At 35.9% G+C, this 144179-nt stretch overlaps 1 protein-coding gene across 1 annotated transcript; it reads left to right on the forward strand.

Moving 5' to 3' along the window:
* The first annotated feature begins 2466 nt into the window (after positions 1 to 2466).
* Positions 2467 to 84438, forward strand: PTH2R (parathyroid hormone 2 receptor). The gene is made up of 10 exons (XM_021008756.1): positions 2467 to 2559; positions 5089 to 5186; positions 7169 to 7355; positions 8466 to 8619; positions 22732 to 22791; positions 37914 to 38002; positions 69622 to 69716; positions 80642 to 80780; positions 82024 to 82065; positions 84043 to 84438. Exons 1-10 carry the CDS (start codon positions 2482 to 2484, stop codon positions 84436 to 84438), a joined length of 1338 nt encoding a protein of 445 aa, XP_020864415.1. The 5' UTR covers positions 2467 to 2481.
* The last annotated feature ends 59741 nt before the right edge of the window (positions 84439 to 144179 follow it).

Genomic DNA, 144179 nt, shown 5'->3' on the forward strand with positions numbered 1-144179 from the left:
TTTTAGTGGGGAAAATAGTAGATGGAAGGAAATTAGATGGTACCATGGATAGAAGGCTAGACTTAGAGTTAGAAAGACCTGAGTTCAAATCAAGCCTAAGGCACCTATTATCTGGATGACTTTGGTCAAGTTACTTAACCCCTCTCTACCTCAGGTTTCTCATCTGTGAAAGGGAGATAATAATGTCACCTACCTCACAGGGTTGTTGAGAGGATCTATTGAAACAAATGTTAAGTGCTTTGCAAACCTTAAAATTCTACTACTATATAAATTCTACTACTACTACTATTATTATCATTATCATTGCAGGTATAATGTATATAGATGTGGTAGAAAAGATGTTAAATAACAGCATGGGCATTATGAAATAAGTTAGTTACAAATAATGAAGAAGAAAAGATATAATATTTTGTATAGGAAAAAAATGAGGATGGAGGATGTTACATCATAAGTAATATTTTGAAAGAAGGCAGTAAATCCAGAGTGGGTGGAAACAATGAGAGCAGTTTAGACAGCTGTGCCAGTGGAAAGAGATGTAGGTGGGCTTGAGCACAGAGAAAGATGCAGGAACCAAGGTGTAAAGGTCTGTGAAAGAAACACATATTTTAGTTTGTGACATACAATGTCACAACTTTTAATTCTTAATGGGCTAAAAATGAAGCTTTCTTCAAGAAAATTTTATTTTCTTGGGGGAAGGTACTGTGAATATATTCCCAGAAATAAAACCAAACCATTTTCTTAAGTTATTGTCCCAGAAATCAAGGCAGATGGAGGAATGAACTATACCAATGATATGACAGGTATCAAGGACATATTTCCTCAGAAGCAGATAAAAGGAAAGATGTTTCTTAGATGAAATTGAAGTTGTCATTTTAGAATTTCTCTTCATGCTCCCTCCCCATCAAGTTAGAAGGCAAACACAATGGTCCCTTCACTTTGCTTTCCAAGCAGACACGACTTCTTCGTTGCACTTTCCAGTGAACAATGTTATAGGAAACCTCCAGTGTGTTGACTACCCTAAGCAGAACTATAGTCTCCTTCTTTATTTTAAATTAATTGAAAGAATTCCATTATTAGTGAAATAGAATTTGTGCCACAGAATGAAAATTAGACAGTATAGTCAAGCAGGTTATTGAGTTATTATTTGGGAGAAGTTGTGGGTGCAAAATGTCTAAATTTCTTATTTGAGAGATTTAAACAGAAGGTTAAAGCCTGTTGGAAATTAGCCCAAATTATCAGCAAGGACCCTGGGCTCAGATAAGAGATTTCATCTCTTTGAAATGAAATGTTGGACTTCATGGAATTGTTGAAATGAAAAGCAAGAAGTTAAACCTAGATTTTAAGTCCTAGGTGTGATTATCAATCTGTCCCACCTTCCATTCTTCCTGATATTTTGTTCATACACTGGGAAAATAAAGAATTAGGATCATAGGATGGTAGGTTTAGAGCTAGAAGGAACCTTAGAGGTCATCTTGTCCAACTGACCCATTTAGTTGAGAAAAATGAGGCTCAGAGGAATTAAGTGACTTGCTCTCAAGGTTATGAAGTTAGTGAGCATTAGATATGCCTGGACTCTCCAGTAGCTGAAACTCATTTGCCTAGGGAAGAGTTTGAAAACAGTGAGTCCTGTTGCTCAGGTTTTAATTTCAATAGCTCATAGCAGGGAAGTTATTCAGGCATTGTTCACACTTGCAACTATAAACACATCATCTTAGATATTCTGTAACACAGCTTTCCATTCATGCAAATATAAAGGTCCCAATGGTTGTGCTTTTAACAAAAATAGTCAAGTAGCCTCAGGGATAAGCAAGGAGGAAGAACTCCATTTCAGAGCAAGAGTCTTCCAGAAAAGAGAATGGAGTTTGAGTATTTACAATGTGTAACCCTAGGCTAATTCTTTAACCTCCAGGTGCCTCAATTTCTTTATCCACAACATAGATATAATAGCATTTGCTCTGCCTACTTGACAGGATCATTGTGGAATAGCTTATTAAGCAACTACTTAATATGCTATCTGCCTCATCCTAACACCCAAATTTCCCTTCCATCCTCACAATTCCCTGGATTTTTATATAGTATTATAGGCTGTTGCAAAAAAAAAAATAACCAACTGAAGACCTAGGTTTATACTGCCTATGTTTTCATTCTCTTCATTCACTTGATTTCACCTTCCTTCCTTCCCTCCTGCCCTCCCTTTCTTTTCTTCCAGAGGGAAATTGTTTTCCAGAATGGGATGGACTAATTTGCTGGCCCAGAGGCACACTGGGGAAAATGCAGGTTGTCCCATGTCCTCCTTATATTTATGACTTCAATCATAAAGGTACTGAACTCCTCCAGAAATAGTCAATCAAAGACAAAAAGCTAGTTATTTTGTGCCTGTGATAGAACTGAAGGGAAATGATCAGACTAAACATGTTTCCTTGTATTTTTTTTACAGGAGTTGCATTCAGGCACTGTAACCTCAATGGGACCTGGGAGTTTATGCACAGTTTAAATAAAACATGGGTCAATTATTCAGAATGCCTCAACTACTTCGAACCAGAAAGCGCCACAGGAAAGGTATCTGGGTGTTGGGTTTTTGAAATGGACAGCACATTGACACTTTGAACATTTTTGACATCACCCAATTATATATGGAACTCATTTTTCTTCCTTCATTGAGAATATGGAAAACAAAGTAAGAGCAAGAGTAGAGTCTAAGATTCCTTTTATTCAATGAAGCAGACATTTAGTGCCTACTGTATATACAAATTGCTATTCTCCTAGATCCTGGTCCTTTCTGATATTGTCCATACTGTGTGAGCTTATTTTCTCTTTCATGCACCATTCACAGAGAATGAGACATCTTTGTTTCTTCCTCAGGCTAGGGGCACTTCTAGATACAACCAAATGGAAAACCAGCATTGGTAAATGAGGAGATTGAACTAGATGGTCTTTAAAAAAGCCCTTTCCAAATCTGAACTCTATTATCCAATGCTTGTTTCTTATCTCTTAAGGAATAGCCTGTTCCTACATTCTTAGAAGCCCAAATTATTTTAATCTCTGGCTGCCCTGCTACTGATTTTAGAGACAAAGCAGATTTTTGAAATCTTATAAAGAATGGCTGGTTATGAATTTCATGAATATTTGAAAAGTTAGAGGCGTCTTGTCATAGTGGAGAAACAGTCACCCTCAAAGGCAGGAATACCTGGATTCAAGTTCTGTTTTCAAAATGTACTAGCTGTGTGGTCCAGGAATAGATTTGCTTTGGTAGAGTTCCTTCCCTGAAAGTTCTGATTGCCAAATTTTGAAAAGTTACAATTATGAAAGTCTAGAATGTTAGAACTTTCTTCAGTACCTTTAAGAACATCTACTCCCACCCTTCCCCACCTCAGCTTGCAGGGGAGGAAACTGGGGGCCAGAGAAACAAAGAGACTTTCCTGTGGTGAAATAGCTAGTCATTGGCAGAGTTGGGACTTGAAGCCTGGGCTTTTGACTCCTAGACCAAGGCCATGACAAAGGAATGATAAGCAAAGTCACCAGAATTTTTCATTTTAAGTAATATAGAATAGTCTATGTATTGTAATGTAGCTTGTTTTCTCATACTTAATAAAAATTCATATAGTACTTCATTTACTTATATAAATGTGATGTAATTCAATTTCACAAATACCTATTATATAAAAGGTACATATAAATGGAGTGGAATTAATGAAAGGTTTAAATGAGATTTCTAAGGATAGCGTACAGATTTTAAATATCTCTCCAATTAAGAAATCAATTTAATTCAGTAATCTTTTCACAAATCATAACTCAGATGCATTTTGACCTTAACACAGTCACTTAGACTTCCTCAAACTCAGTTTCTATATCCATGAAATGCCAATAACTTACATCATGGAATTGTTGGAGGATCAAATGAGATAATAGATAGATAGATAGATAGATAGATAGATAGATAGATAGATTAGATAGAGATAGACATGGATATACATACACACATATACACACACACACACATATATATATATATATATATATATCTTTGAAAACCTTAAAGCATTGTATAAATATTAACTATTATGTTACTGATATTTAATTTTTAAATACTCCAAACCTGTCTTCTTCACCTCACCTGTCCACTGTACTAAGGGATTCTATTCCATGCATTCTTCGGAAAGTTTCTAAATATTTTGATCCTATATTTCATTACCAAAGATCTCCTTTTAAAACATTAGTCAGTCTTGGAATTTCTTTGGTAATGACAGTAACAAAATATTCGTATTAGTGTAAGATGCCTCAAAAGAATTTTATCTTACTATATCCATGATTTTGAATTTTATCTGTTATTCAAATTTTTTTTGTAACATTGAACTACACATCCATTGCAAAATCATTCTTGTTAATCTCACAAAAACAGCATAGTAACAGAAGTAGTAAACATATAATGGTATCTTCAGTTTTTTTAAAAAGGAATTAAAATATTTGGTTAGACACGTACTTTGGAGCCCTGACCAAGTTATGTAATATAATTGGTTCAATTGTATTTCTAAAGTTTTCTTTTAGTCTCAATGTTGAAAATGTAATCTCAGAAAATATTAGAAAATTATTTCCCCAAAGACTTAAAGCTTTGAAATGCTCTGAAGTAAATTCTGGTATATGTATTATCTATTATTGGTTGTTGCACAAATGATCCTGCCTTAAATGATTAGTTTAGAAAAAGAACAATGTGCACTTTAAAGCTTTAAGGAACATCTCTCTTTAAATTTGGGGAAAGGTTACTAAAAAAAATTTTGTCACCTTCCTTTGTACTTGGAAACATGTCCAAGTATTTCCAAATTATGGATGAACAAAATAAGGGAGTAATGATTTAAAGGTGAAGAAGGAAAGGGATGATTAAGATTAGGCACAAGTTGATTAAAATTGTTTAAAGCACAAAATTCAAACCTGTTTGTAGCATGCCAAAAGGTTACTAACAACATACATTTAGTGATTTCACATCCAAAGAAAATGTGTCATATTTTGTGGATATATTTTCTTTTCTAACACAGAGAAGGAAAATAAGTAGGAAATAATTATGTGATATAAGCTTGTTTGTTTCTTCTCCAGCAGGAGTTCTTTGAACGTCTCTACATCATGTACACTATTGGATATTCTGTCTCCTTCAGTTCCCTAGCTGTAGCTATTTTCATCATTGGTTATTTCCGGTGAGCAGATCAGTCATGATTCTCTTTTTCTCATTTTCCTCCATACAGCAAGAGTGGTCTTGCTTCCTATCCACAGAAGACAAAAAAGTCTCAGGACACTCTATGCTGAAACACATTTATCCCACATGTTATTTTATGTATTCAGTCTTGAATTGTTCCGTTATTTAATTTTGGCAAAGCTCTTATCATGTAAGGAAGTTGGTGAATTTTTCAAAAATCACAATGGATCAAAACAGAATAAAGGCTAGAAGTCAGCAGATCAACACTGCAATGTATTTGTTTGCTAAAGATAGCTATGTGAATCGTGAAAATCAGTATCTGTGGCTTACAGGTTCATTTAACTCATTGTAAACTTCCATTTATACCAATGAACAGAAATTGTTTCTCAGGCATACACAAAGGAAAAAAAGAACATTATAGGAGCACACAAGGAATGTAGTGTCTGTTACTGTAATACTTCAACGATACCTGATTCTATTAGTAAAAGATCACAGGTATTCTAATAATTGGTACATGATCTTCAAGAGTTACTGTGGCTAAAAGTTCATCACCTGAGGCCAAATTTGGGATGATCCTCTCTGAAGTTACAGAGCTGGTCCCTGCAATGATTTGCAGATAACTAATACATCAGCCAGCCCAAATGTGAAGCTTTTTGGTTTAGAAGGACCTCTTAGACACTGTAATCTACTGGTATGGATGTCAAGAACCCAGTGTCACCTCTGATAAGCATTAGAGAAGGATTTCAGTCTTAAAATGATTAAATTCATGGACTTTGGAATAATGGAACTGAAAAAATTTTATTTCACCCAAATATATTGTTTTAAGAGAATAATCCCTTAATTAATCTGCTAATACTCCCTTAACTAGTTGACAGGATGTAATCTGGAGAACAGAGCTCTCTTTTTTTGTTTTATCTTTGGATCCCTAGCATGTAGCATTTTGCTTTACACAAAATAAATGCTAAATTCCTCATGTGTTTCTATCAGGTAATTTTCCTTTGTGCATAAAATATCAAGTTTCTACAAAACACAAAGTAACTCACTTTAAGCCAACCCGTATTTGTTAAGTATCCACTATGTGTTGGGCAAAAACAATGCATCAACCTAGTCTAAGAGTACATGCAGTGCTATACATACCTAGTCTCCCACCTTTGCAAAGAAGGGATGAATGATGCCTCTCATATACCTTCTTTAGGGACAAGTTTAGTCATTATGAAGTATTCATTGTTTTTGTTCTTTCCACATATTGTATTATCATTATTGCATATATTTTTCCTGATTATGTCTAGTTTACTTGGCATGGGTCAATAAATTTTTGCCATGCTCCTCCATATTCTTCATTTTCATCATTTCTTATTGCTCACTAATATTCCATTATATTCATCTACTACAATTTATTTGTTTACATTCTAAATAATAGGCATCTACTTTGTTTCTAGTTCTTTGCTGTTACAAAAAACGCTGTTATAAATATTTTGGCACATATGAGATCTGTTTTTCTATCTTTGATCTCCTTGAGGCACATTCCATTTACTGGGATCTCTGGATCAAAGAATATGTACGTTTGATTCATTTTTTAGTATATTTCCAAATAGAATTCCAGAATAATTAGACCAACTCTTATTTGCTCCTTTTTAAGGTACATAATTTATTGATTCCAAACAAAGTTTTGTTGGGATAAATGTGAGACATTCAATAATATTTAGTCCACCTAAGTTTTCACTGGACATGATATGAAATTTCATTTATTTGCTATATTTCAGTTGGGGGACATGATAATACATAATTTTAAACTTGTAATTAGATTTCAGATAATGCCCATTTTAGTAATGACCCTACAGTTCTATCTGGGATCATAGGTTAACAGATTTGCAAAAGGTCCATCTTCATTTAGATTCGTGGCATTTCTTGTTCCCTTTTTTCCTTTCTTTTTCCCTCAGTTATTCTCTCCAAACCTGTCCCTTTTCTGTTTCTTGTTCTCAGGAGACTGCATTGCACCAGGAACTACATCCACATGCACTTATTTGTTTCATTCATGCTGAGGGCTGCAAGTATCTTCATTAAGGATAAAGTGGCCGATGATCATGTGGGCAGGAAGGAGCTGGAATCGTTTATGATGGGTGATCCACAAAATACAGTGATGGTACCCCCAGTAGACAAATCACAATATGTAAGTATTGTCTGCTCACAACTAATTAGATTCCCTTTCAGAAAGAAAAATTAAACACACGTATATACACAGAGGAAGACACAAAAATGCTATCCATTGGGCTGATGCTACTTGGCTTATCTTGACTGCTTGAAAGTACTCCTATGAACACAGACAGACATCTAGTACATCATTTCCCCATCATTGATTTCATTGTTTCTCCCATTCCCTTTAGATTTCCTCTTTAGATTTGTTCATCTCTTGTACATTTCCTGTGTAAAAATGGATGGAGCTTTTCATTCAAGAAATCTCTGGGATGACAATAGAAAAAAAAACGTTTTAGATTGAATTACATTTTGGAATCTGATTCTCATGACATATAGAAAATTCAGTGTCATTAGACTCCCTTTATTATGAGTTAGTCATCAAATCATGAAACATCTGGACTGATAGTGACTGGTCTTGAATAGCTTGTTTTTGTTCTTCTAAAGATGCTTTCCCTTTCTCTTTCTTTGTTTCTATATCCATCCTCATTATTGGGAAAAAAAAACAATCCCTAGTCATTCTTAGCTAACAGAAAATGGGTGTATTGTTCAAATAATGAGCATGACTTTTCCCAGTTAGTAGAGAGAATAAAGTACTCCCCCATGAATTCAGGCTATTGGGCTTCTGAGGCAGTAGTATATTCAGGAGCATTCCAGTAATCTCGACCTTAGCAACAAGAATGGTATATGCTCAATCAATACCTCAGTTAATCCATCAGTTTGTTAGTTTCACAGGTGAATTATCTTCTCCCTCCTTACTAATAGATTTGTACTACTAAACCATTAGGATGTAAACTCTTTCAGGACAGAGACTGTTTCTTTATATCCCCAGAGTTCATCGCAGTGTCTAACCCAGAGTAGGAGTTTAACAAATAAATGCTTGTTGACTATTATCTTTGAACTTCTTAGAGGAAATATGCTTAAAATGCAAATTTGGTTTTTACATTATTGTGTAAAGTGATACAATAAAAGCACAAAGAGAAGACGCAGTCCTGAGGTTTGAAGTTTGGAATGTTGTCATGTTGACATTTAGTTCAGCGGAGAGTTCTGCCGTGGAGAAAGTAATGCTTTCCATTATTTTTAACAGGTGGGGTGCAAGATTGTTGTTGTGATGTTTATTTACTTCTTGGCCACAAACTACTTTTGGATCCTAGTGGAAGGCCTGTACCTACACAGCCTCATCTTTGTGGCTTTCTTTTCAGATACCAAGTATCTTTGGGGCTTCACCTTGGTAGGCTGGGGTAAGGCTCTTAGCTTTCTTTTTCATCTGTCCTTTAAGATTAAATACTTTTACTGACAATATTATCTTTTTCCCTCCCTCCTTTCTTCTCTCATCTATAGGTTCCTGCATTGTCTCAACTCTGCTTTCACTGTCTCTGCCACTATTTGTCTCAGCCTGCCCCTCCCTCCCTCCCTCCCTCCCTCCCTCTCTCTCTCTCTCTCTCTCTCTCTCTCTCTCTCTCTCTCTCCCCTCTCCTCCCTCCCTCCTTCCTTCTCTTTCTCTCTCTCTCTCTCCTTCTCTTCTCTCTCTCTCTCTCTCTCTCTCTCTCTCTCTCTCTCTCTCTCTCTCTCTGTCTCTCCTTTCTTTCCCTCTGTGTCTCTCTGTGTATCTCTGTCTCTGTGTCTCTATCTCTGTCTCTTTCTGTCTCTGTCTATAACAGGAAAAAAATTATTAAGAGCCTCTCCTAAGTACTATGTATACAAAGGAAGGCCAAAAAAACTCACAGTTCTTGATCTCAAAGAACTCACAATCTAATGGGAGAGACAATATGCAAACAACTGTGGACAAAGAAAAAAAACCTCACTCTTTACACACACACATACACATACACACACACATATACACATATTTGTCTCTCTGTCTCTATCTCTGTCTGTCTCTTTCCCTGCTGCCTCCTCTGCACTTCTCTTCTCTCTCATTAATTTTTAATGATATATAAACACAAAAGAGAAATAGAGGGGCAGCTAGGTGGCACAGTGGATAGAGTACTGGCCCTGGATTCAGGAGGACCTGAGTTCAAATACGGCCTCAGACACATGTAACACTGACTAGCTGTATGACCCTGGCGCAAGTTGCTTAGCCCAAAAAAAAAATTCTAAAAAAAAGAGAAATAGAAGAGTCAATCACAATCCTCTTCTGGAAATAACACTGTACTTTTTGTGTGTGCTTCATTTTTAAATTAGTGAATGTGTTAATACCTTCATTCCCTAACCTAATTAATTAACTTGTGAAATGGAAAAAGGAAGGAAGAAAAGAAAAAGTATGTAAGTGATAAAATAAACCATATAACTCACTGCTAGGTGACACAGTGGATAGAGCACAGAGCCAGGAGTCAGGAAGATTCATCTTCATGAGTTCAAAGTCATTTAACCCTGTTTGCCTCAGTTTCCTCAGCTGTAAAAAGAGCTGGAGAAAGAAATGGCAAACTACTCCAGTATCTTTGCCAATAAATCACCAAATGGGGTCCTGAAGAGTCAGATACAACTGAAAAATGGCTGAACAACCAATTGTCGAGTCTCCCCACCTTCAAGGTTAGTGGTCTAGCACTGGAAAGACAAATGGTTAAGTTACGCTGTAACATGACATGATTTGAGGAGAAAGATCATATATTCCACCATTTTAAGGCTCATAAATTAAAAAGTTGAGTCTGTTTACAAGTAGGTAAAGTGCTTGAGGGAATTAATGCTGACCCTCCTCCTCATCGATTATTCTTTACAATGAAATTTGCTACATGATAAACATAAGAAAAAGCTTTTTAAAAAAAAGCCCTTCAGGACTTATAGTCCATCAACAGCTTTCAAAGACTCGTCAAAATAAAGTCACTCATTTCCTTGCTTTGACTTAATATATTTCAGCTTTTTAAAATTTGGAAGCAAGACATGTTGCTAGTCTTGCTACTTAATTAAAAATCTTTAATAGAAAATAAAATCAATTAAATGGTTCATTTTGCTATGACAATTCACTTACGAAGATACTGTAATAATAGACATGAATAAAATTCTAGTTCTAGAGGCAGCCAGCCTTTTTCTAAGAAACTCTCATGTCTTTCATTAGCAGTTAATGAAGCCAAATAATATTACTTTTTATTGCAACCAAACCCATATAACCGCTGTGTTAGCCTTCATTCTTTCACAGCAATTGATTAAAACGTTTACTGTCCTAGTTAGTTAATGCACAGTCAGTGTGTGGGACTTGTAAAGAATTGCGTTAAGCGATCTGCCTATGATGTGGTTTTCATTAAAACTCAAGGTGGATTTTTTAAAGGGTACTAAATTTTATTTCTCATTAATTTGGGGGGGAAGGAGTTTAGATTTCCTGTTATTTTTTGCTGTTGTTGTTGCTGGGTGTGTGTGTGTGTGTGTGTGTGTGTGTGTGTGTGTGTGTTGGTGGTTTTGCTCTGGATTGCCTGATATTACTTTCTAAGAAATTAAGTTTTCATTCTGAGAAAGATTTCAAAAACGGAATCTACCCTAAAGTGGCTATAAATGATATTTGTAAATTAGAAACCTCAATGAATATATGAGAGGACATCGTACTTTAAAGACCTTCCTGCTGTTCAGGCTATTAGCTATATTACGTGATTAGCCTTGCCCCCTGCTGCTTGGACAAGGCCCATGAGGATATGCTTTGGAAATGAGGTATATGCTTGATAACTTAAAGGCGTCGGTAGAAATCACAATAACAAATGCAGCAATGGGTCTACATGTAGAATATTTTTGTGTAAATTGAACTCGATTTTAAAAATATTATTTTACTTTCATTTAAATCCTTTGCTTATATATCACATTCATTTTAATCTATCCATAACCTACCCTTGTATGAAAGATTAAAAAAGAGAGAGGGTGAACAAGATTTTCAGCAAAACTAAGCAGCACAACATAACCTGAGTATGATAGCATGTGGTGTATCACATCCCCAGTCCCCACTCTGCAAGGAATAGAGGAAGGTAAATTTTCCGGCTGTGAAATGAACTACAGGCCTACTTTGATGTTCACTTCTCTTATTACTAGTGATCTGGAGCAATATTTCATATGGCTATAATACTTTGCCATTCTCCTATTGTGAACTGTTTATGTCCTTTGATCACTTCTCTGTTGGGGAATCTCTCTTGTTGGTGTTTATCTATATGCATTGTCTGCTCCATTAGAAAGTAAGTTCCAGGAGCAGAGACTAGTTTACTTTTCCATTAGTATCCCCAGTGCTTAATTAGCACATGGCTTTAAACATAGTACCCAACTAGCAAATACTATAATTCATCTATATTCATTCATTATTTTTGTTAGATTTCTATATATTTTTAATATTTGCTGCAAGGATTTATTCCCAGTTAATGGTTTCTTTTCATACCTGTATTTCATTGATTTTCTTCAAGCAAAGGCTCTTAATTTTCATGTGATTGAAATGATTTATTGCCCTTAGACATAGTATGAAAAGTACCTCTTATAATTTTCTACTATTGTATGTGTGACCTTTAACATTCAAACTGTGTATGCATTTTGAGCTTATTGTAGTATGTGGTGCAAGATGTTTGAGTAGATTTACTATTGGCTAAATTGTTTTCCATCAGTTCTTGTCAAAAAGGAAATTCTTTTTTTTAATGAATAATACGTTATTGAGTTTGACTGTTTCAGAAACTTGTTTATCTAGTCTGCTCCGCTTTCCTATTTTTAATTACTACCAAATAGTTTTGATGATTACTGAGTACTGATTTTTTGTCACTATTTATTAATCTCACTTTTTATTTAGTAGCCCACATAGCCCACATTCAATGGCCCACATAACATAACCCATGGCAGTCAGTGCACTCTTCCCCAAGCCAAATGTCCCCATTTTTGTTACAAAGACCGCTAGTTTTTTGTTTACCATATCAGAAGCACCAAAGAAAAGTTTGAAAGAAAAAATTCAAAGAAATCGAAGTTTGAGTTCTGACATTAATTGTCTGTATGACTTTTTATAAGACATTTAGCCTTATGGGATCTGTTTCCTCTTCTGTAAAATGCAGAATTTGTACTAGATAGCCAATACATTCTCTTCCAGTTCTAAAATTTGGTCATTATTGCCTCTAGGACAATAAACTCCTCTTTTTAGCTTCTGGGCAGCTAGGTGGCACAGTGGATAGAGTGCCAGGCCTGGAGGCAGGAAGCTTCATCTGGCCTCACATACTTACTAGTTATTTGATCCTAGTCCTGTTTTCCTCAGTTTCCTCATCTGTAAAATGAGCTGGAGAAGGAAGTGGCAAACCACTTTGGTATCTTTGCCAAGAAAACCCCAAATGGGGCCCCAAAGAGGGGAAACAACTGAACCACAAAAATGTAGCTTTTAAAGCTCTACGCAACCTGGCCCCAATCCATCTCTCCAGTCTCACTGGACATTACTCTCCTGCACCCTGCAATTCAGGCAGATTGGTTTTCTCTCTGTTCTTCATATAAAGCATTCCATCTCCTGTCTCCAAACCTTTGTGGAACTGGCTAGTCCACATGCCTGTTAATACACTCACTCTTCTTTTTTTTAATTAATTTATTTTGAATTATCAACAATCACTTCCATAAGTTTTTGAGTTTTAAATTTTTTCCCCCTCCCTTCTCACCTCCCTCCCTAAGACAGCATGCAATCTGATATAGGTTACACATATACATTCCTATTAAACATATTTTCACATTAGTAATACACTCACTCTTTACCTCTGCCTAACACAGTCAGCCTCTTCCTTAAAGTCGTAATCCAAGCACCATCTACTGCATGGAATCCTTCCTGATCCCACTCTTCTTAGTACCCTCCTTCCTGAACTACCTTGTATTCAACTACTTTTATGCATTTGTGTTTATATTTTAAACATGTATGTGTATATATCTATAGAGATATAGATATATACACATACACACACACATACATATATATATACATACTTAGTGCCTTCCCCATTAGAATGTGCCTTTCATGTAGGGATTGTTTTATCCTTTGCACTTGTATTCCTGGAATGCATAGCACCTGGCAACTTAATAAATACTTAATTGATGTGGCAGAAACATTAAGCTTTTTAAAAAAAACAGTGTTTTACTAAATTAGTGTTTTAAGAGTGTTGTGAAGAGATGGGGAAATGCATCTTTTTATATCAATATGCAATTTCATAGTTTCTGTCCAATATTTTGCAATTTTATAAAAAGTGGGGGTGGACTGGGATAAAAAGAAGTTAATATTTATTTAGGTATTGGTATTTTTAGAATAGAAATGCACAAAAGGTCAAATACACTGGCAAAGATGTGAGCACTGGAAAAGAATAAATACATTTGTTCCTTTGTAAAAAGAGGGATGAAGATGATAATAGATGAAAACATGAAGAAATTTTGAGGTATGGAGAGTAGAGAAAGCCCACATCAGACGACCTTACCCTCTTCAGTAAGTAGGAAATGGGGTCGTCCACCATGGTGGTGTTATTGGGAGGAGGCAGGGATCAGAGGGTCTAGAGAATTGAGAAGGGGGGGAAAAAGGTTGGGAAGAGTTGCTATGGAGAGCATGCTAGGGAGTAAGTAAGAGGTCAGTAAAAGACTGCCAGACACCAACAGCCTAACTGAGGTTTTCATACACCTAACAATTGGCCAAAAAGGAAAGCAAGGCTACTGATATTTTTGTAACACACTCCCTCTTTACTTCTGCCTAACAGAGTCAACATCTTTAAAGTCACAATCCAATCACCATCTACTGCATGTTTGCCAGTGAAGAAATATCTGGTGTGGTTGCCTTTTGGATTCAGTGAAAGTCTCTTGCTAAATGGAAGTGTGACTCTGGGGACCAAAAGAGAACATTAAAATTGGAAAACTAGCCAGATTTGTGAATCTGCATGTTAGTTTCATAGAGCCCAGGTTTCTAAGGTACAAAACAATAGCTTTATTTTATCACAATTTTGACACTTGTTTATTATATCCTTGAAAGCTTCTTCAGGCAAAAAGAAGCAAAAAAAAATTTTAGCGATCAGAATAGATCTAGCCAAAATGGTTAAAATGGGGAAGAATAACTTAGTTTTACTTTTTTTTCATTCAAAAATTACTCAAAAATGGTCCACTAATTAATAGATAATTGTTTAGTGACTAAAGTATTAAACTTTTAAAAACTTAGAAGAAACAAAAAGGCCATTTGGAAGTAATAGAGACTTTTCTATGGGGACAGAAATATTTGGGCAATTTGCCTGTGGAATAGCAGATGCATTACTGGACATCAACTTCTAAAGGAAAATAGCATTACTCCTGAATCTGACAAATTGTGTGAGTGTGCACATATTTGCACACATGGGCATGTCTATGCAGGGGGTACCAAAAGTCTATTAAAGCTTAAAACTGCTCTGAGAATTTTAGGAAACCCTATATAGCCAATATGGGTAATTACACATGCAAGAAATTAGAGTAATTTTTCCTTAAGTTAGAATGAGTGCTAAGCATTAACAATTTGATTAGCAAAAATAGGGAGAGGGAACAAGAATTTATTAAGCATCTACTATGTGCTAATCATTGCAGTGAGCACTTTATTATATAGTTTAAAAGAAAAATAATAGTTGCCAGTTTGAATAGTAATTGTTTGTAATGTAATATTTAAAAGATATTATAAAAATTCAATATTAAGTTGGTCTTTTCATTTATCATTGGAGACAATTAGACATAAATATATTCACATATATTCATACAGATATGGTAATGTGGAGTAGTAGGGATAACCAGCCTTTCCCACCATATACATGTAGTGGCTCTGAGGTCCAGGACAAGTCATTTAATCTTCTAGTGACCCTAGGCAATTCTCTGATATTATAAATTGCAGAAAAGTTGTTGGTCTACATGGATAGAAGGAGTTACCTTGACATAAATGATATCATAGGTCCCTACAAAAGAATACGACAAATACCTAGACCTGGTCCTATTTATCTACCTGTCTATATTTCATATAGAACTCCTTTCCCATCATCAGCTATATAATTACAGAGTCGGAAGGGCCACCTTGTCTAAGCCATACCTGAATAAGAACCTTTTCTATAACCTGCCTAACTTTAGATTTTTTGCTTGGAAATGTCAAGTAAGGAGAAGTCTCTGCCTCCTGAGGCAGCCTGTTCCAATCCTGAACATCTCTAACTCTTAGGAAAACATACCTTAAATTGAGCAGTAATCTGCCTCCCTGAAACCTTGATTCCTTGCTTCTAATTCAGCCCTCTGGTGACCAGCAGAACAAGCTGAATCATTTTTATGCATGTCAGGCCTTCAAATACTTGTAGATAACTTTCATATCCTCTTCTCCCACCTCCCTCACTCTGCTATTCTCTGATTCAAAAGTTCACATTTCCTTCAGCCAGTCATTTTATGGTAATCTAGTCACTTTATTGTATACCATAGAGGCTCTTCCAAACCTTTTTATCTCTCATGAAACTTTCCATGGCTTTCCCTTCCCCCACCCTCTCAGCTGAGAACCTTGATTCATGTTTTACTGAAAAAAATCAGTCTATTTGCTGAGAGCTCTTCCTTCCCTCTTCCTCCTCATCCAACATCACTAAGATGCCTTCTGCCACAGTTTTCATCCATCTTGTCCTTTTGTGTAGACTCTGACTATCAATCATTGATAACCCTCTTCTCTCTAGGTTTTCACCATTATTCTTTCCTGGTTTTCCCATTACCTATCTTACTACCCTTCAGTCTCTTTTGCTGGATCTTCATCCAGAACATACCTGCTAACCAATGACATCCATCAGGGCTCTGTCCTGAGCACTCTTTTCTTCTCTCTTTATACTATTTTGCTTGGTGACCTAATCAGTTCTCGTGTATCATCTCTTTGCTGATGATTTCCAAATCAACTTCTCCAACTTATACCTCTTTGCAGACTTTTAAGGTCTCACATCTCCAACTACCTTTTGAATATCTCAAACTGGAGGGCCCATAGGCAGGTTAAAATCAATATGTCCAAAATTGAACTCATTATCCCCTCCAAAAGAAAAAGCCTTGCCCTATTGCTAACATTCCTTTTGCTCAGAGGGTACCACTTTCCTTTCAGTAACCCTGATTCACAACCTAGGTAACACCTTCAACTCCTTACTCTTTCTCACTCTGCCCCATATCCACTCTGTTATCAATGTTACCTTTGTAACATCTCCAATATGCCCTCTTCTCTCCCCTGGCCCTGCCACCAAGCAGAGCAGGCTCTCACCATCTCATACCTGTATCATGGCAATAGCCTGCTTACTGATCTCTCTGTTTCAGGTCTCTCCCCACTCTACTTCATCCTCTATTCAGCTGCAAAGTGATCTTTCTGAAGTACTGGTCTGACTATATCATCTCCCTAGTCAATAAACTCCATTGACTCTCATTATATCCAGAATTGTATATGAAATCCTCTGTTTGGCAGTCCAACTTACCCCTCTCCTGTTTTCCAGTTTTCTTACATCTTACATGAGTCACCCCACTGTAATCCAGTGACACTGGCCTCCTTTCTGTTCCACCAAGACTGTTCCACTCTGACTCAGAGTATTTTCACTAATGTTGTCCATATTGGTAATGTTCTTTCTCACTTTTCATTTAGACCTCCAGGCTTCCTTCAAGTCCTAACTAAAACCCCATCTTCTACTAGAAACTTTCATGATCCTCCTAAACACTAGTGGCTCCCCTCTGTTGATTATTTAAAATTTGTTCTGTTTTGGGGTTGTATTACATAGTTATTTTGTCTGTTGCCCTTTCCCTCTGCCCCATTAGACTGTGAACTCCATGTCAGAGAGTGGCTTTTGTTTTTCTTTGTATCCCGAGCTATTGGCACAGTGCCTGGCACATAGTAGGCTCTTAATACATGTTAAATGACTGGGCAACTGGGCACCATCCTTTGGCTGTTCTCTAGCATATTAATGTCAATTCTCAAATAGGTCTCCCAGAACTAACTATATTCCAGATGTGTTCTGATCAGGGCATAACAGTACAGCAAGACTACTGTTGCCCTCATTCTAGATCATTTCAAATTTCTGAATTAATTCTTTTTTTTGGCCACTGGGTCTTACTGATGGCCCATATTGAGTTCCAAATTCAACAAAATCCCCAGATCTTTTGCATCTGCACTGCTTAGCCATGTATTCTCAATCTTCCACTTTTGAGATTGACTATTTTTTAAGACTTGGCATATGCCTCTCAAATTTCATCTTACAGTACATTTTTCTCATTCTTGTTGTGAACTTTGGACATCTAAAGGTGGCACAATGAATAAAGCACTACTCCTAGAGTCAGGAAAACAAGTTCAAATTTTGCTTCAAACATTTATTAGCTGTATGACCTTGAACAAGTCACTCAATCTCTATGTGCCTCAATTTTCTCTTCTATAAAATGGGAATAAGAATCACACCTGCCCCCCAAAGTTGCCATGAGTATAAAATGAGATTATTTGCAAACCTGAAAAGTGCTTTGTTAGTTATTGCTATTGCTGTTGTTATTGTCATTATTATCATTATTAATATTAGCCTGAGTATATCATCCAACAGGTTAGCTATTCCTTCCACTAATATAGTTATAAAAATAGAAATGACTCAAAATGTGAAAAGAAGATATATCTCTTTTGATGACCATGGAGGTAAGCTACATCTAGGTGGCACAGTGGATTGGAGTCAGGCAGACCAGAATTCCAATCCTGCCTCAGACACAAGAAAGTCAGCCTGTTTTCTCATCTGTTAAATGGGGATAACTCACAAGGTTGTTGTCAGGGTCATATGAGATATCACATAAAGCATTGAACAAATCTTCGAGCACTATATAAATTCTAACTCTTATTATCACATGTTTGTTGGAGAGAATAACATACCACTGGAATGAAGCTCCACCAACTATTTAATCATATTAACTTCTCAACATACTCCTGTAATACTTTGTTTTCATTCTCTTTCAATCCTAAAATATAGTATAATACCCTGTCTTGTTGTGAAGTTAAGCAGATATTATTTTTACTTCTGACTCCTCTTTCCAAATTCCCATCAGAAAAAATCTATCAACAGACTTTTAGCTACTCTGCAGGATTCTTTGCTTGCGTAATTCATAGAAAGGGTGATTTCAAACTTTCTTCCTAGTATGTGATTTATTGGCGTCATTAGAGGAAGGGACTTGCTTGGATTCCTTGTATGCATTTGTTTTTCAAGTGGACCTAAAAGTTCTTACTTTAACATTTACCCAGACAGATAAATACTTAGAATTTTATTACTAATTCTCTGTTGGTTTGTTAAGTGACTTGACTTATCTCAGTTTTGCTGATTCATAATAGTAAAAATGGAAGAAAAAGAGAATGAGCTCTTTTAGAGGAATAAATGTTATCTCTGACTTGGGTTTTCCTGAATTAATTAAAGATAGATACTGAAAATTATTGTTATAAAATCAGTTACCAGCTTCCTTTCATCACTTAGTATGTGCTTGTTTTTATTCTAAGATAAAATTATTACAAAATAAAGGCAAATGGATGATAATGACTATGTTTCTTTCTATGTATACATGTGTGTATGTGTATATAAATGTGTATATAATACATGATTTTATATATAATATATGTTATAGATATATAAAATGTATGATTATATATAATATATGGTTTATATATAATGTGTTATTATATATGATGCATGGTATTAAAAATGTATGATTATAAGGCAGCTAGGTGGCACAGTGGATAGACCATGAGGCTAGGAACCATGAAGACTCATCTTCCTGAATTCAGATTCAGCCTCAGATACTAACTGTGTGACCCTGGGCAAGTCACTTAACTCTGTTAGCCTTATTACCTCATCTATAAAATGAGCTAGAGAAGGAAAAGGCAAACCACTCCAGTATTTCTGTGTGAATATGTGTATGTACATATACATATATATTGATTGTCCTTTGGTCTTTTTCACTTAATCTCCATTTCTGATTGATTGGTTCCACCTTGGTTTTTTTGTTTGTTTTGTGTTTTGTGTTTTTTTTTTTATTTGATGCACTGTGTAGCATGGGACAGGGTGGCTGATTTCAAGTCAAAAGGACCTAAGTTCAAATCTAGGTCTCGCACTTTCAACCTTTGTGACCTTAGACAAATCACAACTTTTCTGGGCCTCAATATCCTGATATGTAAAATGAGGAAATTGTTCTGGAATTTGGAGGTTCTTAATGTGGAATCAATAAACTAGGGGTTTTTTAAATATTTTTATAATTTTGGTTTCAATATATTTGCTTCCTTTATAATCCTATGTATTTTATTTTATGAATGTAAGAATATTATTCTGAGGAGGACTCTATAGGCTTCACCAGACAGTCAAGGGAGTCCATGCCAGAAGAAGTTAAGAACTGGACTAGATGGACCTCAAAGTTCCCTTCCAGCCTTAAATGTATGATCCTAAAAACTTGGTTTCTCGTGTCTTTGGGGTATATAGAAAACCTTACAAATGCTAGCTCTCTGTCCTTGCAAAAAATGCAATGTCTCTTCTCAGTCTATAACTGCAGTTCTCTAATTACATATTGCCAAAGAAAATAATCTAAATATGTATTTTATTATTTAAAGTACTGCCATGACTAGGACTATCTAACGATAACTATTACAATATCAACAACAACTGGTAATGATTATGATCATGATGTCATTTCCTTGTTGCCAAGCCTCAGGTAAGAGCATCTTTCATAAAACTTTTTGAAAAGAAAAAGGAAGACAGTATAGGGCAGTGGAAAGAAAGTTGGAGTCAGAGAAGCTGGCTGAATCCCACATCTGCTGGCTCCTTCTTTTGTGACCTTAGGAGGCTTTCTCCTCTCTGAGTCTTATGAGAAATGGGAAGGTTGGACTGCGTAGCCTCCTGAGGTCCTTTCCAGCTCTAAATCTATAATCTTAGAAGTTAAGTCATTTTGTCTAGTTCAGGATGCTATTCCTGAGGTTCCTTTTGAAGTATCATTTGGGGCAGCATCATACATGATTTTTAATCTGACGTTAGAAGATATGGGTTTGAGTTATGCTTCCAGAAGGAATCCCCATATGATTTTTGGGGAAGTCATTTAACTTCTCCAGATCTCAGCTATCATCTATACATGAGAGGTAGCTAACCGTCAAGGCCCATTCCAACTTTAAACTCGTATTATTATAATATGTTTTGTTGTCTTCATTAATTTGCAGTTTTAAGCATTTTATGTTCTTCATAAAGAAATAAGCATTTACTAAGCAACTACCATGTGTCAGGCACTATGTGAAATGTTTTATAAGTATTATCTTAGTTGATCATCCAAAAAATCCAGGGAAGTAGGTACTATTATTATGCCCATTTTATAATTGAGAAAATTAAGGCAAATAGCAGCTAAATGTCTTGGCCAGGCTCATTGTGCCACCTGGCTGCCCTTTATATATACCAGGCATATACATACATACATACATATATGTACATATACACATATACACATATAAAACTCTTGCATATCAGATGAATATCACCTTATGCTTAATTATATATTCAGTTGTCATCTGCTTAGGCAGCTAGATGGCACAGTGGATAGATCTCTGGGCCTGGAATCAGGAAGATCTGAATTCAAATCCAGTCTCAGATACTTACAAGCTGTGTGACCCTGGGCAAATCACAACCTCAGTCTGCCTCAGTTTCCTCAACTATAAAATAAGGATAATAAAAGCACCTATCTCCCAGGGTTGTTGTGAGGATCAAATGAGATATTTCTAAAGTACTTAGCACAGTGCCTAGGACACAGTAGGCAATATATAAATATTAGCTATTATAAAATAAAGATTAAAAAAATTCTTAGAAAGAAATCAGAAGCAAATGTAAAAACTGAACTGTAAATCTTTTTTTAAAAAAAGTTTCCCTCCTTAAATTAATATGTGAGAATTATAAAATCATGTGACCTTAAAGTCTGGGATTATTTGATTAAAGAGAAAAGAGATTGAAATAAGTGAAATAATTTCCTCAAGATCATGTGGCCAGTTAATATTAGGGATAAAACTAGAAGGCAAATCTCCTATTTCCTGGGCCATTGTTTTCCTCTATATAATACTGCCAATCGAAAGGAGTTGTTTATATTATAGCATTTTAATTTAAAGCCAAATTTTCAAATGTAGGCAAATTTGTTGGATATTTGTATATATTGGTTTCTATTCACCTCTGTGTATGTATGTATGTATGTATGTGTATATATGTGTGTGTGTGTGTGTATTGTGCATGTGTGATATGTTCTAAATGATTATCTTGTTGAGAATTTGTAATGATTTTGGTTTCTTTTATTCTTTCTTTAAAAAAAAAAAGATTATTCAAGTTTTGGAAAGGAAGTACCTGCAAAGCAGAATGAGAAAATCTGTCCATAACTATGGAAAATAATTCATTAAAACATGGCACCCAGTATAATGGTTTTTTTATTTTTTTTTAAAAATTCTGAATTCCAGACATTCTCTCCATTAAACGAACTGTACTATATAATTTTAAGTACTACTTTTATATAGAATATTACACAAAATGCTATGCGCTCAGAAAGGAACAAAAGTTAAGACAGTACCTTCTTTGAAGAGTTTCTAACAGTTTAGTTGAGGACAAAGAATAATGTTTTGGGAAAATGTAAAATGTAAACACCCTGAGGTTTTGTACTATTTTATTCTTATATTTAATATCTAGAACCTAGCATGATACCTGGTACATAGTAGGTGTTTAATACATACCTGTTGATAAACATAAAAAGGAAAATGAGAATGTTTAGAAGGAGCATGCAATCATGTAGATATTAGAATACTAACTAAATCCATAGATACTGAAGGGGCCTGAATATAAGGCATGATCAGAATAGGATTGAAAAAATTATTAATATCCTCAAATGACAAAAAGGAAAGTAAGAATTGCTATGTTGGGTAAACCTTAATCAGTTCATGAATTTCAATTCTATGCTCTCTAAGCTTTCATCTTTCCAGACTGAAGTCTCTTAATCTACCAAGTTTATCTTCAAATGTCATCTCCCATGCCTTTGATCATTTACTCTCCAATGAAATTGTGGTATTCATCCATATAAAATTAGAAGCCAAATGTTGAGACCCTACCATGTTTTTGCCCTTGGTCCCCTCAGCCATTTCCAGATAAAGTTTGATCCTATAACCTTTCATGCTTCAATTAAACTGACCACAATCTTTAGGTTATCAGTTACAAGAAAAACAAATGTTTGTGACAAATTCTGGAGAGGCTGGTAAGTCATATGCACACAGTGGGTCTATTCAAGTCACAAGGAACTCTTCTAGAGCAATGTCTGACATCTTTAAATTTGAATCCAGTAAATACTTTTCAATGATAATTTTATATGGTTAAAAAATCTGAAATCAATATTACCACAAACCTGCTATTTTGTTTTGTTTTTTCTTATAGGATTTCCAGCAGTGTTTGTTGTGGCTTGGACAGTGGTACGAGCAATGGTAGCAGATGAGAGTTAAGTGTGAAAAAAAGGGGAGGGGGGGAAGAGTGTAGTCTTTTCACCAGATATATCCTTTAACACTTAAGGGCATCTGGATCTTGTTAATGGGGGAACTAACTTTATGAATGCAAAAACAACCTTTCTGTTCTTGTTCATTAGATGCTCTGCAGACTAGGTCTTGTTACATGAAACAGACACATATTGATAAACCTCAGTTTCTTCAGCTAGTAAAGGGAAACTGAACATATTTAAACTAGCTAGTTAGTATCTAGTAGTAGCTATATATGTGTGTGTGTATATATGTGCGTCTGTGTGTGTGTATATGTGTACATACATACATACAAATAACACATATATATTTAGCACCACAATGGAAAGAATTATATTGTTTTGAACTGTTAATTTTTTTCTAAAGTTCATAGTCCCCATGTATGTAATCCATGGAAAAGATGATGTTTGAGGCTCTTTTCAACTCTAAGACATGATAATTCCTTTTTTCTTTTTTTTTTTTTTGGCTAGGCAATGGGGTGAAGTGACTTGCCCAGGGTCACACAGCTAGTTAGTGTTATGTGTCTGAGGCCACATTTGAACTCAGGTCCTCCTGAATCCAGGGCTGGTGTTCCATTCACTGCACCACCTAGCTGCCCCGATTATTCCTTATTTTTTTTATAAAAGAAAGCATTTTGTGAAGTTTTTAATAACAAATGTAACAAAATAAACAATATTCTGAAAGTTTTAATAACAATAAGTACTATTACGGTATAGCAGGTGATGTCATTAAAAAGCAAAGTGGCCCCTTTCTATTCAGTTTTCCCTTAATAATTCAGCCTACATGCTCCCTTTTCTAACTTCAATAGCACTTGGCTATGAAGGATCTAACAGTGTAGTTAGTCAGGAAATTAGCAATTGTTGAAGTCTAATCCTTCCATATTAAAAGGAAAAAAAGTTTGAGAACCTTCCTTCTAAATTGTATAGTACTAAAAACAAACTGGAAAATCTTAACAGTTGAAAGACAGTAGAGGGGCACTGTACTTGTGACTGTTACCAGGTATCTTCTGTCAGATTGCTGGTCACTGGGTGAAATAATTTTAATTGGCTTCAGGTGAACTTTGTGAAGACCCTGTCTTCCCACTTCCACACCACCCCATGTCCGCATTTGTGAATATTTCCCTCTAGGGGATGAATGATGGATGAACACTGAATTGTTCATTTTTCGTTTTATTTCTGGGGCTGAGTAATGATGAGTCAAACAAGAAAAGAAAATTCTATCTGGTGCATGTAGGTTGCTGTTTTTTTCAAACTCATTAAGAAAAAAAGAAATCTATGAGGGTAGTTTTAAATGAGATGGGTTAGCTATTAGTGTATTTAACCTTCGGTGCCATGTCAAAAGCACAGAATATAATTAATCATCTGTACATCCTGTACATTTTGATATTTATATTATAGTTCTTTAACTTTTAGATTCTGGAAGTAAAATCTAATTTCTGGATTAACTTAAATTCAGTTATTATTTATTAGTTGTGCACAGAGTATCGTGAAAGACGCTGGGAGAGAAACAAAGTTTACATAAGAGAAAGTTCCTACCCTATTCGGAGCTTACTGTCCAATAGGAAGATCAGACACATAAGTAACTAAACTAAGGGGGGAAAGTAGTAAGTCAACATAAAATATGAAAGTGTTAGGTGGGGCCAAAGCAAAAGGTAATTGCCCCATTGGTGAAGATCAGAGAGAGCTTCACGCAGAGGGTTACATTTGAGCTTAACCTTTGAACTTGCCGTAGTTAAAGTTGAGCCTGAAATTTGCAATAGTAGCTGCAATGACCATTCTTTGAATTGATGATCCCATTAAGTTCCATCCAAAAATTCAAGATGCTTTTACAAAAGGAGGTCGTAAAGATTCAGTTCATGCTAGAGCTACGGAAGATTGACCTAGTTTTCTTTTTGCACAACAATGTCACTAACTTTGTCACTAACAATGTCATTAATTTCATCCTGTATCACTTTTGTCTTGCCCTGGTTTGTACACATAATAAAAATAAGATAACCTATCAAGATAAAAAAAAAGAAATAAAATGACAGATGGGATTACAAAAGTTTAGGTAAATGATGTGAGGAAAAGCCTAAGTACTCATTACAATTATAAGGAAGGGTATACATAAAGGCATAGAGCAAAAAAGTCACAAGACCTATATAAATAGTTCAGCTTAACTGAAGAATGGTGGTAAATAATGGTTAGAGAGTTGTATCAGATAAGAATGAAAATATAGAAGAGCATTAGATTGTGGAATATCTAATATTAGGCTAAGGAGCTCAGAAATAATTCTGAGTTCAAATCCAATCTCAGATGCTTACTAGCTGTGTGACCTTGGGCACTAAGTCAATTAACCTTTGTTTAGTTTCTTCAACCTCAAAATGGGGGTAATAATAGCACTTATTTCTAAGGATTTTCATGAGAATCAAATGACATAACATTTTTAAAGTACTTTGCACAGTGCCAGTCATATGGTAAGTACTACACTAAATAAATACTATTATTATTATTGATTAATTAATGATTTTGAACAGAGAAATGGGATAAGAAGTTCTAGGCATAATGAGAATAATGTGCAAGTAATGCGAAGGATGGAATTGAGAAAACTAATTAGATGGTAATAATTGTCCAGGCAGGGGAGGAGAGGTTAGCACTCAATGGAAGTATACTCTAAAATGGCATGGCTTGCGTCAAGGAAGGAAAACTATTATCCCTTTCTCTTTAACATTCCAAAACCCCACAAGTGCTTTAAAAAGTATAATGTTCTTTTCATACATCATCTCATTTGGTCCTTACAACAACTCTGTGAGATAAGCATAATAAGGAATATCACCCTCCAAGGAAAATCAGGGTCAGGGAAGTTAAGTGATTTGCCCAAAGTTCCCTCATATAATGTCAGAAATGGGATTTTGACCAAGGGATCTTGACTCCAAATCCACCAATCTCTCCTATATCAAGAATAGGAAAGGAGAGAACATGGATGTGAGAGGAATTGCATAGATAGCATCAGTAAGGCTTAGTGATAACTGCATGGGGATAGAGGTAGAGGTATAAAGAAGTTAAAGATAGCACCAGGGTTTCACTATGGGAGACTGAATGACTGGTGGCACTGTTACTGCCAAGGAAGTCAGGAGGAGCAAGTCTGGGAGGGCAAAAAAAGATCAGCTTAGTTTTGGACATTTGGAGTTCAGGTGCCAATGAAGCTACAAATAAAAATGCCCAGTAGTTGGAAATACAGGCCTGAAATAAGGATGTATGGTTCATATATAAGAGACTATAGTCAAAGCCATGGGACTATGTTAAGATTGATAAGGAAGAGAATATAGAAGGAAGAAGAGGAAAGAAGCTTGGGAGACACCCACCTTGAAGGATTAGGTTGAAGAACAAATGATAAAATATAAAATAAACTTCCACAGAAAAACAAGAAACGTAAGTAAACTTTCTCACTTCAGGGTCGATTTTCCCATGTTTCCCATAGGGTAATGAAACCTGTAGCAAATGCTGAATCTCAGTGATGTTTGTACCCAAAAGCTTAATGTTTTGAATTGTTTGAAAGATATGCAACCTTTTAGTTGCATTAAAGTAAATTTTTGCTCAGCATAAAAATTCTCTAAAGATGGAAGAGGTAGCTCTTATTGAGGCACTGGTAATTGTTCTTCTCTAATGAGATTTAGTTACCCAGTAGCAAAGAGCCACTCTCAGAGCTTCCTGAGATGATAAATTTTCTGCAGAGATGTAATAAAATCCAGTAGGGATGGGGGTATCTTTCAGTCTCTCCAAAGAAAAATTTACCTTTTCTTGGTCTAATGTTTGAGATTAGCAGAGGCTCTTGATTATTTTCAATCGAGACTACCTCAGCCAGTATTTATTTTTCTTTGCCTTCTGAATGGTGACCCTGAACATGTACAAAAATGTGTCACTTGGGGAAGATTTCATTTGTAGGCTGTAACTAACTATATTAAATATGTCAAGAATATGTTGTAGCAAAGTAGGTTAAGATAAAAAACAGACTTAGTTGTATGAAGTTCATTTCAAAAAGCATTTATTAAGTGACTACTATGTGATAAAAGCTAAGGTGGATATGAAGATAAATGAAGCATGGGTCCTGCTCTCATGGAGCTTGTAATTTACTTAGGGAGATAAGATGCAAAAAAAAGATAATAATTTGTGTTCTTTCTTCCTTAAAATGTATTAATGGTATGCAACTTTACTAAAAATAAAATTTTGAAATTTTTTGAAATTTTAAATTAGGTTAGTTGTTGAGGGAGAAGAAAAACTGTTATTTTGGGGTCATCATTTTTTAGTAATAATGGATAAATTCTGAATCCAAACTGAATGTCAAAGATACACAACACACTGTGAAATAACTAAAACTATTACACAAACCTTACAGAATTTCCACACTTCCCCTCCAAAATGATCAATTCCTTATAGCACTGAGTGGTAAAAATTAGTTAGCTGACTAAATAATACAATACTTTGACTCAAGTGATTACTTTTTAAGGAGGCAGATAGGTGGCTCAGTAGATAGAGCACTTGGTCTGGAGTCAGGAAGACCTGAGTTCAAATCCAGCCTTAGACACTTAGTAGCTGTGCGACCCTGGACAAATCACTTAACCTCTGCTTTAAGCTACTGGAGAAGGAAATGGCAAACCATTCCAGTATCTTTGCCAAGAAAACCCCAAGGATAGTATGGTCCACAGGCACATGAAGAATTGGATGTGATTGAATGACTTAACACACTAATTTTTACCTGCTCGTTGCTGTAAGGAATTGATAATTTTTTTTGGGGGGGAGGGAGTAAAGGAGGGTAGGGATATGCAGAAATTGTGTAAGTAAGATACTTTATAACAAAGACAAAGGTAGCAGAATGCAAATATTCAGCTATGCGTTCTTCCTTGCTTTTCTTAGGCTTGTTTTAGGCTCAAGTCAGAAACATAGTGTACCAACAGCTGTTTAACTTTTTACAAGTTTGCTAGTATATAATGATAGTTTGCTGGCAAGTGTATTGGTAAAACCAGCTCTCCACTCCCTGAAAAGAACTACAAATAACAATGACACAAAGTACAGAAACAGATTTCAAAATGGAAGTTACCTTAAAAATAAATGAGTCTAGCTACCGCATTTTAGAAAACTGAGGCAAGAAAGATTAAGCTACTTGCCCAAGGTCACTCAGACACTTAGTAATGGTGCCAAAACTGGAACCCAAGTAGCCTGGCTTTCCAGTTAGTTCTTTTTCACTATACCACATTGCAATCTCATACCCAATTAATTCCTTGTATTTTTGCTGTTGTTTTTGTGGTCTTGGTCCAAGTCTATGATTTCACTGTTTTGAGAACTAACCCATGTGGAAACTTTTTCCATTAATGTAGTTCACTAACTCATCCGGAAATTATAGTCTCATAGGAGTACCGGGGGACAGAAAGGCTAAATAGTGTCTATGGTCACACAGACAGTAGAAGTCGAAGGCAGGATTTATACAGGGTCTTCAGTTGCTATCCACTAAGCCAGGCTGACTCTTAATGACCTAAAGTGTTATTAAAATTCCCCATTCTCCCCTTTATCTCAGAGTCGAGGTGATGATGGAAGTACAATGAGGTATCACCTCCATTCAAGTTAGCTTAGAAAACCACTAAACTAACCTCTATATTTCCATATACAGGTAGGTCCTGATTAGTGTGAATAATGAATGCAATGAATTGGTTGCATGTATTTCAATTTGCACTATTCAAAGCTATAATTATGTAAGATATGGTAATTAGTTCCAGGCCAATGGAAGTATATAGTATGAATGTGAATGATGTGACTGATTCACAAGATCCATTATTTGAATCAATCTATACCTACATGTAATTTCCACAGTACTTACTGAACATCCTGTGTGGCCTAGTTGTAGGGTTATAGATATAGTAGAGGAATTCACAGTACTTTGAGAATTCGGAAGAGTAAGTGATCATTTCTGACTGGGAAGATTAAAGAAGTCTTCTTGGAAAGGTAGTATGGTGTAAAGGAAAGAGCACTAAATTTTGAGTCAGACCATGGAGATTCTGCTGTTGTTTCTACTGCTTACTACCTGTGAAGTCATGGGCAAGTCACTTCATGATTCCTGGTCTGATTATCACTAAATTGAAAGGTTTGGATAAGATGATCTCTTAAGTGCTTCCTAGATATAAATCTATGATTCTGTCCTCCTAAGGAGGTAATATCTGAGCTAGACTTTGAAGAATTGTTGGAAATAGAAAAGAATTACAGTGGAAATGAGGGAGTGGACATTCTGGGTGTAATTAATTATGGGAGCAAAGGCATAAAGTTGAGAAAGGAACTAGATATGTTCAAGAAAGAGTGAGGAATTCAATCTGACTCAACTGTAGGGGATGAGAAAGGAAAGAATGCAAGATGCAACTGGAAAGATAGACTCAGCTGCCTCCCATATCAAAAAGAAGATTGGAAGCTTATGAAATGAAAAATCAAAAGATAATTATAGTTATATAGCTAATTAAAATTATATGTACTTTAAATTTCAGACTGTTGCTTACCTTCTTCAAATACAAGTATTTTGCTATTCTGCTAAACCAGTGTTTTTAAATGGCAGTCTTTTTATACCTTAGCATAATGAAATACTATTAAGGTAATATATATATATTATGATTATTTAAGGGAAAGAGTAGATTTCAGAAACAATGCTACAAAGAAGAAAAACTTACAAAACAGAAAGAAATGAGCAGCTTTTGTGGTTAGCAAATTGCTAAACTATATTTTCTACATTCTTCACACAATCTGTCCTATAAGCCACAGAGAAGGCAACTTTCCCAGAGTAGTAAATTCTGGGTAGTCAGTTTGAGACATCCTTTGATTTTTCTTGCATCATTTGAAAAAAAAAAACATATACACATTACACTAGAAACAAGTCAAATCAATTCAGATATCCCCAGAATTACTCTCTCTCCTCTCCAATTTTAACAAGATGCCTCTTGGACAACTTAAAAAGGCTGCTTGACTTGAACTATCATTTCTCAGTTTTACTCTTGTGAATACTTCCAGTAAGTGTGAAAATATTTTCAGAACAATGATTCAAATGCTTATTTTAGCACAGTAAATAGATGAATTTGCACAAGTTCTCTGTACCAGTGGCATGAATAACATTATTGAAAAAAAAAACCTAGGAACCAGTCTCTACTTCTGTTTACCTGGACAGAAAGTAAAAACCATGAACTCAACAGGATAATTTGTTCCACCATGATGCTCTTGTCCAACTATTTGGTCAACAAAATACATACAGTAGGTTAAAGTAATCTGAAAGGAGAAAGCATTCAAAGTTGGGGGGGGGACTAGAAAAGATCTCTTACAGAACATAGGCTTTGAGCTGAGTATGGACAGAATCCAAGGAAACTAAAAAGCGAAGGAATGGATTATTCCAAGTATTAGAGGTAAAACCAGAGCAAAGTGATAGGGACAGGAGATGGGGCTGTTTTCATGGGAGAGCAAGAAGGCCTTGTTGCTGGATCATATCTTATGTGAAAGGAAGCAAGATGCACAAATACTGGAAAGGTAGGGAATTATGAAGAGCTTTCAATATCAGTGGTCTTTATAGTAGCAGAAAGAACACTGGTCTGAAGGTCGGAAATCCTGGTTCTACCAATTGTGTGACCTTAGAAAAGTCATCTAACCTCTATGGGTCTCTACATAATCTCACAAGATTCTTGTGAAGGAGAGATAAGATCATGTATGTAGGAAGATGTTATAAAGTGAAATACACCATCAAAATATTAAATTATTATTATCAGATATGGAATCCTTGTTGACTGTAATGAGCTATTAATCTCATTTAAAGTATCCCCAAATCCCTACAGGCTTAAACTCATTATAGTCCAAAGTTGGATCATGACTGATTTGCTGTCTTTATTTTTATTATGCTCTTTACTTCCTAGTCTAATAACATAACTATTGTTAAAAACAACCTACATTGTGAGCCTTATGCTTAGAAACCACTTCGTAATTCCCCTACTTTAGTAGTGATAATACTAGCATAGCAAGGTTAAAAGTAACTTTTTCCAGGTTGCAATGAGCAGGGACTTGAACACAGAAATTTTGTCGCTGGTTCTTTCCATTACACTGTAACACTAACTGCACTGAAAATTGGAAACTTAACATTTTATAACAAGTCACTTAAGAATGAAGCGTGGAATCACAGATGGAATTGGAAGCAGTTATTTTCCCTCATTCTTTGACTGTTTTTATTATATCTGCTGACCCAATCATTACAAGATCATGCTACATTTGAATTGGTAATGGAAGATGGTTTGAATAGAACAGCTTGAATAGGGAATATCTTAAATAGTAATCATAATAAACAGGTTGGTAATGCATCATCAACTTTAAGGACAAAATGAAGATCTTTGTACTTGGCTGTCCATCAACTCCAAGTGAAATGTTCATCAGCACATCATCTAAGCTAGAAATCATTTTAAGCATGCTCACCAGTGTTCTCTAAAAAGTTATCCTGTGTGCCATCCACCATCTCTATTATATTCAGCTTTTTTAAGGCAGATATGATTTTTCTAATTAAAATGCCAAATTTTGTAACTTCTCCAAATGAGTCTTCCAATTTGCCAGACGCATCAAAAATGTGTGTGCCATTTTCATTCGTTGTAGTTTTATTTTTTTTATTTTGCTTTTTTATGACCAATGTTTCCCTCATTAGAGGGAACTCACACTGAGCAATTTCCACTGCCAATGTATAGTTATACCTTAGAAGAGAGGTTCTTAATGTTTTTTGTGTCATGGAGGCATACAGTAGTCAGGCAAGTCTATGGCCCCTTTTCAGAGTAACGTTTTAAATTTGTACAATTTGTAGGATTACAAAGGAAATCAATTATATTGAAATAGTTAACAAATCTTTAAGTGCATGACTACAGGCTAAGAACCCCTAGGGCACTGGAGTTTAAGTAACTTACCCAGGGTCATACAGTCAGCATGTATCAGAGACAGGATTTATACTTGGGTCTTTCTTGCTTCTGAGGACAGCTCTCTATTATACCAGCTCTTACTTATAACTTAGGATCCTTCAATATTTTGCCACAAGTTCAGTGAGTTTTTCCCATAATTTGAATGTGTTTTGTTTTGGAAAACCAGTTCGTGTGTCATGGTTTAGCTACAAAAGATTATACAATTCAGTTGTGTAAGCTAGGAAGGGATAAAAATTGACTTGGCTTGAGTTTAATTTGAAATTGTAATACATGGGAGCATCCAAATCAACATTAAGCAAAATGACGATGTTGCAGAATTATTGAGTGGGAAGAGACCTCAGAACCAAATCAATACCTTCATATGAACTCTCTCTCCACAGTACTCAAGAAATGTGCAATTTTGGGTAATTCTAGTTAAGAGTTAAGACATTTTTTCTTTCATGAAGCCTAAATTTTCACCTCTGCAATTTCTACTCATTGCTTCTGTCTGGGACCTCTGGGGCCAAGAATAACATATGTAATCTCTCTACCACATGAAAATTCTATAAATACTTGAATATCATTATCATTCCACTCCCTACAACCTAACTGGTACAAATCTTCTCTTCTCCAGGTAAAATATCTCCAATTCCTTCGACAGAACCATTAAAATTTCTAGCTTATACTGGTTGCCATATCCTTTAACACAGCAGCAGTGTTCTCATCCCTGCATTACGACTATATAATCTGACCTTTATTATGTGACTCCATCCATGATTTCTAGAAAAAGAGAATTTGTGATTAAATTATTGTTTAGCTCCACGATTCTAGTCAAGCAATCTTCTCCCTCAAATAAGGCATAGATTAGACTTAAGTCGAGGATGGAGAATGGATTCTTTTCTCCATGTCATCCTAAAGGTGGCCAAAAGAAATAAACTCACTTTTATTCATTCAAAAATATTTATTGAACAATGATTTAGTTCTAAAATAGACAGTAAAAAAAAATTGCAAAGTATGGATCCCTAACCTCTATGAGCTTGTCAGGAATTTCAATTCCTTGCTCACTGATTATGTTTTCATTAAACCAGTTCATGTGTTAGGGAATTCTAAGAAATACATAGACATTATTATTGTGTTAAATCAAAATATTAAATTAGTATTAATATTATATTTTGAATTTTGAGAGTTTGTTACTAGGATTTCCATTAACAATTTCTCTAAATAAGAGACAGTTTACAGATGGAGATTTTTATCTTTTTTTAATTTTATTTTTATTTTGATTTATTAACAATCACTTCCATATGCTTTTGATTTGAAAATTTTTCTCCCCCTTCCTCCCCCCCCCAAGATGGCACACAATCTGATATAGGCTTTATATTTACATACCCATTAAACATATTTTCACATTAGTGAAGTTGTAAGTAAAAATTCAAACCAATAGAAGGAACCATCAGAAAGATGAAACAAAACTCAACAGAAGGTAAAAATAAGTGATGACGATTACACTTCCATAGTTCTTTCTTTGGATGTAGACAGCATTTTCCATCCCAAGGCCTCTGGAAATGTCTTAGATCCTTATAATGCTGAGAAGGGTTCAGTTTAACAATATTAGTCATTGTATAACATGACTGTTATTGTGTACAAAGTCCTCTTGGTTCTGCTCACTTCACTCAGCATCAGACCATATAAGTCTTTCCAGGCTTTTCTGAAGTCAGCCTGTTCATCATTTCTTATAGCACAATAGTATTCCATTACATTCATATACCACAACTTGCTCAGCCATTCCCAAACTGGTGAGCAGCCTCTCAATTTCCAATTCTTTGCCACCACAAAAAGAGCTGCTATGAATATTTTTGTACATGTGGGTCCTTTTCCCATTTGTTTGATCTCTTTGGGATATAGCCCTAGAAGTGCTATTGCTGGATCAAAGGATATGCACATTTTTGTAGTCCTTTGGGCATAGTAGAAGGAGATTTTTATCCAATATTTCAATTTGTAGCTTGTCATTTTAGAATCAATAATATGGAGAAATGTTGAGAAAGAAATATCATTCATTCATTTTATTCATCACAAACTAAATACTTTCTTAAGTAATAAAATGCAACTTAAGTTGCTTAGGCTATACATTTATTTATAAATCAATTCAATCATCAAGAATCTATTAAGGACTTACTGTAGGCTGGGCAGTGTCCTAGGTGCTGGAGAAACAAATGCAAAAATAACAGTCCTAGGAGCTTACATTCTCATAGGGAGCTATAGCACACATAGAAATGGTGGTCAGGGGAAGGATGTTTTCATGTAAGCAGTCACAAAGATTTTCAGTAAAGCCATATACCAGTAATTTTGGCATTTCTTTTTCAGTAGCCAAGGTAGTATTTATTTGATTATTATTTTAAAAGTAAGAGGTGGGAAAGAGGTGGGTGTGATGTACATGGCATAGCACAGGCCAGATGGCAAGATTCCTCACCCTGGATATGCTCTAGTGTCCTGTTAAATTGCTGGATGGGATGTGAAGATTTTGAAAATCCATTAACCAAAGCTTCTCAGGAGCTAAACAGTGTTAAATAAATTTTGATCAGCTGAATGATTATGCCACTGAGAGCTGGGCATTGAAACATTATTAAAGTTGTCAACAGTGGACATTCTGTAGATACAAATTGGATTTTAGTTTTATATAATAGTGCTACATGGCTTAAATTCTCTGGAATAATTAAATATACCTAAAATCAAGGCATGGGATTTCCTTGACAAGCAATAAGTTGGTGTAAATAGATAGAACACTGGACTTGGGGTCAGGAAGAGGAGTTCAAATCCAGCCTCAGACACACCTAACTCTCTGGGCCCCAATTTCCTCATCTATAAAATGATGGAATTGGACCAAATGACTTCTAAGGTGTCTTTCAACTGCAAATCTATGATCCTATAAGGTTCATTTTGACTTTTTGTAAAGTCATCATGTCTGCCTGTGGGTGCTAGATCTTTCCTGGAATTCTGATTCACTTGGGAATCTGAGAACTGAGTTGTCCAAATTGAAATTTTCTGGACATATTAGTTTGCTCTATACTCTGAGAGAACTCTTTGAGATGATGTGGTAAAGTGAAAAGGACCCTAGAATTGAATTTTAATTCCATCTCTGCCACTAACTAGTGGTGTGATGTTAGATAATTCATTTAATAACTCAATTAAATTACAATTTAATTAACACAAATTAATTTAATTAAATAATCACTTTCCAAGAAATGTATAGTCCATGGAGGTAGATAACATATACATGGATAGTCATACATAATATATAGATACAAGATCACTTTGAGAAAAGATACAAGCAGCATAAGGGATGAGGAAGGATTCATGCTAAATAAGGTAGCCCTTGAGTGGAGACATAAAGGAAATTAGAGCTTCCTAAGAAGCACAAGTAAGGAGGTTTTCAGCCGTGAAGGACAGCCAATGCAGACATACAAAGAAAGTGAAATGAACACATATTAGGTATGAAGGCTGGACTCTAATGTGCAAGGGTAATATACAGTAAGGTTGGAATGGTAGGTTAAATTAAATTAAATGGCAAGCAGAGGAGTTAATGTGTGATCCTAGAAGTAAAAGGGAATCATGGGAATTGGTTCTGAAGGAGAATTACATGGTCAGACTGAAGCTTTGGGAAAATCATTCTGATAAAATGATCCCTAAGATCACTTCCATCTCAAGTCTATAATCTTAGTACCTAGGATAATTCCAGTCCTAAATTCCTATAACTTTCACTAGCAAGAATTAGAAATATTCAAAAATAAAGATCTGAGGACCAATAATTGACAATCCTTTGAGGTATTGGTGACCTCCTCACTTTTACATATGCTGCTTTTCTTTTTGTCTTATTCCAGATTTATAGATGCCAGATTTTTGCTTATGTTGTGTTCAGCATTAGTAACTTAGTCAAAATGAAAGGAATAAAGAGAAGCAACAGTCTGTGTGTGTAAACATTCTTTTTATTTATTTTTTTAAAAAATTAACAAAATGTCCAAATAACAAAAATATATTTCCTCTCTGTCCTATTTCTAACTGGGGAAAAAAGAAGAAAAAAAAAAACCTGTGTAGCAAATACTCAGAATCAAGCAAAACAAATTTGTGTATCAATATAAAAGTTTAAATCAGCTTCACTATAATAAGAGCATGGAAAAAATCCTAAACCGGGACAGAAATGTTGGTAAAATAATAATGCAGAGACTGAGTCAGGCAAAGTCAGTTAGAGACAGTGGACTTGATCAAGTAAGGCTGTTTGATTGTAGCCTTAAATAAGCTTCTGGTTCTGCTTGAGTACATAAAAGCAAACAAAGGCACACTCTTATGTGTTAGGTCAGCAGTGACACTGATAAACACGATGAGAAGAATGCCTTGATGAACTGTCTCTTCAGCTGTTTTGTTCTCAAGGCAGAGTTAAAACCTTACAAAACTCTTGCAGAGTAATGGAGACGTCCTTATCTGAAGCCATGCTTTCTTAAGTGATCGTTTACTTTTTGAGCTGTCAGTATGAATTATGTGCCAAAGTAAACCTAAAGAGTCCTTACTCATTTGTGATTTGGAAAGAGACAGTGAATAGACATAGTAACCCATCTTTGGTAATGTGTGGGCAGTGAGAGAGGAAAAAGTCAAGGATGAATCCAAGGCTCTGAGCCTGGGAAAGGTGATGCAGCTTTATTTCAATGAACCAAACAAATTTATTAAATGTCTACTGTATACAAGGAGCTGTGTGAGGTGCTGAGACGCAAAGATAAAAAATGAGGCAGTCCCCACCTTTAATGAACTTACAGGCTGTTGGTGAGGTGGTATAGTATTGGAAAGGGAGAGACATTATCCCTCTAGCCATATATCCTCAAAGTAATGCTAAAATAGGCCCACTTTTTCTTGTCTGTGCAATAGCCAATAGTGGGAGCAGGCAAGACAAAAGTTCCCTGATTAACAGGGAAGTAGCTCAGATTTCAGATGTTGCTGCCAAAACATAATCCACAATAATTTAATGTTTAAAAGGAAGGTCATTCAAATAGATAAGCAAGGGAAGCACGAAGTGGGCAAAATATCTAATTGCAAAATGAACCATTTGTCAGTTATTTGCTTACTTGACTTGTTAAAGATGTGCTGGTTAAGGGCTTCTACCCATATGTAGGAAGGCTGGTAAAATAAGAAAGAGTGTGTTGCTTTCCCCCTTGTATTGTTTCCATGGGTTAAGTAAAATGTTTTCTTGTTTTATTTTTCTTAGATATATACAAAAGTTACCAGAGTTCTCTCTTTCAAAAGGTCCACAGTGAAAACCTATTCATTTATTTTTTGTGTTGTACTTTTTACATCCCACACAAAGGTTTCCATGAAACTTTTATCAGCATTTTAACAAAAATAGGCAACCATTCTCTCAACTAGTTTTGATAGTCATTCAATGAAGAGAAAATCCATTTATATCATATGTTCAGATTATTTTTATGTCTTTTCAACCTATGATTGACTGTTCTTGAGACAAATGCAAATTTTCAATTAAATATGAAGGCAGAAGGCACTTGGCCTTTCTTATTAGAAAAAGCAGGACTAATTTCACTTTTTTAAAAAAATTATAATTTATTACTTTAGGTCAAGTCAATCGATAAACATTTCTTAAGCACCTACTATGTGCCAGGCATTGTGCTAAGCACTAAAGAGAAAAAGAGAGGCAAAAGATGGTGCCTGTCCTCAATGATCTCACAAGCTAATGTGTCAGGCAGCTAGTGGCACAATGAATAGAGCATGGGCCTCGAGTCAGGAAGACTCAAGTTCAAATCTGATCTCAAATACTCCTGGCTGTATGACCCTGGGCAAATTATTTGACGTCTCTTTGCCTCAGTTTTCTCAACTATAAGATGAGGATAATAATAGCAGCTACCTGAAAGGACTGCTGTAAGGGTCAAATGAGATATTTGTAAAACAGCAACACCACCTAGTAGAGTGCCGGTCATATAGAAGGTGCTATCTAAACCCTTATTCTCTTCTTTACACTTTCCTTTCTCCTTTAGCTAAGTCGTTAATCTCTCTGTACCTTGATTAGTTATCAAGGACTAAGTCCATGGAGTCTCTGGAGAAGAGTTAAAAGATCTTGAATGTTTAATTAACAATAACTGCCTATTGCTCTACCACTTTATTCACAGAATATCCCTCTTGGCTTTATAGGTGCTGGGAGTTTAGTGCTGGGGACTTCAAGTGGATTTATCAAGCACCTATATTAGCAGCAATTGGGGTAAGTTGAATGAATTTTAAATGTTAAATAAACTTAAAGCTTCAACTTGAAGCTAAATTCACTTTAAAAATAACAAATGGTAGAGAACAAATTGATACATGGTAAAATATCATTTTTATTTTTTTAACATGTGTTTTTAAAACTTTGGGTTACAAATTTTCTCCATTCCTCCCTCCCCACCCACTCTCATTGAAAAGGCAAGCAACTTGATACAGGTTATACATGTGTAGTCATGCGAAACACTTCCATAGTAGTCATGTTGTGAGAAATTAAGTATATTTCCCTTTATCCAACCTATCCCCCATTTATTCTATTCTCTCTTTTGACCCTGTCCCTCCTCAGAAGTGTTTGCTTCTGATTATCCCTTCCCCCAATCTGCCTTCCCCTCTATCAACTCCCTGCTCTCTTGTCCACTTCCCCCCATATTTTCCTGTAGGGTAAGATAGATTACCATACCCCAATTGTGTATGTTATTCCCTCCTTAAGCCAAATCCTATGAGAATAAGATTCATTCATTCCCTCTCACTTCCCCCATTTCCCCTACACTGTAAAAGCCTTTTCTTGTCTGTTTGATGTGAGATAATTTACCCCATTCTACTTCTCCCTTTCTCCTGCTCCCAGTATAATCCTCTCTCACCCCTTAATTTTATTTTCCAGATATCACTCCTTCATCTTCAACTTACCCTGTGTCTGCCTATCTATCTCTCTATCTCTCTATCTCTCTATCCATATACATATATATTATATATATATATATATATATGTATGTACATACATATAATTTCCCCTCCCACTCCCCTAATACTGACAAAGGACTCATGAGTTACAAATATCATCTTTCCACACAGGAATGTAAACAGTTCAACCTTAATAACTCTCTTATAATTTCTCTTTCCTGTTTACCTCTTCATGTTCCACTGGAGTCCTGTATTTGAAAGTCAACTTTTCTATTCAGCTCTGGTCTTTTCATCAAGAATGCTTATAAGTCCCTTATTTCACTGAATGATCATTTTTTACCCTGAAGGATTATACTCAGTTTTGCTGGGTAGGTGATTCTTGGTTGTAATCCTATCTCCTTTGCCCTCCAGAATATTATATTCCATGCCCTGGTCCTTAATGTAGAAGCTGCTAAATCTTGTGTTATCCTGATTGTGTTTCCACAATACTTGAATTGTTTCTTTCTGGCAGCTTGTAATATTTTCTTCTTGACCTGGGAACAAACTCTGGAATTTGGCTACAATATTCCTAGGAGTTTTCCTTTGGGGATCTCTTTCAGGAGGAGATCAGTGGACTCTTTCAATTTCTATTTTGCCCTCTGGTTCTACTATATCAGGGCAGTTTTCCTTGATAATTTCTTGAAAGATGATGTCTAGGCTCTTTTTTTGATCATGGCTTTCAGATAGTCCAGTAATTTTTAAACTCTCTCTCCTGGGTCTATTTTCCAGGTCAGTTGTTTTTCCAATGAGATATTTCACATTCTCCTCCTCTATTTTTTCATTCTTTTGGGTTTGTTTTACAGTGCCTTGATTTCTCGTAAAGTCACTAGCTTCCAATTGCTCCATTCTAATTTTTAAGGAAGTATTTTCTTCAGTAAGCTTTTGGACTTCTTTTTCCATTTGGCCAATTTTTCTTTTTAAGGCATTCTTCTCCTCATTGGCTTTTTGGACCTCTTTTGCCATTTGGGTTAGGCTATTTTTTAAGACGTTATTTTCTTCAGTATTTTTGGGGTCTCCTTTAGCATCATTCTCAGTTCTTCCTCTGCTTCTCTTACTTGCTTCTCAAAATCCTTTTTGAGCTCTTCCATGGCCTGGGACCAATTCATATTTTTCTTGGAAGCTTTGGACGTAGGAGCTTTGACTGTGTTGTCTTCTTCTGGTTGCATGTTTTCATCTTCTTTTTCACCAAAGTAAGATAATATAGTCTGACTCTTTTTGTGCTGCTTGCTCATGATCCCAGCCAATTACTTGGGGTTTTAAACTCTTTGTTAAGGTAGGGATCTGTTTCCAGTGTGGAGAATGTACTGCAAGCTTCAGGGATTTTGTGCGGCTGTTTTCAGAGATACTTCTAGGGACCTGAAAATTTTCAGTTCTTCCAAGGTGCCTATGATCAAGGGCCAGGTGTTTACTCCTTTCCTGGCCTCTGCTGTGGTCTATGAGTGACCACAAGCACTCTTTTCTGTCTTGGAACCATGAGGAGGATTTGCTCTTCATTACCGTTGCAGATCCTCCTTGCCCCAGGACTGCCACCCAGAACTGTGACCCAGATCCAAGCACAGGCAAAGCAAGGGAATCCTGCACCAGCAGAGACATCCCTGCCTGCTGGGATCCCTGATCAGCCACCCAATTCCTCCTCAGTCTGTGGGCCAGAAGCTCTGGAGGTAGCTGCCATCCCGGGGCCAAGCTTGGGGTCTGGAGCTCAGACCACCACACTTCTGTCTCTCACCAAAGACACAGACTTTTCCCACTGACCTTCTAAGTTGTCTTGGGTATTCGTGGGTTGAGAGTTCTGGAAACTGCCACAGCTGCCCACGAGTCAGTCCTCTGAGTCCTGCTCCAGGTTCCCTGCAGCCTGCGCGCCCACACCCAACTGCAATCCTCTACCAGCCTGGCATGATATACCTTTCTGATCAACCATTCAGGTTGTTTTGGGCTGGAAATTTGTTCCACTTTGTCTTTTTGTGGGTTCTGCTGCTTTAGAATTTGTTTAGAGTCATTTTTATAGATATTTAGAGGGGTTTTGGGGAGACCTCAAGCAAGTCACTGCTTTTACTCCCCCTTCTTGGCTCTGCCCTCCTCAATTTTTTTTTACATGGTGAAATATCAAGAAACATGATGTGTCTATCACTTTATTCTAGAGCAGGTTAACTAGTATTAAAATAGCTAGATGAGTCCAATTCAAGGACTATTTTCTATAATACCTAGAGAAAAGGATCCTGAGTATCCTGAAACATCAAATAAAAATTGGAACAACTTCCCATCTATTCTTTTTGCTGGTCCCTGTGGCTAGTCCTCAGGCTTAATAAGAGATTGGGAATGGAAGCAATTTAACAGGGAACCATGTCTGTCTTACAGTTAAATCCTGTATAGTGTTAAATACTTATTTAATGGTAAGACTAGTAGGTCTTGAAACTGCCCCTTCCTCATTCCTTGCATTTTATTTCTCCCACTAGATTTAGCCTACTAATCACTACTATCCATGACACTAGAAGACATCATGGATAAGTTACCAATTCCCCTTCAATGATAGTAGGAGGATGAGTAGTTAAGCAGACTAACGTTTATTAAGTACTTACTATGTGCCAAGCTATGTGCTAAGTACTGGGAATACCAAAAAAAAAAAAAAAAGGAAAGAAAGAGAGACACAGTATCATTGATATAGAAATTGGGACAACTTTAGATCTCAAATAATCCAACTTTCTCATTTTGCAAATAAGGAAACTGAGACCCAGAGAGGTTGAATCACTTGTCCAATGTCTCAGAAATAGTAAATAGTAGAACCGAGATTCTACCAATTCTTTCTTGATACAAATCTATCCCTCATTCTGTAGGGTGCTTGAGGGAAAGAGTTTGGTTTTTGTGTTTTTGTAAACCACCCCCCCCAGCACTTAGCCCAATTCTAACAAATACTAAATGAAGCTACTTATTTATTAATCTGAATTTAATTTTATAGTATCCTCATCACACACTTGGCCTTTCTTTTTAAAAGTCTAATTTGATTTTCTTCAAGGGTTAGGGTCATACAATTTTATTTATGTGCAGAAAAGCTCACAGGGTCAAGGATAAAGAGGAAGAAAAGAAGAAGATACATTTATTAAAGACGAAGGTCTATAGGGTCTATTGGATGAGGAAGATAAAAATGCACAGGATGACCTCAGATCAGAAATAAAACCCCAGGAGACAAAGAGTAAATCCAGAGTTCTGAAGCTTTTTAGTTTGAAATGTAGACAAGCACAAAATGCACCACATTTGTAATAAAACCCGCTTGCATGTTTGCTGAGGCATACTGAATGTTATCAGACTAAACCAGATTTCTGAAGAGAAGCTCAGAGGATGGACTTGGGCCAGGAGGATGGATCACTTAAAGGTATGAACTTTAATATGTTTTACTTTTTGTATTTTAATGAAATGATACATTACTACAGTGATAAACCAGGCCTGGCCTTCACTCTACCTCCCTGAAACAACATTACTGTTTCTAACAGAGATAAAGCTAAACTTTTTATAAAAACATTGAATTTCTTAAATAGATTTTTGTATTCTATCTTCTGATATATCCCTTACCTATCAATTTCTGTATGTTTCCCCCATATACTTTTGTATCCTTTCATTTTTTTCATTATTTCTCTGATTCCCTCCCTTGTTATGATTTCTCTTTTTAAACATTGTTTTAAGATGTTTCCTTTCATTTGTTCCCAGTTCAGAGTTAAGTATAGACTCAACATAAGATGTAAAGCAAAACTGATGCAAAGTAAAATTGGGACAGAAGTAGAACAATTAAAAGAAAGAAAATTAAAAGAAATTATCTTTGAGAAAAAGTTAATCTCAAAAAAAAGCTTTAATTTTTGCTTACATACATAAAAATCTGCTAAGTTTTAAAAATAACTATACGGAAAAATAATACTAATACAATTAAGAGGCATCTAGAGTATTATCCACTATCCAATTAAGGAGGGTAAACAATGATAATTCCTGAAATTTTCTTTGGAATGATGTCATGGTATCTAAGAGATCAATAAAGGAGAATAAAGGATGTACATAGAGGTGAGAGGACAGTACAGAGAAAGATATCTTCAAGATTATTTCACCTTTTAAATCATGTTTGGAGAAATAAGAATCCCTCAGAAGAAAAAAATAATTAGGTCTGTTGATGACTGTAAACCTCACTTAGGACATTTGATAGCATGTCCCCAAAATCTTAGTATACCTTAAGACTTTTAGAAGAGCCTATTTATCTCTACTCACACTTCAAATAGAAATCCATCCCAAAAGATGCACCCATTTGAAAATCTCCATTGGCTGACATCTTGTTGCACAAATGGGATTTAAAATATAACTTGATAGTCTTAATCTACCAAGTTTGGTCAAAACTGATCACTTCCCTTTGAAAGTTATCATAGAATGGATAAATGTGAAATATTGAGCAAAAAAGGTGAGGCAGGGACCTCATTCTGTCTACTCAGTGATTTAGAAAAGGGCAAGATGTAAAAAAGGAGAGAACTGAAAGGAATAATAAATAGGATGAGAGTAAAAGAAAACCAAATTAAAAGAGTATGTAAAGTGGCGTTGGAAAAGATACAGGGGAAAATGAAGTTATGGGGCTACTAAAATTTTTATGCTTGTCTAGGAAGGGAAACACTAATGAAAGAGGCAAGAACTTTGAGGGCAATATGTGGAAATGAAAGAAAGAAATACTACATAGTAGGATGCTCATTGGCAACATGTTGGAAGAAGGAACTTAAAACTAATGTGGACACCTAAAGATCAAGGACTTGCAATATTTACCAGTAATAGAAACTATAATTTTGAGAAGTGAGGTCCCTAGAGAATGATTTCACACATATGTGTGTGTGTGTATAGACACACATATATATACACACACATGTTATATATGTATACATATATATGATTATGCACACACACACATACACACACACACACACACACACACACACACACATATATATATATATATATATATATATATATATATGCCTTTAAGTTGGTAGGAACATATCATAAGATAACTATTTTAAAAATGAATGTTTTAGAAATAAAATTGATAATACAAGGGGAGGAAAATGGCAGAAAGAAGGAAATTTTAAAAATCAGAACTGATCAAAGAGGGAATATAAGGAGAAAAGGCCCAGCAAAAGTGAACTGGAAAATGGATGTTTACAGTTGTTCATTTCTGTGCCAGGTTAGCAACTCGTTGTTTGAAATTTTAAAAAAAATTAGATAATTTAAATTAAATGTCCTAAGACTGGTAGTCTGGGAAGATTAAAATAGAACTGTAGTATATTTACCTTTTTTTTCTTTTTGAACAAAGGGTGTACATCTGAACACAATTAGCCTTTTGTTTTATCTAAAAAGCAATCTTACAACTTTTAGATTTAGCTATAATTATCTCGCTTTAATTCTTATTGACAGTGGTGATCATGCCATTGCTTCACCTTATTATGGTTTGAGTTTGCTTATTTTTCTAGTTCAGGTAAAAATCTACAGAAATACATACACACACACACACACACACACACACACACACACACACACACACACACAGAGGCAGAGAGACCAAGACATAGAGACAGAGACAGATAGAGATGGAGACAGGGAGAAAGAGAGTGCAAAGTGGGAAGATTCAATGCAATCGCTGTTTGAAGCTTCTTTCTATACAAGTCCTCATAAACAGACATCATAAAGCACCACACATACGTTGGCTGACTCATTTGAACCTCACAGCAACCCCTTGAAGTAGAGCAACAAAGTATTATTATTCCTAATTTACAATTTAGGAAACTACAACTAAAAGTTTTAAGTGACCATCAGTCAGTCAATAAACAGGCACTGTACCAGGTTTCAGTGATATAAGGAAAAAAATGAAATGGTCCCTGTCATCAAGGAAAATTTATGGAGAGAAACTACATGGATGAATAAATGAAAAATCCTTTATTAAGTACTTGTGCCAAGCATTATGCTAAGCCCTAGAGATGCAAATTCAAGAGTTGGAATTTCCCTGCTCTCTAAGAACTTACTTTCTAATTGAAGGAGACAATAAACACAGGAGAGTGGTAGCCAAGGAATGGTGTTCTGGTCTGACAAGTCAAGGGGGATAGTAAGCAGTACACAAGGGTAGCCAAGTGACATTTGTTTTTTTCCAGAAGCTATGGAGGGATTGATTTGATTATAGTTATCAAAACAAGAGAATATGTTTGGGAGGGGAAGGGGGGAAGGAGGTGGACTGGATTACTGCTGGGTAAAGGGCAAAAATAGCTAGAGTGAAGAAGCATGGTCTCAAGTAGTCTGTAGCTGAGTGGCTTAACTCTTTCTGGGCATTCAAATTTTTGTGTATTCACATGCCATAGATATGTATGCATGTGTATGTATGCACGTGTTTATATGTGTGTGTATACATATATACACATATATACATACATACACATAGATAAATATATGGCAGATAGGTGGCACAGTGGATAGAGAACTGGGCCTAGAGTCAGGGAAAATTGAATACAAATCTGGCCTCAAACACTTAGCTATGTGACTTTGGGCAAGTCACTTTAACCCTCTTTGCCTCAGTTTTCTCCTCTGTAAAATGAGCTGGAGAAGGAAACGGCAAACTGCCCTAGTATCTAAGCCAAGAAAACTATAACTATAAATGGGGATACAAGGTTTCTGACACAACTGAAACTACCAAGTAATGACAAGAGGCTAGGAGAAGAGAGGGGAGGGAAGGGAAGGAGAGGGAAAGAGAAAGGGAAGATTAAATGTTTTTTACTGTGCAAAAAGAAAGACTATGAATGAAAGGATGGCTTTGCTGCATTGAGGACCCAGGTGAGATGCAATAACTCGTGCATAGTAAACCCAGTCAACATGGTTATAACTTCCTTCATTTCTTTTCACAGTATATAGAGCAGGAACAGAGGAAGTAAATAGAAGAAGACTTCCAGGATTAGAAGTTGGTAATACACAAGTAGTGATAGGACAGATAAGGAATTCAAGAGCAGAGAACAGGAAAGAGTTGAAGTGGTTCATAAAAGGGTCAAGATTGGGAGGGGGAAAGATGAAGCCAGAGCAAGGGTATTGGCCAAGGAGATTATAGAGGAATAGAGGGCTGGAAGTCATGGTGAGGATAAATAACAAGTTTAGGAGAAATAAGGCATAGGGAAAGATGGGATGGGGAAAGGTTGAATCTATGCCTAAGATCTCATAGCTTCCCATGGTATTGTGATATACTCCTAAAAGTTAAAAATAATGCATTTTTTTAAAAGAGAAAGTAAAATCTAAAGTAGCAGTTATGGCTGTGTATTGTGGGACCCAATGTGATTCTATCCACTCACACCACTGTGCGCCATTTTGGAGGTTATCACACTAAATCTTAAGCAAAAACTTGCTGGCGTATGAGATGAGCACATTAGTTCAGCAATCTGAACATTCTTTGGCATTGCCCTTCTTTAGGATCAGAATGTAAACTGATCTTTTCCCAATTCAGTGGTTACTGTTGAATTTTCCAAATTTGGTGGCATATTAAGTGCAACATTTAAACAACATCATCTTTTAGGATTTTAATTAGCTCAAGTGGCATTCCATCACCTCCACTAGCCTTATTCTTAGCAAGCTTCCTAAGCCTCATGTGACTTTATTCTCCCAGATGTATGGTTCTAGATCAGTAACCACACTATCTTGGTTATTAGTGATAAGATCTTTCTTGTAAAGTTTTCTTTGTACTCTTGCTACCTGTTCTTAATCTCTTCTGCTCCTGTTAACTCCGTACTATTTGTATTTTACCATGCCCATTTTTGCATGAAATATTCCCTTGATACCTCTAATTTTCTTGAAGAGATCTCTTGTTTTTCCCATTCTATCATTTTCTTCTATTTCTTTGCACTGCTCACATAAGAAAACCTTCTTATCTCTCCTTCCTATTTTCTGGAATTCTGTATTCAATTAGGTTTGTCTTTCCCTTTCTCCTTTATCTTTCATTTTCCTTCTTTCCTCAGCTATTTGTAAAGCCTCATCAGACAGCTATTTTGTTTTCTTGCAATTCTTTTTCTTTGGAATGTTTGTTGTTGTTGCTGCTGCTGCTGCTGCTGCCTCCTGTACAATATTACAAACTTCTGTCCATAGTTCTTCAGGGACTCTATTTACCAGACCTTAAATCTATTCATCACTTCTACTTCATATTCGCAAGGGTTGTTATGTCATACCTACACAATCTGATGCTTTTCTCTACTTTCTTTAATTTAAGTCTGAATTTTACAATAGGAAGCTCATGATCTGATCCACAGTCAACTCCAGGTCTTGTTTTAACTGACTGTAAAGCTCTTTTCTACCTTTGGCTGCAAAGTATAAAGTCAATCTGATTTTGATATTGACCATCTAATGATGTTCATGTGTAGAGTTGCCTTTTGGATTGTTGAAAAAAGAGTGTTTGTTATGACCAGTGAGTTATTTTGACAAACTCTTTTAGACTCTTCCATGCTTCATTTTGTACCACAGGGCCAAACTCAAATGTTATTCTAATTATCTTTTGATTTCCTACTTTAGAATTCCAATTTTTTATGACATCTTTTTGGGTATTATTGCAATTTGTTATAGGTTATACATGTATAGTCATGCAAAACATATTTCCATATTAGTCAGGTTGTGAAAGCAATACTTAAATCTGACTCCATCAGTTCTTTCTCTGGAGGTAGATTGCATTTTTCATTATATTTTCTTTAGAATTGTCTTAGATTTTTGTATTTATGAGAATAGCTAAGTCATTCACTGTTGATCATCACACAATACTGCTGTTAGTGTGTACGCTGTTCTGGTTCTGCTCACTTTCACTTTGTATCAGGTCATATAAGTCTTTCCAGGTTTTTCTGAGAACATTCTGCTCAACATTTCATATAGCACGATAGTATTCCATTGCAATCATATGCCACAACTTGTTCAGCCATTCCACATTTGATGAGCATCTCCTTAATTTCTATCTCATTGTCACTACAAAAATAGCTGCTATATTTTTGTACCTATATGTCCTTTTCCTTTTTGTTTTACCTATTTGGGATACAGATCTAGTAATGGTATTGCTAGTTCAATGGTAGGCACAGTTTTATAGCCCCTTGGGCATATTGGCAAATCGTTCTCCAGAATGGTTAGATCTGTTCACAACTCCACTAACAGTGCATTAGTGTCCCAATATCCCCACATTCCCCCAACATTTGTCATTTTCCTTGTCATATTAGCCAATCTGATAGGTGTGAAGTGGTTTTGGTGTGGTTTCTAAAAGATGTTGTAGGTCTTCATAGAACTTTTCAACTCTGGCCTCTTCAGAGTCAGTGGTTGGAACATAGACATATCACTGTGATGTTGAACTATTTGCCTGGGATTCAAACAGATATCATTCTGTTCTTTTTGAGATTGTACCCCAGTACTGCTTTTCTCACCTTTTTATTGACTATGAGGGCTGTTCCATTTCTTCAAAGGGATTCTTGCCCATGGTAGTATATGTAGTGATCACCTGAAGTAAATTAACCTGTTCCCATCCAATTAAGTTCACTGACATCCAAGATGTCAATGTTTAATCTTTCCATCTCCTATTTGATCACATCCAGTTTACCTTGGTTCATAGATCTTACATTCCAGATTCCTATGCAATATTGATCTTTATAGAATCAGACTTTCTTTTTGTCATCAGGCATATCTGTGTTTGAACTTCCAACTCATTTGAGTTGGGATTTGGCCTTGCCACTTGATTAACACTATAGCTTCTTGAAGTCTCCTCTGCTCTTTCCCAGTAGCATGTGGGACACCTTCCAACCTGGGGGGCTCATCTTCCAGTGTCATATCTTGTATGATTTTAGTAATGTCCATAGAGTTTCCTTGGCAAAGTGGAGTGGTTTGCAATTTCCTTCTCCAGTGGGTCACGTTTTGGCAGGACTCCTCTCTTCCCTGTCTGTTTTGGGTAACTCTCATGGTTTCATTGAGCTATGCAAGCCCCTGCACCACAACAAGGCAGTGACTCAGGTAGGGTTAAGCATTACTAGTTGCCAAGAATCTTGTGTTCCAAGGCTCCAACTCTGACAATCCTTTTTAAAATAATTATATTAGTTTTGTAAGTGGAAGAGCAATGAATTTATTTTTATTAAATTAGATGTAACATTCTTTTATTTAATTTTGTCAGTGGAAAACACTTCAAACAACCAAAACTCTTTCTCTTCTGTTACAATCTTTTCATCTTTAGGATGATTTTATTTGGCCTCCTCTAGAGAAAAATGTGCCATTAATATCTATAGCACAGCTGTTCCCCGTTGTCAGAAGTGTCAGATATAGTACAGGAAGCTATAAAACAAATCTAGACAGCTGAAGTTCATTTTCTAGAATCCCAAGTTAGCTAAGAATTGTGTGTGCCCATTGATGGAGAGCCTGAGATAGCATGGTATAGTGGATTGAGAACTGGCTTGGGAGTCAGGAAGATCAGTCCATCTCAAACACTACATGCTATCTGTAGGACCCTTTACAAATCACTCAGCCTCTCAGTGCCCCCAAGCAACTCTTTCAGACTGCAAGTTTCAGAGCAGATGGAGTTTTTCACTGGGAAATCCATATACTGATGAAATCACAGGCTTAGTTTAAAAAAATAGTTAATTAGGTATTTAACAGGCAGGTCCCTTTTTTCTTTATTTCTTCTAAAAAATAACCAGATACCAGTGAATCATCAGGTTTTTATTTTTTTCTCACTCAGAGCTTCAGATTTAAAATTAAATTGCTTTGAAATACAGAAATGCTCTCAGTGATCTTCTGAGGTTCAACTACACAAAGTCAGGAAGGGGGTGAACATTCTGAGACAGAGATTTAATATTCTGAGGGTTGAAGCAGTCTTGGTGAACCTGATGTGACATTGGGGGAAGGGTAGATGGCTAAACTTACCAACTTAGCCTAGTTTGGCAAGAACCATATCCTTAAATATTTTCTTTAAATTTGACCTGAATCACTTCAAAATCTTGGCTTTCCAAAATATGTGAATAAAATTTTGCTACTTAAACTTTCATCTGTAACCAGACTACAGACCACCCAATCTGGTATGAAAACAAAGAATGTTAGTGTGGAGGGAATGCAAAGTTTGGCTTGAAGCACATAGAATGGAGCAGAGAGAGAAGGAAGCGCATAGGGGACAAATATTTATTTAGTACCTACTATGTGCCAGGCATTGTGTTAAGTATTGTTTTTGTTTGCTTTTTTCTTTTTCTTTTTAATAATTATTTCATTTGACACAACAACCCTGGGGAGTAGGTGCTATCATTATTCCCATTTTATAGTTGAGGAAAAATAAGCAAAGATTAAATAACTTGCCCTGGGTCATGCAGCTACTGTCTGAATCTGGATATGAACTCACGTCTTCCTTACTCCAGACTCAGTACTCTATCTACTCACTATGCCTTATCCCAGCACTTAGCCCAGAGCCTAAAACATAATAGTTGCTCAATAAATGTTTACTAATTGACTGTGCTACCTAGCTGTGTGGGGATGGGCCAGTGTCACCAAAAGTGACCAGGACACAAGCTCATCTCCATGCATACTCCATCAGACAGCCCCATTAAGGACAATACTCATGTATACTGCATGGCATGTGCTTCAGACTAGCCCCACTCATCCCCCTTGATCCTGCCTGGCCTATGAACCTGGCCTACATTAAAGTTGGAAGGAATCTCGGGAGTCTTCTGTAGTATCATCTGTACATTAATTTTTTTAAAAAGCCCTTTCTTAGAGCATCCCTGATAAGATCACCCAACCTCTCCTTAAACAGCTTCAGTGATAGGAAGCTCCCAACCTCCCCAGGCATCCCATTCCACACATCTAATCGTTACTGTATCATTAGACTGTACTAAAATCTGTCCCACCCACAACTCCCCCAAATTCTATACTTCATGTTCTTCATGGAAAAAGCAAACAAAATAAGTCTATTCTCTCTCTCTTCAGGGTAGCTCTTCATATAGCATCCACTAGAGGTATTCTCTATTTCAGGCTGAATAGACCCAGGGCCTTCAAATGATCCTTGTATAGAAGGACAGTGCTCACTGGAAAGTCTGTCACCACCTTAGCAGTGATTATAAGTAGTGAGGTTAAAGGTACAGTGAATATTCTCCTGACCTCTTTGTTCTGACACTGACTCCTATATATTGCTTAGTTAGAGGCAACTAGGTAGTTAGGAGATAGAGTGCTGAACTTAGAATCAGGAGGACCTGAGTTCAAATCTAGACTCAGATATTTACTACCATGTGACCAGAGACAAATCTTTCAACCTCTACCTGCCCCAGTTTCCCCACGAGTAAAATGGGGATAATAATAGCCCTGCTTCCTAGGGTTGTTCTGAGGATCAGGTGATGTGATATTTGTAAAACATTGGAAACCTTAAAGCATTACACAAATATTAACTATTATTAGTTCCCACACGTGAGCTGGAACCATGGCCTTGGCCTTTAAAACATAGGTCAGCATCAGATAGAGAAAAGTAGGGTTTGGAGGTTAGGTACAAGATGGACTACATCTCCACATGGACAAGCCAGGTAGAGAAGCAAGGAGGCAGAGCCTAGGCAAGAGCAGGTAGAAGAAATGAAGGTGTCCAGCCTCATTTGGTGTTGGAGGGAGGCTCATGGAACACACCACTCATTCAGTCCCAAAAAGGAAGCAGGATGAATTAGTAGGGAGCTATGACATGAAGGAACAACTTGAACTCACCTTTTCTTAAATCATGTAGACTTTATAGGTCTGAGGCATGTTTGGAAGGAGCTTGCTTTACTCCCAGCTACCTCAAATTCCTTCCCTATATTTTGTGAGGGAAGACAATCCCAGGGTGTCATTATAAGTCTTCTGTGACTATTTTGGACCCTGGGGAAGTTAGGTCCCACCAGAGCATAGGATTACCTTAAATCTTTGGGGACTAAAGTCCTTTGGGCTTTTTGAGTTAAGTAAAACTAGTTCAATATTTGATGTCTTCTTAGCCTATATTCTTAAACGAGAGCTGAAGGTCTTTTTAGGGCAAGCCACAAGATAAATACAGAGAAAGGATTGAGGCAAATGGGCTAGAAAGGAGAGGACAGGGAGTTGGAGAAGGACAAAGTACCACTACAGACCATTCTCCATAGTGGAGGAGGTCTAAGCCTGTAATGGGAAATGAAGGCCTTGTGATAGGCAGACATGGAAAAGTTTAAATTTGGAGGAGCAGAGTTTCCTGTCTCTGAGGTGTAGGTATACATCCATACAATTTTCTATCTCGGGAGAAAAAGAGATCAGCTAGCATCCAGAGTGAGAGAGAGAACATAGGGACAGAGGAGAGATGTAGTCTTGGGAATGAAAATTAAGATCAAAGAAATATGGAAACAAGCATTTATTAAGGGCTTACTATATGCCAAGGACTGGGGATAAAAATCCAAGCAAAAAAAAATCTGTGCCCTCAAGGAGCTTACATTCTAATGAGGGAAAACAACACACAAAAAGGAACTCAAAGAGGGGTGAACAAGAAGGAGACATCCCCAACATAGGGGCATGGTTTTGAAGTATGGTTTTAAAGTCTACAAGCCAGAAACAGGAGTGGGAAAGGAATTAGATCTAGTCAGGGCTCCTACAAAATACAAATGGGGGCTCCAGGAGGAAGCATCAGTGTGAGGAGGGGGCAGATCTTAGAGAAAGATATTTAGGTTGAGAGGGCTCCAGCATCAGGAACATGGCCTGGAAGAAAAACAACGCAGGGGAAAGGCCCAAGGAAATGTAATTTGGGGAACAGATTATCTCCAACAATGAGGCATTATTTCCATTTAACATTGTTACATAGCTACAACTACTAACATAAGTAATTAGAGGGAGATTCAGGACTCATGACTGGACCGTGCCAATAAAATAATAACAGATTTCTTATTTTACCTACCAAGGGGGCACTGTGTAGAAGTAGACAAAATAACAAAATTCACCTGAAGAAAACAAAACCATAGATAGAATCTCATGTAAATAGTAAAAACAAAATTGGAATAATTTGTAAACTTTTAATCATACTCTAAAGCATTAATCATCAAAATTACTTGATTGTTATAGCTTAGTCTTTCAGAGTCACGTTGAACTCTTTGCGACTCCATTTGGGATTTTCTTGGCAGAAATACTGGTGCCATTTCCTTCACTAGCTCATTTTACAGATGAGAAAACTGAGGCCAACAGGGTTAAATGACTTGCCTATGGTCACAATGCTAATAAGTGTCTGCAGCTAGATATGAATTCAGGAAGATGAGTCTTCCAGACTCTAGGCCCAGCATTCTATCCATTGTGCAACTAACTGCCCATGAGGTCTACTAGATATGTTTAAATACAGAGATAATTATAACAAATGAAAATAAAATTGGAACAATTTCTAGACTTTTAATTATCCTATAAATCATCAATCATCAAAGTTACTTGATACTGCTTTTTAAAAATAGAAAGTAGGTCAATAGAACAGCCTGAAAAAGACAGATCTGAAACAATTAAACTCAATAGCCCAGTGCTTGACAAACCCCAAAACTTAAAATTATTTTAGGAATTACTCCCAATTAGGCAAAGACTATTATAAAAACTGGAAAGAGATTTGTCACAAATTATTTAGACCAATATCTTACTCCAAATACCACAGTTATCTCAAAAACATTGAATATTAAATATAACATCGTTTTAAAAAACATAAGATAATTTTCACAGTTATAGCTGTGAAATATAAGAGGAATATTCTTAACCTAAAAGGGTTAGAGGTGACCACAAAAGATAAAACAGAGAATTCCACTTTTATGAAATTTAAAAACCTCTTACAATAACAAAATCCATGTAAGTAAGATATAAGGAAAATAGTTTTAAAAAAATCTTTGTATCAAATATATCTGATAAGAGTCTGATATCAAAAATATATTGATAACTAACACAAACATATGATCAAAAGGCATTCACTAATTCTTAAGCAATCAAAGGACATGAAGAAAGAGCTTTATAAACAAGGACTAAATATTATTAAGAACCATATAAAAGATTACTTCAAATCACTGATTGTAGAAATAAAAAGAGAAAACAATTCTGAGGTTTCACCTCGTGCCCAGAAAATTGTCATAGATGGCAAAAGATGGAAACAGTCTATGTTGGAGGGGTTATCAAAAGATGGGCACACTAATATTAGTTATCAAAATTACTTGATTGGTGTAGTTTAGTTTTCAGAGTCACGTCGAACTCTTTGCGACTCCATTTGGGATTTTCTTGGCAGAAATACTGGTGCCATTTCCTTCACTAGCTCATTTTACAGATGAGAAAACTGAGGCCAACAGGGTTAAATGACTTGCCTATGGTCACAATGCTAATAAGTGTCTGCAGCTAGACATGAATTCAGGAAGGTGAGTCTTCCAGACTCTAGGCCCAGCATTTTATTCATTGTGTGACTAACTGCCCATGAGGTCTACTAGATATGTTTAAACACAGAGATAATTATAACAAATGAAAATAAAATTGGAACAATTTCTAGACTTTTAATTATCCTGTAACGCTGATGTAACTAGGAATTTGTCTAGCCATCTTGGAAAACACTCAGAAATTATAGCAAGAAAGTGTGTAAAATGTCTATAATCTTTGACCAAAAGATCCTATTGCTTGGCATATACCCCAAGGGGTTAATGATTTTTTAAGATCCATATTCCACATATGTACCAAAATATTTTAGCAGCATTTTTGTTGTAGCAAAATATTAGAAACAAAGTAGATAAGCATTGCTGGAGGGAATGGCTAAATAAATAGGGTACATGTAAGTGATCTAATATCACATGAATGTGATACAATAGAATAGACATGAAGAATCCATACAGGCCTAAGAAAATTCCAATTTTTTATGTGAAATGAAGTAAACAGAACAAGCAAAACAACCCAAATGATGACTATAGCAATGGCTATCGAGTAACAACAACAAAATTTGAAACCATACACTGTCATTATAATAACAAAGGTAGGCTTCCAAGGAGAGATAGAAGGATATACTTCCTTCCTTTCAATGCAAAGATTGGGGCCGAAGAAGCTGGAAGACAGGATATCCTGTCAGACTTAATTAATGTGTTGGGCAGTGTTGTGGAACCTGGCGTCTAGCATCTGATTCCAATTACCTTTCTTTTGTAGAGAGAAATCCCTCTACAGTGGCTATTAGGGCAATGGTAATATAAAATTTGTCCAAAAAGATTAATAGTTAGACCCTAAGACTATATGCTCCAGTAGCATTTTTTCCATCAGTTATTTTTAGGAAAAAGGAGATACACTGTATTTGGAAATTACTAGGTATTTGTGCTGTCTTGGAAACACGGTAGTAGTGTGATATCTATGAGCCAATGTGACTTTGAAGATTATGCTTTTTTTGAAGGATCCATGATGTCACTGACATGAGTATTCCATGTTATAATGCCAATCATACCCTTTCCAAGCCTCCTCCTGATACAAGTTTTTGTCTATGCTTTGACATAAATGTTCCATAGAAAAGTGGTCCATTGAAGGACTTCCTTTTGTGCTTATTAACTTGGGTATACCAGTGTACAATTTGGACTATCCATTTGTCATCTTTAGTTCTTGCCACATGAATTTCCCACCTCTTTTTCTAGTCATACGTATTCCCAGCTATGTTTTTTAATAGAAATTACCATTCATAAGTCTGGTACTTAAGAAATCACCATACATAGTGTACCATACAAGGTAACATCTGGCCTGGTTTTGTTCAACATGAATGGTTTTCGTTACTCTGGTCTTTGTTTTTGTTTTTGTTTGGGGATCATGGTTTTGCATGAGCTATAACCATTTGATATCATAAGGAGAATATTGATTTTAAAGAGATGGGCTTTGGCAGCTATAAACAGTGTAGAATTATTTAAATTAATATGTGGTTATATATACACAATTCAGCCCTATCTCCTCTTCTTCCTCCACCCTGTGTCCAGTTTATTATTAGAACTGTAACTAGTCAGGGCAACTGGAGCTTTGCTCCCAGAATACCATGAACTTAGAAGACACAAAAAATTTAACTATTTATGCAGTTGGTATCAACTGAGATCGTAACCTAGTTGACGAAGAAAGTCAAATTAAGTCAACAAGCATTTTTTGGGTGGTGGTTCAGTCATTTCCTTCTCCAGCTCATTATACAGATGAGGAAATGGGGCAAACAAGAATAAATGACTTGCCCAGGGTCACACAGGAAGCAAGTGTCTGAGGCCAGATTTGAATTCAGGAAGATGAGTCTTTTTGACTCTAGTCCCAGCTTTTTAGCTACTGTGCTACCAAGCTGTCCAAGCATTTATTAGTTACTTATTATGTGTCAAATATTATGCTAATTACTGGAAATATAAATACGAGAAAAAAAGAAAGACAGTCCCTACCCTCAAGAAGGTTGTAACACAGAAAAGGAAGCTGAAATGAGGGAAATGCAAAGGTATCCAGGAGAAGACCTGGTGGAGAAAGTCTGGAGAATTAAGGAATAGAGTCCTGAGAGGAAGAGGAAATGGTTAGTTCAGGAACTTTTTTTTTAAATGGAGAATCTGGGAGGAGCCAATCAATCAGAGGAAAGGGTAGAATATTTCCAGTGTAAAGATACCAGGATCAAAGTGAACTTCCAAAATGAGGATGCTTCAGTGGCATGGAGGAAAGTCAGGAGTGGAGCCCAGAAATAAAGAAGTTAATAAAGTATAAATTACTATGAGGAACTGCTAGAGCTTTGTAAACAGCTGTGAGTCACTTTAGTAACTAATTCTCCCTCCTGCAGAAGTGAATTTGTCCTAATTACTGCTAATATTACAAAAGTTTTTGAGAGCCCAATCTGTTCTGCTTGCCAGAGGTGCTAAAATCACTAGTTATGGCTCTTCTGTGAATATGCAGGATACACATATTGACAGAATACTTCAATAGGCTACCCACTAGCTTTATATCAGTATCTAGGCTTTATCATATTTTTCATCCACTTTGTTTTTCTAGTGTTTACAGTTAGACTTGTATTTTTTGCCACTCAAAGGACTTTACTGAAGAAACTTGGTGATGTTCTGGTTCTTGTGTGACAAACCTATGGAAAAAAACAGTTCTTTGCCTTTCCTGTGTCATAGACCCCTTTGGTATCAGTGTAGTGAAGCTATGGACCCCTTCCCATAATGTTTTTAAATGCATAAACTAAAACACATAGTGTTACAAAATAATAGGAGTAGTAGTAATAGGAGGAGGAGAAGGAGGAGGAGGAGAAGTAATAGCTAATATTTACATAGCAATTACTATGTGTCAGTAACTATGCTAAGCACTTAATTATTATCTCATGTATTCCTCACAAATACCTCACATTTGGGAGGTATATGATGTTATTATCCAAATTTTACAGATTAGGAAACTGAGGAAAGTGAAGAAACTTAACCTCTGTTAAGTGACCAGGGTCACACAACTAGTAAGTATCTGTGACTGATTTGAACTCAGGTCCTCTTGACTCTAGGCCCACTATTTTATCTACTATGCCACTAATTACATTATAATAGAATTAAGATGATTAAAAAAAATCAACAACCAAGTTCATGTTCCAGGTTCAGAACCCCTAGCATCTCATTCTCTAATGTCTATTAAATGTTAGAAGGATTAATGTATTAATGTTGATTTCTCATTATCTACATATCAGGATTTCAATATCAGACCATCAATGAGGTTGTTTGTTCATTCCTAACTTAATATATTGAATATGTAAATGAGTACAATGTCTTTTGGATGAAACTAAATGTGTGTGGGGTGAAAGGTGTGTAGGTGTGTGTGGTGTGTGTGTGTGTGTGTGTGTGTGTATACATTCTTGTTTGATCTTTAAATAATGAAGCAAAAAGTCACCATCCTCATTCATAAGGCTTTTCAGACCATCTTGTGAATGTTAAGGAAGGCTTAGTACACCTTAGTGTGAGGCTTTCCATCTGAGGTTATCTCATTTTACAAATATATAGAGCACACATCTGCATCTGTATTCCCTCAGTGCATGGATGTGAAGTTAAGAGCTTCGCAATCACAATTTAGCCAGCCCTCTTTTTACCCAGAGTAGGATTTTTCAAAACAATAATAATGAATTTCATAACTGTATACCAATGGCCTTTCCTGTAAAGTATATTGAAAGAGATGGGTTTTATTCGTTCTTGAAATTTCTTGTATTCATAATTTGAATGTCAGAAGTCATTACATTTAGAGGCACAAAAGTACCCAATAACACCTCTTGGTTTGGCTTGTTTTTGACATCTTGGTGGCTTATTTTTCTTGGAAGTGAAAAACTAACCGTGTATTAACTAGTCCCTAGGTAATTTAAATCCCATCATACTTGACTTCAAGTGACTGTCTGAATTCTCCTCTTATTTTAGAATTTTATTATGCTCATTGTTGCTTAAAATAAACATTGGCATTGCCCAGAGTTTAGAAGCCTGTTTTACAGAGATATTAGTTGCTGTGAGATTTTTTCCCCATGTACTCAGTTCTGCAGAGTATAATTCAATTCAATAACAATTCCACTTAAACAAGTCACCATATTAATTTGTTGGTAGAACAGGGTAGTTCCTCAACTGGAAAGAAACAGTAACATTTCAAGAAAAATCAAATAGCATTACTTTATGTAAACACAGATGCAATCATCTATATTCTACTAGCATGCCTGCAGTGTTTGTGGGTGGAGGACAAGGAGTAGGACACAGGAGAAAAACAATCACGTATGTGTGCGTTGGCTTTCTTCTCTTTGCTTTTTTTCTGATTCTAGCTTCCTTTGTAAATTAAAAACATTGTTTTTTATGTCTGACTCTTCCTTCCAGCATTAGCATCTTTAGAACTGAAGTGAGAGCCAATATTTCAGACAGGCAGATGAGAGACAGAGACTGCAGAGTGTTTGTGGTAATGAGGATCACTTACTACTGTCCACAGGCAAGGGGGTTATTTTTTAGGCTCACAAAAGCATGAACTCATGTTTCAGTACATAGCTATTTATCACGTGATAGGAAACCACAGGTCAGTGTACTCTTTTTATGTAGATACTTACAATAGCAATTGGTGTCCATTAATAACTTCTGGGGGGAAAAATGGTTGTCATTTCCTTAAGGGCAGAAACCATTTCATACTTTCTGCTACTTTTATCACTATGCACCCATCACATAGGAGGCAAAATCAATGCTCAATACATATAGAATACATACTCTATCTTCGAATATCCATTATATGCAAAATATTATACCAGGCCCTTTGGTAAAATAGCAGGAAGACTTAGTCATAATTCTGGCTGTTATAAAAAAAAAGGTTAGAGTCTAGTTGAGGGAATGATACATTAATAAAAAAAAATTACCAGTAACTCAAAAGAGACAACATAAAAAAGAAAGAAAAAACTTGTCTCCAGAGAAGTGAGAGACCACCAAGAGCTGGTTTTGTCAAGGAAGGACTCATCATAGGATATGACTTGTGTGAGCACATGTCAGTTATCACCAGTGTATGACTCAGCTACCTAATTAGATTCCACTTACTGGAATGCAACATCCACAACCTTTATAGATTTCCTCTAGCCAGAGATAAAACTATTTTGGCTTGATAATAATGGCCTTTTACATAGAACTTTAAAGTTTACAAAGTTCTTGACATAACATTACCATTTCCTATTGATTCCATCTCTGCAAGTCTCTATTATGTTCACATCTTCTCTTCACTCACATGGCCACCAACCCAATCCAGGCCTTCAAAGCCTTTTGCCTGGACTATTGAAATAACCTACTAATTGGCTGCCCTGCCTCCAGTCTGTCCTCTTCACCACTCCGTCCTCTATTCAGCTACCAAAGGGATATTCCTGAAGTTCAGGTCTGATGATGTCAACCCTCTGTTCAATAAATGTCAATGGCTCCCTAACACTTCTAGGAACACAAATAGAAAAGTGAAAAAGCAGCCTTTCTTTTAGGGAGCTTACACTCTCCCAGTGGATAAACATCCTAGTGGATACAAGTGCTTTGATACTGTAATTGATTTGTGATATCATGGATATGAGTATTCTTTCCAATGGTTCAGATCTCAACCAATCTATACCTTCTTATCTTGTGCAGATCTTATTCTAGCAACTTCTTCCTTTCTACCATTCTACCATTGTAAATGCAGGAGAGCACACATAATTTGTTCTTTGTTGCCTGGTTTGCCATGACCAAAGAATTCATCACCATGTGGCCAGACTACTTACAAACTTCCCTGCACTTAGGCTGGCTCTTATAAGGCAGACATAATCTATTACTGGTACCACACTTGAAGACTTTCCAGTATGGTAGAAACTGATGAAGCCTGTGCTCCAAAGGTATAACTTTTTTTCTATTTTTTTAAATTTTATTAATTTATTTTGATTTATCAACAATCACTTCCATATGCTTTTGAGTTTAAAGTTTTTCTCCCCCTTCCTCCCCAAGACGGCACACAATCTGATATAGGCCATACATTTACATTCCTATTAAACATATTTTCACATTAGTGAAGTTGTAATTAAAATTAAAACCAATAGGAGGAACCATCAGAAAGAGGAAACAAAACTCAACAGAAGAGAAAAAAAATGATAGCGATTCAACTTCCACAGTTCTTTCTTTGGATGTGGATAGCATTTTCTATCACAAGGACTCTGGAGATGTCTTAGATCCTTGTAATGCTGAGAAGGGTTAAGTTTGTCAATATTAGTTATCGCATAACATGGCTGTTATTGTGTACAAAGTTCTCTTGGACCTGCTCACTTCACTCTGCATCTAACCATACAAGTCTTTCCAGGTTTTTCTAAAGTCAACCTGTTCATCATTTCTATAGCATAATAGTATTCCATTACATTACCATAACTTGCTCACCCATTCCCCAATTGATGGGCATCCTCTCAATGTCCAATTCTTTGCCACTACAAAAAGAGCTGCTATGAATATTTTTGTACATGTGGGTCCTTTTCCCATTTGTATGATCTCTTTGGGATATAGCCCTAGAAGTGCTATTGCTGGATCAAAGGGTATGCACATTTTTATAGCCCTTTGGGCATAGTTCCAAATTGTTCTCCAAAATGGTTGGATCATTTCACAACTCCACCAACAATGCATTAGTTTTCCAGTTTTCCCACATCTTCTCCAACATTTATCATTTTCCTGTTTTGTCATGTTGGCCAATATGACAGGTGTGATGTGGTACCTCAGAGTTGTTTTGATTTGCATTTCTCTAATCAATAATGATTTAGAGCATTTTTTCATATGACTATAGATGGCTTTAATTTCTTCATCTGAGAACTGTCTGTTCATATCCTTTGACCATTTATCAATTGGGGAATGGCTTGTATTCTTATAAATTTGTCTTAATTCTCTATATATTTTAGAAATGAGGCCCTTATCAGAGAGACTGGTTGTAAAAATTCTTTCCCAATTTTCTACCTTCCTTCTAATCTTAGTTGCATTGGCTTTGTTTGTGCAAAAACTTTTCAATTTAATGTAATCAAAATTATCCATTTTGCTTTTCATAATGTTCTCTATCTCCTGTTTGGTCATGAATTCTTCTGTTCTCCGTAGATCTGATAGGTAAGCTATTCCTTCTTCTCCCAGTTTGCTTATAGTATCAGCCTTTATATCTAAGTCAAGAACCCATTTTGTTTATTTGGTATATGGTGTGAGATTGGGTTATGCCTAGTTTCTGCCATACTCTTTTCCAGTTTTCCCAGCAGTTTTTTTCAAAGAGGGTTCTTATCCCAGAAGCTGGGGTCTTTGGGTTTATCAAATAATAGATTACTATAGTCATTGACTACTGTGTCTTGCATATTTAACCTATTCCACTGATCCACCACTCTATTTCTTAGCCAGTACCAAGCAGTTTTGATGATTGCTGCTTTATAATACAATTTAAGATCTGGAATTGCTAGGCCACCTTCCCCTGCATTTCTTTTCATTAGTTCCTTTGATATTCTGGACCTTTTGTTCTTCCAAATGAATCTTGTTATTTTTTTCTAACTCTATAAAATAATTTTTGGTAGTTTGATTGGTATGGCACTGAATAAGTAAATTAGCTTAGGTAGGATTGTCATTTTTATTATATTAGCTCGCCTACCCATGAGCAACTGATGTTTTTCCAATTATTTAGATCTGATTTTATTTGTGTGAAAAGTGTTTTGTAATTGTGTTCATAGAGTTCCTGGGTTTGTTTCAGGAGGTAGACTCCTAAATATTTTATAATGTCTACAGTAAGTTTAAATGGGATTTCTCTTTCTATCTCTTGCTGTTGGGCTTTGTTGGTAATATACAGAAATGCTGATGATTTCTTTGGATTTATTTTATAGCCTGTAACTTTGCTAAAGTTGTGTATTAATTCAAGTATTTTTTACTTCATTCTCTTGGATTCTGTATGTATATCATCATGTCATCTGCAAAGAGTGATAGCTTTGTTTCTTCTCTGATTATTCTAATGCCTTCAATTTCTTTTTCTTCTCTTATTGCTAAAGCTAAGGTTTCCAGTACAATATTGAATAACAGTGGTGATAATGGACATCCTTGTTTCACCCCCGATCTTATTGGAAATGCTTCTAGCCTGTCCCCATTACATATAATGCTTGCTGAAGGTTTTAGATAGATGCTATTTATTATTTTAAGGAAGACTCCATTTATACCTATGCTTTCTAGTGTTTTTAATAGGAATGGGTGTTGTATTTTATCAAAAGCTTTTTCTGCATCTATTGAGATGATCATGTGGTTTCTGTTGGTTTTGGTGATATGCTCAATTATGCTGATAGTTTTCCTAATATTGAACCAACCCTGCATTCCTGGTATAAATCCTACCTGGTCATAGTGTATTATTCTTGTGATAAGTTGCTAATCTATTTGCTAGTATTTTGTTTAAAATTTTTGCATCTATATTCATTAGAGAAATTGGTCTATAATTTTCTTTCTCTATTTTGACTCTTCCTGGTTTAGGTATCAACACCATATTTGTATCATAAAAAGAATTTGGTAAGACTCCTTCTTCACTATTTTCCCAAATAGTCTATATAGTATTGGAATTAATTGTTCTTTAAATGTTTGATAGAATTCACATGTAAATCCATCTGGCCCTGGAGATTTTTTCCTAGGGAGTTCATCAATGGCTTGTTCAATTTCTTTTTCTGAGATGGGGTTATTTAAGTATTTTACTGTTAATCTGGGCAATTTATATTTTTGTAAATATGTATCCATTTCACTAAGATTGTCAAATTTGTTGGCATATAGTTGGGCAAAATAATTCCTAATTATTGTTTTAATTTCCTCTTCCTTGGTGGTAGCTTCACCCTTTTCATTCTTGATACTAGTAATTTGGTTTTCTTCTTTCTTTTTTTTAATTAAATTAACCAAAGGTTTATCTATTTTATTGTTTTTTTCATAAAACCAGCTCTTAGTTTTATTTATTAGTTCAATAGTTTTCTTAATTTCAATTTTATTAATTTTTCCTTTGGTTTTCAATATTTCTAATTTAGTGTTTAGTTGAGGATTTTTAATTTGTTCTTTTTCTAGTTTTTTTTAGTTGTATGCCCAATTCATTAATCTCCTCTTTTTCTATTTTATTTATGTAAGCATTTAGAGATATAAAACTTCCCCTAAGAACTGCTTTCGCTGCATCCCATAAGTTTTGGTATGTTGTCTCATTATTGTCATTCTCTTGAATGAAATTATTGATTGTTTCTATGATTTGTTGTTTGACCCAATCATTTTTTAGGATTAGATTATTTAGTTTCCAATTATTTTTTAGTCTATCTTTCCATGGCCCTTTATTACATATAATTTTTATTGCATCATGATCTGAAAAGGATGCATTTAATATTTCTGCCTTTCTGCATTGGATTGTGAGGTTTTTATGCCCTAGTACATGGTCAATTTTTGTGTATGTGCCATGTACTGCTGAGAAAAAAGTATATTCCTTTCTATCCCCATTCAGTTTTCTCCAGAGGTCTATCATACCTAACTTTTCTAATGTTCTATTCACCTCCTTAACTTCTTTCTTGTTTATTTTGTGGTTAGATTTATCTAGTACAGAGAGGGGGAGGTTCAGGTCCCCCACTAGTATAGTTTTGCTGTCTATTTCTTCCTGTAACTCCCTGAACTTCTCCTCTAAGAATTTGGATGCTATACCATTTGGTGCATATATGTTTAGTAATGATATTACTTCATTGTCTATGGTGCCTTTTAGAAGGATATAGTTTCCTTCCTTATCTCTTTTGATTAGATCTATTTTTGCTTTTGTTTTGTCTGAGATCAAGATTGCTACTACATTAAGGTATCCATCTTATCTCACAATCCAGTCAAGAAGATTTAGCTGTCTTTTTCTTAACTATCTACAAGATGACTAGTCCACAACCATTCTCAGAATATTATTTTGATGTTCAACAGCTCTTACTATAAAGATGTTCTCCCATGTCTAGCCAAAATTTCCTCTGCTTTAATCAATACTAAAAGATATCACTGTCTTTCTTTATGTTCTTCAAAACAATTCACTTTTCTTCACTTTTGCTTGGTCCATTCTTTCACTTCAACAACCTTTGACTAAATATGTATTACATTCAAAGAATTGTGCTATTATACTTCTCTGAACTCCCTCTAGTTTCTCCACATTCGTATCAAAATATTTACTGATAAAAGCATTGTTTTTTAAATTTTTAATAGGAATAATTATTTATCTCAAGTAAATTTTTATTCCTTTTGTCATAAAAATAGAATTTCATAGTCACTTCTGAAAAATTCACTCTCTCCTGCTCCCACATTCCTACTTCTAGATTATAATTCCCACCATAACAAAAAGAATAAAGCATTATGACCACATCTGATGATGTGTACAACATTCCGCTCCACTAATCCAACAACTTTTTGTGCAGAGAAGACAAATACATTTAATTTTCTGTTTGGGTTCTTTATTGGTTTTTCAGTTACTCAATGTTCAGCTGGTTATTGGTTCTAATGGAGACTGATGAGAGGATCTGTGTCTAGGCATAGAAAAAATGGGGTAAGGAGCAGTAATAGGCCTGAAACTATTCAGTGAGCAAGGAGTGAGAACAGAAGTGAGCAGTATCCACATGACTTTTAGCTTGGAACAGGCCTCAGATCTAGCCAAGATCAAGCTAAGGCATGTGGCAATTTTCCAAGGCAGGAAGCTCAAAACAATTTCTGCACCTCTAAACCAACAGAGCCTTCCAGCTGTTTGTGAACAAAACCAAGCAGCAATCTAGTGGAGCTCTAACCAGGTGTAAGCCCATACTTGGATCCTGAACCCAAACCAATTTCAGGAGCTTGCAATGTTCAAACAAGTAGGACAGCAATTAGACTTCATGCTAGGTTTATAGCTTTGGACCCACTGAAACTTTGCAAGTCTCTATCCTAAGCTGTCTCTATGACCCCTAAAGAGTGCAGTACTCAGTGCCTGGAGAAAGCAGTAACAAGAGGATCAAGAAAATACAAAACCAAGCAAGCCCCAGAAATTCTTTCCAGAAGTGCGTAGTACTTGGCCCTATCAAAAGTCCATGTTAGGGAAATAATGCTGGAAGAATGAATAAATGAAAAAAGAAAACTAAATCCCACCATAAGAGCTATTACGATGACAGGAACATCCAAGTGACAAACCCCAAATAAGAAAGTAATTCCAAAATATCTACAGGATAAGCTTCAAACTAAAACACAGCTTGGTCCCAGGTACAACTAGAATTACTGAAATAAACTAATAAAGAGATTATAAAAGGATTTTTTTTAATGATTTCATAAATGAAATATGAATGATAGTAGAAAGAACTTGAAAAAATTAGAGCTAAGTCTTGGAAAGAGAATTAGGAGCTTAGCACAAGAAGTATACAACTTTCCTCAGAAAGACTCTTTGAAACTTAGAATGAACCAAATGGAAGTTGATGACTCCGTGCAATAATAAGAAATATTAAACAAGGTCAAAAGACCAAGAAACAGAAGGGAATATAGAGTATCTTCTACAGAAACAGCTGATCTGGAAAAGAGATAAAAGAAAGCAATTTAAGGATCATTGGGCTACCTAAAGAGCTGGACATAATATGTAATGAAATCATACCTAGATCTCTTAGAACCAAAGAGAACAATAAAAATGGAATCCATCAATCAGTTTATGAAAGAAACCCCAAAGTTAAAACTCCCAGGAACCTCATATCCAAAATCTATTGCTTCCTAGTTAACAAAAAATTAATAGTTAGGAAAAAAAGAATTAAAGAAGTGAGAAGCCAAAACCAGGGTCACACAAGATGTAGCAGCCACCACAACGAAGGAGCAGAGAGCTTGGAATGTGATGTTACATAAATTATTGCAAAATTCATAGCCTTTGATCCAAAAATCCCACTGATAGGAATGTGTAACTCCCTGGGTAAGTCAAAGACAGATTGAAAAGGGCCCATGTACACACCAAAATAGCCACAGCCACACTTTTTTTTTTTTTAGTGAAAGCATGCAACTGAAAATAAAGAAACAAAAAGATACCCACCAGGCAGTGATACAGAAAACATTGTTTAAAAATTTTTTAATGTGCCTAGCACTGTTGTTATTCACTGAAAGACAAAAATACAATTAAAAAAAGACAAAAAGTCTCTAATCTTGGGGAATGGCTAAACAAATAATGGTACATAGATGGATGTAATTGAATACTACTTCGCCATGATAAATGATAAAAGTGATATATTTAGAGAAACATAGGAATACAGAGTAAAGTAAGAACCAGGGAAATACTTAAAGTCATGTCTGACTTTTCATGGACCAGAGCACACCAATTCTGTCCATAGAGTTTTCTTGGCAAAGATACTGAAATAGTTTGCAATTTCCTTCTCCAGTGGATTAAAGCAAACAGAGGTAAAGTGACTTTCCCAGGGTCACATAGCTAGTAAGTGTCAGAGGCAGGATTTGAACTCAGGTCTTCCTGAGAGAGCCAAGTGCTCTGTCCACTCAGCCACCTAGATGCCTCTACTTAATTACTCCAATGATGGAAATGGAATTAACGAAAATTAAATTGATCATTGTGAAATTAGAATGATCAACACTGGCCATGGAAAACACTTGAGAAAATCATCCTTATCCTCTTTATTACAAGGTGGGAAACTATGGGTATAGAATATTTCACATACTGCCAGACACTGGTAATATGTTGTTTGGTTTTGTTGAATGTATGTGTGTGTATGTGTGAGTGTGAGTGTGTACACACTCACACATACACATATATATGTATATATACACACATATATGTATGTATGTATTATTTTAGAAGTATATGTGTTCATGTGTGGACATGTATGCACACACACATATATTCCTCTATTTAAATCATTTCTCATGACATGGCTCACTGTAGAAGAAATTAGAAGGCTAAATTTGTAAATAAAGTCAAGCGATATAGCAACAAAACATATTATAAATTATTTATGTCATTTACAACTTATCAATTGGTTTCATATATTTGTGTCATTTTCTTATATATCTTAGGTACCAAATTTATCTTTCATGATTGTTAATATTTTTCCCTTTCTACAATTTTTCTTATTCTATTTGCAATTTCAGTTGTGTGAATCCTTTTATAAATTTTATGTAATGTATTTTCTTGTTTTTTATGATCACATACATCTCACATTTGGTTAAAAATTACCTTCCTGACTACTGACTATAGTTACAAGAGTTGTCTTCTTAAATGCCTTTCTTTGTGATGTTACCTTTTGTATTCAGGTTGAGGTTATTACTACATATTCTATAAGATGCTGGTCTAAACACCTAGTTTCTGGCAAAAATGATTTCAATTTTTTCCAGTAATTCTTGTCAAATATAGAATTTTTTCCTCAAGTAATTTGTTTTGGGGTTTGCCAAACATTGAGCCATTTTTTTAAAAGTTGCTTTTAATTTTGTGCATCTAATTCCTTGAACCGATCTATTTTTCTAGTATCAAATCAATCTGATGATCAACCATAATAGCTGATATTGTGACATGATCATTCTTTTAGCTCAATTAGAAAATTTGCTCATATATGATATGCCTATATACAGCTTTAGAATAATATAATACAATGAAGCTTTTGCTTTAAAAGATAAATAATTATGAACAAATATGGCCCTGTAGTGTAGTACACAGGGACATAGTGACCTAGTCTACTAGCATCTGAGCTAAGAACTTGTTCCCTTTGTCCCACAGATAATTTATTGTGTTCCTAAGGTGTAATTCATCCTGTAAGTAATAAAATAAAATCAAAATGGCATGAGAATCACATAATGTCAAAAATTACACTAAGAAAAATATTTCATTTGAGTTAATCACATTGCCAAATCCCCAGGGGATGGCCAGCCATTTAGAATTCACTAGGAGATGGACAGCTTCACATAGTTCAGGCAAGTTTTGACTTTTTCCATTTAAAAGGATTTTCAGCAAAGCTTGTGGGATTCTGCAGGTGGAATGAGACAAGAATCTTAATAAGGAGGTCTTTAAATTTGCAAGATATGAAATGTAGTACCATTCAGGTGTGTGAAAGAAGGAAGGAAGAAAGGCCAAGGTACAGAGCCTGGACCTAGTACTGAAAAATTCACAATTCTTTCACTTCCCACCCTATCCTCTTCAGCATTGAAGTAAACTGTTAATAAGTAACACCTGGGATTTCTATGGCATTTCTGAAGTTTTCAAAATGTTTTTACATGTATTTCATTTAATATTCATAACATAGTTATGAAATAGGAAATATAATTGCTGTTTTTCTTATCTTACTGATGAATGAACTGAGGCTTAGAGGTGAAATGACTGGTATATGGTTACATGGTTAAAAGCCGTCATAAGCAAGATTCAAATGCAAGTTGTTTTGACTCTTTTCACCATGCCATGCTGTTTCCTCTTGTCAAAACCCATAAAATGGCTGGGACTGAGTGGGGGGAGTGCTTGATGGATCAGCTAGACAACATTTTGTGCACTAGGCATCTACCCCCCACCAGTGCATTACTGTATCTCCTTCTCTGTAGAATACATGATTTCCAAGAGAATCTAGATATATCACCTTGTTGCAAATATTTTATATTTGCATTGACTTATCTGTGTACATATTCTTTTTTCCAATAGATGGAAAGATCCTTGAAAACAGAGTGTGTTTTATTATTAGACATGGTATCTCTAGTACCTAGCACAGTGCTTGGCTAAACTAGATATGTGATTTAATTGGTGTAGGGCCTTCCCAATGAAGAAACTTCTCCTACCAATAGAGCTGGTGACTACTCTACAATTTAGAAAGGTGTCTTTTATTCTTCTGTGTTATGGAAGTGCTTCTTTTGTTCTGTGAATTAAAAATAAAATAAATTTGTTGTATAAATAAAATTAAATTTTAAATTATAAGTAAATAATATAAACAGTTAAATGATTTATCCAGGGTAAGACAATTACTATGTATCAAAGAAAGGCCTTAAACCCTGGTCTTCCTGATTCAAAGGCTAGCTTCTTAACCAGTACACCATTCAGCTTTAATAAATGATTGTTAATTTAAAAAATCTTGCCTCTAAAATTTCTTGATGTACTGAATATAAAGTCTCTCTTGTAGGTGCTTGTGATGTCAGAAATAAATTCAATACTTAGTATATCAATAAAGCAACTGATTTCTGTTTCCTAGGTACTACTTTTCACTTTTTGAAAGGTGTCTATCACCCAATGCCATGTTTAAAGTGACACATAACATGTGATAAGTTATAGTATATAGATTGGAGTTGTACATATAGATTGCATGGATACCTCTAATATAGTTTATCCAAGTGGCAATAGTATGAATGATTTTCAAGATAGAGTCCTGGGATATGCACCCAGGAAGAAGGCTCATGTTTATTTATACAAGACAAATTGAAGCATAGCTGATTTTTTTCTTTCTCATACTTTGTTTTTCAGCTGAACTTTATTTTATTCCTCAACACCGTAAGGGTCCTGGCTACTAAAATATGGGAGACCAATGCTGTTGGGTATGACACAAGAAAACAATACAGGTATCTCTGGGATATGAATCCATCAAAGTCTTACAGTGTTGTCTCTGTGTAAGAAAAAATCAGAAAACAAAGATATGAACACCTGTGAGAAATGTCTGGCTTAATAACCTTTCCTTGTTTCCATGGTATAGCTAACTGAAAGCTTGGATTTATTTTATGAAAATATGTATGATGTTTACAAACATCATTATTTTTGCTGCATGGCATAACATAGCATGAGTTTTCTTTCTCTTAAAATATTTTAAACTGACACACTTTGAAAAAATAATGTATTTTCTTGACTACAGAAACAATGAGCATTCCCTGGAAAAGATCAAGACAATGGATGTGCTTTGTTTAGAGTCCTAGAATCTCAGTTAGAAGGGTCATTGATAGTCACCTGTCCACCCTATATAATACCTGAAAGAGAATTCCTGTTGTAATACAGAGGTCATATTCCCTTCATTTGGTCAGGACGCCAACCGTTTTCTGAAGAAACCCATTCTATTTTGCAATAGTTAAGCAGTTTTTTTTCCTCAAGTCCTCTTACTTTATCATAAGCATTATTTCTCTTTGTGTTTTTATAATTTCATTCCTGAGAACTCACTATCCTTCCTGGACCAATTTCCCCTGTCAAAATTTAGTCCATACGATCATTGTCTTTTTTTCTGAGTACTTTGAAATTTGCTATCCCAAATCTAGGGTGCACATCAGACCATTCCCAGCTTTTCTCTCCTCTAACACAAATTCTAAGACAGAATAATTATTTTCCCATCTTTTCCACCCTAGCAACCAGTTTTACCTTTCTTGTGAAAATCAGGTCCAGAATAGAGTTTCCACTTATTGATTTTGAAGAATGATATCATTCTTAAGATAAACCAAGAAAGAACTTGGGCATATGTCCACATAATTAAAGACGACTATCACTGCAATAGTGCCCTTCTGTGCCCCACTTTTGGTCTGTTCTCTGAACACATCGATTTTCCCTTTCTGCAGAAATGGTTGGCATATAAACCATGCTATTAGATGTTCGATAGTCACACTTTGTTGATCTTTAATTAAATGTCCTCCACTATGTATTCCCCTTCTGGTTTCTGGGTTTTCTCACCTAAATATATCTTAATATACAGTTCTATTCCAGGCTCCTTTTACACATCTTCTTTTTCTGAAGTATTCTTCTAGAGTCATAGTCACTCACAGGTTTCACCCCATCAAATCTTAGCAATACCTACCTGTAAAGTCACATTTGCCTCTTGTCATTAGGGTAGCTAATTAATCTTGCTTTTTTACCCAATTGTGTGCATTTGCACATAGATTTTTGGTCCATGGTTTAATTATTGAAATACAGCATGTTTCTTATATGCTATATCCTATAAATTTAGATTTATACTTACTACTAACTTCTTATCCTGCATAGCTGTTATCTATAGAATTTATAGTTTGGTGGATAGGTACGTGCAATTTTCTTCCCTTTGTGATTAAATTTGCAAGAAAAACAATTTTGACTGTCATTTGTTAAGTACACTTCATTCCTGGCTAGGATTTTGTGATGCCTATATTTTAGCTTGTGGTATAGAAATCCACATCCCATTCTCAACCATAATCTTTTCAACCAGAGTTCCATTTCCAAATCCATCTTTCCCTTCAGAAGCTTCACTTTTTAATCTGCATAAGTGATGAAAACACCACCTGATATCTTCAGTTTATTGACCAAGACTTCAGAATCTTTAGCAAGGCTTTCTAGATTTCTTCTAACAATATCACATGTATACCCACATGAATCCCTAGAAGTTCACATTGACTATTTTGTAAAACAAAAGTTTCTCTGTCAGATTGTGAATCTGCCTTCAGAAAGATAGTAGACCTCTTTATTCTTATCATGTCAACAAATACCAGTTCCAATTACTCTCAGCACCAACCACCACAACAGAAAGGTAGCATAATGTAGGCCAGTGGTGTCAAACTCAAATAGTAAAGGGAGGCACTGACTGGTACATAAGGATCCCTGTAGGCCACATATTGACTTAGTTTTTAAATGTAATGCTATCTATATTTTGCTTTATTTATTTTGTTAACTATTTCCCAATTACATTTTAATCTTGTTCAGGCAACACTTGGGAGTGTTGCATGCTGCTTTTTTTGATATCTTTGTTGTAGGGGATAAGACACTAGACTTGGAATCAAAGAGACTTCATTTAGAATCCTACCTTTTACTTTTATTAGCTTTGACTCTGGGCAAATCATTTAACTTCTCTGCATCTTGGTTTCCTTAACTGAAAAAGAAAATGAGTGAATTGGACCCATTGATCTCTAAGTCCTTTTAACTCTAAATACTATGATCACCTCTCCTTTTTCTTCATCATGGCTTCTTAAACTTTTTCCTCTCACTACCCTTTTTCACATTTCCACAGTGTTCATTGGCATTATGTGGTATGACGACATGTGCAGTGCAAAATGTGCATGCTGTGTTTAGAACCAAGGCTGCAGTGAAGTTATATGATACAACACAGGCAAGCACTACCAGAAATACCTTGGATTCATTATGTGTTTGATTATTAATTAATTTTTGGTCATTGTGCATTCAGAAACCTTTTACAGTTGCCAAATTTTTCACAACCCTCCAGGGGTTATTATTATCATTTGTTTTGTTTTCATACTGAAGCCCTGTTGCAACCTGCTTATGGGCTTTTTTTCAAATCAGGAGCTGTCACTTTTCTTCTCACCTAAGTAGCATCTCATTAACAACTTCCTGGTGATAGTCAACCTCCTGTGTCTCCTTGACAACAGTCTTACTTTGTGATGCCAATTATCTTCTCATCCTTCTTAAGTCCTTCTCCATTGTCAGCCCTCCATCTCCTTAAGTCACTTAACTTTCTCTCTTCTCCTACCCTAGTCATCCTTTTTCTTCAGCTCTTTCTAGTTTCTTGAACTTGGGTCTTTCTCATATACTCTCAAATTCAAGCTCTTTTTCATAATTCCAGAGTCCCTAAAATACTTTTGCCATTCCTTCTCCTGTCTCTTCTCCCACAAAGTGTGGTTAAGTAATCCAGTAGAACAAGCCTCAGGGTGTTGCACCCATTCTTTCATTCTACTTAGTCCAAGATAATGTTTCAAGAACCTTCAGATGTGCTGATTGTGCTCTTCACCCTTAGATAATGAAATGGACAACTTGAATATTTACTTCCACAATCAAAGCCTTCAATCTAAATAGGAGCTGCAGATCTATCATCAAATTAATGGAGAATTTTAGGAGAACATATGAAAATGGTATCCTCCTTCCACAGATTTAATAACACAGGAGAGCTTGAAGGGATTTTGGAGATGATTCTAGTCCAATCACATCATTTAATAGATGAGGAAAGTAACTTGGCTGAGATAACATGCCATCAGCCTGTTCTGCTTCTCAAGAAATGTTCAATAAACAAATACACAAAAGGAAAAAAATAGCCTTAATAAACATTAGATAGGTAAGTATCTGCAATCAGTCATTAGAGTAATGTTTTGTCTGAGAATACAGTAATGACACCTCCAACATGCATAAGAAAAAAAAGAAACTTTCTTAGTCCTATAGTCCCAGCCCATGATAGTCACATAATAGGTAATGTAGGTTCAGTCATGGAACAAATATTTTTTTCTTCACTAACTCCCTAGATATGATCTTAACATCATTGGCAATAAAAATGATGGTTATGCCCCAGATCTCATAAAGGGAAGAGAACAGCAAACAATATACAGGTCTGCCTCTTCACTGCTTACTCTGCCATCTTCCTCTTCATGCTTATCTATGCCCAGTTTTATCTGCCTTCTCTAACCCTTTCTCTCTAACACCCACATAAAAAATGAAGTTTCAGCGATACAATCTTAGCTAAAGCAAAAAATTGTAGATGTCATATTTGGCTTTAGATGCTAGATTTTGGGAGAATTTGACTATCCCTCCCCACATATGAATGGCTGGTTCTTCTGGGGGGTATTCCTCTAACTAGGACTAGAGCTAGAGTTTCTTCTCTTAAAAAGAAGATAGTTGCTACCATACAGGTACCCCTTTAAAGAATGCTGGTACTTGCTACTCTACTTCATAATATTGAGTGGTAGAAGGGGCCCTGGGTTTGAATTCCAGCTCTGCCATTTATTAGCTTGGGTGTGGGACCTTGGGTGAATCACTTCATCTCCCTAAGCCTGAGGGTCCTCATTTTTGGACTAGATAATCTATGAGATTTGGTCTGACTCTAAATCTCTGGCCTCCTTTAAGACTCAGCTCAAATACTACCTTAGAGAGATGGTCTTTCCTAATCTCCCCTTCACCCCTCTCAGGTTACTAGTGCCTTCCATTCAAAGTTAATTTTTATTTACTCTATATGTTTCTTATATGTGCCTATTTATACATGTGTTCTTTTGCATTAGAATGTAGATTCTTTTAGTTCAATTACTACTTTAATTTTTTATCAGAACTTAGCACAGTACCTGAAACAAAATAACCACTTAATAAATGATTGTTAATTGATTGTTTGAACCTACAATAAATATTTCCTCACCTCTTTACAAAGAGAGAATCATCCTAACCACTCCTGATTTAAGCCTTCTCAAAATCAAATTATCCATTATCAATTAATAAATAAGCCTTTATTAGACATTAGATAATCAATCAACAGTTAACAAATATTTATTAAGCCCTTACATGCCAGGCACCGTAATAATCATTGGGGATACAAAAAAGAGTCAAAAAGATAGTCCCTGCCCTCAGGGAACTTACATTAAATAGTGGGATACAAATACAAAGAATGAAATAATCCCAACTCTAAAGAAGTTTGTCTAACAGGTAAGAAATAGATATATAAATATATGCTGAAAAACTACAAAGAGAGTAAGTATAAATACATGCAATATAGTTAAATGCAAGGTCATTTGGGAAGGAGGGTACTAGTAATTGGGGGAATCAGATGTAAAGGTTTCATGTAAAAGGTCATCTCCTTGAGTTGAGTCTTGTAGAAAGAGAGACATCCAAGGAAGTGAAAGGGAGGAAGGACATCATTCCAGGGGTTGGGGATGGCCAATGACATTCCATGTGATAATTTGATACAAATATATAAGGTGGTTATGCTTTTGTTTAACTTCTAATTGGCTCTAATAGGCAAATATTCTTGACTCTTTGTGAGTTACCAAAAAATGTTCATGCCATAATTTGGTCTTTCTCCAAGCCTTCTGTTCACCTGCTCTCAAGCCTCCCTTTAGATGACCTTTTAAAAAAATATTGTATTATTTCCTAGGCCATTGATATAGTTTTTCTTCTCTTGTCACTGGTAATTTTAACTGATCCTCCCTCTGCAAGCCAGTCACTAAGCAAATACTGTCAGATGAAAATGGGTTGAGAATTGGAAGGCACTGAAAAATGGAATTCTCTCTTTTTCTTATAAGTAATTCACTATGGTTATGTTCGGATAGTATGAGTAAACTTATGAGCAGGACTTATGAAGAAGGGATTGATTTTTCTTCACTGTAATCTCTATATTGACTATGGAACTCCATTAATTGCTCCACATCTGAGATCTTATCACTGTGTATTCACTGGGGCTTCATCCTATAAACCAGGAGGCTGAAATAGTGAATTGGTGTTTATGTTTCTTATCCTGGTGCAATTCTTGCTTTGAAAGTAAATAAGTGCACAAAAATATATGTTTGTGCTGACACTGGTTAAATTCATATTTCATTCAAAAATTATATTTATTTCAAAATACCTGTCTTCATATTCTTTGTCATATAGCAAGTAAGTTCATATTAAAAATAATGCATAATTATTAATAGATTCAAAATCTATTTTAATAAATACTTCCCTCTTGAACACTGGTTTCATCTCATAAGCATCGATCTGGTCTCCTGGGAAAGCATCATTATGACTCCTAAAAATAAATATTCCCTTCTTATAAATAGTAATATATTATTTTAAGACTGACTCTAAATGAAATTAATTAACTCAGCTATTCTAAGCCTGATATGCTAAGAACAAATAGAGGAATCTATAAAATTTAAGATACAAGTTTTTTTTAATTATTATTATCTTGTCAGTCCTTTGGCAAGACAACAGAAGATTGGAATTCTCATCTCTAGAAGAACAAGATATATTTAAAAATCAAACTGTAATAGAAAAATAATCCTAAAGTTTTTAATAGTTTGAGCATTGAATCATTCAAGCATTGGAAATTAAAATTGTTCTCCTCTGAGTTTTACTTAGACTATGTGTTTATCCATCTTTTCAAGAAGACCCCAATAACTTTAACTTCTTCATGTATTTTTGATTCTGCCAGGCCCTTCTCTATGAGTATTTTCTTTAATCATGTCATAGATAATTAATTCCTTCTTATTAGAAACTATCTACAAACCCTAGCCATAATGATGATATATGCTATGCAAATGTTATACATGTGTGTAGAGACAGGCATGCCAAGAAAGTCAATATACTTTTTCTAGGATGTTGTAGCAACTTGGGTAAGGTCCAAAGTCAGACCTGGAAAATTTGATCACTAAACTCCATCTTAGTGACACCCATTAAGAAAGAGTGAAGAATGACTGTGATATTTGTAAAGAAAATTTCTCTTACTTTCACAAAATTATTCTTGAGATTATAAGTTTTAATATTTTTCACATAAAATACAGATCAAACTTGCCATTTTGAAAATATTTTGCTTTTCATTTCATCCAGAAGGAAAAATGTGAAGCAGGCTTGGTTATGACAAAACACCTCAAAGGGACTTAAGACTTCACCCTACAACAGGGGTTCTAAATCTTTTCTGGGTCATGGACCCCTTCAGCAGTCTGGTGGAGCCTATGGACCCCTTCTCTAAATATTTTTATTCCTACTTGAAGGCCAAATTTCAGTTAGTGATAAGTGAGGAAAAAAAACTTATTAAACAACTCACAATGCATGGACGCAACAGAATAATACTGTGCTACAAGAAACAATAACTATGAGGAATTCAGAGAAGTATGAGAAGATAAAGGAAATAATGCAAAGTAAAGACAGCAGGATGATATTTTTAGATTCATAATTGAAGGCTAAATTTCCATTAGCAATAAGTGAAAATAAAGGTATAATTTTCCCCATCAACTTCTCAAGTCTCCAAAAGCAATTCACAGACCCTTTAGGATTTGTGTACTCCAGGTTAAGAACCCTTGCCCTAGAGAGATGTAATACAATTTTTTTAAATTGGTATTCTACAAAGATTCTAAGGCACTAAGGGTAAAATTAATGTGATTGCTCTCTGCTGTATTCAATTCAATTAAAATGTACTGAGTGCGCACAAAGTGGCTGGCACTAGAAAAGCAGCAATTAGATGATATCCTACAGAGAGAGTAAAGCCTCTGGTTTCAGAGGATTTATAGCCTGCCTCTCAGAGATGAGATATAAAAGAAAGAGCTTCAAATAGTTAGTATAGGGGAAAAAATCAAATAGTATTCACATTTATTCCACAGAGTCCTTCTGAAGAAAAGAACTCTAAAGATGAATGTACTTTATGGGGAATAAAAGAAGGATCTGATGAGGATGAGAGGAAGAGACTGGGGATATGTAAGAAAAATCAGGGCCATCACTAGTAAATATGTATTTAATTGATTTTTTTTTAAACCTTGCTAGTGAAAGCACATCAGTATATCAAAAAAAAAATTACTTAGTATAATCAAATTGGATTTATACTAATAATGGAATAATGGTTCAACATTGGAAAAGAGTGAACATAGCCATATTAAAAATTAAAAAATTCAAAATACATATCAATAGATTCATTAAAAAGCCTTTGAAAAAACACAATGGTTGTACTAAAAACTCTCTAAAGTATAACTACAGAAGGACTTTTTTGATGTAGAAACCTTTTGAGGTATGAGTATATCATGTAGGATGTAGAGCAATACCTGACAAATGCTCTTAAGAACAAATATGCCAAATTCCCTTTCCTCTAATCATCTACTAATTTGTTGCCTTGTAAGTTTTCTCTCACTGGAATCAAAAGGCAAAAAATAGTCATTGTTAATATGATAAAAATATATGTGTCTAAAATTAGAAACAGTATATATGCAATAAAAAAATCAATAAATTTAATAGTAAATAAAGTATGCTCACTTTTCTTCACTGTAATTTGATATTTCTAAAAATGCTTAGGAGAACAAAAAAATAAGAAAAAAGGAATCAAAAACATAAACATAGGCAAAGAAGAGAAAAACTATCCCTACTTTCTGATGACATCATGATTTGTTCTGAAAACCCTGAAGAATCAGCAAAGAAACTAAACGAAACTATTGAAAGATTCAACAAAGTAGCAGGTTATAAAATAAACCTATAAAAAATTATAGAAGTTCCATGAAGCTATAACAAAATCCAGGAGGAAATAGCAGAAAAGGAAGCCTCATTGAAAACAACTATATAAACTTGTATAAATTATATGTAAACTATATATAAAATATCTTACCAGTCCTAGATTGTCAGTCCTAATAAATGATTGTTAATTGATTGTTTGAACCTGCAACAAATATTTCCTCATCTCTTTACAAAGAGAGAAGCATCCTAACCAATGCTGACATAAGCCTTCAAAATAAAATTATCCATTATCAGTTAATAAACAAGAATTTATTAAACGTTAGATAGTCAGTCAATAAATATTTGTTAAGCACTTATGTGCCAGGCACTGTGATAATCAATGGGGATACAAAAAGAGGCAAAAGATAGCCCCCACCCTCAGGAAGCTTAACAACTTAATGGTATACAAATACAACGAATGAAATAATCCCAACTGTAAAGAATTTTGTCTAATCGGTGTTCTGGCATCTACCAAGGTATACCTAACATGAGTATAAGTACAATTATTAAAAAAAAATTGTCATAGATGTTACCGCAATGTAATAAAACTAATAATACTATATAATCTAATAAATAGATAATGCTAGACCAATCAAACTACCAGGAGGATACCTTAAATGGATATGAAAAATAGTAAAATTCACTGGAAAGAAAAAGAAATAATAGAGGTGGAGGAGTAGATGCAATGGAATTGCACTTCCAAATTTCAAGCTATATTGTAAATCAGTAATCATGAAAACTAGTTTTTCTTTTTAAAAGAAATAGAAAAATAGATCAGTGAAACAGATTAGATAAAATACTATCAGAAATATTCAATAACCCAATGTTCAAAAAATTCCAAACATAAATTACTAGGTGAAGAACTCCATATTTGACAATAATTACTATGAAAACTAGAAAGCAATTTAGCATAAAATAGACTTAAATTAGCACCTTATATTATATACCACAATAAGTTCCAACTGGATATATAATCTAGGTGTCAAATGTCACAATATTTTTTTTAATAGAAGAAAAACATATCTGATCCCTTTTACATTTGTGACTGGGGTAGAATTCTTAACCAAAGTAGGAATAGATATGATGATAAAAAATAGAGAAATTTGATTACATGAAATTGAAAACTATTTTGCACAAACTAAACCAACATAACTATGATAAGAAAAGAAGTAGTCATTTTTGGGGGAGAATCAAAGCAAATATTATTGATAAGGGCCTTATATCTAAGATACATAGGGAGCTAACACAAATAAATAAATAAAGCCGAGAGTCCATTTCCTCAGATGGAAAAGTGGTCAAAGACTATGAACAAATAGGTCTCAGGAGAATTGGAACCTACCAATTATATGACTTTTCCAAATAGCTAAAAAAAAGGGGGGGGGATGAATTCAAATTAAAAGAATACTGAGATATTACTTCATAACCAGCAAAATGGCAAAAGATGACAAATGCTATCAATGTCGAATGGAGCTGTGGAAATTCAGACAGAATCAGTAAAAGTGTGAATCAATACAACAGTATGGAAAGCAATTTAGAATTATACTGTCACTAAATTGCTGGTAATCTTTGACTCTGAGATCCCACAGCTAGACATATACTCCAAGGACATTAAAGACATGGGTTCCATAGACAGAAAAAAAAAATTAAAGAAGAAAGAGAAAGAGGAGGAGGAGGAGGAGGAGGAGAAATAACTAGTATTTATATAACACTCTCATCTTTGCAAAGTACTTAAAATTATTATCTCATTTTATCATATCAACAACTCTGGGAGGTGTCCATTTTAGATATGAGGAAACTGATGTAAACTGAAGTTAAATGACTTGCCCAGGGTCATGAAGCTAGTAAGTGTTTGAGGCCAGATTTGAAAATGAATACAGTGGAATATGATTGTACCATGAGAAACAATAACTATGAAGAATTCATAGAAGCATGAGAGACACAGAAATTGATACAAAGTGAAGCAAGCAGGAAAACCATATACATTATGACAACCAAAATATCAATGGAAAAAAGAAAAATATTTTAAATGAATGCTAGGTAATTATAATGGCCATACTTGGCCTGATACTTAACCCTAAGTTCAGCAATCACAGATGTTTAGGACAATGTAAAGGCATTTATTTGAATGACTAGTATTACAACTAAAATTGGTATGGCTTTTACAAAGAATTTTCCTCAAGACAATTTCTGTGAATTAGAGTTCTCATCATACCCATTTTGTAGATAAAGAAACTGGTTTAGAGAGTTGAAGTGACTTGCCCAAATTCCCAAATGTCCAAAATTCTTTTTACTCTAAGTCCTTACTGCTTGGAAAAAAAAAAGATTTCTAATTACTAAGTTGAAGGAATAAAAGAAGATTAAGGAAAAATCAATGATAAAAATTAGAGTAAATGAGACTATAGTCCACTTTTCAATTTGAAAGTAAAAGGAAGAATGAGAGACAATAATAGCCGGGTTGGAGAAAGGGTAAGTCAAGATAGACAAAAAAAAAGAGAGAGAGAGACTCCTAGCTTCATTAATTAATACACTATTTCTTCTGCAAATCATGTTTACTTTAAGATATTCTAATTAATTCTAAGAAAAAAATCTTGCCATTCTCTTTCAGAAAACTTGCAAAGTCTACGTTGGTTCTGATCTTGGTCTTTGGCGTCCATTATATTGTGTTTGTGTGTCTGCCCCACACTTTCACTGGATTAGGATGGCAGATCCGGATGCACTGTGAACTCTTCTTTAACTCATTTCAGGTACAAAGGGCAGAAAGATGATAAATGTTTGGTTTTTGCCCTTCTTTTGGCCAATTTTCCTTCCCCTTTTGCTTTGCTTTGACTAAGGTATGTGGCCCCCACAACCATGTAAGCTCCTTATGCTATAAATTTCAGGGTTTATCTCTCTCCGTCTTTGTTCATAAGAGCATTACCTCCAAGAGCTCTTTCTCACAAATGAAAACCCAAACTAAGGACATGTTTGGTGAAAAATTAATTTGATGTGATTATCAGATATAATTTTCAGATGGAACAGAGGCTTAACAACTCCTTATATTTGCATAACATTTTTACAAAGTTTCACATAGATTAACTGATTTGATTCCCATAGTAAGTCCTGTGAGATAGGTAAGTAAGCATGTCAAGACTTCGCTGTTGTTATCATTGAGCTGGGGTAAAAAACTGTGATTCACTAATTGTGGAAAGTCCCTCCTCTAATGCAACAGGGCAGTGTTACTCTGAATCTTAAAGAATCGCCTGAGGCACTGAGACGCTGGTGTCAAAGATGGGACTTGAAATCAAGTCTTCTATCCACTAGACTGCTCTGCCTCTCAAAACAAGTATCATCATTCCCATTTTACAGATGAGGAAACAGACTTAGAGAAGTACAATATGTGACTTGACCAAGTTCATGTATCTTGGAGGTGGCAGAATTGTGATTCCTTGTCAAGTCTTCTGACTCTAAGTCCAATACTTTTTTTTTCATGATGGCATGTTGCTGTGGTGTACGTTGAAACTCTAAACACTGATCTTAGTTCATTACTCTACCTGATTGTTATACCGTGCTTGATACCATTATTATACCTTTTTAAGTAGCTAAGAATCACAAAAAGATGCTACATAGTCTTTCAATCATAACAGAACTGGAACTAGTAAGAATAAATTTGGAAATGAAATAATGGTTCTACCATTTGTCTTTTTTATTTAGATCACCAAAGAAGAAATAAATACCCCTAAGAAGGAAAAGTGGTACGATGCTGAGTATTGAATCTTGAGTTAAATGATCTGAGTTCAAATTCCAACTCTCACATTTACTCTCTATAAACTCTATTTCTTTGAGAGAATTGTAACAAATACCCTCTAAGTTCCCTTTAAGCTTTAATTCAATGTTCTAATGATCTGGAAATCTGTGAATCATTTTTGTATCTATATATCAAAGGGGTGATAATTTGTTCCTTTCTTTGAGTACTCAAGTGCACTAACTTTCTGGTTCTTTATTCCACAGGGTTTCTTTGTTTCGATCATCTATTGTTACTGCAATGGAGAGGTAAGATAAAAATAGCATTCATTAAGGGTGTGACACCATCCCAGCCACCTCAGAAAGGTGACAATTTTTCCAGTGTTAAGAGACAAGAGAAGGAGGATTCATTTTCCTTATAAAACTTTTCACCAAGAAGTCAAAGTCTAAAGAAAATTAGCAAAGCTTCACCGATGCTAATCTTCCTTCAAGATGTTCTACTCAAGTCAAAAGACATGGATTCAAATCCTGGCTCTGTCATTTACTAACAGTCTAAGACCAAACAAGTCTCAACCTCCCTGGGTTTCATTTTCTTCATCTGTAAAATGGGAAAATTGGAGTAAATGACCTCTAATATCCCTTCTAAGTATCAATCCATGAACCTATGATCTCAAGTTTTCAAATTATTTGGAACAAAAAAACTTCTCAATTCCCAGTACAATTCCATAATAATTTGATCAGTGAAGCACTATTAAACACCTGTTTCATGCAAAGCACAGTGCTAGACACCTACAGAAATCAGTCAACAAGCATTTGTTAAGTGCCATCTGTATGCTCATCTACACAGGGCTTGATCCCCATCCTCTTGGGGTCTAGTGTTGTTTCTGTTGTTCAATCATTTCAACTGTGTCCAACTCTGTGACCCCATTTGGGTTTTTCTTGGCAAAGACACTGGAATGGTTTACCGTTTCCTTCTCCAGCTCATTTTACAGATGCAGAAACTAAGGGAAACAGGGTTAAGTGAGTTGCCTAGGGTGACATGGCTAGTAAGTGTCTGAGGCCAGATCTGAATTCAGAAAGATGTCTTCCTGACTTCAGGCCTGGTACTCTAACCACTATGCCACCTAACTGCCCATGGGATCTAGTAGATATGTTTACATACAGAGATAATTATAATGTATGACAAATTCATTAAGGAGCAACAAAGTAGTGGCTAAATTTTCCAAGCACTGATTTTAAACCCTCTAGAAAACCGTTAGATAACTTAACTCCACGGGTAATGAGCACTACTTTATGATATCCCACACAGTTAAACCTAGTTTGAGTCCACATTCTCAAGAAATTCCAACATGTATTTTAATGAGCAAAAACCCATTACCACATGTTAGCTGCTCCTGTTACAAACTGGTGATGGGTCAAGTTTAGGTAGTTTTAATTAACTAGAAAGTAACAAAACTGGTGGCAAATTATGACCTAAATATTTTAAGGAAGTTCCATTACTGATGATCCAGGCTGGGGTAAGCTACAGATTCTCTCATTCTGCCTAATGTAATCTAATGTAAGACCTGGAAAAGAAATGCTGAAAGAAAAAATAAACAAATATAACTATGGCTCCCAATGCTGCTGACTAGCTATTTATTCTGGACACAGCCAAGGTTAAAAAATTGACTAGTTCATATTGCATTAAATTGAAGGGAATCTCGTTGAATCTTTGGGGAGAACTTTTTGTTTTGTACCTTTGAGATATATGTATTTGTATTTACGTGTTTGTTTACTGTTTCACTTTTATTTTTTCCCCAGGGGGAGAAAGGTCATGGCAAATATTATTTGAAATATCATTGGGTTTCATAAGCACTTCTAGAATGCTGCATCAGTCCTTGTCTGGAGATTAAGCATAATGAAACAAAATCAGAAATCTGAGGATAAGTTCCAACCCAATGAGACCAATTTCTCATTGATTTCTATTCTTAACATTCCTTCTTTCTCCCTTTCTCCCCTCCTGCAGTGCTCCTGGGGAAATAATGATGGGTGTTTTTTGCATTTCTAGCTAAAGACCACTCCCATCACCTCTACCCACAGTGAGCATTAAGTAAATATTATTTACTTGGTAGATTGCTCTCCATTGTACCTACTTTCAGGAGATGTTTTCTTCTCTCTACCAATAAGCAATTTCTATTTGGCCCCATATCCACTTTTGGCAAAGAACTTAGAACTGGTCAAATAGTCTTAAACAAACTTCACGATTTTTTATGATTTCAAAAATATAATAAAATTATTTTGCTCTAGGTTCAAGCTGAAATCAAGAAGACATGGACCAGATGGAATCTGGCTATTGACTGGAAAAGGACAACTCCATGTGGCAACTATAGGTACGGCTCCGTCCTCACCAATATGACTCATAGTACCAGCAGCCAGTCTCAGATGGTGGCAAGTACTCGACTGGTGCTGATCTCTGGCAAAGCTCCTAAGAATGTCAACAGACAGCCTGACAGCCATGTGAATTTACCAGGCTATGTTAGGAGCAACTCAGAACAGGACTGCCTCCATCAGTGGATCCATGAGGAACCCAATGAAAATGAAGAGAAGCAGGTGGATGCCATATCACTGAAGGAGTGTTTGAAGGCAGTTGGAACTGTCCCAGACCCTGAGGAAAACAAAGGTAAAATTGAGGATGCTGTGTGAAGTACATTACTGGCACGTGTCTAGAATTTGGTTTTATTATGAGGGAAAATTGTAGTGATATTTTTCCCCAAGTCAAAGATGACAGTTTGATTATAAAGTATTAATCCTAAGAGTTATCCACTAATATAAGTGTGATTCAATAATTATGAAAGGCATTAAGTGAAAATTATAAGTAAAATTTTTATTTTGACATGAAATTCTACTTGGTTTGTAAGAATGTGGTACCTACTTAACACGCATGTAGATTTATATGACTGTGGTATGAAAAGATTTTTTGGATTGGCTCAGTCCCTGCTAGGAAAATATTACCAAAAGTATGTGACTTTTACTGTTCAGGTTCAATCTGAAACCAAGAAGAAGGTGAAGACCAAATGGCATCTGTCTGGAGGTGATTTTTGCCCTGTAAAAATAAGATGTTACTGTGTCTCCCCACCCCCACCCTCTTTAGTTAGCTTTTACCATTGCCCTCATCTGAGCTATACAACAGTACTATTAAGTGGATGGAAAAATAATTTGAAAGATCAAAGATCTGAGAAGATGAAGAGCAAATGAGAAAATAAGTCTGCTGAGCTTGGGGAAAAAATAATGGCCAATTAGAGCAGGTTTCTTTCTAGGAATAAGGAAAATTGCTACAAAGCTGGTGCAGGACATAATCTCTTAATGCATGACACTTCTGCAAACCAGCAAGAGCCTGGTGCTTTATTTCTCGTGCTGCACTCGAAATCATGACACAGGACAGGGCTCATGCAATGAACAAGAGCTTTGGAAGCTCCTACTGCAAGTGAGCATTTGTCTTTGTACTCAGTTGCACTGTTTCAACAGCATTTCCTGAACCTTCTCTCTTACTGAATATTGTAAAATGGCATGTGGAGAAATTAAAAGCTCATTTCTCTCCCTTTTGATGTCCTCTTCTTTAACATTATAGAAGCCTTGCTGCTTCTTCCATTTTTCTTTCTTGAGAGCGTTAGGCATTGACTTTTCCCATGTATGCTTTTACTCATCATTAAATCTCAGGGTGTTTTTTCCCTTAGCTGCCAGTCAACCCAAGCATTACTACATTGTGGTATTTTGGGGTTGGTATTATTTGGACCTAAGCAGGCTCCAGCTGGAAGTTCCTCCTCACCTCACCCTTAGGACCTAATTTCTCCAGAATTCTAAAGTTAGCTGATTTGCAAACTGTCTACTCTAGGCTTTAGACTGAATGATGATCACAAAGAAAAAAAATTTTTTAAATAGAAAATATTCTCCCCACTCCATTGTAAGGAGCTTACATCAAAGACACCTGAAAACAATTTGAAAGCAACAAGTCAACAAGCATTTATTAAACACTTACTATGTGCCAGGCACTATAATACATATACATGTACATATACATATACACACACACACACACACACACACACACACACACACATATATATATATATATATATATATATATATATATATATATATATATATATATATATATATATATATATATATGTATATATATATATATATATATATATACACATATATATGTACATATGTGGGTGTGGGTGTGCCAGGCAAGTTCTGTGCAAGAGGTTTCATCATATGAAAGATAAAATAAAGACGCTTAAGCAAAGTAAAACATTGACATCACTATAATAAGTATTTAGGCAATAAGCACACATAATGCAAGAGTAGAATGCCCTAATGTTTAGTACCATTTCCACATTTCTTTAATTGTGTGGGTATGTTCCAGACAGCATTGTCCACTTCTATACTGTTTATCCCCCAGCACACACACAAACACACACACACTGAAATGCTCTCATTTGGGCAGGATGCAGAGCAATATTATATGACCAGGATTCTAGTTCAATGTCTAGGTATCTAGTAACTAGATATCTAGTTTGATCAAGCCACTCAACTGTCCTCACTACCTACTTCAGTTTCTCCATCTATAAAATGAGGGTAGCATCTGCCTATCTCATAAATATTTAAGGACAAATGAAATACTTCAGAAAAAAGGTTTCACAAAATAAAAGCACTATAAAATACAAATTTTTTTTGTTGCTGTTTTGTTTTTAAATTCAAATTTCATGTTTTCTGATTATACCATAAGGGTGCCATTGATCAAACACACGTATTTGTAGAATATAAGTAGAATTTAGAATATATTATAGAATATAAAGAATCTAAAATGGGGTTTATGGAACCAATCTAGATGCCAAGGTTACTTTAGCATTCCTCCAGCATTTCTGCTCTTCTGCCACCAAGGCCCAACTTACCTAATTTTCTTAGAAGAAATGAAAAATGAAGCTTTTGTAATGTTTTCACTAAACTAGACACCTTTATACAGAAATGTCACTAAGTTCCACTGCTTTATTGGTTCAGCAAAAAGTAGAAAAATATCAGGTGTGTTGGCTGGTATGCATTAGTCCATTTTTATAGTTTAAGCCCAGGAATTCTTTCCAAATATTCTTCAAAAGCGGCATCCTGTCCCATTTTGCTTAAAAGTCTTTTTAAAAGGCACTTAATGCAAGTATTTTTCAGGAGGTAGTTATATTTAATTTGAACCTGGAATAATTGCACTTAGAAATTTGCTTTAAAACTCTAATGAACAGATTTGAATTAAATGACATTGAAGGGAAATGAGAACACACACTGTACTGTTTTTAGAACCAGTTTTTGGGCTTCAATTTCTGAAACTGAGATGTTTCTGAAATGTTTCTTTCTAAAGCAACAGACTTTTAGCCTTTGGAAAATGCAACAGATGCTAAATGCTAGTGACCCAATGTGCTGCCTCAGGTCAATCAAAGCAGCCCAGCTATGAATGTTTTCCTGATAAGGCTTGTTTATGTGAACGTTCCATTCTATTACTGAATTTTTGCATCAGTCAAAAGACCGGCATCGCCAATAGTACAATTTCCCATTGTCTATTGACAACAGGAATAGAAAACTGATTTGGGTCAGACTGCTTTCTTTGATACCCATATATTCTATTCCCTAATTACACTCTATTTTAGGAGTGAGATAGAACCAACAGAGCTTGGTAAGGAATAGTGATGTTTGCTTCACAGGCTCTGATGTCCATGACCTGTTACAGCATGCCTATTTGCCTAAGAGCACTGAATTCCCTATACCTTTCAAAACAAATTACACATAGTACAGGTAAGCAGTTATGTATAATTTCATCTAGGGGGTGATATCCCCAAAAGTATTCTATTCATGTAGGATTTCCCTTGGAGATTTGGATGTAGTTCTTGCTTGTGAAGAATTCTAATGGCCAAAGATAGCTAAATTCTGTGATTTGCTTAGTTGTTTCTGTGCATAGTCAGTTTCCCTCAGTTGTTCTGAAGCATGTGTGAGATCCAGAGGTGGTCCAAATTGGGAGTGAATTGTTCCCAGAAATTATTATTTTTAGCAGAAAAGAATGGTTACTTCTTCTGATAGCAGGTACATAAGTTTAATCAAGCATCTAGTAGGTACTTTCTTCTTTTTGTGGAATCATCTCCGGAGCTACTTCTCTAACTTCAACTAGTATTGATGGGATGAGTCCCCAGAAGGCAATTACCTCTCTGTCAAGGTTGCAGGGGTAACCTTGAGGAGCTAGGTTTCTAGAATTATCACTCACAAGCCCCCACCAATATGCTTCCCATTCATGTTAGTCAGCATGACTTGAATAAACTTTTAGCAAAAGGTATTTATTAAGGCAATAAAGCAAGAACAATTGCTAAAAAACATTCCCCCCAAAAAAAACCCAGCATATGTTTTCCCACAAATACAAGTAGAGTTTGTGGGGAGATGGGACATTAAATAATGACATGTGTAGAAAATATTTGTGACAAAAAGAGGACCTCCCAGTTCCTGGCCATGGAGGTCAATTTGTGGTTTTCAAAATCAATATATGACTCACAAGGATCATTTCTGTTTGAGTTTAACGCCACTGGTCTATGCAATATCTAAGGTCCTTTCTACCACTGAATCTAATGATAATAATAATGATAATCTATTAGTACCTTAGGGGCAGCTAAGAGTCACAGTGGATAGACTACCAGGCCTGGAATTAGGAAGACTCATCTTTTTTAGTTCAAATCTGGCCTCAGACACTTACTAGCTGTGTGACACTGGACAAATCACTTCACCCTGTTTGCCTCAGTTCCCCATTTATAAAATGAGCTGGAGAAGGAATTGGCAAACCACTCCAGTATTTCTGCCAAGAAAATTCCAAATGGAGTCATGGAGAGTCAGACACAACTGAAAATCAACTTTAACAAAAATCAGTGACTTCATAATAAGTTGGTCAAAGGAGCAGAAAAGTATGTTTTGATTGGGGAGGTAGTGAGGAAAGACCTGCAGAGCTAGATTAAGTAAGGCATTATGGTAAAAATTTTGGTTGTGCAGTGGGTAATATAAGCTGGGGGAAAATGAGAAGAATCACAAATGGCAGAAATAGGAGAAGGAAGAGTAACACAGATTAACATTCCTAACAAGATTTTGCCAAAGCCCAGCTTTATTATTGGGCAGGAAAAAATAAGACACAGAATAGAAAAAATCTTTATAACTAGATTTCCCACAAAAAAAAAAGTTTGCTCCCTAGGTTACATAGACAACTAACAGATATGGAGAGAGGGAGGGAGGGAGAGAGGGAGAAGTGAGGAGAGAGAGACAGAGAGACAGAGAGAGAGAGAGAGAATTTGCAGGTATGTGAAAATATGGAAATAGTCAAAGTTGGGGTAGTTGTAGAGAGGCACAGTGGTATATTGTTAGTTAAAAAGCAATTTGGAATTACACAAATACAGTTACTAAAATGTCTATACCCTTTGAGCCATAGATTCCACTACTAAGCATGTACACCAAGGAGGTCATTGATAAGAAGAAATTCCTCACAGACAACAAAATTTATTTAGTAGCACCTTTTATGTAGCAAGCAGTTGCCCATTGGTTGGAAAATGTCTAAGTAAGTTGTGCTATGTGAATGGAATGGAATGGGACATTTATTCTGTTGTAAGAAACAATGACCATGATGAACACAGAGATACAGGAAAAGAATTACATGAATTGAAGCAGAGTGAAGTAAAAAGAACAAAGAAAACTACATATACAATGACTACAGCAATGTAAATGGAAAGAACAACAAAATAATTGAAAATGAACATTGCTGAATTACAAAGAACAAGCCTGACCTCAAAGAAAAGATATGAGAAGACACCTCCCCTTGCAATTATGCAATGGTAGGAGGTCCATAGGTGTGAAATATTGTATGCATTTCAGGCTTTTTTTTTTTGATGTAATGATCAATTCAAGTGATTTTTTCTTTTCTTTCCCTTTTACTTTTTGTCATTAAAATTTTTTTTTCTTAAATCATAGGGGAGAGGGAGAAGAGGGATACTGGGAGAAACTTAGATAATATCAAAATTTAAAATATATCAGTATAATTTATTTTAAAAGAAATTGTTAAAAAAAAAAAGATGAGACAACTTCCCCATTCATTTCCTATATATCTTTTAACTCTCTAAATTTCTCATTTTTACCCTCTTTTATGGTTAGGATTGCTAAATATTTAAAAGAGAACAATAAACAGCTTAAAATTTTTTTCTGTATGTATGTCCATCTTTATTTTTCTTAAGACATAAATATTTTTGCTTGAATTGAAATCTTTAAATGACAACCAATATCTTCTTGTGAGGTGATGTAATGTGATACAAAACTATTCTACATTCTTCCTTAACACCCTAGTAAAAGTCCATGGACTATATAAGGTGCTATCTCTCTCACACACTCACACTCACACACACACACACACACACACACACGCATTATTTTTTTATTTTTTATTAATTTATTTTTAGTTTTCAACATTCACTTCCATAAGCTTTTGAATTTTAAATTTTCTCCTCCTCTCTCCCCACCTCACTCCCCAAGACGGCATGCAATCTGATATAGGCTCTACATCTACATTCCTATTAAACATATTTTGACATTAGTCATGTTGTAAAGAAGAATTTAGAACCAATAGGAGGAACCACAAGAAAGAAGAAACAAAATACAACAGAAGAAAACATAAAAGAGAAAAAAAAAGAGCAAATAGTATGCTTTGATCTGCAATCAAGCTCCATAGTTCTTTCTCTGGATGTGGATAATATTTTCCATCATGAGACTTTTGGAGATGTCTTAGATCCTTGCATTGCTGAGAAGGGCTAAGTCTATCAAAGTTAGTCATTGCACAATTTGGCTGTTACTGACACACACACACACATTATTACTATGTCAAATTACCAATACACTGAAAAATTGAAAATTGGTGGGATTTGAGGGGAAGCATGAATTCTTCCCATGCATTAAATAGACTAACCTCTTTATTTTATTGTGATAACTCTTTGCTATAACTTTGCCTCCTCTTTTTCTACCTGCCACCCCTAATAACATAGATAGAAAGATTCAAATCTTATTGCCAGACTACCTAGCTAGATTCTTCCCCATTTGCCCTAGTATTTTGGCAATAATGTCTCTGAAAGAGTGTATATTTTAATGAACTTTGGATTATTTATTCATTGTGACATTTGAAGATAACCTTTATGCAGATCTCCACCTAACCAAGGGCAATCTTGCTTCTCCATTGCTGAAAATGCACAAAGTAATAGATGTTTCTAAGGGTGTTGAAGGATCTAGAACATATGGAGATTTTTTGATCTGTGACTCATTATTAATTTATCATTAATAGTTTAAATCTATCAACTACCTGACCTTCTAGTCTTTTTAGGTGAAAAAAGTATGTGGCTTTTTTCCTATGAAACCAAGCACTCTGTTTTTCCCATATGAACAGCTAGGCCAAAATCTTTTCAGGGACACACATCTCATCTGATGTGAAAGGGTGCTAAGAATAACACGCTCTGCAAATGAGATAATATTTGTAAATTTCTTTGCAAACCTGAAAGTGCTATAAAAATGCTAACTAGTATTATTATAAATTATTAGATCACATAGTCAACAAATTAAGATAGTTATAGATAACCCCCAATCACAGCCAAATAATGTTTTGGGGGTTTTGCATCCTGAATTTTAAAAAAGCACAAAATAAAATAAGGTGAGCATTTCTATATCTCTGGAGGAAAGCTTTCCCACACTCACCATACAAATACTTTCCAGGTATATCCCGTGATGCTAAATAAAATTTTAATTATAATTAAAATATTTACCACTTCCAAAAAAATATCTGACTATACCATAAATAACTGCTAACCAACTGCAATTGGTCAATCACTATTACTATTTAAGAGTAGTAGCAACCAATGATATAAAAGCTTCTACCTGACCTGATGCATCCCTGGTATTGTTGTTGAAAGCTGTTGCAGACTGAATACAGCTACCAGCATTTGCAAAGGACTTATTTGCAGACAGCTCAATTATCCTCCAGGATGTGCTGACCCTCCTTCACTGAAATCCCATTCTGTTACCTTGCACAAAGCACAAGAGTTGGTAGGTCCTACCAAGCCAGAAAAGCATCAGTTATGGAGCTGGTGATAGATTATGTGTCTTTTGACCTAGAATAAACCCAAGTTCATAAAATCTCCTCACCCGGTTGGCCAAAGGACATTGAATTTTTCTAGTATAGCAACTCAGGGAGACAGATCATCTAGTACATAAAGAGTTGTGATCTGCATCTAGAGAGTAACTACTCCATGAAATTACAGATTCTTGAAGAACTGATATGTTGACATTAGGAAACCTCATTTGCCTTTTAGAACAGAGATCTATTTTCATAATTGACAGAGAGTCAATGTAGAAATTGATGTGTAAATTCATCTGAATTTCACCTACCAGAAACTATGTTTTAAAAAATCTATATATAAAGTATATATCTGTGTGTCTATGTGTGTGTATGACAGAGTTTTCACTTAAACTGATTTACCATTTAGATCAAAGTTGTCAAACAGTCTCCCCCACAGCCTGCAACGCTTTCTGAGAAATGTTGAGCCAAAGTAAAATGTAACTGGGAAAAATCTAATAAAATAAATAAAAATACAATAGAAAATAGATAATATGAGTATGTGGTTTTCTAAAGCAATATATGGCCTGCAGGGATCCTTACGCAGGGTTTAGTGGCCTCTTTTTCTAGCTGATTGGACATCACTATTCTAGAGCAGTTTTAATACAGGAATGACCTCTTCAGATAGTTTATAACCCTTAAGCATTATTTCCCACAAGAGGTCTTTCCCAGTTCCCCAAGCTATTAGTGCAAATCCCACTAAGCTTCCATCTATTCTGCCTTTATCTCACATATACTGATTTGTATATAGTTTTTTGCCATTACAAGGGAAGTTGCTTGATGGCAAACACTGGTTTTGTTTCTCCTTTATATCCCCAACTCTTTACACAATATCTGGCACATAGGAAGCATTTAATAATTACTTGTGAATTGACGGGTTGGTTGATTTAGAGAAAGACTTAAGAAGCTAATCTTATAATCCTTTTGACAAAATGCTTGGGCTAGTCCATATCATCTCTTGCCAGGAATACCTTCTGATAAGTGTGCTCACTGGGGAGGCAGTATGACATGGTAGAAAGAGAATAGCTTTCAGAAAAAGAGGCTCGACATTTCAGTCCCATTTTGTCATTTATAAGCTATATGGGATAGGACAAATCCTAGGACATCTCTGAACCTCATATGAACCTTCCCCCAAAATGGAAATGAACATTTCCTTACCTATATCACTAGATTCTTGTGATGATCAAATCAAGTAATGTATGGTATCAAATGAGATAGTATATGGTGCTTAGCATAGCATCCAGAACACAGTAGGTGCTATATACACGCTGTTTCTTTCCCTCTGCCCTAGATCAAACTATGTTCTAACAAATGTTTAACAACTGGCTCTCTGAAAAAAAATTTAAATAAAGAACACACTTTTAATTTGTACTGTTAACAGTTAATTATTAACAGTTATTCATCTTACTATTAACAGCTTCTCCATTACTTTCTTAAGACTGGCCCACCATGACCAGCCCAAGGAAAGAATCAACAATGAGAACCACTTCACATTACCTTCAAGATAGCGTGGTAGAATGGTTAATGTTAAAATGAAGTTCATTTTAAAACAAAAAAAGCCCATGCCACTTAGTCACACAATGAAAGCCTTTTGTAGATAATTCAATTTGTCAATAAGGCAGATCAGATATTGATTAATAGGCAAGCCAATCGATGGAATAGACATACCTACACAGCCAAAAAGAGAAGAGGAAAGATACAACTGATGCATTACCATGGCAATCAGGAAGCATGCTTTTCTTTTTTTTCTATTCTTCCCTCCTTATTCTCCTATTATAAATAAATTAACTCCTATTATAAATATATATATAAAACAATTGTAAATAAATTATAAATAAATAAATAAACTGGTTATTGCACAGGTATAACATTTTTTAAATGGTATGATCTGATCAACATCAAATGGAGAAAGAATAAGGAAAAACCTTTTTCTGTTATTGGCATACCTATTAAATTTTTGTGTCTATATTCTGTTGTTATCCACATATATGCACAGATATGTACGTGCAGATTCTCTCTTTCTCTGCATGTACATATAGCACGTGTATTTGGATGAACAAATACATATATACATACATATGTATAATATATATAGAAAATGTATAATATTTATATGCTGTGCCCTAGTAATATGTCTTAGCACTATACATATATACATGTATACATGTGTATACATATATACATATGTATAGTATCTTTAGTATGTGCATAGTTGCTATACATATACAGTATTTAGATAAACATATATACCATACGTGCACATGTATTTGGACATAGTATATATGTACATGTATTTGAAGGTGTGTATATATATATATATATATATATACACATACATATACATATACACACATATATATACACACACATATATATATATATATACATACATATATATATACACATACAATAAAAAAACACAAAAAATACCCTTACCTAGTTTGTTGGGGTGAGGGTAAGTTCATTGTTTTTATTTTATCATTGTGAAATTATGGATTATAACATTTTTGTACACATGCTTGAGCAATCTCTATTATTAATTATGGATAAATTATTCCAAATTAATTCATTCTAGATAATTTCCCTTTTGCTTAAACAAGCATATTGTTTAAATGTATTTCTTGTTTAAAATCTTCCCTGTAACTAGCCAGTGACTATTGACAAACAAAACATAGTTCTAGTCCCTGAATAAGGGGCATGAAGTATGTGTCAGATACAGCATTGTAATAATTGCAAGACCTTCTGTCCTACTTGGGCACTGCCAAAAGGAAATCTAATTAAAAATGGTTTAACTCAGGTTCCCATTTGATAAAGGAGAATTAATTCAGTTTTTTAATAATGAATGAAGAAGTAGTAGCACCTGGTGCATAGAAAGCTTCCCTATGAGTCAGAAAGAGCTAGAATCACATCCTGCCCATGCCACACACTGGCCTGTATGACCCTGTACAATTCATTTAGCCTCTCAATGACTCAGACAACTCACTCTAAGGCTATCATTTTCAATGAAAGTAAATTAGGGAAGAAAATCCCTCATCATCAGATGTTCTCTATAACAATAAAATCACACAATCCATCAAAAAAATACTAAATTAAGTTCTGATTGGAGAGAGAGAGATTTCCTCTGATTAAAGAGATGGAGATATGCTCTCATTGTGGTGTTGCTTTTTTCTTTTATTCTTTAACTGTACAAAAAGGATGTAGAAGCACTTGGGACCCAGGCAATGACTGATAAGGCATCATATAAGCAAATTAATTCCTTTCCTTCATGTAAAGATCCTGCTGGCCTAGGAAGCATATGGGCACCATCTCCAGTAAAGGAGCCCCAGCTTTGGTTTCATATGCATTGGGTTCAGTCTTAAGGTAGGTTGATCTCTAAAGAGAAGCATTTGACAAGAGTGAAGTATTTAAGTAGGACTTCAGTGGATATTTAAATAAGAATTTGCATAAGGACTTTTATCACGGCAAAAACAGTAAGTCCTTATATATATATATATATATATATATATATATATACATATATATATATATATATATATATATATATATATATATGTATATATATATATGTGATCATGTAACCTTTTGTTTAGGTAACTCATCATTTGATCTTTGTGTCCTGCACCCAAAATGCTCCTCTAAATATGGCATGCATTTACATTACTTAGACTGTCATAAGGCTGCTGAGTGTTCTGCATTGACCAAGTTCTGTTAGGTATTAACAACATCCGCTTTTTTATTTTGATTTCCTCCACCAAGGAGCTCCCAGCCCCTTTTCTTCATCATTATGAGGTTTGCCCAACTGGCATTTTCAGTTCCATGATACATCACACACAAAAGAGAAGCTGAACAGCTGAGCAGGAGAGCCAAAAGAAGACTGTGGGGGGAAGGGGAGAATTTAGACATCTGAATGCAGGAGATATCTAAGGGTTACCACTCTGAGAAGCTTAGAAAGTCCCCTTAGCACAAACCCGACTCTAACGTGTACTTTTTGAAGCTTATCCCATAGGTGTCTCCTTATTGGACTTCCATGTTCATGGAACAGGTCAATGAATGAGCCTTAGTTTTTATTAATATTTTTATTGTTCAGTCATTCTCAGAATCATGCCTCTGAATAACAAAATCCCATAAAAGCAATAGAAAAGTCATACTGCTTATCAAATAAAGTATGATCCTTGTACTTAAGACCACAGGATTGACTTCAAACTACATGAATCAAGAATCCTGCCACCATTTAGTGATAGCATATACGTCATTTGGAAACGTACTTTTGGAGGAAAATTTAAACTTAACTCCACAAAAAGATGGCAAATAATAGCTTTTCTGCTGTTATTATCATTGTCTAAACCACTATCTCATGGCCCCATACTCGTTCATTCAATCAACAAGAATTTAAGTCCTACTTTGGTCAAGACCCTGTGCTCAGTGCTTTGAATACAAACACAAAATGAAAAATTATCCCTGCCCTCAAGGAACTTACATTCTACACCATTTCCAATGATAAATGCAAGAAAATTTAAGGGGGGCGGGGACACTGACTAGGTAAGGGTAAATCAGGAAAGATTTCACATGACAGGTGACACCTAAATTAAGCCTTGAAAGAAGCAAAAAAATCTAAGAGGCAACAAAGAAAATTGTATTTCCACACATTTCTTCAAGCACATTGGGCCCCACATCTCCACTATTTCCCAGTATCTAAAACACATGACTCAAATTGTTTGTTGTTGTCTCCAGAGCCCTAGTTCTTCCCCAAAAGTACCCAACAGTCTACTTTATATAGGCAAACTACTTGCTACCTTCTGTTCTTCCTTTCAGACTATAGCCTTTATCCAGATGGTCAAGTTCTCTTCATCCAGATATTTAAAGGTACATTGTGACCTCCTTCCCTTACACATTCATATAAGAGGCAGTGCAAACATTTTCCATAAGGGCTATGCATAATACAAACACTACAGGTCTACTTTTAGTACTTGTATATGTTTTGGTATCTTTTTATAAATGTCAGTCAAAAAGTATTCATTAAGCATCTACTATGTATTAGGCACTATGCTAAGCACCAATGATAGAAAGACAAAAACACAGTCCCCTGCTTTCAAGGAGCTCACAGTCTTAGTGTAGGGTGTCTGTCACACAATTATTCACTACATATTAAATGTGAACAAACGTATACATACGCTATGCAATGAGGACCAAGATAAATCTTGTTAAATAAGCACCCAAGCCACCTTTCCCGTGTGCCATCAAATGCCAGAAGTTACTCAGGGCTATCAGCCTAGGCCCCAAGTCTCCCTCAGGATCTTGGAAAACTTATGAGACTGACCCCACCACCACCTTTGAGTCCTGGCCCCTGCATATTGGCACAAATCCTTTCCCAATCAGGTGGCATTCTATTCTTCTCCAATGGCTTTCCCCCTTCCTTAACTCACTAGGTTTGAATCTCATTGACTCAATCACAAAGCATGGCATCTAAAACTTTAATCAGAATTTTGGGAATGGATGAAGCAGGTGATGTTATTGCACCCAAAAGGTATCTCTCTATGTGCTATGTGATCCTATGTAAGTCAAACTCCCAAGCCTCAGTGTTCATTGCCTCTCTGAACACTCCAACCTGAGTAAGGCATCCTCTCCAAGAAACTGCCACAGCAAAACATCCTGGGATGTTCAGTGTGAGAAGAGGTAGGGGCACCCAGGAATGCAGGATGCTTCTGCTGGTCCCTCTGCAAGTGGGCTCTGTCTCAGGAGGCAGAGTACCTCCCATCTTATCCCAGCAACCTTCCAGTCACCAATCAATACCTCATTTCTCCTGCTGCACTCCTTTAGAATTATGTCTGCCTCTTAAACATCTGTGAGTCTGAGAGGAGACTTTTTCCCCTATAGGAAACAAACACCCTGAGTCTCAGTCCCATCCAAGCAGCAGAAGAAAAGGAATGCCCATTGTCTCATTGCAAGATGTGACCCTTAACCTGGCTCCTCATGTTCATCACCCTGGCTCCATTTAAGTCCCACACATCTTCTGGCTCAATAAAGGCAGTGGGGGTGGGGGGAAAGCAGGGGTGAAGGATGCCTGCTACATGTATTATTTGTAGGATCATAGATTTAGAACTGGAAGGACCTGAGAGATGATCAAATTCTGGGATTCTTAACATTTTTGGGTGTCATGGTAGCAGTCTGATAAAACCTATGGACCCCTTCTCAGCATAATGTATTTTAATGCATAAAATGAAAAGCCTCAGATTACAGAGGAAACTTTCTTAAAATACAGTCATAAAAAATATTATAAAAGGGTCAAGGATCCCAGAATAAGAACCCCTGGTCTAGTTCAATCCCTTCATTTTTTAAAATGAGGAAACTGAGGTCATTAAAAGTTAAGTGACTTGTCCAAGGCCATATGGGTAGTCAATACATCCACAAAAGCTGCTGGGATGAGGGAATGGGGAAAATGAATGAGATGTGGCAATCCTCTTGGGAAAGAAAAGTTCAGGTATGATCATGGAGGTACAGTAACCTCCAACCACCCCAGGAGTTGACCAGAGTTGAACTCTGTTTCCCCAGTCTCTCTCCTTAGGGTTATCAGATTCTTCTCTCCCTGGGCAGTGACATCAAATTCTCTTTCAGCTCCTACAGTTGACCTCCAACTTCTCTACCCCACTAAGCCAACAGACTTTCCTCCCTTCCAAATTCAAGACCTCTAACTTTTTGTGCTGTGTACACTGGGGTGCCCCTTACCCCAGCCTCCTCTCCTCTGCTACTTATCTCCTCTTTAGCCAGTGTATGCATTGTTTGTATGTAGTATTTCTCCTTCATTTGATTGTGAGCTACTTGAAAGCAGGGACTGGTTTTTGCCTTTTTGTGTATTGCCAGTGGTTGGAATATAATAGGCACTTAATAAATTCTTATTGACTGACTAAATAACAAAGTCAGGATTTGAACTCAGGTCATCAGACTCCAAATCTGGCGCTTTTCCTTGTTTCTGTCTTTCAAATTTGAAGTATAAGTAATCAGGTATCATAGAGCCTATGTGTATAAAGTTCAAAGCATGCTTTTTAATGACAACACTAAGTTTATGAAACCTTGAATTACCAAGTTTTTTTTTCTAAAATAACTTCATAAAAATACTTAGAACATGACCGCTAAATGAAATGATGGAAAACCAATTACTTCAACACTTCAAGTATTTGTAATTTCTTTAGCATGTTCACACCCTGCATGCAGATTACAAATTCTCTATACTTTAGTAGACTGTTAAATGAGTTTTCATGGATGAAAATATTCATGTCATTAAGGCTGACATGGTGATGCACCTCTCTGCACTTGACTCAGCTGGTCCTCAAATGATGGAAGTAGTTGTCTCTACCAGTCCCATTTACATCTTTTGGGGAATGATCAGGTCTTATGTTTCTCATGCCTAGTTTTTGAGGAACCAAGCACACTCCCATGTCACCATGAGATATCAGAGGAGGACTCTAGTGGAAACTGATCAAGACAGAGACTATCTAAAGCAGGAGACAGTTGACCTTCATTGAAGGATAGTCTTCATATCCATCATCATCATGATCTTCATTATCATCAAGCATTTATTAAGCACTTAATATATACCAAGCACTATGCTAAGCCCAGGGCATGCAAATAAAAGACAAAAATACTACCTTCGCCTTCAAAGAGCTCACATTGCATTTTCAGGACTCTACTAGAAAATGTGGATAGTATTAAGACGATTGAGAGAAAACCCCTAAAGCCATTAAACATATAAGCGCTGGAATGAGAAACACTAAAACAGAGTGAATCAATGGACAATGTTTGGCAATTATTAAATCAGGAGTTGAGAAAAGGATGCGCAATCAGAAGGTGGTCCCAGATGATCAGTAAGGTTTGAAAGCATAGGCAGAAAATCGATCAATGAACCACTCTCTAGCCCTACTAGGTTTTGAAGCAAATCCCTATCCAGCCAGAGTGTTGTGACTCCAAGCTCTCTGTATCCCAGAACCGAATTCATGTAACAAACCCAGACTGACTTGTGGGTTTGCTGCTCCTGTTTAGTCATTGAGTCCTGTTGACTCTTTGTGACCCCATGGACCTTAGCACATCAACCCTGTGTGGGGTTTGGGGTTTTGTTTTTTGGTTTGTTTGTTTGTTTTTTGGCAAAGATACTGGCATGGCTTGCCATTTCCTTCTCCAGTGGAAAAGTCAAACAGAAGTAATGTGATTTGACTTGGGTTACACAGCTAGTGAGTGTCTAAAGCCAGATTTTAACTCAGGTCTTCCTGACTTCAGGTCTTGTGCTATATCCACTGAGCCATCTGGCTGCCTCTGATCCCTGAGTGGGAAGCATTATTAGGTGGTTGAAACAGACAGCTGGGTGCTGTGGTTCACAGTATTTACTCCCAGATACCACAATGACTCAGTGTCTTGGAGCTATAATATAGCCAGTCATTTCAGCACTCTAGATTCTATCTACACCTACGTCTTGTATCAGCAAGTCCGGAAAGCTCACAGCAATTCTCAGATGAGCTACAGCATATCATTTTATCGCTACTATGGATACCAATCTGAGGAATTCAAGGACTCACTGGGTCAGAACAACGCTGAGATTCACTGGTGTAGGAAAATAAGGCTTCTTGAGATGATGTGCTGGTATCAGAAAACTATGAGTAGATTCTAGAAAGAAAGAAATAAGAAGGCTCATACTTTGGGAGGTGTGAGGTCCTTCCACATTATCCTCCAATGCACTGATATACAAAAATCTTTTTGAGATGGATGCTAGGAAGTAGTGGTTACTATGTTATTTATCGAATAAGGTATACAATGTGAGGTGAGTGAGTTCAATGGTCTTTTAATATTAGGAACAGAGCAAGGAAGGTGTAAAATATATTAAGTTATAGAAAAGGAAAAAGGCTCATTTTGTTTTTCAGCTGGAAGATCCAATCTAGGGAGGACAAGGTACATCAGACAACATATATTAGAAGGCAAGCATGGCCCATTATAAACCCAGATAGACTACTTCCTGGAATGATTTATTCTAGCTTGTAGAAATTGATAAACTTACAATATCGTATAATGAAAAGTATCCTGTATTTGAAGTCAAAAGAACTATATTAGGAAACATGGGCACATCATCTGACCTCTCTGTGACTCAGTTTTCTCATCTGTAAAATAAGAGATTTGCAATAGATAATCTCATTTCCAAATCCTCTGATTTGACTTTGCTAGGTTCCTATCAGTCCATCGTCATACTTTCAATCATCAGTACTATTTTTAGAAAGGAAATGAATAGAAATAACTGTGGAAGAATTTTTAATAAGCAATGCAATTATATTTAATAAGTACAAAACTCCAGCATGGTTTCTAGTCAGAACTTGACTGTTAAGTGGTTGGGTGTTTTTGTGAGTTCTTTCTACATGATGGTGAGTGGCTAGAGCTATGGTCTGTAGTTAGGCAGAGAACCCTTAAATTAGTTAAGCATTAAGGGAGAGGAATTACCTCTTCAAGTGGTCTAACTGTTGGGGATGGAGAATAACCAAAAAGCAAAAAAAAATTCTCTTCTCCATGTTGAAAGTTAAAAGTTAAGCTTCAAACTGTTAAGAATATGGGGTTCCTTTTACAAGCTGAGTTCATTAACCATTTTTTAACCAAACTAGCAATTACATTAGGGGCATCTAGGTGGCACAGTGGATAGAGTGCCATGCCTGGAATAAGAAGACTCATCTTCCTGAATTCAAATTTGGCCTCAGATACTTACTAGTTGTGTGACTGTGGACAAGTCACTAAACCCTGTTTGCCTCAGTTTCCTCATCTGTAAAATGAGCTGGAGAAGGAAATGACAAACTGCTTCAGTATCTTTGCCAAAAAAACTCACAACAAGTCAGACATGACTGAAAAAACTAAACAACAGCCATGATTTCATTGGTTTGTGGATTACCTAGGAACTCTTTCTTCCAGGACAGAAATTCTTCAATGTATCATTCAACAAGTATTTATTAATTCCATACTGTGTGTTAAACACTGCACTAGGTGGTAGTGATACCTGTACCAAGAATGAAATTATTTCTACTCACCAGAATAGGACCTTGGAGATATCCTTTTTACTTTCAGAAGAGGAAACTGAGGCACAGATAGGCACAGTGTCTAATGTTACCCAGCCAGTTTGAGGTAGAATAGCCAGATTTGTTGACTCCAAATTCAGGGATCTAATGAGAGAAGTACATGATAAGAATATGCATGATAAATGAAAACAAAATAAATTCAAAGCAGTTAAATACAAAGTAGTTTGGGAGGGAGAGTATAGGATAGTACAGTTGGGGTAGATGAGGCAAGGATTCATATAACAGGTGATACTTGAGCTAAATCTTGAAGAAAAGAGGATTTTAAGAGAATGAAATGCATTCCAAGTGGGAGGGTCACTACAAAAGCACAGAGATCATAGATGGAGTGTTCCATGTGAGGTATAGAAAAAAGACCAGTTTGTCTGGAGTGCAGGTTCTTATAGTCTTAAAGATGTATAAGGGTAGGTAAAAAGCTAAGTCACTTGTCCATGGTTATACAGCCAGAATATATCAGAGGTGGACTTCAGATTCAAGTTTTCTTGACTGAAGCTAATTCTATACCCACTATTCCTCGCTGACTCTAAATCAACAATATGAGTCCCAAAATGGATGCAGTGGTGCAAATCAGTCTTCATCAAAAAACTGCCTTGGGGCCTATAATGTATCTGGCAACAATGTCAAGTACTGAAGGGACACATAAGGGGTGTAAGACACAATCTCTACCTTCAAGGAGCTTACAGCCTAGAAAAACAACACACATATGACAACTGGAATACAATTCAAAATACTATATGATGAAGTATTGTGCAGCATAGTGCAAAGCCTATATGCATGGGGGAGAGGGCTTCAGAAAAGACAGGGATTTGTGGAGAGAGGTCAAAGTAATTGAGTAATGCTTCACGAAGGAGACACCACTTGAGTCAGGCTTTGAGTCACAGGTAAGGTTGAATTGGAATTATGTGTATGTATGTATGTATGTATGTATGTATGTATGTATGTATGTATGTATACATAGCACAAAAAGCCATGGATTTGGAGTCAATACAGCTGTCTACCCTGCCTCAAGCTAGCTGTGTAACAATTGACACCTGCTGTACTTCTCTATGCCTCAGTTTCCTCCTCAGCAAAGTGAAAATGATATCTCCAAAGTCCAACAAAGTCCAAAATGCAACCATGAGGCCATATTTAAAACCCTCGGCTCCTGGGGATGGCTGACACACATATCAAACTCTGCTTAAAATCCAAATGTTGAAACAGTGCAGAGGAGGAATCTAATGCCAATGATGCATAGAATTGCAACTGGAGAAAATAAATGAGAATTCTGTACTTCAGTGGCACTGACCACAATTCCAGTCTCTTCTCACACATAAGCTCTTTAATGAGGGGTGACAGTCAAGCATCTATTCTTTCTCTCTTTCCCTTCTTTTTTGGTCTCAATATATTGTTTCATCTAGGGATTATTCAGTGGTAAGTCAGAGATCCAGTGAACCCAATAAGAATGAGGAGCAAATTGTAATGGCATAGATGGTGCCTGCAGCTAAGCAGGGATGCATGACTGACACTGCAAATTATGAGATGAATCTATGGAGCAAAATGGAATGATGATAATTCTAATAGCAAATGGATATTACGATAAAGGAAGGAAGGGTAGAGGAAACAATTTGCTGTTCTCCATTCCTAGTAGAATCAGCTATTATTAATACCATGCATTCAAACACAATAGTAGAACCTATGCTCTTCCTCATAAATGTGCAAGGTGCATTAGAAAATGGGGTAGTATGGAAAAAGAGGTATGATGTTCAACCCGTAAGAGCCTAAATTCCAAAGCAATAAATTAAGCAAACGAATCAACTTATTTTTGTAGTATTTTTATAGTCCTTTCCCCCCTTTCCACTGTTGTTGTTTTTTTTTTCCTTTTTCTCTTTTTGGTTGGTGGGGGACTGTGAAAAGTGAAGAAAGAAAGAAGCAAGAACTGAGTTACAAAAGTATACTCTGAATTTTGCATTCCTTATCCAAGAGACAACCACTATGAAATAGTATACATTTTTAAAACACTAAGTAAAGGTACTCCAGAAACACAGAAAGAGATATCTGTTCACTCACTCATTCATCCATCAATCCATCCATTCATTCAAAAGCTGCCATTTTCAATTGCAACTGTCAATTCTTTGGTAAATGGGAGGACTTTCTGAATTTGTATATAGATTAAAAAGAAGATCTGAGCCTCTTAAAAAGAGTATGCTGGGCAGCTAGGTGGTACAGTGGATAAAGCACCAGACCTGAAGTCAGGAGGACATGAGTTCAAGTCTGGCCTCAGATCAAACACTTGACACTTACAAGCTGTGTGACCCTGGGCAAGTCACTTAACCCCAATTGCCTAAAAAAAAGAAAAAATATATGCTGCAATGCTATTATATCAGATAATAAGCAGCCTTACCTAGTATATTATTTATAATTTTGAGTAAAGAAGAAAGTTATCAATGAATTTGAAAAATGAGTAAGAGTAAAATGAATAGAAGTATAAATTAAGTATGTAAACATATGATAGACATATAACATATATACCTATATATGTGTGTGTATATATATACATATATACATGTATGTATATACATGTATATATATATGCCTGCCATACATGTACCTATTTTTAAAGAAATTATAGAAAATGGAATCCTTTTATCTGAAAAGGTGAGATGAGGATAAAATACAATGTTCCAAGATGATACAGGATTTAATGGGAACTGATAGCTTCTTTTAACACAACACCATAATTTGAGAGATTAGGGGTCATTTGGTAAAATGTATATGAAAATTGCATGAAAAAGAGGAAAAATTTCAAATGCAGCAGATGTAGTGACTCATCTAAGTGACTTAGCTAAGTCAGCTAAAGTGATTATATTGAAGTGGGTAGTGAGGGTACCAATAAGCTTATGACATGTTAAATAAGATATCATTTGTATCACCCTCAAGCTGGCAATACTTGTTGAATTTCAAACAGATGAGAGCATTATATTAGTTATTTTATGTCAAATTAGGATATGTACAGGACCTGTTGCAGGAATATAATAAATTATCTTCCCCCTTTCCAGCATATACTATTAGCATTTTCTCTCAGTATATACCACAAGCTAACTATTACCTTTTAAAGCATTAATCTTATCTTATAAAAACTATTGACTCATGTAACCTGCAAGATAGTAGAGTGGTTGCTCTCAGAAATCATCCAAAAACACCAAAAATTACAGGGAAAGGAAATCAAATACTAACTATAGAGAAAAAGAAACTGGGTGCACAAGATAAGAAGACATAAAGACCGCACAAACTTTAAATCTCATGAAGTAACATCAAAGAACTCAAAAACTTAGGTCTCACACAGCATCCCCAACCCCAACCCACCCAACATGCTGGGTATTTTTAGAGTAAGGAAATTTGAGGGTTGTTTTGTTCATGGCCCAGGTGTGAGAATCTCTGCCTACTACCCCATGTAAATGCCTCAGTTTGAGGCATTTCTCCCTCCCCAAACTCACAAGAGATGGCAGACAGTGATCCTGCCCCATTACTTGAAAGAAAACATGAAAACTAAAGGAAGTGGTAGGTGAAGGGCAGAAAAATGAGCAGCACTTAGAACATAGCAGGAACCTTAGGGAAAGGGAAGTGGGAGCTGACTAAAAATGTAAGCTTACTCAGGGCAACTCAGTCATAGACCCAACAAAATGATGTTAAGGATATATAGTAGCCTGACCTCAAAGGTCTGTGAAGCAGTGGGAGGGAGATTGCCAAAAAAAAGGACTGGGAATATAAGAATCATACATTTTATCAATAGCAAATTTAATTAAAACTAAGCAAAAGTACTCTGTAAATACATAGAGAAAAAGGTTAAATGACTAAAATTTCAAATGAGACAGCCTTAATAAAATCTTAGCTCACAAGTAGATGAAGTAACAGAGAGATCACAAAGAAAGTTTAAAAAGGAGAGTTCAAAGCACCATGAACAAAAATTAAACATCATGCCTATTTGATTGGCTAATAGGACAGAAAAGGTAAATAAGAAATGTTGGAGGGAACATGCGAAAAATGAGATTTTAATGCACTGTTTGTAGAGTTGTGAATTGATTCAACCATTCTGTGAAGATTTAGAATTATGCCCAAAGGGCTATAAAACCATGCATACCCTTTGACCTAGCAAAACCGTTACTAGTTCTATATCCCAAAAGAGATAAACAAAAAAAGGAAAAGGACCTATATTTACAAAAAATTTATAGCAGCTCTTTTCTGGAGGTGGGTAAAGAATTGGAAATTGAGGAGATACCCATCAATCGGGGAATGGCTGAACAAGTTGTGGTATGTGATTGCCATGAAATACTGTTGTACTATAAGAAATGATGACCAGGATGCTCTCAGAAAAACTTGGAAAGACTTGCATGAGCTGATACAAAGTAAAATGTACTGTGTACAAATTAATAGCAAATTGTAAGATGATCAGCTATATACAAAGATCTAAGACTGAAGAATTTAGGATGAAAAATGTTATCCATCCCCAGAGAAAGAACTACTGGTGTCTGAATATAGATTGAAGCATATTTTTTTACTTTATTTTTTTCTTGTCTATGTTTTCTTTCACAATGTTTCTATTATGAATATGTTTTTCATGATTAAACATGTATAACCTATATGGAATTGCTTGCCTTCTCAATGGGGGGAGGGGACAAGGAACAGAGATAATTTGGAACTCAAAGTTTTAAAAAACAAATGTTAAAAATTGCTTTTAATGTAACTGGGGGAAAATAAAATACTAACTAAAAGCTTAAAAAAGGAATAAACATTGAAGTAAAATGATTCAAAATTATCTAATAAAAAAGAGAGTCCTATTCACTTCTTAAAAACCAGGGAACATTTTAAAATCAGGAAATTTCTTAATGGTTCAAAAAAGAAATAAAGTTTTTAAAAGAAGGAATTAGGAATGAATGAGTTCATGTTGGAAATTTGAGATTTCAATCCAGAATTTAAAACTCAATAATAGCAGAGTATAAAAAAATTGAATACATGATAGAGATGATTTCCAAAGAAGTAGAGGCCTTGGAAAAGAGAATAACTTATTTGGAATATAGATTTTTAAAAATACTGAAGTGGAATAGAAGTTGGGAGAAGAGAAGCAAAAGATAACAGCATTAAAAGAGGGTATGGATTCTGTGCAAGCTAAAAATAAGTGATCATAAAGACAGGAAAAACAGAGATAATCTAACAGGATTTTATTCTATGACAAATAAAAAATGTGGATACCATACTTAGGGAAAATACAATAAAACTCTCCCAGACATTTCGAATTTTGAAAAGAACCCCAGACCACCATCAGAAAAAAAAAAAGATCCACAATTCCAACTTCAAGGAATGAAATGGTAAAACTTCAAATGTACCATAACAAACAAAAAATTTTCAAAAAGCCAGGGGAAGGGAAACTGTCAAATATAAAAGAAAAGGAAATTCTAATGACCCCAAATTAATCCTAATTCCCAAGGAGGGAATGGAATAGTGTGTTTTATAAAGCAAAGAAACTTAAACTATAACCCAAAATAACATAACCTACAAACCTGAGGATAATCATAAATAAAAAACAGAATTTCAACAAGTAGAAGCATGTGAGGCATTGCTTTAAAAAAGAGAGACAAGCAGATTATTCAATTTGCAAACACCACAAACAACAAAAATATGAGGCAAATAAGCCCAATCATCAACAAAATTTTAGTAATAAATCCCGATCCTTCATTTGTGATAATAGTGAATGGACTAAAGAACAAATCCATAAAGATAATAACTACCCCAAAAATGATGCATCTAAAGTAGTCCTCAGAAAAAATGTATTTCCAAAATTTCCAAAAGCAAAACAGAAAAAGCAAAGATTAACAGAGTATATAACTAAAGAAATTAAAAAATGAACACAAATGATGAAATACTTTGAATTTAAAAAGTCAGAAAATGGAAAACACAGACTATATAACTAATAAACTAAAAGTTATTTGAATAGATTAATGAAATTAATTAACATTCAGTAAGCCTGACTCAAAAGAATATGAGGAAAAATTAAATTAGAAAAACAAAAAAAGTGAAATCACTATTAGAAAAGGATAAAAAGAATTATACAGCTCTACTACCCAAACATTATGCCAGAAAACCTGAAATCTTAAAATAAACAGAGGATTTTTTATTAAAATATAAATTATGTTAATATAACATGAAAGAGAAATATTAAACAATCCCATATCAGAAAATGAAACTGAATATATTGTAAAGTAACTATGGAAGAACCCCCCCCAAAAAAAACCCTAAGATAGAGATACACTTAGGTAAACTCCAGCAAATATTTTAAGAGCATTTAATAACTCCATTCTATACATTATTCTTTAAGAAAGAAACAAAGGAATAAAGAAAATACTCTGCTAAACTCCTTCAATTAGATAAATATAATTCTACTACTGAAACTAGGGAAGGATAAAACATGTAAACAAAATAATAGAACAATATAATTAAAGAAAATGAATATAAATTTTAGTTAAAATCTTAGCAAAAGTCAACAATAATATATCCCCAAAAGTATTCTATATACTCAAGTTTTATTTATACCAGAAAAGCAAGCATGTGCCAATATTAGGAAAATAATTAACATAAATAATCAGGAGATAAGCATAATATGTCATTTAAAAATATCAAATAACATATATATGCATATATATATATGTGTGTGTGTGTGTATATATTTTATGTATATATATATATATATATATATATATATATATGTATATATATTATATATATAGCCAAAAAGGTAGCTTAATTTGCAATGGGGAAGTACTAGAAACTTTCCTAGTAAATACTAGGATTAAGCAAGAATGTCCTTTTCCTACTACTGTCATTTGATATATTTCTAGGAATGCTAGTAAGCAATAAGAAAAAAGAATGAAATTTAAGGTATAAATATTGTGAAGGAAGATACAAAATAATTCCTATTTACTGGACATAACGGTTTCCTTAGCAAACTCCAGGAGTCAGCATTTTAAAAAATGGTTAAGACAATTAGTAGCTACAGTCAAGTTGGATGCAAAATAAATCCACAAAATCAACTGCAGTTTCATGTAGCAATTATTAAATCCAGGAGGAAATAACAACAAAGGAAGTATAAAATGCCAGGAATTCAAACTACCAAGTGATAGCTAAGAAATGTAATTGCAATTACAAAATAATCTTCAAAGAAATAACTGCAGGGGTAATCATTGTTGAAATATGGACTGAGTTAATATAATAAAAATAATTATATTAATTTATAGACAGTGCTATATCAAACTATCAAGGGAGTACTTTAGAGAACTAGACAAACTATTTTTTAATTATTTGAAGAAACAAAAAGCCTGGATTCTCAGACTTACAGAATTATGGAATCACTGAATTTGAGTCAGAATGGACCTCAAGAAACCATGTAGTCTATTCATTAATGAAAGGATAACTGACTATAGATTGCCCAACAAATAATTGTCCAGATTCTACTTAGAGAACTCTAAGGGTTGCTTCCATACTTCTTGAAGCAGCTAATGCTATTTCTGGACAACTTTAATTGTTAGGACATTTCTCCTGACAGAAAGTTCAAATTCACTCCTTTGCATCGTCTTCACACTGCTCCTGGTTCAGCCCTCTGAAGCAAAACAAAATACATTTCTCTTGCACAAAACAGCCCTACAAATGCTTTTATATGGCTAACATACTATTCCTCTCAAACTCCTTGACTCTTCTTTTTTCCACCTTTAACATTCCCAGTTCCTTCAATGGATCCTCATTTCATATGGACCATTACCGTCTTGGTTGCCTGCTTTGAGCACTCTCCAGCTTATCAAAATCCTCCTTTAAAAATATTGCGTACAACTAAGTATAATACACTTCAAATAAAGTCTACAGTAGGACTACCATCCCTCTAAACCTAGAACATATGGTCATTTTAATGAAGTCTAAAATTGCATTACCTAACATCATTATAATGACTAATACTGGAATTGCAAGCTGCTCAAACTCCCTGGTCTTTTTCACAACTATTGTCTATCCATGTCACCTTCCATCATGTGGTCGTGAAGCATATTTCAAGGGAAATATTTTTTAATGTTGGACTAAAGGGATAATAGAATTTTCCAAATTCAAATTTTATTATAAAGTAGTAACCATCAAAACTATTTGATGCTGGTTAGAAAAAAAAAGGTAAATAAGTGGAATTGACTAGATATGGAAAAGTCAGAAAATATTCCAGTCCTCAATAAGCCAAAGAATATAAATTACTTTGGAAAGAACTCCGTATGTGACAAAAACAGCTAAGAAAACAGAAATTTTTGTTTAGTCTAACATCTCACAACATATAATACAATAATCACAAAATATTAACATGACTTAAATATGAAAGGTTAAGAAATAGAGAGAGAGAGAGAGAGAGAGAGAGAGAGAGAGAGAGAGAGAGAGAGAGAGAGAGAGAGAGAGAGAGAGAGAGATTAGTTACCTTTCATAGTAATGGCTGGGAATAGGCAGAGAAAATTTAACAAAATAAAGGATAGAAGTAATTCCCAAAAATACATTAGGTAATTTTGTTCAAATAAAGTGAAAAAAAAATTGTGCAAACAAAATCATTGCAGCTAGAACAAGAAGGGTGAATGTTAAATAAAAAACAAAAGCTTTCGGTCATACCTTTGAAAAGAGTATGATATCCCAATGAATTGGGAATTAATACAAGACCAAGAGCCATTCCCAATGCATTAAATAATTGAGGGAAATTAAAACAGTTCTCAAAATAAGAATTGCAAACTACTAACAACCATAGGAGAGATTTCTCCAAATGACTAGTGGATAAAATAAAAGTGAATAAAATAACTGAAGATTCACTTCATGCCCAGCAAATTGAAAAATATGACAACCATAAGATTAAAAGTTAATGTTGGAGAGTTTCAAAGGTAGGAACTCCAAGTGACTTGCCCAGGGTCACACAGCTAGTAAGTGACAAGTGTCTGAGGCCTTTGAACTCGGGTCCTTCTGACTCCAGGGCAAGAGCTCTATCCACTGCACCACCTAGCTACCCCAAAAGGTAGGAACTCTAATGCACTGTTGGTAGAGCTGTGAGTTGGTCCAACCATTTTGGGAAGTAATCTGGAAGTATGCTTCAAGTGATTGAAATATTTATACTTTTGGAACCAGAAATTCCTACTAGGCATATACATTGAGAAGATTGAGAAGTACATTACTTGTTAACCAATTAGAATCAATTGCCACCCTCTGGAACACCCACTTTTCCAAGGGCATATAAGCCTTGAGCCTGCCTCCATAATCCTCTTTGGCATTTGAGAGTGTTGCTGACCTCTTTTCTTAAAATACTGGCATTTTTAATAAAATGACATTATCCAGAAATTATGACTCTTGAACTTTTTAAACATTTCTTTTTGCAGATGTGGGGAGCAAGGAATATGTCATATTGCATATACATATACACACATGTGTGTGTGTGTGTGTGTGTGTGTGTGTGTGTGTATGTGTGTGTATGTGAGTGTATAGCCTTTTCTGAATCGCTCTTTTCTCTTTCTGGTTACAAAGAATGATTTACTCATTAATTTGAAGACGGAGGAGAGATATATTCTTAAAAGCAGGTAATGTTAAAAAAAAAAAAGGTAAATCAAGGTAAGATATTTTTAAGTTATTGACCTTATGGTAATGCGGAGATGCAGTTGGTTATCTAAATCTCTCCTGATACATGCTTTACCTTTCTGAGCCTGTCTTCTTCTATTGGTGCTTTTACAATACAAAATCTAGATTTCCAGAGACCAAGCCCATCTTCGCCATTAAGATAATTATTTAAATAATTCAGTTTTGCATATTTTTTTGCATATCCATGAAATAGTTTGCCTTTCAAGGCAAGTATTCTACAGAGATGGTGCAGTTAAACAAGATTTAGCTTGGCCTCTTTTTTATCTGCCTTTTCAAAGCTTGAATAGAATCCGAAGGGTCACTAAATTAGGTCTTTGATTTGCAAGCATATATTAATATTTTCTAGATGGATAAAAAGGGCAAACTATATTTCCAAGTACATTTGTAAATGAATTAGAAAAAAATATGTTTCTGATGTTTTCTCAGATCAACTTTAATGTAAAAGCAAAGATAGTTGGAATTTAGTCTCTACCTTTACAAGCCTAAGTGCTTTTGCTGTATTGGACTCTCAAGAGAAGTTTGTTGGAAAGAGGGAAGCAGGAAAAGAAGGAAGCCAGGGGAAAGGAAATTTAATTCTCAAGAATGAAGAAGAATGAAAAGCTTACCTTTATAATTAAGCACAAGGATATTACCTTATACAATCATAGGATCATAAAATTTAGTCATATGTGTCCAACTCCCTCATTGATGTATTAAACTGGCATTCCAAATGCAATATGTCCAAAACCAGAACTCATTACCTTTCCCCCTAAACTTTTCCCTCTTTCATGCTTCCCTACTAGGGTCAAGGATACCACTATCCATCCAGTTAACCAAGCCTGCAACCTTGCTGTCATCCTTGACTCACCTCACATAACCAATCAGTTACTTAATCTTGTCCATTCTACTTTCACAACATCTCTTGTACATCTGCACTTCTTTGAATACATAACAACCACAGCTGGAGTTCAGGCCCTCATCACTTCTGACCTGGATTTTTGCAAAAAGCCTTTTAACTAGCTGCCCTGCCTCAAGATTCTTCCCACTCCAGTCTACTCAGAGGCCAACATGATTTTTCTAATCCACGTCACGAACCCACATCAATGGGTTCCTTTTACTTCCTGGATCAAATATAAAGACCACTTATTTGGCATTTAAAGCCCTTCATAATCTGACCCCTATATTTCTAGTCTTCTTAAACCTTTCTACCCTCAATATACTCTACAATGCAGTTATAGTGACCTATTTGTAGTGCTTCTAATATAGTATTCTACTTACCGTCTTTGCACCTTTGAATTGGCTCCCACCCAACACACTCCAGGAATGTCCTATCTCCTCACCTCCACCTCTTAGCTTCCCTGGCTTCCTTTAAGAGTCACCTCATACCTATCTTCCACCAGAGGCCTTTCCAGGTGCTCTCAGATACTAAGCCCCTCCCCTCTCAGACTACCTTATGTCTACTTACTATGTCTCTTACATGCTATTTATATTTTATCTTACCCTTGGATTATATGCTCCTTGAAGGCAGGGCCTTTTAAGATTTATTTTGGACTTTCTCTGTATCCTCAGCACTTAGCATTGTGCATGGCAATAGTAAGTGCTTAATAAATGCTTGTTGATAAGACTGACTGACTTACAGTTGATCTAGTACACCACAGATTCATCTTACAAGAGAAGTCAGATGGCATCATGGATAGAGCACTGGGCTTGGAATTAGGAAGACCTGAGTTCAAACATAGCTTCAGACACTCATTAGCTGTGTGACCCTGAGCAGATAACTTAAAAGGGATAATAACAGCACCTACCTCACAGGTGAGGATCAAATGAGATAATATTTGTAAAGCACTCAGCATAGTACCTATTACATAGCAGATGCTATGTAAATGTTGATTCTCTTTCCCAACTCCCTCTGAAGATGAGGAAGTTAAGGTCTAGAGAGATCCAAGGACCTTCTTTAGGTCACATCAGGCACATTTCCTTAGGATCACCAAAAATACGTAACAAAAATATTTTTCGTATTTCTCGTCACATTTGTGCACTTAGAAATGCATAAAGTACAATATTACAGGAATGGAATTCCAATGCTGTGGTTGTTACAGTTTATCTAAATTTTAGAATAAAAAATTTTCTATTTACACATTTGCCCATAATATACTTTTCCTAAATAAGTAATAAGTCCAACTATCTAATTTCATGTTTTTATTTCTTTGTTGTGGTTTTGTTATTTATTTCATTTCCATGTACTGCTCCCCTCTTCAAGTACCTTGCTGTTGAGGAAACAATAATGTTTATTTATGTAACTGTTATCCGCATATGATGCTTTTGGTGACATAATTCTCACCCTAATGGCAGCTATTTTGTTCAACGGGAAAGGAATTATGAGAGCAAAATTTTCCCAGATAATACTGCTGACAGGATAATTGATTTTACCTTATATGGGCATTAAAAGTCATCTCTTTCACTCCCTCAATTTGTAGATGAGGAAAGTGAGGCTCAGCAGTGATTAGCTTATGCTCATTCAGATTATCAGTAGTAGACATAGGACTTAAAACACTTCTCTTGGGTATTGATGATGCGTACTTTGAGCAAGGAATGCCTTTTGCCTTTTTCTGTATCCCTAGAGCTTAATACAGTCCCTGCCACAAAGTAACCACTGACTGAATGGCTAGCTTTCCATTACTGTACCCCTAGGATTTCAAATGCTATAACTGGAAACCTTATTTGCTCACTAGCAGAGCAGCAAAAATCCATTGACTACTGCTTAGCCTTCAATAAGCACTTTCTGCTTTACTTATAGCCTCAAAGAGATCAAAGAAAGAAGAAAAAAGCCCTATGTACAAAATACTTACACATCCCTTTTTTTTGTTGTTGTAGCACAGAACTGGAAACTAAGGTAATGTGCGTAACTCAGGAAATGGCTCCACAAACTATGATTATATGAATGTACTATTGCACTGAAAGAAATGATGAAAGGCACAGCTTTAAGGAAGTCTAGGAAGACTTGTATAAACTTGTGCAGAGTAAAGGAAAAAGAACAATTTTAAACAGAAACAACATTATAAAGAAAAACTCCTTGGAAATATTTAAGAGTTATAATCAATTCAATGACCAGATATGACTACTGATACCTTATAAAGAAGTATACTACCCACTTTTTGTTAGAAGAGTGATGGACCCGAGGAACAGAATAAAATACACTTTTTTGGACATGGCAAATGTATGGATTTGTTTTACCTGATTATGCTTATTTGTTTCAAGGATTTTGTTTTTTCTTTCCTTGAGAAGGGGAAAGAGAAGGAGAAGAAAGAGGAAAAAGGAAGAAGGAAGAAGGAAGAAGTGAATAGAGCACTGAGCCTGGAGTCAGGAAGTCACAAGCTCAAATCTGACTAGTTATATGACCCTGGGCAAGTCACTTGACCTCTGTTTGTTTCGGTTTCCTTATCTATAAAATGGGGATAATAATAGCAACCACCTCCTAAGGTTATTATGATAATCAAATGAGGTATTCATAAAGCTCTTAGCACAGTGTCTGACACATAGTAAGTGCCATATAAATGTTAACTAATTTTAGTAGTAGTAGCAGTAGTATATTTCAGATGAATCTAAAACATTAAGACCTGGAAGCACGCTAGCAAAGCAAAAACAAACATTCACAACATAAAAAGGGATAAACACGAAAATTACATTATGCTGTAAGAGACCATAGAAAAGAAACATCTGTGTTAAGCTTCAAATTTTATATGCTCCAAATGTCTCAGCATCTAAATTAGCAAGCAAAAAAAAAAAATTAACTGAATTGCAATACCAAAACTGAAAACACAAAATAAACAAATACCTCCAAAAAATGTAAAATATCCAAACTAACAGGAAATCAAATAGAGAGCTTAAATCATCCAATTATAGAAAAAGAAAGAGAATTAGCTATCATGGAATTACCAAAGTAAAAAGCTGATCATCCTGGTACATTTGCATACATTTGATAGAATTCTATCAAAAGCTTTAAAGGAAGGAAAGCAATTATAAGAGATAAAATAGATGACTTTGATTACATATAATTGAAAAACTTCAGCACAAACAAATTGATTCTCATGATAAATAGGAAGGGAGGAGGTAGAATGGGGGGAAAATCTATCAAATATTTCTGATAAGGGTTTGGTATCCAAGATAGATAGACAATTAACACACACACACATATAAGATAAATGTGATATGTAAATATATAAAAATATTTAGAGGTATCTATAGATAAGGGCATAGATAGAGATATAATTAAAAGTCATTCCTCAATAGATAAGTGGTCAAAGAATATGAACAAATAGAAAATTTCAAACTATTAATAACCATAGGAAAGAATGCTCCAAGTCACTAATAAAAAGGGGAATTCAAATAAAAACAATCCTGTTACACCTCACAGCCAGCAAACTGGAAAAGGTGACAAAAGATGGAAAGAATAAAAGTTGTTGGAAGATAAGCACATGGAAAAGCACACAACTGGTGGACCTATGAATTGGGACAACCATTTTGGAAGATAATTTTGAATTATACAAATAAAGTGACTGAAACGTCCATATCCTTTGGCTCAGAGATTCTATTACTTGGTACATAACCTAAGGAAGCCATTGACAGAATGAAAGTCCCCATATCCACCAAAACGTTTATAGCAGTACTTTTTTTTTGATAGCAAAAAATTGTAAATAAAGTAGGTGCCTATCAATTAGGAAATGACTTAACAAATTGTGGTACATGAATGTAATGGAATCTTACTGTGTTGTGAGAATAATAATAGGCAGCATTTATAAAGTACAATACATACATATATATATATATATATATATATATACACATATATGAACAGAGGTCTAATGCAGTTATGAACTCAGGTATTCCTGACTTCAAGTCCAACACTCCATCTGCTATACCACCTAACTGTAAGAAATGATGAATTTGATTTGTATAATGAGGCAAGAAAAAAAATCTGCATGTACTGATGCAGAATGCCATAAGCAAAGCCAAAATACAGGAACAACAATATAAACAGAATGAACCACAAAAAAAAAAAATTAGCATTGCAAAATTATAAAGAATTTTGCCTCCAAAGAAGAGATTTCTACCCCTCCCTTATGCTGATACGTGGTCCAAAATTATGATATATAGCACATATTTTCAGATTTTTGCAATGCATTGGTTAGTTTTGACATATTTTTCTCCTACTTTTTTCTTTATCTTTAAAAAATACTGTTTATTATATAGGTGTCTCTCTAGGAGGTTCAAGGAGGAAGGATAACTTCAGAAATTTTTGATGATGTAAAAAATTAGTAAAAACTTATTGAAATAAAAACAATTTTAAAAGAATATAAGTTCCCTAAGGGCAGAGACTGAGTTGATTTTTATATTTCTATCTCCAGAGCTTAGCAAAGTAACTGACACATGATGAATGCTTAATAATTTTATTCATTCATTTTAATTCATTCATTTATTCTAGGGAAACTACCATTGGACTTGGCAAATTAGCTCAGGTTCAGCAGAGCTCTCTGACTCTTTTATTCATTAATATTTTTTACCTCTGGGTAACCATTTCCTTGACTGGATTGCATTTCATCTCTTCACAGTGGCCATGGCATTTTGAGAAACTCATTCTAGCTCCACTCCTTGTCTTAAGCATGACAGACAGGAAAAGTATCTAGGGCTCAATAAATGTCTACTTCTCCTCTTAGACTTACTAGGTGAAGAATTTTTCCCAATAGATCAGTACAAAAACACATAGGTGAAGGGCGTGTTACTTAGGAAGGTAAGTTGCAAGATATTTACACAAAGAATGATCAAGGAAATAAGAGGCTAAGAGGTCTCCTTGTCTTACAACATTTTTGTCTCCTGTTAACTCATGACTCATAACAGAATAAAACAAAATGTGATTTACATAGGTGACGTAAGGGGGAAAGGATGGTCATGAGCTGCCTCATCAAAATAATTACCACTCTGGGTACTTTATTCCTGAATTCAACTATGACCGGAACAACCAATTTGCCACCTGCTAATCTCCACCCACTTCTGTGAACCACCATCTCTTCAGTCAGTGACTGTGGTTATGGTTTGTGTCACTGCCTTTTGAATACAATCTATTTTGTTTGAATAAAGCTATTGCCACCTGTCCACAAGTAATAAAACAAGAGCTCATATTTATGTAGCCCTGTTTCCCTCTCATCTCTGTGGTATAAATGGTACCAGTGTTGCACAGATGAGGAAATTGAGGCCCAGCAAGGTTAAAGATCATAATGGTGTGCCAACAGCAAGTAAGCCTCAGAGCAGGGAGTCAAATCTGAGGGATCTTAACAGACAATGAAATACAGCCAGCTTGGAGGGAATTTCTGCAGCTGCTAATTCCAAGCAATTGACATGTTGCAGCATGAAGACACCTTGATTTGGAATTAAAGGACCTAGATTTGAATTCTGACTCTGCTAAAGTTAATTTTTCTTTGGCCAAGTGATTTAACTTCTTTTGGCTTCAATTTCCTTATCTGTAAAATGAGAGCAAAGATGAGGAATAAACTCTTAAGATTCTGTCCAACTCTAAATGCTATGATCCTACATCTTGTAACTGCTAGATTTTGTATCTCTAGATTGTTTGGGGCCACTAGTATACCATGTAATATATGCCTAATTTCTTTTTCTCTCGGGGAGTAGTTTAAGTATTGGGAAGGCCATCTAGATACATTTATTGTCAGGAGTGCTCTGGTCTGGAGGAAGCCATCATTTTGGTTTGGAGCTCCAGGTTTAAAGTGGTTCATAGGCCATGTCAGGCCTTGGGAAACTATAGTTAGAATAACTTTTGGAAGTTTAGATTTACTTAGTCTGGGACAAAGTCCATTTCTTTCATGTACATTTCTACTTACTTTGTCCAGTTATATTATTTCTGATTTTACATGAGAGAATGACAGAGGGAGGGAGGGAGGGAGAGAAAGAAAGAGAGAGAGACAGAGAGAGAGAGAGAGAGAGAGAGAGAGACACAGAGAGAGAGAGAGAGAGAGAGAGAGAGAGAGAGAGAGAGAGAGAGAGAGAGATTAAGAATGGACTAGTCTGTCATTTATCTGTCCAATCAGTAAAACTGGGATCAACCTTATAATTCCACGTACATAAAACATCAACAGGGGAAAATTTTTTCACGCAGTTAACTAAAAGCAATTATTATTCAAAATATTAAAATCTTTCTCTGATATTTTTTTTTATTCTTTTCTCTCTCAAATGGGTTTTGGGGCCATGGGAAGAAAAGGGGATGGAGGTATAATGAGGATGAAAAGAAACTGATTAAAGTTTCCTTTTATTCTGGGGAAGGGGCAGTTTAGAAACAAATTCAGGCAGAAGGAAAAGTTTAGGGAATAAATCTATCTATCTCTCTACAGGGTGACAAAATCCTCTAAGAACCTTAATGGTCAGGGCAGCTAAGTGGCACAGCAGATAAAGCACCGGCCCTGGAGTCAGGAGGACCTGAGTTCAAATCCAGCCTCAGACACATAATACTTACTAGCTGTGTTGACCCTGGGCAAGTTACTTAATCCCATTGCCTAACCACCCCCCCCCCAAAGAAAAAGAACCTTAATGGTCATAATGAAACAAACCGTGTGAGTTGTCTGTCTACATGTGATACTTTCAGATTGTCAGTCATTTCTACATCTCCTGCCAATTACTGCCATATATATAGATTAGAGCTGACTGAATATTAAATCACAATGGCAGCATAGTTCTGCCAATGATGATAATAAGGAATATATATACATATATAATACGTATGTGTATATTTAAGTCTCCCTTATTAATGATTTCCTGTAACATTTGTACTCTTCACTAACAAAGTCAGGAAATTATTCTGAAAATCTCTAGTTCAGGTTACAGTGTTTCAATTAAATTCCATATATGGTTAACTTTTCTAGTTATGGAACATCCATAGACAAGGAGTGTTCCTTTTCTCTTCACTGTTCTAAAGGACCTCATTAAAGAGGCCAAGTTGTTCCAGAGTGTAACTAAAGTTTTCCCTTTATCCCTCAAGTATTTACAGCTTTTTGGGTTATATAATGAGACCTGGATAAAGCTCCAGCTTTTGATCTGCAAAATTTCTATGGTAAAACCAAAATAATATGAAGCTAAATCTGTCTCGTTTTTTGTGGATTAATTAGCATCCTATCACTTTTTACCATCCCTGTGATTTTCAGAGTTATTGCTCAAGAAACAAATAAAAAGTTGTTATGGATGAAGAAAAAAAAACAGCAACACCACCTCAAGAAAAGTTGCATAATATCTACTTTGTAACAGGACCACAAAGTCAGGCGATATCTTTCTCAAGCTTTCCTTTCCCTAGGTAATGTGATGAATATTTTCATAGATCATTCTGAGACAGGCAAGTACAAATTTTAGTGTAAATATTTCATAAACTGTTTTGTTAAATAATAACCAAGAAAGCAGGCTGAATAAGAAAAGGGAAAGGGAAAGAATGGGGCAGTAGAGAAGAAGGAATATGATCAGAAGGGAAGCACTTTGCCTGATTCAATAAGCACAGATCTGCTGATGTGACTCTTCTGCTCACTATACTCCAGAGACTTCCTATTGGTTCTAAGATAAAATATGAACCCCTCGGTTTAGCTTTGAAAGGCACTCACAACCTTGCCCCAACAAATCATTCCATTATAAGTGAATACCAAATTCTATCTGTTCTTCAAACAGAACACTCAATTTCCCATGTTTTTTCCATTGCACTGGCCATGTCCCATGGCTGGAAAGCACTTTCTTCACTTCTCACCCAAAGAATCCCTTTCTTCCTTTAAGACTCAGCCCAAGCACCATCTTCCACGTGAAGCCTTTACTGACAACCTCCTCCATTTTAAGTATCTTTTGTCCTATTACTTTTATTATTACTGTTATTTATTCACTTTGTATTTATTGTGTAAATGCTCATATATGCACTTATTGTCTTCTCTGATAGAAAGTAAAGTTCCCTAAGTGTACAGATTTTTTCATTCTTTGAATTTGTATGTTAAGAGTCTAGCACTGGGCCTGGAACATAGTAGGCACTTAATAAATGTTGATTGATGTCTGGAAAATCAGCTGTGGATGAGAAACTAGTTTCTTCTTAGCTTTTATGTAGTTTTTCCCGGCTTTCACAAAGTTTAGGTTTGATCCAATGAGAAGTTCTACTTGATAAAGTAGGTACCTGTCCTCACATAGGAAGTCAGCCATGGTATCACACAAATACAATAGTTCCATTTTTTTATAGAATCATATGATCTTAGATTTAAAGAAGGAAAGAACCTAAAAGGCCACATAATCCAACCTTCACTCTTTCAGATGACAGTGAGGATCAATGAGGGAGGTGACTTGCCTAAGGTTATACAGGAAGTAAATGGAAGAATCAAGATCTGAACCTGGGTCTTCTGCCTCAAGATCCAGAACCCTTTCTACCAAACTACACTGTCTCTTCATCATTGTCACTACTAAGGAGAGTTCACAATAGAAACACTAGCAGATCTGTTCAATTTCAGGTCCACTCTTCCTCCCAATTTAATGGGCAAATGCTCATTGGATGATCTAAATCAACTGGATCTCATGCCAATCTTTGTGGGTCTATTTCCCATTCAGTTGCCTTTTGTTGTTTGAAAGATACAGTGTTCCCAATTGTCCATCAAACTCCTCTGGAATGATTTGGAGGGACAACTGTGTGCTCTGGTTACATGTCTTTCAGCTTGTCAAGAAGATTAAGTGTTTTCTTGTTGAGATAGTTTTTTGGAATTTGCCGTCCATATTGTGGCAAATCTAAGAAATCTAATAAAGTGAATATTTTTATTTTTGTCTCTTTTTCCATTTTTTTGGACATGGAAATGAAGCCCACAGCTTCTTCAAACACATCAATTAGAGATGTTAAAAGGGGATTCAGTGTCATCTTATCTTTGTCTTGTCTTCTAATTCACTGTTGGCTTTGTTCAGTGTTTACTATTTCCAGGGATTTATGACTGCTTAAAGAAAACATTCATTCTGTATAAGCATGAACTTTCTTAGCAGTCTACATGTGTCTCTTTCACTTCTTGATCCCAAACTATATATTCTGATACATTTTTGCCATCCTAACCTTGTGCTCAATTTAATGAAATGATAGAGTACTAAGGTATATGTTGACCTAATTCAGAGACACTTGTCAGGCTCTTCACAGAATTTCTCCATTTCATTCTTTGTAGCAGTTGTTAGCACATAAGCTGTAATTATTTTTGTGGTGTTCTGTTTGTTTAAGCTCATCATCTACAGAGCAAGATGCATAAGAAATCAGTGAAATTATATTTCTTGTTGCCTTTGGGTAGAGAATGAAACTAATTTTGCCAACCTGTTAATCATCCTTCCATCTGGCTACAACTTCTGTATATCTGCTGGTTTCATTTATAACAATTTCAACAAAGATGTGATTTAGTTTCTTTAGAAGTATGTCATCAACTCATTGGCTATTAGATAAAAATCATATGTTAAAAGGACCAACATTTAAATGAATATTCACTTACAGTTTAAGAGCTATATGATTGTGAATATACTGCCCCCCTTTTTTTACCACTATGTCCCTGTGATTGTGTGTAGTCCAAGTGATAAACTGCATATCCAAGGACTGGTTTGCTAAGAATGGAAAGGCAAGAGGACTCATCACCAGGATGTTGGCAAACTCATGAGAGATGATGAATTTTTTTTGATATAGTGACCCATAAAATAAATGAAAACACAAAATGGACCTCAGTACATTGTAACTACTTTCTGCTTTCACAGTGACAAGTGATAAAAAAGGAGTCAGAGAATATTTAGAATCACACAATTCTCAGCCTATATATGCACATTCATGTAATTGTTGATATTCTTAAGGTATGATCTTTAACCAATAGCCATCAAGTCAATGATACACTTCTAGAAGAATTAAACTACATGGAAAGCACCATACTCAATGCTTTTCCAGCTTGGTGGAACTTGCTGGAGCTCTGCTAGAATAGTCTTCAAGAACCATAGGTCATCTCTGCATTTACAACAAAGCACAGAGGAAAACATGTGGAGGACTGACATAATGTAAGGCAGAAAACAGTAAACACATGCTCACTTTAGTCATTTTCCAGGGTCACAGAGACTGTCTTGCAGTCAAAAAAGAAAAAAAAAGGATGATAAAGTGTTCCAAATACTCCCATTGCTATATGACTCTATTCTGATGGCACATAGCCCCAGATACTCATTATTTCCCATCCCATGTATCTAATTAATTGCCAGATCTTATTGATTTCTACTTCTACAAAATCTCTTGTTTTCATTCCCTTCTCTCCATAAAAAACATCTACCACCCATATTCAATTCTTCATCACTTCTTGTCTGGTTTATTGTAATTTTTTCCTACCTCAAAACTCTAACCACTCCAATCCATCCTTTACACAACAGTCAAAGTGATATTCTTAAAGCATAAGTCTCACCGTTTGACTCTTCTACTTAATAAGCTCTGATGTCACACTATTACCACCAGGATTAAATATAATCAGCTTCCCCACCCCCAATCTGGCATTTAACACCCTTTAAAAAGTGACTCCAATACACCTTTTCAACCTTATATATATTATTTCTTTTTATACACTCTTTGGTCCAATCAAACTGACCTTCTAGTTGATTTTCACTCCTTAGCACACATTGGCCCTCATTCCTGGAACACACTTCTTCCTCATCTCTTAGAATCCCCAGCTTCCTTCAAAGCTCAATTCAAATATTATCTTCTTCAAGATCCCTTTTCTGATTTCTCCCAACACTAGTAACATTTCACAAATATTCTCTTGTATGTACTTTTGGATGTACTTTATATGTACATGTTGATTCCATGCTTCTTGAGGGCAAAGATAGTTTCATTTTGGATTCTATATTCCCCCATGCCTAAAACAGTACCTGCAACATTATCAGTGATTAATAAATGTGTGCTGACATTTTTGATTGAACGCCACAGAAACTCCTGAGAGAAATCATGTAATGCAAAAGGTATTGATTGAATTAAGCACACTGGAAAAATAAAGTGGGTGATATGCATGTTATCTATTCTATAAAAGATAGCTGAATAGGTAGCCCATCAAATTAGTCTATTCACACACATGAACATATATATATCTCTGAGAGGTGATAGAGATGGATAATGAGCTAGGCTCAGAACTGAACAGGAAGTTAGAAAATTTTACTTTAAATATTTTAATATACTTAATGACAGAAAAAAATCTCTTTAACACAAATATTTTCCCAGTAATGCTACATATCTATGGAACAACAAGATTTTTGAAGAGTACTCATACATATAATCCAAAGGGTGATGGAAGGAAATATCAGGGACACAAGTAAGGGACAGCACCTTATTAAGAATGAAAAGTGGCATCAAAGACATAATAGATATATGTGACCAGAAAACAAAGCATTTTGATCATTTATTGAAAATGACAGGGAACATCTAGGTGGTGCAGTGGACAGAGTTCTGGCCTTGGAGTCAGGAGGATCTGATTTCAAATCTGGCCTCAAACACTTGACACATACTAGCTATGTGACCCTGGGCAAGTCACTTAACCCCGATTGCCTCACCAAAAAGCAAAAAAAAAAACCAAAAATGACAGAAAACACATATTACTAAATGGTTCTCTGGTATTCCTGAGGGAGTAAAAAAAAATGTAAAGAGACAATTCCAGAACACAAGGTAGATCCTTGAAAGAGGATTCATCAATTCAGTTCAACACGTGCTTATTAAGTGCCAAGCACTGTACTAGGCACGGCAGTAGAAAGATGAAAATGAAAGGCTCCCTCCCCTCAAAGGGCTTACATTCTCCTGGAGAATAGGGCAGAACCCAAACATAGACAACTAAATATAAGATAATTTGAGAAGGTAGAGAATATTAAGCCCTAGAAAATGAGGAAAGGCTTCATATAAAAGGTGGCTTGTGAGCTGAGCTTGAAGGAAAGAAAGACTTGGAAGAAGTAGAATGAAGAGGGGAAAGACATTGAGAAGATGAAATGATGGGGCAAGGTCATAATCTCTATTAGTGGGATTAGTGCTCTTAGGAACTAAATCCTAAATCAAATAGGGTAGATTAGTTCAAACACTTAGCAATACTATAAGTATGTGAATATGGATTCCAGTGATCTTCCAGTCTTTTCAATGACTTTTAAATGCATAAGAAATAATTTCATCAAGGTAGTATTTTCAAATGCAAAAGACCATCCCAATTACACACTACCTTCCATAATAGCTGGAGGTCTCTTTTCTCCTGGTATTTGGCATTTCTCTAAAATGCCAAACACTAAACAGCATCTAGTTTCACGCAAGCATAGCAACAGAGACAAAGCCAAAGCCAAGAGAGATAAAGCCGACACCTGTATAACACAATTACTTTGAGGAGTTTGAAAGTCACTTCCTTTTCACTGGCTGACATCACCTCTAGCATTAATCCTCATAAGATAAAAAAGGCAGAGCCAAAGACAGATGGCCAGTGTTAAAGCACCAAATTACCTGGGGGAAGATGGAGCCCTCTTTCTATTAGTATATTAATGTCTTTCATTAAGTAAGTTAGATTAATTCACTATATCAGCTAGTCATGCATTAGAAAGCAGGACTGTATCAAACGTGAGGACAGTGAAATTTGAAAGGAGAGGGAAAAAGAACTTTACAAATATTATCTCATTTGATCCTCACAACCTCCCTAGCTGGTAGGTGCTATCATTTCCCCTGTTATACACTTGAGGAAATTGAGGCAGACATAGGTTAAGAGACTTGCACAGGGTCACATAGGTAGGAAGTGTCTGAGGCCAGATTTGAACTAAAGTATTCCTAACTCCAGGAGCAGTGCTCTATCCACTGTGTCACCTAGCTGCCAGGCAGAAGGGCAAGTGATAGGAGTCCAAAGCACAGGATGATTCCCAAGAAGTGGGGCACATAGTATGAAAGCACTAAGTGACTAGAGGGGGTAAAGAACTAAAAGTTATCCCCCAAAAGGAGTGAGGAGGTCCTTGATGACAAGCTTCCTTCATAATATAGTGGTGATTCTAGCATCATCACCTATCAACTTTTTCAGAAGGTGCTGATAATTAGCAACCTAGCATGGATAAACTGTCATGGATAAACAATTGCACACACTTTCTAAACTAAACAATGACTCCAATGATATGCTTAGTCCAAGCTCTTGAAATGAATGCTTTCAATTTCATGGGCTTCAGGTGCCCTCCATATCCTCCAGTAGACTGTAGCTTACCCAAGAGTCTTTCCAAGAAAAAAGCAGGCTACTTTGGGGTAACATTTAACATTTTGGAGGGTGTATCCACTTAACCACACACCATTGCTCAAGATTTGTTAATTTTTATAGTTTTGGCAGATCAACAATAAGATTACTGAAATGGAATTAATTCTCAAATCACTATTTTTTGGCAGGGCTTAATGAAAATGTTCCATGAGTGCTTATCCCCTACTGTTCCTGTGGAATGCAAAGAACAAAAATGACTGAAATTAGACAAATACTTAACATGTATCAATTAAAACATTTTTGGAAAGGGGTCAGAGTTTAGAGACATCTGGGTGGTACAGTGGATAAAACCCAATCAAGAAGAGTTGAGTTCAAAATTTGCCTCAGACACTTACTATATGACTTGGAGCTACAAGTTGTCATTTAGATGGTGAAGTACGTGGTGTGCTGAACACAGAACCAGAAAGACCTGAGTTCAAATCTTCTGTTAGAAGATTTACTTACTAATTGTTGGACCCTTGGCAAATTATTAAATTCTTGGTTTCCATTTTATCTTTAAAATGAGGATAATAATGGCATCTATCTCAGAGTTATTGTGAGGAACAGAAGGGTTAATTTTTCTGCACAGTGTTTTGCCAACCTCAAAGCTCTACACAAATGTTATTATTAGTATGTTATCAAAGTATATTTTCAGATGAGATGATGTAGGTAAAGCACTTTGCAAACCTTAAACCACTATATAAGTGTTAACTATTATTATTAGTTTTAGAGTAGGAATCAATATATATCGGTAGAGTTCCCTACACCAGTGAAGTCACATGTCTAATAAAAAAAAACAGAGGTAACATTTCAAAGTTGATTTCATAAAAGGAATCAGACCAACATACTAATCTACACATCATTGCATCGGTCAGTCAACAAGCATTTATTAAGCACCTACTATATGTCAGATACTGTGCTGTTAGAGATTTTATAAAGACAAAAAATAGCTAATGCCTACTCTTAAGGAGCCATATCTAATGGGGAGACAACAGTGAAACAGCTTTCGGCAAATTATATATGCTGGATTAATTGGAGATAATCAATAGATGGAAGACACTAGCTTTAAGGGGAACCAAGAAAGGTTTTTTGGAGAAAGTGAAATACTGTGGTATTTTACCTATAGAATTTAAATGAGCTTTGCTACTGATTTTTAAAGTGGCCAATAAAAACAGTGACTCAGATAGTTCTGAGCATTTCCATGTCACGTAGAAAATGATCAACCATTTCTACTATATTCTTGAGTTGATACTCATTTGGTTCACCTCTGAGACATTTTTGGCCTGGTTATAGATTCATGGGGCAGTTAAAAAGATCAAGTGAGTGGTTCTCTGCTTCAGAAGCACCCAGATACAATTTGTTAGGCTGAGGGAATCTGGGGGTGTCTCCCTTTGATCTTTCCAGTAGATGCTATTTGGAAGCCCCTTGTCAATGTTTTCATTAATTGAGCTAAGGAAAATTAACCAGTTGGAGCAAACTACTAGAATTCCTTGTAATTCTTTTTTACCACCTGGGGTAAGAAATGTGCATCCCAATGGCCAAGCATATCTATTTTAGACTTTAGTGTTTAGATTGGAAATCCACTTGAATACTGATCTGTGCTTATTTAAAAATAGTCTGTGCATCTGTACAAATGGAGGAGTTAAAGTAGTTTATAGTATTTAGAAACCCAGCCCCCATAATTGTACAGCCCAATGCTGGTAGCTAGTCCTCATGGAGATTCTTCTGTCTCTAAAGTTTTGATTAAGAGCAGAGTTATAACTAACAATTATGCCTCTTGGAACACAAAGCACAAGTGGAGCAAGAAGAAGTAAATGTGCCTTCAATTCACCTTATTAACATAAATTTAGTGTGGGGTGGGGAGGGCCAGAATAGGTAAGAAGGCAGGAAAATACCTCAATCCTCAGCATAAAGATCCTACAGGGGAAGAAAGTCCTGGATAGCTCCCACTGTCAGTGAGGAGTCAGAGACACCAGGACATTGTCAATGAATGGCATCCTTTGAGACAGACCCCCAGGTCGTCAGAAGGTCGCTGATGGAAGACAGAATAAAGCAGGACCAGGCCAGGAAGGAACACGTGCACCTGAAAAAATACTGTCAGTGTCCTAAAAATTTCATATCCTTGAGGAAGGAGTTGCTGCACTCTAGTTACATCTGCGATTGAGATGAAATAAATTTTTAAAAAATCAATAAAAATTTTGTTCTGTTTAGATTTTCTAAGGCATGGCTTTTAGTGAGACATATCATGCAATAACTGAAACATTTGTGACTTCCTTTTAATAAATAGAGCCTCCTCTCATTTGGAATCTATTTGTTGTTACTGTTGAGTCATTTTTCAGTCTTCTCACTCTTTGTGACCCCATTTGGGATTTTCTTTGCAAAGATACTGGAGTGGTTTGGCATGTCCTTCTCCTCATTTTACAGATGAGGAACTGAGGCAAACAGAGTTCTGATTTGCCCAGGGTCACACAGCTAATCAAGTGTCTGAGGACAGATTTTAACTCAGGAACATGAGGCTTCCTGACTTCAGGCTCAACACTTTATCCACTGTATCGTGCCCCAAACTTGGGGGGACAACTTGTGCTTTCTCCTGAAGGGCAGAAATTCCTGATCTCCCCCTACCTTAATCCATCCCCTATCTTTTGCCCCAGCCAATGTCAGGGGTGGGGGTTGGGTGTATAATATGAGTTAGTGAACTGTTTTGTTAGCTTTCCAGATTTATTTCAATCATATATATCTCCTGCTTGAAGATTTGAGCCATTCTTTCTCTATGTAATCGGTCTACTGGAAAATCAAATAAATAGCTGGAGCAGTTCACTTTCAGGGAATATACCAGGGCTTTGGTGACTGTAGCCTTTACTGTTTTAATATGTATTTTTCTAAGAAATAGTTTATTCCATAGCCCTGTCTACACTGACCTAAACAGTTAGAATCTTTGCCCATGATGGATCCGTGGAAAGAAGACACTCAGTGGTCACCTAGCACAGCAGTGGAAAGAAAGATGTGCAGAATCTCCCTGCATAATTACAGGTGAAGAGTACCTTAAAAGGTCAGGTGCATCCTGTGTACTAAGGGAAATTAATCATATGAAGAAATGCTAGGCAGATTGTATAAAGCAAAGGTAAGACAACACGCGGGCTTACAGATTGAATCCTCCAAGAAGCCAAAAACTTGATGGAATGAGCCAACTCAAAATTTGTTCAGAGGGGAATGGAAAGAGAGCACAATTTATAAATTCTAAGGTTTGGCGCTTCTGTACTCTCACCATAGAGAGCAATGAGAGATTTTAATGAACTTCATTAAAATGAATAACATGTAAATAGGTCAATAGGTGTGGTACTGGTGCTAATATTTTTCCCCCAAAACCACCACTTTAAAAAAATATTACTGATTAATGCTTAAACATTCCTCTGTAGTTATCATAAAGTTTAACCAGTAGCCTTTGGGTATATATAAATGTAAAAGATTCTAATATCATATTGATCAATTTTGATCCATTCCCTTGTACCTAAAACGATGGCCAGATCACTAGCATTTTTAAAAAATCTTCCTTATCTCTACTATCCCCTCACATACTCTCTCTGTCTTTCTCTGTGCTTGTCTGCCTGTCTGTCTCTCTCTGTTTGTGTCTCTGTCTCTGTGTCTCTCTCATTCTTTCTTTTTCTCCTCCTCTCCACTGCTAAACTTCTAAAGGACAGGGGGGAAGAACCTGCAGCCTCGAGGCCACATGTGGCCCTCCAGGTCCTCAAGTGCAGTCCTCCGACTGAATCCAAAATCAAGTGCAGCCCTTTCACTGAATCCAAAATCAAGTGCAGCCCTCTGACTGAATCCAAATTGTTGTATGAAGTTTGCATTCAGTCAATGGGCTGCACTTGAGGACCTAGAGGGCTACATGTGGCCTCAAGGCCCCAGATTCCTCACCCCTGTTGCAGGAGGAATAGCCTAAAATTCATACTTCAGTTCTTTGTTACCCACTCCCTTTAACTGACTTTTGGAGCCTCAACTGAAAATTCACTCTCCAAAGTCACCAAGGACTAAATCATTACTTATCAGTAACAATATTTAATAATGAGTACTTATCTCTCCAACTTTTTGCAACATTTGACACAGTTAAATGCCAGAGGTTACCCCCTACTTGATATTCTCTCCTCCTCTGGCTTCCATGATAAGGCACCCTTTGGTTCTCCTATTTCTTTGACCACTCCTTCATCTTTGCTGCTTTCTACAAGCTGGCTTCAGGCTAAGTTTAAAGTCTTGTGTCACAGAATTCTCTTTCACATAAAAGCTGAGCCTGGTGGTATTTTTGTCACTCCATCCTCTTTATCTTGTATGGGCTCTCCAATAGCACCCCCACTGCTGCTGAAATCATTTTTGTTTTTCAAGGCTCAGATCAGGTGCCACCTTTCCCAAGATGCTCTCCCAGATTATTCCCAGCTAAAAGTCAATTTTCTCTCCTTGAATCCCTCAGGATACTCTGTTTGACCTTTACTATGAATTGAATCATTATCATATATTAGAATTTTAAAATGTGTGTACATGTAACTCCCTTATTGCAATGGAATAGTTAGTTCCTCGAGGGAACTATATCCCTCACATATAGCAAAATGCTGCCTACATAATAGGCCTTAGTAAATATTTTTAATGGAATTGAATCAAATTCCAGCCTCACAATTACATTAGGGGTTTTTGTTAGTCCATTCATTTCCCCCTCATTGTATGCTAGAATGGCCTCACTACCACCCTAAGGATTACCCTGGGGAACAGAGAAAGTAGCCATAGTAACTGACTTCTGGGATTGAGTCCCAACAGCAGTGACAAATTCTACAACAGGGAAATAAATTAAATTCTTGAACCTTGTTAAAGGACAGACAGATGGAAAATTCCACAGATACAAGCTAAAGGGTGATTAAAAAAGAGATTATGGAATGAGAAAGGTTACTATGGAGACCACCCAGGAACCTGGAAAGGGATGCTTGGCTCACTGAACATCTCCCAACCTTCCACCAAGTCTGGCTATGGCTGTGCTCCAGGCACTAGGAGTGCTGGGTCCTTCCTCTTCTACTGAGCTAATGTATATAGCTCCAGTGACTCATCCCCACAATTCTGCTCACCTCCACTAAGCCATGACACAGCTGTCTGATCAAATGATCATCACCTCCCTGCATCATTGGCAGGTGACTTCTATTCTTCACTGTTGACAAACATACATGACATATAAGATAATTTATAAAGAGCTCACAGATAAAATCTGTTGAGCTTTCATGACATCTATGATTCAAGGAATTGGGAGACCAGAGATGGAAAGAACATGCTTGTCTCTTGAGCTCTCTTCCTGTTTTCTTCTGACAACTCAAATCATCCTCAGGGCATTGAACATGAAAGTGGTTTTGTTGCACTGATTTTGGTATTTGCCTCCTGCTGCTCATTTGAATTTCTATTCATGCCTCCTGTCTTTTAATCATTGAGTATGCAACTAGAAGCCTCAGTGACTAAAAAAAGTTCTATTTTAAAAATAAATGAAAGGGAAATTTGCAGCCAAATCCCTATTATTCCTTTTATTTCCTCTCTTAAGACATTACTCTCACTGAAGACACTAATTTTGGGTGGAAGAAAGACCTCCCTGGTCCTTACCTCAACCTTCTCTTTGTCTCCAGAGCTTAATAAATCCTTTCTTTAGTCATAAAAATCAATGATTGTATTATTTTCTAAAAACAACATTCCTAATTCAATTGAAAACTTTTAAACTTTTTTTTCAAACTAAATTTGGCAAGAAGAACTTTGTCCCTTCGTTGCTGCCAGAGTTTTAAATTTTTGTTTGTATGTGTGGTATTTTTTAAGTGCGCTCAATTTAGAAAGAAAAAGAGACCCCAGGATATAACAAGGTCTCTGCTTGTAAGGAAAATCATTTGGGTGGGGGAAGAAGCTTAGGAAGATTGTTGTCACCGTAAGAGGAAACAACTAGTCATCTCAAAGCTTTCTCTTTCGGTTAATTTTCTAGGCAATTAGGTACTAAGCTCAGTTGTTTCTACATTGCTTAAAGACTGCTAATACCATCAACATCCTCTAAATTTCCACCCCGAAACAAAGCTGGGCTCACACCAACCCTTATGGTTGTGCTCAACTTAAAGCTTCAACTGCAGTCAATGTATCATAGTGGCCTTGAAGGAACCAGCATACTGATCTATTAGTAAATATATCAATACAATTCAGCCCTGAAAACTGGAAAATGATCAGGGAAACTCAAATTCAACTAGATCATTAGTAGACTTTAAAAGTGTAATCTTTCAATTCTGTTACATGATATCCCTGAAGGTCGGTTTCCTAATCTGTAAAAAGTCAGTGTAGATAATATTTTATACCTACTTTATGAGATTTTGTAAGGAATTATTTTGCAAACTTTAAATTCCTGTACATTATTTTTATCCTATTGGTTATGCTTTTACTTTTTGCTTGTGATGAACATCCTTCCAGGCACCCAGGCTTGCAATCTGGATGTCACTCTCATCCCCCTCCCCCTATATCCAATGAATTGCCAAGTCCTGCCATTTCTGTCTTTGTAGTATCTCTTGTATGTGTCCCATTTGCTCCTCTGACAGTGCCAGCACTCTGATGCAGGCCCTCATCACCTCACACCTGGACTATTGTAATATCCTGCTTGTGGGTCTCTCTACCTCACGTCTTTCCCCATCCTGATCCTACCTTCATTCAGCTGTCAAATTGATCTTCCTAAAGCATATCAGTTTCCTCACCTGTAAAATGAGCTGGAGAAGGACATGCCAAACCACTTCAGTATCTTTTCCAGGAAAGCCCCAAATGGGGTCATGAAGAATTGGACACAATTGAAAAGTGACTCGACAATAAAAAAAATATATAAACACAAGTCTGGCCATGTCACTGCCACTCTACCCCCCATTTAATCATTCCAGAGGCTTCCTCTTGCTTTAGATAGGATCAAATATAAAATCCACTCTTTGTCTTATAAAATCCTCCATAATCCGACCCTTTCCTACCTCCCCCATCTTCTCACTCCTTACTCTCACCACCTATGCACTGAACAATCAAGTGACATTGTTCCTTGCTGTTCCTAGTACAAGACAAGTCCTTGTATTTTCACTGGCTGTTCTCTCCCTCCTCATCTCTACCTTGTGAGTTCTTTCAAGACTGGTTAAAATCCCACCTTCTACAAGAAGCCTTTCTTGATCACCCTTAATGCTACTTCCTTCCCTCTGTTGATTATAGCTACTTTAACCTGTTTATACCTGTTTGTACATAGACTGTAAGGTATTTGAAAATAAGGGCTGTTTTGTGGCCTTTGTCTCCCCAGCTCTTAGAATAGCCTATCACATAGTAGATGTTTAATAATGAGTAGTTCATTGATTGAACCCAAAACTCAAACATGCAAATGTTCATGTGAATATGCAAAGGAGCAAATACATATGGAAATGTTCAAATAAAGTCTTATAAGTTTGGATATACCCTCCAATGATGCAGATGGCAAGCCATTCATGTCTCCTCATCCTGGGGGACTCCTGTCCATGTTCTCCCATAAACTCACCAGAGGGGGTTCACCCAATATGCCGAAGGCCATTCTCAATTTCTCCTGGCATCAGGAGGAGCACTCATTCTGGTCATCCATCATCCCTTGCCCTTGCCATATGACCAGCTCCTGTCCTCTTCCTACAATGAATTTCCCTGCTCATAACTTATGCTAGGCGGAGACAGCTTGTACTCACAGTGGTCTAAAGCCAATCAGGTGTCCTCATTAAATCTAGCAGCATTATGGTGAACACATAGTGGGAGGGGGCCCATCAATCTGCCTACTGAGGGGTACCTTGACCCAGGTCAGAAATGAAACAGTTTAAGGCTCTCATGCCAATAAGAAGTAAATCAGGGAATGCTGTATTTCCATACCAGATGAGATAGAGACCTAATCTCAAAAAAAAAAAAAGTTTTTTTCAATGGTTGTATGTTGCACCTTTTTCACGCTTGCCATGCATTTCTCTTTTGCCCATGTCTAATACTCATTGTTAGTTCTTTGGAAACTGCTCTCTTACATGTCTCACAGACAGACATATAAGTGAATGTCACATCATAAGCTCTTAAATTCTCGTGGCATTCACTTGACAACCTTAATCCTTTTGAATATGAATTTGGGCATGATTCTGATTCATTTGTAGATAGGCATACAGAGGGAAACTGAAGAGTTCTTCTGTAGGTCAGATGGGCATAACCACCCAAAAATGAACTTCTATCTATAGTTGCACCACAGTAAAGACAAAAGAATGTCTACAGTGTATCAGGTAGAGAAATATAATTGCTTCCTTATGACATTGGCATAAGACCTGCTTTCCTCATTCCCCTGATGTGAACAAATTAGGGATGGAGCCCAGATGACTTCCCAATGACTGATTGGCAATACCAGCAAAAGGTGACTTAGCTACCATTAACCTATATGCCTATTTTGCCATTTCTACAAAATGTAAACTCTTCTCTATGTAAATTGAGGTCAAACAACAGTCTACAATGGACACATATTTACTGTTGCAAATTGACTAAAAGACATAGATTATATAAGATTCTGCTCTACTTAACCATTTTAAAAACTGAATTTTGTTTTTTTTTTTAGGGTGAACTTAATGATCATCAACAAATATAAACATTTCAATACGCAAAGGAGAATAGGGGCATACACCGAAGAGCTCCAAGTCTTGAAAATGACAATTACACCAACAATATCAATAACGATAGCTGGTGTTTATATAGCACTTTAAGGTTGGCAAAACACCTTATATGTATGATATCATTGTGTGCTCACAACAAAGTCAGTAATCATAACAATAATGATGATAATGATGCTTCAAATTTGAGAAGCCTTCCAAATTTCCAAAGCACTTTTATACACATTATCTCATTTGGGATAGAATAGAATCACTCAAGCGGGCCCCCTTTTTTGACACTCTAGTGTGGCTTGGACATTAGAATCTGAAAGCATTATCACAACAGTTTCCCAAGCTAAAAGAGTAATTGAAGTAGGCATAGAAATAGAGCTCAAGACAAGGAGGAGAGGGGAAAACTCAAAAAAAAGAAACATTATGATTAAGAGAGAAGGAAGGTCAAAGTACTCTCCTGGATTCATCAAATGGAGGAGATGGAGTCCTAAATTCCTGGTTATCTGTTTTTAAGCATATTCTGAGTTATCAGTTGCATAGTAACAAAAGGATGAATAATGTTGAATTTCTGCTTCCTTGTAACTTTTCTCAAGTAGCTTGTTTTTTATCATTGTGTAGAAAATTGGAATGCTTTAAGGTTGCCTGTGGATTTGCTCATAGGTAGTATAATTGTAATTGCACATGTCCCATTGGAAAATTAATTTAGTAAAATAAAAAATGAATCCACAGTAGCATTTTCCATTGAAGCTGACCTCTCCACAATGCAGTATTTTTGCTTCTGCTTTACAGTTGCTTTCATTCTGCACTTAAGCTCAATAAGTTCCATTATGCATTTGTGATGTCTCCTGAGACAGAGGTGTCTAAAGGACAAGTTATACTGGAGATGAGAGACCAGTGAAGATTCTCTCAGACCTGGTCTATGGTGGCTCTTGACTAATTGAAGAGTTTAGTTCTTGTGAAGATGCAAGGGTAAGAATAAAATTAAAAATTAAAGTAAGCAGATCAGAATTGTTCCATGCATATCTAGCTAGAGCAAGAGCATCTGGCCTGGAGTCAGAAAGACTAAGTTCAAATCTGGTCTCAGTCCCTCACTAGCTATATGACCCTGGATAAGTCACTTAACCTCTCTCAGCCTCAGTTTCCTCATCTGTAAAATGGGAATAATAATAGCACCTACATTCCAGGGTTGTTGTGAGGATGGAATGAGATAATAATTGAAAAATTCTTAGCACAGTATCTGGTCTGGCACTTAGCAAGCAATGTAAATATGTGTGCATGTTATCATAATCCTCATTATTGTCATATTATTTTGCCACTTCTCATGCTCTTTATCTGACAGGTGAGTTCCTTTGACCAAATTTGATTTCTCAGGCACAACTCAGCCTTTTTGTTTCTAATGTATGTGAAAGTAGCATTAGTTTTAAAATTCAGATATGCTTCTCATCTGTGGGGTCTTTTCATTACCTGCTTCTTAAAAGAGAGTTCTTTAAATTGACTAAAAGATGTAGATCATACCAGATTCTGCTGAGTTCACTGATTGGTTAAATTGAGTTTTATTTTTTATTGTGAACTTAATATTCATCAACAAACACAAACATTTCCATGCACAATGACAAGGACATGTGCAAAAGTATTCCAATCTTGAAAATTACAATGACCTTAATAACAACTAGTATTTATGTAACATCTTTCCTGAAAGCTCCCTGTCTTGTTTTTCACTAGAATTTATCTTCAGGTTATGGGAGGTTACTGTTATCCAAAACCTGCCCTTTCTTATCAAGACCTTGCTCAAGTCAATCTGCATCTCAAACGCTTCCTCAATGGTTTTCTCTTTGATGTCCTTCCTATTTGAACTTTAGCAGTACCAAGATTCTACATTACACAATTTACCACAAATATATTTCTTAGGTGTTCTCTCTTCTCTCTCTCTCTCTCTCTCTCTCTCTCTCTCTCTCTCTCTCTCTCTCTCTCTCTCTCTCTCTCTCTCTCTCTCTCTCTCTCTCCCCTTGTCTTTGTATCCTTACCCCACTTCTCTGGCTTCTGACTCTCACTAGTCTACAAAAATAGTTCTGTCTAAGGTCATTAATGACATCCTTATGGCAAAATCCAAGTTCTCTTTTTCCATCCTTGTTTCCCTTGACTCATCTGAAGCACGTCACCATTGTCCACCCCTTCCTTCCAGATGCTCTCTTCTCCCTTAGTTCCCCTCACATTGCACTCTCATGTTTATTCTCCTGCCTCTATGAATATTCTTTCCTTTGTGTCCATAGGTGATCCAGGATTATCCTCATCCTTAAATACGGGTATTGCCCAAGGTAGAGTCATCATTGACTCCTCCCACAAATGATATATCATATTGATTCTATCTCCAATATATGTCTTTCATCTTCCTCTTTCTATTTCCAATGCAATCCCCCAGGTTCAGGATCTCATCACTTCTTATATCTCAATTAGTTAATCAACCAAAAAGCACTTATTAAGCACTTACTATATGCCAGGTGCTGTTCTAGGCACTGAGAATCCAAATGCAATTTTAAGATAATTCATCCTTTGCACCACTGCTCAAGTATTGTTTCTGATTCACCACTGTGATCATTTTACTGCCAAGAAGCAATGTAATATACTGAGGAGAGATGTATGTATAGTGAGGACCATGGTATGGCATATATACTTCATGAATACTATACTTGGAGTCAGAAGATCTGGGTTCAAATATTGCTCCTCTTATACTTGTCACATCAGGCAAGAGTCTCAGCAACTCTATTTCTTCATCTGTAAAATGAGATGGTTTGAAAATGCCGTATGCTTTTGTATCCTCCCACACACATTGTCCAGAACAGCGAAGAGTACAACTAATACATACTTACTGATTGGTTGTTACTATGAAGGGTGTGCTAACTGAATTTAACAAATATTTATTAAATACCTACTCGGTGCCAGCCACTGTGTTCAATGCTCAGAGATGTGAAGACAAAAAATAAATAATTCGTCCTTTTAAGAAAATAGACAAATTGAATTTGTGGAAATAAAATGATGGTGTCTCAAAATCTGCAGTTACCTCAAGATTTCATTATAATTTACTGGCACACCAAATGGAAGGCTTGCTTTCTTCCTTTGCAGAATCCATTCTTATCAAACCCATCTAGTCTTCTATATCAAAGAAACAACTGGGGGGTAGGGGGAATGAATAATTGGAGATTAAACTTTTAGTACACAGATGGTTTTCTTTCTGAATCTATTTCATCTCATGTGCAGTTGATACAAGAAACAGGAGGGAATTTTTGTCTTTCAGGTAGTTCTGAATTTCTGGTGTCAAAGATAACACTTGGGATAGGTGGTTTCCCCATGAGTAGCTGGTTGAAATACATTAACGATTTCTGGATTACTGAGCACCCCATTCTCCAAATGTGCTTTTAGAAATCTGTCAGAGCTGTCTCTGATGATACTTAACACAAATAATTTACTTTCCAAATGGATTGCAGCAAATCTGTAGGTATTGCTGCTTGCAAAGACAGCCATCTAGTGGCACCCTTATTAATTAATTTGTTTATTGGCATTGTGTCTTGTGCCCTTTGGTTTCTGTAAGCTTGAGTGAAATTTAAAATAAATTGTAACACATTTACAATTATTATGTAAGAAAATGTAAATCATGGCACAGTGCCTATAAAAATGTTGCCCTGAATAACAATTCACTTTTTATTCATTCATTCTAATTAGATAACCCAAGGCAGAATGGTTGGTTTCTATACAACAAATTTCCATAAATTTTCCACTACCAACTTCTGAGCTCTAGCCATGACCCTTCCACATGAACAAAAGGAAACAAATTTCTTAGTCACCTTGACTAGAGACAGAGCTGCCCTTGTTTGTCATAATCTCATTTGCTTGTTTTAAATTGGTCACTTTATTCATTTCTACCATTAGTGAAAGTAACTACATTGGACTGAACCTTTTGTGGTCCACTAAAATTTTATCTCCATATACCAAAACAACTGGTAGATAAGTACAAAACACAACTGAACTATTTATTTGAAATCATGTCAATGAAATCCAGCTTCTTTTACTCAATCTACTTGTCTTCCTGAATTCATCAAACTCTTTGTGTCTGCTGACTGACAGTCATACAAGAATTAATCATTGAAAGAAACAGGTTAAATGAAAGGAACACTTAAGGATGAACTTTGGGCATTGGTAGAACAGGCTTTTTTGAGTTCTTTAGAATTGAAATTTCAAATATCAATATCTTTAGAAACCAATGACTTCAGAACAAGGAAGAAGCAGCAGCACTGCTTTGACATCAATTACAGAAATTTGTGTGTGTGTGTGTGGTTGCAGCATCATAAGTGATTTAAGGTAAACAGCATTATGGAATATTTCATCAGAAAGGCTCTGAGTATGTATGTCACACAACTCTCTCATTCCACAGTTGAGGAAACTGAGGACCAGAAAGGTGAAATAATTTCTTTAAGATCGTAGAACTAGTAACAAATCCAGAACCCAACCAATTCCAACTGCCCAGTCTATAATTTCTAACAACTTTGATTTATAAAAGTTCTCTTTCCTTTGTTATTACACAAAAAAAGTAATAAATCAAATGTTTCTGTGCATAGGGAATTCTAATCTAGTCTAGACAGCTAGGTGTTGTCATAGTGCACAGAGGGCTGGACCCTGAGTCAAGAAAATCTAAATTCCTCCTTCTGGGGGCAGAGCCTAGATGGCAGAGTAAAAGCAGTGACTTACTTGAGCTCTCCCTGAATCCCTCCAAATACCTATTAAAAAATGGCTCTAAACAAATTCTAAAGCAGCAGAACCCACAAAAAGACAGAGTGAAATTAATTTCCAGCCCAAGACAACCTGGATGGTTGATCAGAAAGGTATATCACGCGGGGCTGGAAGAGGAGCGAAGTTCCGCATGGACACACAGACCGCGGCAAACCTGGAGCAGGCCTCAGAGGACTGAATCATAGGCAGCTGTGGTGGTTTCCAGACCTCTAAACCCATGAACACTAAAGACAACTTAGAAGGTCAGTGGGAAAGGTCTGTTTCTGCGGTGGGGGAGAGAGAAGCTATGTCTCAGTCCCAGTTCCTGAGCACAGCCCCAGGGTGGCGGCTGCCTTCAGAGCTTTACGGCCAACAGACTGAGAGGGAATGGAGTGACTGATCAGAGAGGTTTTCAAGGATCTCTTTGCCAGTGCTGAGGCAGGAACCTCTTGCTTTGCCCATGCTTGGATCTGGGTCACAGTTCTGAGTGGCAGTCCTGGGGCAAGGAGGAGCACTGGCGTGGTGGAGCTTGTATTGGCAGTGGAGAAGAAATTCTCCTCATAGTTCCAAGACACAAAAGAGTGCTTGTGGTCACTCATAGACCACAGCACAGTCCAGGAAAGGAGTAAACACCTCACCCTTGATCATACCACCTTGAAAGAACTGAAAATTTACAGGACCCTAGAAGTGTCTGGGAAAACAACTGTACAAACTCCTGAAGCTTAAGACAGTACATTCTCCACAGTGGAAGTAGACTTCTACCTTAATAAAGAGTTTATAACTCAAGTAATTGGCTGGGATCATGAGCAAATCTCACAAGAAGTGTCAGACCATAGAATCTTTTTCGGTAACAAAGATCAAAACATACAACCAGAAGAAGACAACAAAGTCAAAGCTCCTACATCCAAAGCCTCCAAGAAAAATATGAATCAGTCCCAGGCCTTGGAAGAGCTCAAAAGGGATTTTGAGAAGCAAGTAAGAGAAGTAGAGGAAAAGCTGGGAAGAGAAATGAGAGTGATACAAGAAAATCATGAAAAACAAGTCAACGGCTTGCTAAAGGAGACCTAAAAAAATACTGAAGAAAATAACACCTTAAAAAATAGCCTAACCCAAATGGCAAAAGAGGTCCAAAAAGCCAATGAGGAGAAGAATGCCCTAAAAAGCAAAATTGGCCAAATGGAAAAGGAAGTCCAAAAGATTACTGAAGAAAATACTTCCTTAAAAATTAGAATAGAGCAATTGGAAGCTAGTGACTTTATGAGAAATCAAGACACTGTAAAAAACAAATCCAAAAGAATGAAAAATAGAAGACAATGTGAAATATCTCATTGGAAAAACAACTAACCTGGAAAATAGATCCAGGAGAGAGAATTGAAAAATTATTGGACTATCTGAAAGCCATGATCAAAAAAAGAGCCTAGACATCATCTTTCAAGAAATTATCAAGGAAAACTGCCCTGATATTTAGAACCAGAGGGCAAAATAGAAATTGAAAGAATCCACAGATCTCCTCCTGAAAGAGATCCCCAAAGGAAAACTCCTAGGAATATTGTAGCCAAATTCCAGAGTTCCCAGGTCAAGGAGAAAATATTACAAGCAGCCAGAAAGAAACAATTCAAGTATTGTGGAAACACAATCAGGATAACACAAGATTTAGCAGCTTCTACATTAAAGGACCACAGGGCATGGAATATAATATTCTGGAGAACAAAGGAGATAGGAGTACAACCAAGAATCACCTACCCAGCAAAACTGAGTATAATCCTTCAGGGGAAAAAATGGTCATTCAGTGAAATAGAGGACTTTCAAGCATTCTTGATGAAAAGACCAGAGCTGAATAGAAAATTTGACTTTCAAATACAAGACTCAAGTGGAACATGAAGAGGTAAACAGGAAAGAGAAATCATAAGAGACTTATTAAGGTTGAACTGTTTACATTCCTGCATGGAAAGATGATATTTATAACTCATAAGACCTTTGTCAGTATTAGGGTAGTTGAGGAAAAAATTATATGTGTGTGTATGTATATATAGATATAGATAGATATAGATAGAAGAGGGCACAGGGTGAGTTGAAGATTAAGGGGTCATATCTGGAGAATAAAATTAAGGGTGAGAGAGGATTATATTGGAGAAGAAAGGGAGAGGTAGAATGGTAAATTATCTCACAAAAAAAACAGAAAAGAAAAGCTCTTACAGTGGAGGGGAAACAGGGAAGGTGAGAGGAATGAGTGAATCTTATTCTCATAGGATTTGGCTTAAGAGGGATAATATACACACATTCAATTGGGTATGGAAATCTGTCTTACCCTACAGGAAAATAGGGGGAGAAGGGACAAGAGAGCAGGGGATGATAGAGAGGAGGGCAGATTGGGAAAGGGGTAATCAGAAGCAAACATTTCTGAGGAGGGACAGGGTCAAAAGAAAGAATAGAATAAATGGGGGGGCAGGATAGGATTAAGGGAAATAGAGTTAGTTTTTCACAACTTGACTACTATGGAAGTTTTTTGCATAACTGCACATGTATAACCTATATTGAGTTGCTTGCCTTTTCAATGAGGGTGAGTGGGGAGGGAGGAAGGGAGAAGATTTGAAACCTAAAGTTTTAAAAACAATGTTGAAAAGAAATGTTTTCACATGCAACTGGGAAATAAGAAATACAGGGTATGGGGTACAGAAATCTATCCTGCCCTACGGGAGAGTAGAAGGGGGGAGGCATAGAAGGGAAGGCAGACTAGGGGAAGGGATATTCAGAATGCATGCCATCTTGGGGTGGGAGGAGGGGTGAGATGGGGTGAAAATTTGGAACACAAAATCTTGTGGAAATAAATGTTGAAAGCTAAAAATAAATAAATTTTACAAAAAGAAAATCTGAATTCAAATCCAGTTTCAGATGCTTGCTAGCTATATAACCCTGAGCGAGATGTTTAACTAGGGTCTGCCTCAGTGTTCTCATCTGTAAAATGGGAATAATGATAGCATTCATTTCCCAGCATCCTTATGAGGATGAATATCTGCAAGGCACTTTGCAAACTACATAAATGCTAGTTATTTTTATTATTAGTCTTATTAGTTACTTGCCTTTAAAAATGAAGGGTGAATTTGTAAAAATTTGAACATAATTAGTTTGAGATACTTTATGAACTTTAAGGGTGATGTCCCCTTTTCTGTAAATAACACAGCTGTGCAGAAGTATTTTGGCATAATTTGTTGCTGCTAAGTGCAAGATCAGAAGAATCTGTCAACTACTCCAGCAGAAATCTTATTACAGATCTCAATACTGTCTGAACTGGGCTCCAACTCAGTATTGTTGTCCCCAACCATGTATAAAGAATGTGCTTTAACTCTGTAGCTTCAAACAGGAGAGGAGTTTGGGGAGATTCAAAATTGTATATTGTGTTATTTTGGGTTTGCCAGATGACTGGTCTATAGCTCAAGTATATTCTTGGGAATTTAAAAACCAGGGGCATATTTTGCTGATACTGACAAATTGCTAGAAGCTGATATTTGCTTCAGGATGTTTTATACATTCAGAAATATTCTATAACTGATAAAAAGTGATTTTTTTCCAATTAGTTCAAGAGTTTTTCTCAATCATCAATAATTTAAAAATCTACTGAATGCTTATTACATACAAGACACTGTACTGGATTGGTGTCAGAAAGAAGTGGAAAACATAATCTGGCCCACACTTGGTCTGGTATAGTGGATAAAGCATTGGATTTGAAGTCAGAAAGATCTAGGTTTAATTCCACCTCTGATAATGTGCTAGTTATCCGACTCTGGGCGAGTCACGGAATCACCCAGAACCTCAGGTTTCTTATCTATAAAATGGAGATAGTAACAGCACCTACCTCACAGAGTTGGGGTTAGGAATCAGTGGGATAACACATGTAAAGTGCTTTTCAAGCCTTTAAACAACATAGAAACATGAAGTATTATTATGATGATAATGCTTCTTTTTAAGAAGCAAAATAAAATGAAAAGAAACTCCCACCTTGTTCCATTCCCTGTCCCTAAGCACCCAGACCCCATCCAGACTGCTTGACTACTCACATTTCTTGAATGATATGGATGTCATAAACTATTCCTTCCAGTAAGACAGAGAATTACTAGGCATTACCATCTGCTCTGTCACTTCCTCCTAAGGAAGTCGAGGCCTTACTATCTGTCCTACCTACGCCTGCCAGATCCCCAACAGTTATCTTACTCTTATCCAGCTAGTCTAAGGCTAGACTTGAACCTCCTAACTTCAGGCCCAGCCCTTTATCCATTGAGCAGCTTAGTTGGCTCAAAATACCCCTGGCTCTTACCATACCCCTATCATTGTACCTTTAGGGCTTCTGGACCTTTCTTTCTGCTCTACAGTTGTTTTATGTATTATTATCCCTGATTAGGATGTAAACTCCTCACAAACAAGGCTAGTTAGCTTTATGATTTGTGTACCTAGCACTTAGCACAGTATGGCACTTAGAGTGTGATAAATGAATTTTCTCTTTTTTTTTTCATAATAACCAAACAATTCCCATCACTTGATGAGCCTATTTTGAAAGTTCTCAAAGAGTATGCTCCCATTTCTGGCTAGGTGTGCTGGTGAATTGTAAAATCAGCTTACAATAGCAACTACATGCACATTCTGGAGTCTCCCATCATCCTATCCCCCAGGCCCTGTTAATGTGCCCCAATTCCTCACTGAAAAGGAGAAATCAACACAATAAGATTTTTTTTAAAAGTTTGAGAACCACTGGTCTATTTTCTAT

Source organism: Phascolarctos cinereus, unplaced genomic scaffold (assembly GCF_003287225.1).
Source record: "Phascolarctos cinereus isolate Bilbo 61053 unplaced genomic scaffold, phaCin_HiC Scaffold_7;HRSCAF=346, whole genome shotgun sequence".
Taxonomy (NCBI): Eukaryota; Metazoa; Chordata; class Mammalia; order Diprotodontia; family Phascolarctidae; genus Phascolarctos; species Phascolarctos cinereus.

Excerpts from the sequence above, each read along its gene's own strand:
- PTH2R (XM_021008756.1), top strand. The coding sequence starts at position 2,482 with ATGCACAGTTTAAATAAAACATGGGTCAATTATTCAGAATGCCTCAAC. Across the intron at positions 8,620-22,731 it reads CTTCACCTTGGTAGGCTGGG|GATTTCCAGCAGTGTTTGTT; the intron begins GTAAGGCTCTTA and ends TTTTTCTTATAG. Across the intron at positions 38,003-69,621 it reads CTATATTAGCAGCAATTGGG|CTGAACTTTATTTTATTCCT; the intron begins GTAAGTTGAATG and ends TTTGTTTTTCAG.